General features: G+C 36.4%; 1 protein-coding gene across 4 annotated transcripts; it reads left to right on the plus strand.

The window, feature by feature from the left end:
* Positions 1-938: 938 nt before the first annotated feature.
* Positions 939-91,163, plus strand: LOC102696872 (cytoplasmic protein NCK2). 4 transcript variants are annotated; one of them, XM_015364021.2, is made up of 5 exons: positions 939-1,113; positions 67,162-67,403; positions 84,868-85,589; positions 87,167-87,217; positions 89,830-91,163. In XM_015364021.2, exons 2-5 carry the CDS (start codon positions 67,178-67,180, stop codon positions 90,022-90,024), a joined length of 1,194 nt encoding a protein of 397 aa, XP_015219507.1. In that variant the 5' UTR covers positions 939-1,113; positions 67,162-67,177; the 3' UTR covers positions 90,025-91,163. The 4 variants fall into 4 exon arrangements, with proteins under 4 accessions (XP_015219507.1, XP_006639219.1, XP_015219508.1 ...); XM_015364022.2 differs by lacking the exon at positions 939-1,113 and adding an exon at positions 32,179-32,274; XM_015364023.2 differs by lacking the exon at positions 939-1,113 and adding an exon at positions 66,285-66,380.
* Positions 91,164-144,179: the final 53,016 nt, after the last annotated feature.

The following is a 144,179-nucleotide window of genomic DNA, read 5'->3' on the forward strand; positions in this document are numbered from 1 at the left end:
CAACACAAAGTTACAAATACGGAGCAGATTCATCCCAAAAGAAAGTCAAAAGCAAGAAAGGAAAGCTGTAGTCTGTGCAGAAAGCACTTTATACAATGATTAAAAGAGAACAGGATCTAGAAAAGAGGTATTTTATTCTATTATATAATTTTCAAATAGATAATTTAAAAATATTATATATGCAAATTCTGCTTAAAATATACATAATTTAATATAATTGCAATATAGTATTATTTAATATACATTTTTGCATACTTCCAGGGGTCTAGTAGGAAATTACTTTATATTAGCATGTATGCGCCTCACTGCTTCTGCCCCCCATACCCTTTAAAAATAGAGGCAATCAAGTTAATAATCAGGAAATGTCTTGTTCCTGTAAGGAAACGGGGAACAACTATAGCCATTTGATCTATGCATAAGAGGTATCCGAGGTTTTATTTCCGCTTGACAATTTTCATCACTGTATTTCAAACATTTCAAAACACTTTCTCTTGAAAAAATACATAACGTATGGTAAATACCGTGAGTGACGGTATTTGAATGCGCAATATTTGCTGTATCATTATTTTCAATGTTTCGTCTTAAAAGCCTTAAAAGAGCATTTCAGTTTCAGCATAAAGCCAGCTAGTTTACTCAACGAATTGTATGTCTCAGTTGGTGTCCTCTTTTTAGTTTTTCATTTAATTAATATGATCGTTCCTGCCGTGTGCCCATCTATTCTTAAGAAGTGCTAGCTAAGCTGACACTAAAGTCTGCGTACTCGTCCGGACATATAATGTAGTTAACACAGCAATTGGCAGCAGCGAGCACTGGCGATGTAAGAGAGACAGCCCGTCTCTGTCCAGAGCGGCTTCCCAGCGCAGTTGCTTCGGTGCTCCAGCTTTCTCAGTCCTATGGCAGGGCTGACGTCATTGAGCAAGACAGTGGGCTGAGCTAAAGGTAGGGGGAGAGAGAGAGAACGAGAGTGGAGTTGCAGGGCCTGTAAAGAAAGGACCTGGAATAAAACTGGATTTTTCTTCCCCTCTGTCAAGTATTTTATATAAACGTTCTGAACTGCACAGGGGTTATTTGCATACCTGCCTCCCCGCCCGATCCGACCGGAGCTACACCAAGGTAAGAGGGAAAGAAAATTAAGGAACTGAGTATAAAGTTGGTGTGGCAGCTTCTGGAGGTGGTGGTGGGGGGGTACTGTAATTGGCGTTGGTGTGTTTTCGGTTCATTCACAAATCGTCCTGAGCAGATGGATATCAAGCCGTGTTTTAATAAAAGCAAATACATTCCCTGGGCAAAGGGGTCTGGAAGACCTCTGAAGTAAAATTCCCATCATTAGGTGCTTGTGCTTTTAGATGGTTTTAGTGTTGAGCTCCGCGTTAAGCTCAGTGGCTTTGTTATTTGTGGCTGAGACTCTACAGCAGTACAATAGACGGGATTCAATAGGATGGTGATGATGGCGTTTCGGAGCCGCTTGTAAAGATTCCGCCTTCGAGGGGCTCTTGCCTGCCAGCGTTCTCTCTGTGGAAAAACGCACGAATAATTCATGGCAGATAGCTGCCGGTTTGACGATAAGGGGGCTGTAACTTTAAACGTGTTATTGCGTCTTGTAGTGGTTTAGATATCTTGCATGTGTCCATTGTCTTCACGGTATCGCTTCAGTGTGCATTGACGTTGCTGTTTGCTGTATAGTCTTCCAACTTCCACAGGAAAAATAGAAACGACATTAAGTTCTTTGTCCCATAATAAGCATCATGCCCAAATCGCAATTTTTTATCGATATCATTTTTTTGCTCAGTGACTGCTGACAGCCACAACAACCACACGTTATCCACAGTAATGGTAATGGGGTGTGCATAGTCATTAATGTAGAATCGAAAACGGTTAATAGTGATGAATTTATTGTCAAAGCATAGCTCTGCCAGAAATGTTTAATAAACATATTGGTATGGGTACATTTTGGAAGAGAAAAAAACTTTAGTGTCTTTTTTGTTATTGATATCAGCCCTATCCTTGCTGAATTAGATAAATATTAAAACACACCCTGATTTAAGTACAGGTATGACACTCTATTCCATATTTATAATACTAACAACACTCTTATATAGCCTAAAGTATTGTATGTCACACCAATATCTATATGAGCTACTAATTTTAATCTTGTGAAGATTTTATTGCTGTTTTAGTTTAAATTGATATGGTATTCTGTCAGAGAAAGGCTGAATAATAATGGCTTTTTCTTTTTTGAGCATTAAAATTAAAATTGTAGGCTCTTTTCAAAAACTGAGTTGCTATGTCTAATTCTCATCTTCAGTTTTACATGTAGATGGAAAATTGCTCTTTAGGTTCTTTAAGGTAACAGCCCCATAGAAATGAAGTCACCTTGTATTCTCTGCTTATAACATTACTTGGATGAGTCTTCATAGGCACATACTGTAGAATGAAACTTGATAAACCACTATAGGTAAAAATAGTAGGGCTTTCTTTTCAACATTCAAATAAGTCATTTGGGAAAATATGAAATGCTGACATTGATGTATTAATAGTGTCAGAAATGAAAGCACTCGCTTATCTCTTTTAGTTTTGTAATAATAGATACCAGACTTTCTGAACTAATTTGTTTTTGTATTCTTTAGCCTGTTCAGGCACATCTTGATTAATTGGTATCACCTACAAACTTTTCTTTGCCCATTTCAACATTTGTTTTGCCTCGTTAGACATTTGCAGACATGCAGGGAAACTATTACAATTCTGTTATACTCTCTTCCGTGATGATCGCTTTCTATCAACAAAAAAATTCAATGACAAAAACAGCTATGCTAGTAAAGCCAAACTTAAGTGTGATATCAGACACAAGGGCCAAGTAAGTGGAACAGGTAAGATCTCTCAAGATGTGCTAGCTATAGCATGAAGAAGTCATAAGGTACATTTCATGTTGTCATGTCTCGTTTTTCATTCATAAAGCTGTCATACATGGTGATGGTAGGCAATTCTTTAAGTGTAACAATAAATGGGCTTACAGAATGCACACAGGATAGCAACACCTCTGTGATTCCTTATACGTATTGACATAGTCAAGTGCCATTGTCAGTGCTTGGGCTTGGAATTGTAGGCACATGGACAATGGGTACAATAGTCTTGACAGTTTTTCTTTCTGCTGTAGATGAAGGTCTTTGTTTTTCCCCCCCCTATCTTCCTTGTGAATAGGCAGCCTTTCCTCATAATTATTCCCTCAGTTGTTTTCTGTCCTGAAGAGTAGTGGATTCTTTCGACTCAAGACTTTGGCCTTCAGTATATTTACAGCAAACAGGTTAGGAAGAGTAGTGTTTGACCCCTTCTTAGGAGTGATCCACACAGCTTTACATTCTTGTATGTTTTGGTTGTGGCTAACATTTGAATGGCCTTTCAATGTTGCTTTGTTACCAGTGCATAATTGGACACTGCTGTCTTTTGATGCCTTTTCCCTTCAGAGCATGCCACGTCTTGTGCATCCCACTCCACCCTGTGTAATTTATAAAGGTCTGTTTTTTAATTCATTTACTTTATTTTTGAAAATAAATAAAACAATAGCTTTGGACAAACATCTCTTAAACTGTAAGCCATGGTGATTTCATACTGCAGTGATCAGCTTTATTTGATTTTTTTATGACTGGAAATAGCCACAGAGTGCTGTTAAAGTACTTGAGTCTGGTTCTTGTACAGTGTAGAGGGCTATGCAATGAACTAGTGTTTTCAGAGTTTAGCAGTATGCTTGTGCTTTAACCAGTCGATGACTGTAAACATTCCTAATATCTTTGCTGTGCACCCTGTATTCCACTTGGGAATGAATGTATAAATCTTTAGTTGCAAACTGGCAGAATTATTAGTTATGTATTCTGTGTTTCAGAGATTTCTAGACTCCACATTCCTTGAGCAACTTATGTTCTGAATGTGATAACTTAAGTGTATCTGCCACCTTAACCTTCCCTTTTAGATGCAAAAGAATTGAACAGCGACTTCAAGAATCTTATCTTTAAGCAAAGATAATGAGGAGATGACAGTTCTTTTCAGTATGAATCTGAATATACTTGTCAAAGTCTGTTATTTGTGAGTTTCTGTTATGGAATGAGTTTCAGCTCTTTCATACATTTTCAAATTTATCCTACCTGCAGTAAGTGCAAGAAGTGTCTAACAGGAATGATCTGAATATTCTGCTCTTTTTGCCCTATGCATAAGATTCATTAAATCACAACAGCTGTAAAAAAAAGAGGGTAAATAAAGTATTAAAAAGGTAACAAAATAAATATTTACCTCTAAAAAGTGCATGTTGCCTATTTGATGTGACCTCATGCTTAAAAATACAATGGAATGCAATTTGTGATTCAGGTTTATTTGTGCTGTAGAAAGTTAGCATTTAACTTTGATATAACATCTCAGAGAGTTCTTACCTTGTCTTTACAAAAGAATCATAGATCATTTTGTTGTGTTTTGTTTTGTTTTTCAGCAGTTAATTGGTTACTGCTGTATAGTATATTCATTATTTCAGAGTTTCTCTTAAGGGATTATGAAATGTTTTATTTTGTTCATAAACAAAATTAATACATTGTCAGTGTCTTTACTTTTTATGAAAAAAACTTAGGTTTGTAACTTTTTTGGAATGAAGTAACCGAAGGCTGTCAAGCATTCTCTGGACTTTTGCTTTTGCTGTATGTGCTTTTTCATTTGCTGAACCAATTGAGCCATGTTTGGGAATGGGGATTACAGTGCCAAGCAATGCTTTTTTTGGTAAAATGTCCTGTCAGGAAAAATGAAAATGTATCACGCTGTGATTGCTTTATTTCTCAGGAATAATGGGCGAGCTAGCAATACAGCAATGAGACCTAGCGTATTGACCATAAACTGATATTGTACTCTACAGCTGGCATCGTATAGTGTCAGTAGGCTTACAGACCTCAGGACTTTTGCCTCTACTTGGGGAATTCAAAGCATTGTCAGCCAAATCAAATCATCTCATAGGTATGAGAATAAGAGATTACACAGGGCATCAAGAAGTGTTTCAGTCCATAAAAGTCACAGTTGTACTACATGCTTAATACACCCCAGCCCAGTTTTTATTTTATTTCATCTGTTGTGCTTCTATGGGTATCTGGTTCTCTTTTTTTTTTTCCTGATGTACAGTGTTGCTAGAGATGAGCATCAACCTGATACATTTAAAATGAGCTTCAATATCCCTGAAGCTTTGAGTTGCTAACTGTCAGAATGTATCTTTTTTTTGTGTGCTTTTGGGCCTTTTTTTAAAAAAAAAACGACTCACGTTTAACTGTTGATTCCAAACTCTGTACACTCCTAAAAATTCAAATTCAAAAGAATGTCGCTATATTTGAATACAAGCACTGTATCTCATGATGAGGAACTTGTAGATCTATATATACAGTGTAGATTTTTTTACACTGTGCTGTTAGGGTGACATCACTCTCCCTGGAATAGTGTTGAAAATTTCACTTGTGCAGTCTTTATTTTGCAGACAAGGGGCTTCATTCTATTAAGTGGGAAGTAGATTTCTCTGCATTCTTTTGTTCATTGTTATTGGAGTCGCTGTGTAGCGTCTAGAAATACGGATGATGAGGTGTACCTTATGTGGATCTACAGCTAGATTTTATCTAGCATGACAGCCCTTTCTGTCTTCCTTTGACAACCTCCTTCATCCCTTTAGGACTGCACCTCGTTCCTCCTTCCTTTTCTCTTTCATTTTGTTGTTCTGTATAGAATTGTGTTGGGTTTGTGATTTGCTTTAATAACAATTGTGTTTGGGAAAATGACAGAAATAAACGATAGATTTCTTAAACATTTCAGTTAAGTTTTCTTTCTGCGTGTGCCTTTCATTAAGTGCGTAACAGATTGCTGGATGTTTTAGCGAATGACTGAATTACCTTTTTAGTTAGTTTTTTCTGTAATGGGTGACCCTGCTGAAATGGATTTCTTTAATTGCAGCTACGCACTACAGTAAATAATGTGTAAATTTGCTTTGATTGTCGCAATACCAAGCAATTATAATGTGTCAAAACATTCAGGACCACGAACAGATCTTTCTGCCCCTAAAAGCTTCTTGACGGAAAACAACTGTAGTAAAGTTTGCGTTAGCTGCTGATTTGTCTACAGGTGGTGAAATGGATGCTTTTATTGTTAAAATTATTTTTCTGCATCAACTTTGTAATTCATTGGTCGGTGCTGCTCAGCAATAATTAAAGTGACATGGACCCAGGTGACTGATAAGGACTAGAAGTCTGTGTGAAAAAGAATTTAAAACTATGCACATAAGGGTTTTGCTTTCTGTTCTGGATCAAACATAAGCAAATTACTTTTTTACTACATTGTAGTGAACACTATTATTCTAGATCCTTTATGCTTTAGTGTCATTGGTCTAAAAAGAACTAGGATCGCAGTTACACCCTAGTGCCTTGGACAGGAATTTTATTTCTGATCAGTTTTTGATTATTCTTGTGACTCTGTGGAATCTGGCCTATCTCGTTTTTGCACTCGGTGTACAGGAAATTGTTATTGTTCTATGAGCTGCCTGCATCAAACCAAATATGATGGTATGTTTCCAAATAGTAAACAGCAAAGTGTGATTGTTACAGAATTAAAGGGTGATGGTTGTAAGAAAACCAAATGCACACTTAATGATGTTCCCAGGGCTGCAGTATTTTACCTCCATTATATTTTTAGTATTCTTTTCCTTTAATAAATTCGTTTGATTAATTATATCTACTGTACTTCTTCCTTACTGCTTAACTAACTCATTAACTGTAATTTTTCTATCCCACTTTCTTTAGTGCTTTTTTATTCTCAAATTCAAGATGGGATTTGGATGTATTACTCTAAGTGGTATCCAGATTATATTACTTTGTCAGATTTCTAGGAGAATGTGTTCCATCTTTTTTTCTTTGCATACTTAATATGTTGTGTTTTTGATGAGTATCTCACATGTTGTATTTTTATACTTAGAAACTGTGTGACTTAAATTAAAATTCTGCTAAACTATAAAGCATTCTTTATTATAGTGTGGCAATTTCTCTTTAAATCATTAAAATATAAATGTGGTTAGCGGAAATAAATGAGCCTCATTTTAGGTAATTTAAGGATTATCACCATTTCTCATCTGTTAATGACTCTCTATGATTTCTGTTGTTGATGTTTCTTTTCCTTTAAGTAATGCAATGATAATGGAAATTATGGAAACCTATAGCGTGAACTTCCTGTTAATGAACAATGTAATTAGGATTTTTTTTATTGCAAATCAGCAGGTCAAGCCCTTCAACAGTGGTACTGCTATAAAAAACTGCATTATAAATCAAACCCTTCCCTCTACCAAACCAATTTTTAGTTTTAAAAATGTAGGAGTCCTTCTAGTTTACATTTTATATCCACGTACTTCATTTTTTTTTTGGGGGGGGGAACCAAGTCAAACATAAGTTTGGGAAAGCTTCTAGCTTTGTATACTATTAATATATCATGAAAAATGCTTTTTATTCACGTGGTGTAGCGTGCAACAGAATGTAGATGCTTGAAATTCTTAATAAAGAAGAATGGCTGTAGATGGTTATAATCTTGTTTTTGTGTTAATGCATGATATAAAATATATACAAACTTCAGTAAAATCACTCTCTGTTTTCATTTCTGATTATAATGTAGTTATGAATTAAAACCAAAACCAAATGCTGGAACATCTCAAAGTAAGGAAGATTCAGCCATTATATCCACTGGATATAATGGTTTGAACTTTAAAAGACTTAGAAATATTGAACTGAACTGCTCTTAAATTATAATACAGTGCTGTCTTTAGGCAGCATGGCATAGTAATGGCTGCATGCTTTTTCAATCAGTTATAATAATGTAGTAGTAGTCATTAGCTTTATTTTATTTCTAACAGTAGATGCATATCTAAAAACCAAAATGGTCTTGGTAAAGATCGAGTTGTGGTTCTATGAAAGACAAATTCTTGGTATGTTTTTTAAATAGGATTCATTGTTTTAGGTTTTCTGGAAAGGCTCAAGTTGGTAGGAGTATTACCACTGTATACAGTATGTGTTGTGAATATCCTTTTATTAGGCTGCTTGCCAGTATGGCAGTGTCTCCAACTCACTGTTACGAATGTCTGTAGGTATTTTGTGCCATCTTGCTGCTACTGTACTGCTCATTTTGCAGACCTAAATAGACTTGTAGACTTTGTAGATGTTCACTTCTGGGCATTTCATCTGTAGAGAACAAAACTTAATCATAAATACAGAGGTTTGTATTTTAGATAGGGAGCAGCTGCTGTGCGATGTTTTCACCATTTAAACACAAGGTTGAGTGCTTGTAAGTAACTGCCTCAAATGTTTATATAGAGTTTAATGAGAACTAAGAAATAAACAGTAGCTCAGGGTTCCAATAAAACTGACAGTGGGAGGTGTGTGTAGGGAAATTGTTTGCTCTGGGCAAGGCTGTGCACACATCACAGTAGTGTACACTCTAACTCCGTAACGGAGACATTTTAGTTATAGTAGCTGAAGATTATGAAGTCAAATCTTGATTCTAGGTAAATTGTTTTCTTTTAAACCAAGGGCGCCTAACCTTTCAAGTTAAAGTTTTTGCATATCTGAGCCACACAGACATAAAAGCAGCCTTACGTGGCCTGAAGAGAGTGAACATTTTTATGTGCGGTTTTAAAGCAGGATACATTTTTATCATCCCTGAATTTTCTGTTCCATTCAGATTTTTTATGTACATAACATAACAGTTCAAAAAGTGTTAAACATTTAATAAAAGTCATTTAACTGTGTTTTTATTTTACACTTCTCAAGTAAGGGAGATGTCTGAGCTTGTTTCTCTGCAAGCAGTCTGTTGAATTGAGTTTCATTACCAAGAAAGTTTGTCATAGATGTACAGATGTCCTGCTGAAAACTATGCATGTTTGCCCAATATATTTTTGCAGGTTTTGGAGGTCTTCATTTGGCAACAGGGAGTTAAACCCATCTAATTTTTCTCATGAAAGGTGTTTTTTAGTTGTGAATTCTTCTGCATTTCCATCTGAGAAGAGCTACATTATGTATGTTGGCAAAGAAGAGGGTTTTAAACAGAAGGAAAAGCCTTTTTTACCTTGCAACTTCTAACTGAAGCTGTTCAAGTGGCTTGTTAACTGTTTGAGAATTGCAAGATCTCACAACAATGCCTGATCTGACGGTACAGGGACATTTTAATTCTGTTTTTATCTCACAGAGGCGAAAAAACATTTGATCATATTTGGCTTTCTGTGTTAAAGCACATTTCTCATGTTCTGAATCAATTTTCTTCATAAAGGTTTAAAATGTTTGTGATTAGCCCATGTTCTCCTAATACATTTACTCATTTACATGTGTGACTTTCATGGCATTTTCCAAATGTAGAGCTTGGCGGCACAGTGCACACTAGTGGATAATGTTATCCAACTTCATTGGCCTTTCAGCATTGCATGAACCAGCTTTAGGCAACCAACCGATCAGCAGAGTCTTGTTCCCACCCATATTGACATCTGTCATCACTGCAGAAAGATGATTCCAAGACAAACCAAGATTTCTGATGGTCTCCCAGAGTCTCTGAAACAATTCTTCATGTTTTCCTTCCATAAAGCATTTGTAGCTCTATACCCAATGATTTTAGTTCCTCTCTTATCAAGATCACAAAAACAGCTGCGTACTGTCAATTTAAGTCTTCATCCAAAGCTCCAAATTTTGAAGAATGGATACTTTCATGTGCTGCTGTAATTTGAAATTACTGTAGATATCTTCAGTTTTCTGTGCAGTCTTTTGTTGAGACAAGTTTACTAACTCTGTTGTTTTCAGTACACATTTCAGTCATCACATGCAGACACTTTTTGAGAACATGCTATCACAAAAACACTATGTGAGGAGCAGTGTACTGCACATACTGTAGTACTTTACTGTATATGCGTTTTCTTCCCACCTTCTTTTTAGCATCTACTCTGAACCTCCAACCTCTTTTTTTTCCCAAACACACAGTGAATACCATGGCAGAAGAGATCAAATGTTATCCTGTTTTTTTGTGTTGTGGTATCAGTGACTATCCCCTTTTTTAGTTCCATTTGCTGCTTTTACTGTGCTTAATTCCAGCTCCCACGCAATCCTGTATTGGATAAAGTGGTCAGAAAATGGATGGATGGATTGTTTCCATAAGCTTACATCATGTAATGGAATAGATCTGTTCTTTACTGTGAATACATTTTGTTGTATTGAGTTTCTACAAAGGAAGCGTAACAAAACATTTGGAATTTTGTTGTCTTTTTGCCATTTTTCAGACATTTTGGCTTCACTGTAATTTTTGTGTTTGATGAACAGACCTAAAAAGCTGTGATATAGTGCTAATAAGAAATATTTCAGATGCATTTAATTTATTTTACCTAGGCCTCGGCAAACAAGAATGCATGAAGTACCAAATGAAACTGAGTATTGCAGTTTGGAGATCAAGCTTAATTGCCATAGCCTGTCAAACCACTCAGAATATAAATGTGAAAAGAAAAACAGATGGAAGATTTTCAGTTTATGTCTTTTTCCAGGTACTGTGCAATATGCCAAGGTGAAATAAATGTTACAATATGACTTTTAAATCATCTTCCATTTGAAACAGTACTACGTTATGTACCACATATGGATTTTAACTGATCAAAGCTCTGAATCTTTGAGGGGGGGGAAAAAGGATTATTTGATATGGTGTGAATAGAAACTTGTTGAATTTGCTGTTGTGTAGATGCGTGCTGCTTCTTAATGAGCAATTGTTTTTTCTTAGATACTCTATGGGATCTGTTTGGCGTTTTCATCTTTGTTCCTATGTGTGTGGGCTACGAACATACTGACAGTAAACTCATTAGTGTTATAGTCTTTTACCTGCCACCTTCCCCCTCTCAGTCTATGCCAGTGGTCAGGCTGTTGTGAGCCATCCTGGTGCAATAGCAGCTGCGGGATTCTAAACCAGTGAAATCAATGGCTCGGCTGAGTTTCTGTGGTGAAATGCCTGGGGATCCTGGTGTGGATGCATGAAACAATATATGTTTCCATGCATCATGATGAAGCAAAGACTGTACAGCTTTAGATGCCTGAGTCAATTTTACAGATTGATAAAGCAATTATTTTTTTTCCTTTTTGCACTGTTAAGTTTTTACTGAACCAGTAAGCTTGTACTATCTGCTTTATCATGTTTTGTACTCGTTCTAATTTGCTTCGAGAGGAGGACTTGATCTCATGACCTGACTAGTAATTGAAGAGAAAATAGTGCCTGGGTTGAATCTCCAGCACATAAGGGAGTTGTACTGTATGAACATGATATTCTCTTTAACAGCCTAAGCTGTCATCTGTGGAATCCTAATTTGTTAACATTTGAATTTTCAACATGTTTTCTACAACTGAGAATCCAGCGTATGTTGTTTGTTGATTAATTGTAGTAATTTATGGAAGAATGACTACATAGCATAAATGAACAGAACTTTATGTAGCTGTCATCACTTTAAGATGAATAACCAAAGCTCATTATTAAATACAATGGTCTTTCTATTTCACATCATTTAATCTAAACAGGCCATCTTTGGCACTGAGCACGCTTATTTTTTATCTCCCCCTGTGATGGAACTGCCACTGCCTCTTACACTGTCAAGTGTTTTCTGATTCATTGGAAAATAGTTTCTTCCCTGTCTTCTCTGGTTATTAAGTTAAACCTTCTCTGTGTTGTTTACAGTAGGCTTAATTTCATTTTCAACCTATTTTTATACGATCTCTTCCATTTTAAAATTGGCAAAAGTTAGCATTTTGTTTTTCTTTCACAGTGAAGAGAACGGAAGTATGCTACAACTTAGAAGACTGCACTGTGGACATTTTTGCTTTCCCTGGCTCTGTTGTGCTTCTACATCTATAAATACAGAGCGATTACAAATTCCCTCACATGGAAATTTGTTAAACCTATTTCCCTTTATTATCTCTTTATTCCAAAAATATACGAGTGTTGTCAATTTTTATCAATTTCTTTTATAAACAGTTCCTGATAATCTTGCTGAAAACATTTCCAGAAATATGAACTTCTGGTAGTGTTAAAAATTGTCAGTCTACAATGTATATAACCTGATGTATCTATTTAACCATTATGAGAGACCCACTTTTTCTTGGTAAGAGTTGTGACAACTTGGGGCCTGTCTTGGAATGCTAGAGCTTGAGATTTGACTACAGCCTGGAAGAGAGAGAGAACACACACATGAACAGTTTCTAAATCAATAACCTTACTAGCATGATTTTTGCAAAGTGCGTGGAAGTGCGAGCAACGTGGTTAAAAACCTGTGCAGACACTGGATAACATGGATACAGTCTGCATTGAAGAATCCCCAGTCTGGACCTGAGGATTCTTGTAGTTACAGCTTTGGAACTCACTGTGATTCCTTAGCATACATGAGTATAATATAAATCTTTATCTTCCTGAAGTCACAATTAATTTACTGTAAGATGGAAAGGTTGTTTGGTGAAGAAGACAAGACTTTGACTTCTGTTACAGCTTCGATCTATGCAATATGAATATTGCTATAAAAGCAGTTTATTTTCTTAAAGCTCTAGTTCATGTTTGACTAAAACTAAAAGTAGATGTAGGACTTCGTAATGTTTAAATGGACGTATTCTTACAGGAAAAGAAAGACAGTGTGAGCTAGAAATTATTTTAATTTCTAATTTCTACACTGATAACACATTATAGTATTTTAAAAATGTTTTAAAATTACAGTTAAAAAAATAAGGAGACAAAATTTTTAAACTTACCAGGCTGCCCTCTGTAAAATATATTTCCTGTTAGGTAAGGTAATTGTGTACCTTAAATTCAGAAAATATTTATTGCTCGGAGAAGACCTTATGTTTATATATGTCCAGAAGTCACATTTATCAGTTGCACTGTACCATTCTGTCCTGTATAGCTCCTTATAAGATCAATTTTAAAATTTTCCATAACACCCTGTGGTAACAAGCACATAGATTGTATCTGTACAAATGTACAAGCTTCAGTACTCTCTGATTCCACTTCTTTCCTTGCACTCTGTTGGGTTACACATAAAGGGACTATTATCGAAGCATCATGATTGCCCATAGAAATGTGAATCTACAATTTATATTGCATGCATTTCCTCACTGTATTTGGTTTAATAAGGGTCTGTGATATTGTTTTAAATGGCAAATGATCTATTGTTACTGACACTGAACTATTGTAATAGATGCAGTTGCAGTGCAGCTAATTTGCTTTTCACAAATTAAAGCAAAATTAAATTAACTGTAGTATGTTTTAAATATTGTTTTGGTTCCGAAGGTAATTCCAGGTAAATATTTCCTGTTGTCTAGATTATAGTGAGTCAGTGTGTGTAGTAAAGGTTGTCTTTACTTACATCTTTACCACTGGAAATAAGGCAGAAACCAGTGTAGTTTCTATGATCTGTTGATAATATGAATCTCTAAATAAAACAAACACAAAATAAAACATGACAGAAGGCCACTGAAATATAAATCAACTGGAATTTTTATGTAGTTCCTCAAGGAGTATAGGAGAAGCTAAAATCTTTAACTTTGGTTCCTGAGTTTAACAGAAATATGGCTCATTTCCTGTTACAGAGACCTGTAGTATCAAAAAGCAAGGTATATAATAAGAATTTTTTTTAACCTGTTTCTTCGGGTCAGTAGATGCTTCAATAAATTGAGATGATTACCTAAACTTCCAGAAGTAAAAAGCCTAAACGCAGAGAGAGAGTGTACTCAGAGGAACAGAATAGCTTTGCCTCCCTTTATATCAGATGAATTAAAGGGATGTTGATTGTATGCATTATGTAAAAAAAATATTTGCCATAACATCCAAGCCTGACTGAGGTGAAGAGTACCAATGTTCCCTATTTCTAATGAATGTGGCATTTATCTATGAGATGTTACTAATGTGCACTGCAGCTTCAGGGCCTGCAAGCTGCCAGCTAACTCACATCATTGCTCACCAAGTGTAAAAGTAATTATCTGACTGCTGTAATTAGCTGAACTCTTTTTTTCCTCTCGGTCATCTTGACAAAGTCTTCTCAAGCTACAGCCCAGAGCTTGGGCTCTTGGTGAAATAATGCATCCAGCATAAAACTGTCGAGAGGTGCCAGTTGATTTTCTTATGGGGTTTGAAATGTTTGGCGGCAAATTAAGAAAACTTTCTGAAAACGGGCCACACTAGGATGAGTGGCTTCATGTTCTTAGGTTGGAGAAGATAATGCAGTGTCTTTATATTCTACCAGTCCCTGTACATTGCATTAAGAGAAAAAAAAGTGTTCCATTAATGTTGCAATCAGATGTTACAATCTGGATGGGTCGTGAATGATTATATATGAAGTGGACCACTTTGGTGACCACTTTGTGTCTACTTTGTTTTACTTAACTTATTGAGGACTTTTCTTGGAAGGGTTAAGGTAATATTTTAGCAGCTTTATGTCACTTAACAAACCCTAAGTAGGGCCCGGAGTGTAGATTCTCCTGATTTTGTTGTATTTTTCCAATGATAGCCACCATTTATGATTTTATGTATAAAGTGTCATGTCCAGACTCTGAACCTGCCATGCTTGTGCCCAAAATAATGTTGAAAGCCCTGTTTTAAATTGGGAATAAGACATTTTTATTTGTATTTTCTTTGTATTCCTTTCCCTTCTGTTGCTTTACAGAAACTGTGTGTCTGAGGGAACTTGTGAGTTTAATCTTATGAATTGTATCTAAAGTCTGATTTAATTAAGATTAACCCTCTCTGGTACTGCAGTGTTGTCCCACTGAGGTTTTCTAATTTGATGTTGTGTCTTATTATTTTATTATGTCCAATGTATATTAACACTTTGAAATTGGATATAGGAATATTTCCCCAGAATGTTTTTTTAACAAATGAAAAATGAATGTGATACAACATATAACTGCAGGTAAAACTGAACTTTGGTTTCCACTGGAAAAGAGCAAGCTGTTGAGTGGAACTTCTGAACAAGAATTGCATTGAATGTTCGTGCAATAAGCAATACGGTGCTCTGATGTTAAGGAAATGTGGTTTAATTTCCAAATTATGGGAAGAAATTACAAATGTTAATCTTTATTTTTAATTCAATAAAATCTTGAATGTGTTGTTTAATGGGTAAAAATAAGATTTCATTAAAAAGTAGGATTCACAACTCTGAGGATGACTATATTCAAAGCTTTTATCCAACACCTTATAAGTAAAAGGTACCAATACTACAGTAATTATCACTAATATAACTATTTTGTAAACAGTGCAGAAGTGTCTGATTTAGTGACTTGGATTAACAATTGTAACAGTAACAGTCTAGTTTCTTCAAATCTGTGAAAAAGCCGTCAGGGGAAGAACTTGTTTCAAAACTTTTTATATGTGAAAATCATCAAACTAGTCATACCCTTGGGTTAAGGTGAAATAAAGTTGTTTAACAAATTGTTTTTCTTTAACATTATAAACAAGCCAGCTATATGAAATGTTCTTCACTTACTTGACTAATGGCAGCCAGAGGGATTGCCCACACAGGTAATCTTATCTACTTTTTTTTTCGCCTCCAAAAGATAGCTCAGCAGTATTTTCAATTTTATGGAAACAGTCACTGAAGGTCTGCAGGTCCCTTTCTTCCCTGGTCTAAATCAATATTAGAATGTTCCCATCTTTTATAGTGTCGTCCAGATTGGGTCGTGTGATAGTCATGAGTTGAGATGACCACTCAATGAAGGATTCCTGGGATTTGAATTGCTCCCTGGATGGGCCATGTTTTCTCTAAATTGTATAAACTGGAGCATTTATGACAGTATTTAGTGTCCTTTCTCTGCTCCTCCTGTTGCCTTCCTATAGTTGCCAAAGACGGCTATTGCAATACTTATTGACATGTTATTGCTTTTTCAGCGAGTTGATAACCTGGTTTGGCAAGAGAGAATGTCTCTTAGTTTACCATTGGTGTACTGTTTTGGTCTTTGATAGACCAAACTAATACATTCTGGCAGATTTAACACCACTATGAAATTCTGGTCAGATGTAGAACATAGACATTGAAATCCAAGACAATACTTGAGTAATGTTAAGGGACTTAATCTTCTTTGAATCCTAACCGATTATTACTTTTTAACAGATTTTATGAAACATGAAACCACTAAAAATCAAATGTATTCATTTAATTGCTTAATTACTTGAGTGCAATACAGTACAAAAAAAATTCAAACGTAGGGTTACAACATTTTTGAAGGGCCAAAATTAAGATTAATTAAATCCGAAATATTCAATTTCCATTGTGTGATGAGGACCCAGATAAACATGATGCAGGCTTTTTTCTTATTGCCTAAGTATTGTATATCTGTCCAAGTATGTAAGAATAGTTGTCTGTTGCTTGGGTCTGCAGTCTTTGCTCAGTGTGTGTGTGACAAATTGCTTTGGATCTCAGTTGTGACTTTGTTCCTATACATTAGTTGTGGTTGTAATGTCACGTTGCATTTAGCATACTGATCTACTGTGTAATGAAACTTCAGGGGGACTAACTTACAGTGTATAATTTATTGTCTGCTATGAGGGTTCCTGCATGTTCTTAAAAAATGAAAACGTAATACTTTCTAGACTCTAACTTGTGGGAGAATCCAGAAATGTACAAGCAGTTTTGAAGGCCCGTATGTCAGGTCCTACTTATTTGTGTTAATGTTGTTACGGAACAAGTCAAAGTCAACCAAATCACAGCACAAGCCAAATAACACTTCATCAACTATTTAAACACACACACAGCACAAACTGGAATGCTACTGGACCCTAAAAAGACACTATACACTGGCCAAATATCTGTCCAGGGTCAGACACAGCAAGGAGAAACAGAACCAGACGAATTACAGATTTGGTGACCACAACCTGGCCATTAAAAACTGCTATGCAGGGAGACCTGGCTACCCAGAGAGGACAGGCTGTGCTCAAACTGCCAGCAGAGAGAAGCACAAACACAAATTTACTTTATGCTGCATTGCAAAGAAACTCCAGGGTTAGACAAACATTCTTCCTTAAAATAACAAATCTCATCCCAGAATTCCCACATCTACCAGCTTCCATTTGTACTGGGGGAGGGGTAAGATCTGGCAATAACCTGGCAGCCAAAATATAAAGTATGATCTCCTGTCACAGAACTTTGGAACAGAAAGTGACCCTCTCAAATAAGTTTTTTTGTGAATGTTTTTGCTACTTGTTACTGCTTTAGCAACACTGTAAGTCATGGCAATAAAACTCTTTGAATTTGAACTTCTGTTAAACTAAAGGGAAGCTACAATATGAACAAGTTTGGTGTTCATTGACCAAATAGTTCATGAGCATGTTTCACCAGTCAGGTGATGACCTGTGGATATGTACAATATTGCTGTGTAGCAGATGAAACCTGCTAAGTTTCAGGTAAATTCATGCAGTGTTTCACGTGACAGGGATTTGAGTTTTGTGAACAAAATGGCAGTAATGTAGCTACTGTGAAGGAACCCCGTTATACCATATTTTAACTGTATGATGAGTAAAATGATGCTTCTCAAGTTTGGAGTTAATTAGCAAAACTGTACTTGAACGTTTTTTCCCATAAGACTGCATTTCACCAAGTAGTTTATGATTTGTATGGTATAAAGCAGTTTTGGTTCTTTTGGTGTTACAATTCCCAAGACAGAGGCAGTTTGATTAGTGAGAAGAATATAGAGGTCAGGTGACCATTGTGATTCATGATAGTTACTAAGCTTGGATTGGGTTGTCTTAGCCTGCTGGAGTTAGTGTTATAAGATAAGATCAGTTTATTAGTCATATACAACTTCTTGCATTTAGGAATTTGTCTTTTTGCATACCCCACCTTGCTCTCTATGAGACACAGACACACAGACGGGGAGAGAGAAGCTTGGGGTCAGAGCACAGGGTCAGCCATTTATACGGCGCCCCTGAATCAGCTGGGGTTAAGGGCCTTGCTCAGGAGTAGGATTCCTCTGCCGGCTGCGGGATTTGGTATGTAGTCATCCTATTGGTACTAGACAGGTACGGTATATTTAGAGCTAAATGACACGGTAGTTTTTGAGTAAGAGCAACTTGTGCGATGTGCTGTTTTTTAATCCACAAATTGACAACTTTTCAAATGAAAACTTCAGAAATTTTCGATGGATAATGAAATTTGATTAGGTTCAATTGATATTGTTGAAAGTTTTTTTTTAAATACGTGGATCATGTTTACATATGAAATGACTCAAGGTCCCAATATTTCTCACAACTTCAATGAGTTTTCTGTGATAAGACTGCTAAAGCCTTTTTTGGTCAAGTTGGTTTCTGTTGATTCTTGAACTCCTTCAGTAGTTTTTCCTTTCCAGAACATTTCATGGTCTTGACTTTTGCAGTGACCAATCTCTCTGCAGTGGTTCTGATTGACATTTTTTGCTCTTCACAATCCCTTACTTTTTCCATCATAAACAACTCTCTATTGTTCATCTTGAGTTATGCCTTCTAACTCTCAACGAAGACCCAAAAAAATGCTCTAAAGGCAGGAACCAAGACAATACAGTATGTTTACATGTTTTCACTGTTAATGCATTGTGGAACACCCAAACAATTAGAAAGAGCTGCCAGCCGTTTGTCCTAATACTAGTACTCACCTAAAATGGGGGGTTTGAATACATCAATATTGTTCTGTCATGGATAAACATGTATGCAAAATGTTACCCCAGACACAAAAAACACTGAAATTCTGTACTTTTTCCTTTATTAATCTTTTAATTTGACAAAAATGACAAATTTCCCTTCACTGTTCCAATACTAATGCCTTTCAGTGTGGTCTACTTGTAGAATAAGGCAACACATCAGGTTGCATTCACTCCATCTGCTTGTATTTTCAGAACTCTGCTCTGTGGAAGAAGTGATATCATTTGCATTTTGTCTAATAAAAGGACACCATTTTGTTTGCCAGAGAGTCAGTTTTCTGGATTTAATGACTGGGGTTTGGAAAGCTCAGAACTGCCATTAAAAGCTTTGCTGCAATGCATGAGTATGGATAGATACTGTGGACTGTGCAGTGATGGCTAAATGTCTTGTTTTGTATTCTTAAACGATTACTGCAGCACTGTGTTCCTAAGTGACAGTGTCATTTTGCATCCTCTGGGAATTTGCAGTTTTATTGGATTTCTCTAATATGTGTTTGTCTTTATAAAACTAAAACTGTGTTCGAGTTTTTCTATTTATTCCCTTGTGTTTTACTGTGTAAAAATTAGATTGAAAATACTAAGCCATTCACATACTATTGAATCTCAGTTTTGTTTTGTGGGCAGTTTTTTTGAAGATGTCATAGGGCTGAATTCAAAGGCTTTAATTAAGATAGCTTAATCACTTAACATTTTAAAATGTTGTAAAGTATGTAGTAAATTTTACATCTTCAATCTGTGAAATGGTATACAGCAGTTCTAGCACTGACTGATGTACTGGGAGTTTTAACTGTAGTTGTGTTAACACACTGTGCCAATGTTCTTATTACTTTTCAAAAATCAGTTTACTGTATTAATGAATTTTATGGAGTTCCACATAAAACAGAAGGATTTAATTGTTGTGCAGGTATTGTTTTGTCAATATGCTCTCATCTTCTATTGTAAGGTTCAGAACAGGAATCCTAACCGAATTTTTAATCATTTGTGTTTCTTACTGTATCATTGTTTTATGAGATTCTGTGTTTTTTTGTCAACAGAATTTATCTACGGTCAAAACCTTGTGAAAATACTTGATCTTTTTGTTTTGAAGTGTACGGGCCAGGCACTATGGTGATGTTTTTTTGGACGATAAGAAACACTAAGACCTCAAAGTGTAGAAAAGAACTGTTCAGTAGAGCTGCATTTGCTGGAGCTTTCCCAAACATGCAGAGGACTTTTAGGTCAAAGAATTATTTGTTTGGTTTCGGAATTAGATTCTGGATAATCGTTGTCTCGCCGTCTCCATTGTTTGCTGCTCTGTTTCAGAAAAGAAATCCTTCTGCATCCCTTCTCACAAATGTCACTTACCACAATGCATTTATTAACATCTTGCGTTACTGCAGTATTTTTCACACCAGCTGTCACATCACACGCTGCTTGCTGTGTTATTAAATATCAATCTCTGTTAAGTCAACCGTTATTTTAATTTTCACCTACTGTAGAGCTGGATCCATGTGCCCATACCAGTCTCCTACAAATTATTTTAAATTAAATCAAGTATGTTGTATAAAAGAGTTTCATATTTTTTAGCTGACGTGGTATTGTCATTTTGTATTGAAACATCTAGATGCATTTTTCCTTCTATTTTGTGTTTAATTCAAGACTAGAGTGGCTGCTTTTCCAAAACATGATCTTAAAAATGTTTTAAACTGTATCAAAGAGCTGATTTGTGCTGTATCTGAGGCTGGAAGCTGTGGTGTACAAACAGAGCTAAATAATTGACTCCCATTTCCTGCTTAATTTTCAACAGCCTGTTTCACAAGAATACTGTACATATGTATGAACTTAGTATGTTTTCAGGATGCTTGATAAACATGAAAATAGATTAAATATGTTGAGCCATACAATATGGAGAGGGTTTTATTTGTATGTACCCTTCTGAGGATCAAACAGAAGAGAAAAAATGTTTATCAGGCAGTATATGCTAAGAAACTGGGTTATTAGTGATTTATAGAATTTTAATGGCAAGCTTAGAAGATGCTGTCTCTGAAATTGCAAGAGATCTAAAACTTCCATTCTCTACAGTGTGAGCCCTCGCATCGGTTTTAAAAGGTTTTTAATGTATATAAAAAAAGATAAGTAACATCACTTTGAGCCACTGTCACACAACCTTGACAGGATTATCCACATTTCTACTCTAGGTTTATAAAATAGACTGCATTTTGAGGGCATACATCAAAAATGCACTGAAACAGCTGAACAATGTGACTAAAGATGGGTGTTAGGGCAGTGTGGGTTTATGCTCTTTTTGCAGAGTATTAAAGTGGTGCTTGCCTCACCCACTGATTTGGCTGTCAGCCTAATAAAAGCTTGTCCTTCTCGGAAAACTTTCCTTTACATACGATGAAGCAGTGTGTGTAAAGAGTGATTTATGGAGTTTCCAGTAGTTAATTGGTGTGCCTATTGTGCTAAAATGGAATATTTTCAGCTTTTGCTTACCTTGCCATAAACACATGGGAATAATCAATAAGGGACCGGGCATGAACAAGTTATTACATCCAACACGTTAAATATTTAATATTTGTGCTTATTTTAAATGTGTTAATCTAATCAATTGTCAGGAACTGACTCACATACAGGTAGTGGACAAAACAATGGAAATGCCAAGTATTTTTGGAAGCAAGGGCATTCAGACAAGTGAGGCTCATGCATTAATTTAGAAAATTACATCTCGCATTCTTAGGGTCATGTATAAAAATGCTGGGCAGGCCTTGTTTCCTATAATTATTAAGAGGAGACCTCGGTGACTTTGTAAGTGGGGTGTTTGTTGGGGCATGTTTGGTAGGAGCTTTAGTGATGAAGATATGTTGATGTATCACCAATGGTTTCTAAGGTGATGCCAGAGAAGCAGCAAAGGGGTAACAGTGGGTGGAAGAGCAAACTCCAGAGGCAAAACAAGCAAGCAATAGCAGATTAACGGACTGCAATTTTCAGTTTGGGGCGCATGCCGTCCGTTTGATCAAAAGCGATCTGCTGAGGGCTCTACAGTGCAGGATAACACTCGTGTTGCAGTGCAACAACTGCTCATCACACCAGGCAGTGCGTGACTGTGAGTCCAGTGGTACAAAAAGCACAGGCCGTGGACTACTGAGCAGCGGAGGAATATTATACGGTAGAATAAATCATTATTATATTCCCTGAAAGCAAATGAGTGCATGTGGGGTGTCAACCAAAAGAACAGTGAAGCAGTTCTGTAATGTAGTAGTGTGGATTTTCTGGTACACTTTGGGTGCACCTATTCTGTTTACATACAAGGTCAATGCTGATCACTATTTAGAGCACGTGTGGTTATCCAGTGGTTTGACAAGCATGACACTGATGTTGAATATGTCATGGCTTGCTCACTTATAATTTCTATATTAAATCAAGCATTTATGGGATAAGTTGATTGACTTTCTTGTGGAAAAATAGTGCCACATCCCACCTGAAAAATTCCAGATGCCAGTATAATTAAGTGTTCTGATCAAGTCAGAAAGAAAAAGTTAATACATAACCTGAAATAGGAAGTTACACCCTGAAGCAATCAATCCAGTGCGAATGCACCAAAGTATGATTCTAAAATAAATGAATGTGCATCCATGTACATCTAATAAGATCATTAAAAATGGTGAACCTTTGCTTTTTTAATGCCGTGAGATTTCAGGAAGTAAGGAAATGCTGTTGATGCATGTACTGTATTAAAGGGAAAATTTAGAACTATATTAAAGTACATAAGGAAATTGTTCGTGCTCTGATAGTTGCATGAATTTAGTAATTCTAGCAGCTACTGTATCTGTCATTCTGAAATTGCACTGCACATTTCTGTCTGTTATAAGGAGGGACAATAATATTCTATTCTACACTTTAAGATATACTTAGTTTTAAATCCAAAGAATTTGGGAATTATGTCAGAGAAGTCCCAGATGAAGAACAGGCTTTCTAAATGTACTTTTAATAATAAATAAAGGTAAGGTTGCTACAAATTCTGTATTCTGAGCATTTTATTTATCCAAATAAGAATATACTTAGGTTTCTGAGTGTGAATGACATTGGAAACAATTAATCTGCGTTACTGAACAATATCTGTTGGGGAAAAAAGCAAACAAAAAAAAAAGAATCGTGCGTCAGTGAAGTAACAAGGTGACAGCCAAAGTACAGAGGACTTGTTCTTTCTCAGAGTAGCATGTCTTTGTTTACCATTTCTCTATGAACATGTTCAGTGACAACATACGCATAGCAATCCAAATACCCATTGCCTTAGAAGCATGTTGCTCTTCTATTTTTACTTCATAGCAGGGGGAAATGTAGCGTTAGGCTTGCTGGCACAATTGTAACTTTCCTCATCAATGCTTATGAGTACACATCTGTCTCTGTCAGGAGAGTACTTTGAAGATTAGGCAAGCTTCTAGAAGTTGAAAAATTTTATTTATATGCTTTTAGAATATATTCTTGCTCATAATTAGTTAATATTTTTCTGTCTTGTTCAGTGTAAGATAATACAATTTTCTATTTCAAGGCACTTTGAAGTTATCTGTTCTGGACAAAACTGTAAAATGAATTCCCTCTCAAGTAGATACAATAATAATATCGGTTCTTTTAATGCAGTATAGAAATCAACAGGAATTATAGATACTGTATGCAAGTTATAAACCACAATTGACACTGTAGTTCCAGTTAAAGACCTTGAATCACTCCAGGTGTGATTCATATTCCTGAAGCTGCCTGCAGTGGTTTATACTGCTTATTGCTGCCTGTCACTTCAGCAAATGAAAATAACCTCTTTTTATATTAAAAATGAAAAAAAGTAGCTTCTGTTATACTGTATATCCTGACTATTGTGTTATCCACATTAGTCTAGGCTCTTTATCATTTACTTAGGTTAAACTGCATATATATAAATGACCCATTTGGTTGGAGTAGAAGTCAATGATATGGAGGGTTTGGAAGGAAGAGTGGGGGTGGGGGATTTTATATTGAGTTTTTGAGCAGTGGGAGGGGTTGGGGGGAGGCGGATACTTTTCAAACAGTTCCAACTTGTGTAAAGGCATTGACATCATATTTTTAACATGCAGTACAGGTAGGATTACAAACATTCCTAACACCTCTTCTGACACTGTCGCCTACCGTCAATTAATGCAAGGCTGAAATGGATTTATATATAGTAAACACTGGTAGTTGCCTGTTTTTACAAGATATTTCATGCTGTTTTTAGCAGCCTTCAGCAACTCCTGAGTTTGTTGTACTGAGTGGTGTATTCCTTGCAGGATAAATTAACATTTGTGGAAAGTTGCATTTTTCTTTTGATCAAATCAACATAGCATCTGTTCCTTACATTTGACAACATCTTGACATTTTCATTAATGCACATATCCTCTTCAGAAATGCATTGGATATTGGCACACTGACAATACATGTCCATAATCCTGGCCTGGACCATGTTTTCAGGTTATTTTTTCAGAATTTCTGAAATAGACATCTGTCTTCTTGACACTTTACTGGTATCCCAGCTTGTGCAGAAAATCTGGAGCAGCTGATCAATATCAATTTAAGTTTGAGTACAGTTTAATTTCCTCTAGATCTGAGGAAGAGGCAAATGAGTTTCAGTTCCATCGTTACATTTTCAGCATAGAAGTGAAATCATTTGTCACGTCAGTTGTATAGAACTCAGTAGGATCTAGTTATAATTTCACTATTTGCTCTGGCCATAGCTTTTATAGCAATCTAGTCTAAAACCCAAAAGGCAGTTAATTACTACATTATTCTTGTTCATCACAAAATTGGAAAAAAAAATAATTTTACATTTATCCTAATCAGCTGATGTGATACTGTAATCAAATGGGTTAAGACACTCTAAGTGAATTGAAGTAAGTGATGGCTGTTTTTTCAGAGCCAATTTATGTGGGTTTCAAAGATAGCCATCTAGTGCTGACATGACATAAAATCTCTCTCTCTCTCCATTCAATGTCAACAAAATCAAATAAATTACAGAGTGCTTCTTATAGACTAGCTGACACAGAAACGTGACTATAAAAAATTTCAGCAGAATAAATTCACTGTCAACTGTAAGCTGATCACATGCATTTTCGCATGTGCTGTGAAAGAAATGTAACCGGCAGCTTGCTATTAGATGGTGTTTTTTATTAGGTCATAACTGATAAACTGAATGGTGACTTCCATAGTTCGCATATTCATTATCTGTATAGCATACACTATGCATAAGCAATCCATAATAGCACAATGAATGCTGTTGGCAGTCTCATCAAAATTCTCATTAAATATCTATACGTTTACCTTGAATTTTATTAGACACTGTATTATGTTGGGCACATGGGCAACATCTTTCCATTGTCCTTATTTTAAATCTTGTAAAATATCTCCCATAGGCTTTAGAGCCAAAGCATCCATTACTAAAAGCTCAGCTTTAGATCTTTCATGGCTTTGTTTACATGACTTCATTTTCCGTGGGAGCAAGAAGACCATACGTGATGAACTTGGTGCCACAATCCGTTCTGTTCTAACTTGTACAAGGTTTTAACTGTGGGATACACAGTTCCAGTCTCACGGGTTGCAGTTTTGTAACTTTTATATTGTATGTAATACAGAATTTGAGGAGGACAGATGTGGTGACATTTTAGCAACTTTACCTCCATCCCTTCACTGCACTTGTGTTTTGCCCTGAAATTCAAATATTGTAAGCCAATTATGCCTTGCTTTGAATTCCTATTGCTTTGTCCCAGCAGAAGACGATTCTGCTGCCTTCTTCTGTTGTTCGGACAAAGGGAGCACTTTACCCTGAATCACGAGGAACCTCCGAGGCATGCTTTGTTCAGTCTGGCTGTTGGTCCAACGTGTAATTTTTCCATTGCACCTCCTGTCTGCGCTAAATGATGCAGCTTCACTCCACCAACACATATTTCTGTAACTTCCTTTATCTTGTCCTTTTGCAAAACCACTACTGTGAAAGCTGCCAAAACAGTTCATGTATGTCTTCTGATTGCTTATCTTTTTCTGTATTGCTTCTAGTTTTGTGCCTGGCATAATACTTTCCATGCTTTCTTGGGATTACTAGTATCTGAAGCACATACAACACGCTTAGGTGATAAAATAATGAGGATGATCACAGTTAAAAATCACAAAATGAGTAGAATGTTCCAGAGCAAATCTTGTATTTGAAGAACCATGCAAACCCACTGAGGAAGTGTGTTGTGGGAGGCTGTGATGTCACCCTGTGTTGGCGTCTTCCATTCAAGAACATACAAGGAGAGAAGGCATAGGGTTAAGTGGGATGCACCTTGTTTGTGGTAAAAATCTTTTTTAACTGCTTTTCTGTACAGCAGTCTTTCAATGACAGCTACATTATGTTTTATTTGGTTGTTTTTGGTCCCTTTTCTCTTTTATTTAATTGTTCTCCGCCTTGTTTTTGTGTTCTCATAGCAGTTACTGTTGCACTTACTCTACTTCTTTTACGCTCTATAATACAGTATCTTCTCTGATGCAGTTCAGAGGGAGAACAAGGGCAACTCAACAGTTTAATGGACTCGTAGCCCTGGGATTAAAGCCGGGTCCCATAAATCAACACATTAGTTTGTTCAGTCAAAAAGGATTTTCTACAACCATGCGATTCTAATGCATCTTAAAGGAACAGTTTACTTCATCTGTTTTTTTTATTTATAAAATTATTTTCTCTTACCTATATAAAATCCTGTGGTGAGTCTTATCTGACATGTCCTATATTAATGCTTTTTTTTATGTAAGTGTAGTAGTATATAAGAAGATAGGAATGTGGCATTTCTCGTCAGCATCAACAACCCCAAAAGCTGCTAGTTTACAGAGGAGTGTAGATTGTCACTCCTGTAAAAATCTTCAATGGTTTCTAAAGTCTTTCCCTCTGAGTAATGACAATTTAGTCAAGGTATTTAAGTAATAAAAAAGTAGGACATTCACCCTTGATCAAAGAAAGTCATTATGAAGTCATGAACTGAGGTAGGATTGACCTTGTCACACAGAAAAAAAACAGCAATAAAGGATTTGCAAATTAAGCAGTTTAATTTTGGAACAACAGAAGAGAAAACATGGTCATGCAGGATTCTGAGTCCAGAACAGTATAGAGCTGAATAGATTGACATGGTTTACTGATGTAGACAGGAGACAAGCTGTTCAAGCCTTTAAAGGTGAGCAGCAGGATTTTGAATTTTCTGCTCAGGGAATTCAGAGGGAATTGCTGAGGGAAACTAAAGTTTTAAGTAAAGATATGGTCATGTATTTTAGTTTTAGTTAAGACCTGAGCAGGTGAATTCTCCATGTTTGTTATAGGTAAGGGTTTATAATCTCTGTAGCCTGCATTAGGACATCTAGCACCTGATTACTTTTATTTCTTCACAGAAATGGAATAAAGGTTAATAAAGAAATGCATGCTAACAGGATTAACAAGCTACTTTTGCAAATGAAGTGGAACACAATTACTGCACGCTACAGACTCACAAGGCAATAAAAGAAATTTCTGTCATACAGATTGATTACAGTTTCCTAAGAAGCAGTTGTTTCAACATTGTGTATTAAATATAACACTCCAGGAGATTTGATTGTTATATATGGAGTGCAATTATATGGAGTTAATGACTTCCTTTTTTCAAAACATGATTGTATTTTGGTACTACACTTGAATTGGATACATTGTGGAATTATGTTTTCAAATGTTGAGAACGAGAAAGGTGCCGGAGTCATTGGGAAAGACACCATGCAGCAGTCTGTAAAAAGTGAAAAATGTACCACAAGTCTTTAAATATGATAGTATCATTGCTTTCTGTCTATATAATGGCATCTCACCTCAACAAGCATTATGTTATATTCAGTATCAAAACATAGTAATGGTTTAGATGCATTAATCTGTTGTTTTTTTTACTTTATGATGGTTTTCCTGCCATATTTTAGTAGAAGAGAATGGCACTTATATCCTTTAATGGACACCTGCTATGTCATTGCAGGCTAGGAATTTAAACCACTGCTGAGGGGCTGTGCTGGTAGTCTAAAAGGCTCTCCTTGTGTGCAATATGTCAAACACAGTTAATGTAAAGGCTCTTTCATCTGGCTGACATTGCTCCTAGTTTCCCTTCCTCCCCCTTATTGCCTGCCTCTCTTGCAGCCTAGATTCACATGGCACTGTTTTTTCAGTCAGATGCTGCATATTGTAGTTGGGGTTTTTTTTCTTCAAAAACTTTGGCATTTTAGTCAGGTTATAATTCCCTTTGCATAGTTATCTAAATACGCAGGTTTTACATCCTTTTTGCATATTTATCTGAAACATTATTAGTAACCTGAAAATGATCTTTCGGAGGTTATGTGATAGATTTTTATGAATATGTGAAGCATTTATAGTTTCAAAATGTCACCTAGCTTTGCTGTAATTGTGGTTAATATTGTAGTTCACCACTGTGCATGTATTTTGTGTCCTGGCAACATGACTACTCAAAGCAATAATCATATTAGGTGACACATTATTTTCATTTACTTCCTTTTTTATTCCCATTGCTGCCTGAAATATCCTGCAGTAGTGACATTTGAGTAATGTTACTCATGTTGTCGTGACGGCACTTGTAGCCTGAAGGTGAACTTGCTTTCTTCTGCTAGTTTAGACCTCACTGCACACCAGTCAGCCTCCACTAAACATGCAGTGTAGTGCTGACATCTTTTCTCTGGGGATTCATCACCTTGTAACAGAATGTTACATCAAAAAATGTCAAGTTACACTTGGGTAATAAAATGAAGATATTTTGAACTGCAAATGTGCCTGTCTGTTCACAGGAACGTGATATGAATATTTTAATTAGACAGCCACAGGTGGAATGACAACAACTTGAACTCCCCTAGTTCCTTTGGTCTCTAAATATTCAAAGGGTTGACCGTTATTGCTTCTATACATGCTTACCGTGTAGACCTAAAATAATACCAATACCTTCTTAGTGAAGAGAGCTATATAATCTTTCCAGTTCTGTTGTAGAACAATTCGGAACTGTAATACTTGTGGATATCATCATTTTGAAGGGTTGTTGATGTTTTGAACTGCAACAGTTTGTTATATAAGAAGATGTATAGAATATTTCCATGTGTCCTTAAATGATAAGAACATCAAAGCTCTCTTCTGTGTTAAATTTTTGCTTTTACACACTATGGCATGGGACTGGTGCTGTGTAGTTTAATTTTAGAGGTGGCACAAAAATGGAATATTGAAATTAGAGACAGGAAAGTATGTACAGTAAGTACCTGTTAAAACAATTGTTCATGAATTCCCATCAGATTTCTCAATTTTGGTGATCAAATGTAGTTAACCACACAAATTTGCTGAATTCCAAAGTATTTTATAAAGGAAGTTTTGTACAGAATATTGTCTATCAGCATCTAAAGGTAATACATCACATCAAGCATATATGCAATAGTATTAAGGGTTAAGTGCCCTGTGCCAAAAACTGTTATTACATGCTCAATTGGAATTTCTGTATAGTACAATATGAAACATCTATTGTCCAGGATTGTTTATGTATTGGCAGGCTTGCCATAAGAGTATAATTACCAGCAGTAAAAAATGGGGAATGAATAAGACAAAAAATGAACAGAACTAGAAGATACTTCTAAACATATTAAATTGCAATGTATCCAGTAAAGCTGCTAACATTGTACCTTCCAGAATATTCAGACTTGCTTTAGGCTAGTATAGCTGTGGTGTTTGCACAAAACTAAATAAACTTAAAGGCAGTAGCAAACATTTTATTTCAGCATCTCCTAACTAAAGAAAGTAGATATATTTAAGAACATTTCTTTGTTGAGGAAACAAACTGTATGATGACAAAAGAAACATATCAAACAGTGTGCATAGAACAAACAGTAATAACAGTAACTAACTACTGTACATGTTTATATTGAAGGAAAACTGCTTCTTTTAAAGGCACAGCAAAAACAGACCTCTTAGAAAAATGAACTAGTTATAGGTGGTCAACACTTGGGAACCTGCAGACTAAAGAATCTGGAATTAATCGAAGATCTTGGACTCTTACTTACTATGACTATGACCCGTTTCTTGCAGTTTCAGCAGTGACAAACAGCAGGTTTGCCTGTGTTTGGAGTTGGACTGAAAAATTACGAAGAATGAATGATGTATGACTTCTGGCACGTGTACTGTATGTCCTACTTATCATTATGCACATCTCTGTATTGTTTGTCCTTGTGTAACAATAGTTTTCACATTTTGAATAACATGTGGAGAAGTAGTATTTTACTGTACATCTTTTAGGTATTAACTTTCCTGGGATCACCATATGGTATGCTAATGTTGTTCCAAAATGATCATTTTGAGTTCTTGCCCTTAATGTATACATTTCTGGCTCACAATGCTAGAAACCCCTTTTAATTACCAGAATTGTTGACAGCATAGCTAGAAGCAAAATTTGATCACGGGAAGAAAGCACTTGGTGAGTGCTACAAAGACAGTGTTACAAAAACTGTCATGACACTGGACAGTGTATCAGCACATTTGTGAACATCAAAGGGAATAATTCATTGACTCCAGAAGTGCTGGAATATTGAGTACATTTTATTGCAATTGCCTCAGTATTCAACCCTATTTTGTCTTTTTTTCAGTAGCAAAGGCTGTGTAAATTGTTCATTTTTATTACTGTTATAAGCTCATTCTTGATGCATAAAGCTATGAGAATGTTTTAGTTAACTTTATCTGGGGCTTTTGGGTCTTGAGTTGTGTTACAGTAGTCTAACAGATCTCTGAAGTTAATACAGTTTCACAGATTGCATAAGTGATATTTAAAAAAACATTTACACAAATTGCCTTGCATACCCAAAATAGATTTCCATGGCATTCATGTTACTGGGTTTTCAACTTTGGAAAAGAAAATAACAATTGCTACTCAAAAAGAAAATGACAAGCCAAATGTATATAATCATGTACAGTAGTTTAGTCAGGAAATAAAGTATTATGAATTGAAATTGTTTGTTACCTATGTTAACACATTGTGCATTACGAGTTATCTCATCCTATTGTTTAAATCTAAATAATATTGCAACAACAAATGCAATTTGCTTGACTGTTAATCATATATAACTTTGTTGGGACAGTGCTTGAGGAGGGAACTCAAAATTTATAATAGATATTAAATTGTTGAGATTCAGAAAATCACTGTGGAGTCCTCAAATGAGCCTGTGATTCTTAGGCATTTTTGTAATTGTTTAGGTATTATTTTATTGTTATTATTACTGTAAAAAGTTCAGCATAACGTCTGCATGAAACCCAGACAGTTAATGTACTGTGCTTCTGGTGATGCGATGAAATATCCTGGCAGCTAAGAGAAAAAAAAATGAGTTTTTGATTCTCAAGACCTGGACAAATTAAACCTAAACAAATTTTGGCTTAATCCATGTGTGGCTGCAGCTGAAATCTGCCTGAGTAAGCCATCTGAAAAATCAATCAGTTATATTTAAGTTCTTGTTGGTTGGAAGATTGTTATTGTCCATGTTTAAAAATATCCTGTATCCACTGAAATAAAGACATTTCCTAGAAATGCGATACGTTTTGAAAGTGAATCTCTGCAGTGCAGATTTAACTACACAGGGTACTGTGAGGTCAGAGGTTTAGAACTTGTTATAAACCTGCCTGTTCATTGCTTCCTGGGGCAAAGAGTAACCTTCAGCTGCCAGTGTCCAGTCACAGTGTATGTCTGCACTTATCATGCAGGCATTCGTGATTAAGTGTGACTACTTAGTCTCGGAGTGTGAGCAGTCAAGGTTTCCTAGTCATCTTTGCTCAACAACTCAGACTCTATGTTTCATCTTATACACTTCTGTCAGATCCAGTTAAGAGACGACTGGGTGGAACTGGGTGAATACAATGAATGATACCTGCTTATACTGCTGTTCTCAAATAAAATAAAAGTCAGTGAAGCATATCCTTAATTTCCATGGCATTTATACATATATTTTTTTAAGGACTTCATACTTTTAAAACTTCTTCAGTGGAACAAGGTTTCAAATAGTTGTGTTGGCCTTTTTCACTAACCATCTTTAAATTCAGACTTGACTTGGAGGAACAAAAATGAGAGCTTTGGAACGAGATTTTCTGGAGCAGTTAGATCAAAGTAAATGTTTAAAAGGAAAGGTTAAAGTGTGGGGAAAAGAAAGGAAGTGCAGATGCATTCTCGCAAAACAATATAATCTGAAGCAAGGTGAGGTGTTTTTATATCCTAGGCACACATGGCCACACCTGGAACTAGCTGACTCATCCTTACTGATTACGTAACTAATGATGATGGCGGCAGAACGAATTCCAAAGTTTAGAGAAACATTTTTTTATGCTAGTTGAGAAAAAAAAAATGCTTCCATTATTATTGGACGTGAAGCGTGACGGTGACCGAAAACAAGGTCGATGCAATCAAGGAGTCCATCAACGTGGAAAATCTTAAACTGGCCAAGTCAATCTCCACATTTAAATTGAGTATGAATTTTGTATGCACAAGAAAAAAGGTCTGAATACTCCAAGAACTGGAAAGAAGTCAAGGTGGGTTCAACAAAGAATCTCTGATGATTACAGAAAAGGTTTAGGGAGTTCAGTTTCTGCATACATATAGTCACTAGAAATCACAGGGCTAAACATATTATTCATATCAAATGTTTATATAGTTGTACTAAAAAAAACAACTAAATGTTTATCGGTTTTCTGGAGCATGTGAAGGGATGAAGGGAAGACTGTTGTTTAGTGGTGAGTGCAGAAAAGTGTGTAAAATGCATGAATTACGAGCACATGGACGCATTTGCACTGCACAGCTGTAAGATTTTAAATGATTATTAATTGACTGCTACTATGATGCTTATAGATTTTTTTATTTGGTTTTTATTTATTGAATCTTATGATTTATCATTTTGTTGCATTAAATTGTTTTCCAAACAATAGCTACTTCACTCTAGAATTTTATTGATTTGATTTCAATTTCATACAGCTCTTATAATATATATATATATTAGCATGATAACGCGTTTACCAAAAATAATGTAGGTTAAGGAGAAAGCAAGAGAGCAGTATCCTGTGCAAGGGACCCCTGTTCATCCCTGGATACGCACTGCATAGATTGTTGACAAAATGTCTGTTGCTTGCTACACATGAGTATGTCAGAGTGAGAAGCAATTCATCATAGATTAAGAAATAGTATATATTTTTTAAGCACACACAACTAAGAATTAGCAAATTTTACACTGAGCAATTCTAGAACTCCATGTGATCCCATGATTACAAATATTGTACAGTTTGCATGACTATAAAGCCAATCTAACTTTGCTGTCAAAATACTTTAGGAGGGTACTATAGATCATGACAGATCTACCATACTGCACTATTTATAAAACTGTATTCCCAAGCAATTTTCTGTTTGTGTCAGATGAATATCCATACCTGGTTCCAGTAATTTTGGGACTCCTAGAATGTCTGCTGAATTTTCTCAGTGTAGTGAAAGTAATAAAGCATGTGAGCATGTGGGACTGCAAATGCTTAATGGTGAATTACTGTTCAACCCAACCTGATAAGATAAAACTGCAAAGAATTAATTTGTAACAAAACATTCTTCTATTCCAGATGGAATATATTACGTTTTTGCAGTTGCATAGTCAACATACTAAAATCTGCTTAAGTTAGCTCAGTCGAATGAAAAACTATAGTTAAAGTGTATTTGTATTCGTGCTAAAAATACTAAGTGAAGAACTTCAAGCTCAAAGTTAGAGCAATTGGTCGAAATGGGGTGTTAACTTGGCAGAATTCAGGCTTAATTCAGCATTGCATGAGGTGTACTTTGTAACAGCAATTAAGTGTGAAGAGTAAGGGCTATACTTTTAACAGAGTAATTGCAATATCTCCCTTGGGGCTCAACTGCAGTATTGGCTTGCTTTGATTTATAGTCTGTGCTCTTAAGAGAAGGGCTGGGGAGGTCATACTTGACACCTGAGCTGCACAGACTGCGCGGGTCGGGTGAACAGTTATTATTGACAGCAGGCCATGTGCTAATTCCTCCTCTGAGGAAGGGCAATTCTCAGGGGGCAGCATTGAAAAGGTTGCACACATCAAAACGCTGTTGGCTTCTAAGAGTTGTCTTTTTGACAGGCTTGCTGTAGCGTATGATGCAAGGGGTAGGATCTTTTGGATTTGGGAAGTTTAAGCTAAATCTGATACAGGGACAAAGACAATGACGACCCTATCTTATATTTTCGTATAGATTTTTGTAAAGCACATTATGATTAAACTGATTGTATCCCATTTTCCATTAATAAATTTTGAGCTTGTACATGCTGAAATTCACAAAGCTTGGGTTGTTCTACTCTTTGTTTTTAGGGCTGACCAGGATTGAATGATTTGTTGGTATACAGTATTTATTTGGATGCAGTAAAGTCATCATTGGAGATTTACAGTAACAAAAAGGCCGGTGCGTTACCTATTCCAAAAGGTAAAAAATAATGAAGTGAAATGTTATGATGACAGTCCCATGAACAGGAAGATAAAAGACACACTGCAAAGCAGCTAAACAGGTTTGATTATTTTCAGTTACAGAATGAGCTATTAAGTGAAGAATGCTAAGGTCAACTAGAAACTTTTTGTTACAAAAGGCTTATTATGTAGGGTGAAATATTCAAATTTAATGGCGCTGAAGCATTTATGGTAGTCAGTTGCGGTAAGTTTTTCTGCGATTATTCCATGCATTAAATAAAAGTTATTAGAGTTCACTGGCAAAAAAATCTTATCTTTACACTTTATCAGTTATACTTCCATAGTTAAGTCCAGTAGATCATTAACGAATACCTGAAAGCTGTGTATGATTGTGTTGACTGTACAATGTATATTTTACATATTTGAATTGAGTATGGATTTTTTTATGACCTAGTTGGTGAAACATATTCAAGTATTAAACCACTAGACAAAATTAGAGAGCTGGCCAGGCAGGTTTTCTCAAGCTTCTGTTGTGTCTGTGAATTATTTTAGTGTTGTAATTTGCAATTCTTTTAAAATGCAAATGTATCTTTCTTTTTTCCCCCCATTACATGTTTGTTCAGTTTGTTCAGTTAAAGGCCTCGCTTTGCATAAGCTGAAATACAGACGTATTTCTTTATTTCATCAAAACTAGATTACTGTAATGTTTTCCTTGCTTGAGCATCTACTAAGATACTGACTGTGCTTCAGTTTGTCCAGAACTTTGCATAGAACTCCTTTGCTCTGGATGATACACTAGTTTATTTGAATTTACATGTGAACTTTAATACTCTCCTACTCACCTATGGTACTGAATGATCTAGCTTCAGGCCTTACTTTACTGAAGATCAGACTTTTCGAAGTTTTTTATAGGTTTGTGTTTCTCTTGTTTTTACTGTTGTTGATGCTGCCTGTTTTACTAACGTGTTAGCTAAAACGAGACCCGCTTCTTGTGTCTTAGGCTATACCAATTCCACTTCTCAGACCTTGGTTCTCTGCTTTGTGCATTTGTTACTAAAATCATCAGTTAGTCCCTGGAACATGGTTTCATTCTTGCAGGCTTAGATTTTGCTTCTGTTGGCCTTAAATTAAAGCTTAGCCGGGATCTTCAAGTACTTTTCTAGCAGATTCTGAAGGGAGCATTGGCTATGTAGTTACAATCTCATTTTGCTTCTAAAAAGCTCTTTGAACCTTTAAAATTGGGGGTTTTATACAAATTTTATACAGATAAAATTCTGGGTAACTTAATATTTTTTTACATCTGGAATTAATTACAAGTTTTGATGCTCTTAAACATTACTTTCTTCTGGATTCAATGTAAAATTATGTAGAGGTAATGGCTTCATTCATTGATTTGGCTTCTATTCTAGACGAGACTTTTTAAAGGAAGTAACCTGTTGTTTGGTGCATGTTTTGGAGGAATGAGCCAAACCCAGTATACTGCATTTCTCAGAAACTCTAGTGATGACTTCATTGATTGATTAGCTTAAGGGGAAAGCTCAAATAGTTGTGTAAAAGAGGAATGGAAAGAAGATGGGTTTTGTCTTGTCTTGGATTGGTAGAATCCTGAGAAAATGACCTGAGGTTCTGAGACTAGACCCATTTTTATTTGGTTTCAAAAGGATTCAGTTGGCAAAGTGATTTGGGATTTTTCCTTTTTGGAAATAAATTTAGGCCATTGTGTCATGGATTAAATTGGCAGTCTGATAAAGAGATGGTCACCCTTTTGGTGGCCATATTGGCCTTAATATAAGTTATCTTTTGTCCTCTGTTTTTTCACTCCTCGCTTGCTTTGAGCTTTTATGTGGGTTGACACTCTCTGATAAGTAATCCCTATGCCAGCAGTACCAACAAGACTAGTCATCTGGAGTGTTGTTAACCCCAGACCCTGCCTGTCTAAAAGTTCTAAATATATTGACTCCCCCTGAGATCTCGCATAAGGTGCTAAACAAGCTCAGTATGTCCAGACATGTATTCTAATTAAAAGTATTCAGCATCAGCACAGAACCCCCATCCTTGATTCTCTGTGACATTTGAAGTGGACTTTTAAGGTTCTCCTACTCCTTTATATGGTACTGAGAGTTCACGAGTCACTTTGTGAGTGCTGACATTTTAAAATGTTGCTTAAAGGTCTATCTATTCATTAAAGATGTTAATGTGTAGTAAGACCAAAAGTAAAACTAGTTCAGTTTGTGCCTTTTGTTTCCAATTCTTTTTTTTACTTGTTTGCTCTATTGTACCAATTTTGACTATTTTGAGAAGTGTTTATGCAGTTATTACTGATAATGTTGGCAGTTAGATTAAGTATTTTTATAGTATAGATTTGATGTTGTATGGGTGCATGCATAATGTTTTGGTTAAATCCTGTTAGAAGTGCTGCAGCTGGACTGGACTTAAATTGCCCATGAGCTATGTGGGCAAATTATTAAATATTAGACAAAATCATTAAGGGGATCTGTATCACAAAGACCATCAAAGATGCAGTGTATTATTTGACTCTTTCTCCCAAAGGAAGTTATGAATCATGATAAAGCACAGTATTTAATGGTATTCAATTTTATTGAGCTCATGAAACTTTGTGTTGTCAAGAAATTTTGTGAAGAATCTAAAACGTGGTGCACAATGTTAACTCATGTTCAATATTTACACTTAAAGAGGAAGTGCAGTCCCAGTTTCTCAGACTGGACATTAAATCTTGGTAACAAAATTAATTAGTTGAGTGCATTGCAAAATTTTCCAAAATCTGAACTTTGCGAAAATACTGCATAGTCACCATCTTGTTACAACCCCCTGGTCTGACCATGGGCAACAGCAAGAGTTTGTGCAAATCGCGCCACAATCTGACCCTTCCTGCTCACTTGTCATTGTGATGACTAATGTGATACAATGTGCGAGTGAACAAGTACAGGTTGTGCAGCAGTCATTTCACCGCATAAATGTTCCAAAGTGATCAGCATGCAGAGTTATTAACAAGTAAGTTGTATTTGTCGGCAAAACCATCTCAAAGTAAATGGCAATGTTTCTATTGGATTAAAAGAGATGTATTCACAAGCATATAAAAATAGTGTTGCAGTTCCCTTTTAAGATAAGGAGGGCTAGTTAGTTGCATGATTTGATTGGCATGTTGGAGTTGTCAAAAGCATTCAAACAGCATCTTCTCTGAAAAAATAAATAAATAGACTTTTAACAGGTTCCAATGTCAAGATTTTTCCACAGGATAATAACATTTGTGGTGTGCTTAAAATATTTTGTTGCAAGGTACATCTTTACTAGAATAATGTAGGCTCGTGGATGATCACAGAACAGTTCACAACTGAATAAAGCTGATTGGTTGCTTGATTTAGTATCCATAAATCTTTGACCTGCTATTCTGGGCAAATTTAGATGAACTCACTAATGAGTACAGATAGGCTTATATTTACTGTTGGATGCCTTATTTTCTGGTAGAAAGTGACATCTGACCTTTCCTAAAGGTCACAGGATTTTGCATTAGTCTTTACAGAGTGTAGATAGGATCATGATTACCGTATAACATGTAGGAAATCATATATACTAAATATATGATTTGTGACCTTTGTTTTCTCTTAAAGGTCAAATGCAAAATAGAAAATACAAAATGTTGGCTTACCTTTTGGAATACTGTATGATTCTTTTATTTTCTGAAAGTGTGTTCTTGGAATGTCCCTTATCGTTTGCTTTCTATACAATATGGGTAACATACACAATATATTTAACACCCTTATGAACCTTTCCTGTGTTATTTATGCAAGAAAATGCATATTATGGTTGTTTTATGAATTTTCATCTGGTACACTGATCCGAAGTGCCACCTGGTGTATAAGTTCTGTCGTGCTATTTATATTGTAACATTCATGAGGTTTTTAGATCATCCTGTAATACAACCCTACTGTATAATATTATTTGCGTTAATAAGCTGGTCCTTCCCTGGAAATTAGGGCAGACTGTATTGCGCAAGCACAAAGTAGAATTTAACCAGGACACAAATCGAGAGCAGTTAACACCCCTTCTCTTACAAACAGTGGGATCTTTAACAATTAAGTAGTCAGGACCTTGGTGTAACATCTCATTGGAATGTTAGCACTGCTTACAGCACTATGCTCCTGTCACCATGCTGGGTCATTGGTTTGAAAGTTGTTTCAGAGGGGAGAGGGCAATAGATAGGTACATTTACACCACTTACAGCAGCTTGGGTTTCACAGAGGTCTCCCATCTTCATACTGACCAGGTTTTTTTATCTGACCAGACAGCAAGCTGCTGTCGATGTTTGTCATATGTGTAGTCACTGATTATTCAGGTATTGCTTCATCTACGTCAGGTATATGTATTTGTTTCACCGGACATCTTGGAACATTCTTATCATATTTAGCAGGTAAAGTGGTTTGTTAATTTTCCACAAGGGATTCTTGAATATTCCTTTTATACTTTTATCTGTTGTTGAAATTACCATAGGATTTCTGCTACACTTAATGCCATTAATAATGGTTACTACAAGAGCAATGTATGAATACCACAGCATAAGGGCAGATTTCTGCTTCTTTGCATGTACATTAATTGTAAATTGTAAATGATTTTTGAAAATGCATTCTTTTTATACTGTACAACCATGAAGAGGCACTTAAACTGTAACAGCTAAAAACATTTAAAGCTACACTCAGAAATATTTATATATTATTATATTTTTTTTGAAGTGTGTTATGGAATTGGTTCAAATTTGGGAAGGTACTACTTCAAATGTCTAATACTTTAAAAAATATATATATGACAGCCCTTGATAACAATGTATAAGCTTTACAGCATGCTTAAAATAAGATTCAGAACGATATAATCAATGAGGGTAATTTACCACATCTAGCCATTAAAATTAAAGGAATCTTTAAACCAAAGTAACCAAAATTATTTTTATTATTATTTATTATTTTACTGCTTCATACTGGTAAAAAGAACGTCACCTGGTGTGTTTATAAATGGTATTTGCATGTAATCCCCATGCATTTTAGAGACCAGCAATTTTTGCAGATTTGGTGTTTTAATGTACGTTTTTTAGTATATCAGTAATACTCACTAACAAGATACATGCATATAATCACATTTATTTTTGGATGCTGTAAAGTTTGTATGATCTTGGACCAAAAATAACTGCTATTTATCGAGTGCCATGAAATAATTGCAAGGATGTGAGTAACTCGATTAGTAATCACGGCTGAAATGTACATCTCAAATACATTGGAAAAGATGGAATAAATAAAAAGGCATGACGCACACCAAAGGATTTATTAATTCAAGCTGCTTCTTCCGGGGAAATGCATTTTCTTTCATCCATCCAATTTCTGTTTTGAAGTCACACACATTAGAAATGGCAGAGTGGGGCACTACAATGTTGCTACTGTCTCTCCCCTGTTGAGGAAGGTCAAATCAGTTAGGAAACTACTCCCTGAAATATAAGGCTGTATTGTTCAGAGTTAATGCAATACTGTAAGAATAAACAGCTAATTTAAAGAAAAAATTGCCTTTCCTATTTATTGTGACAGGTGGTTAGTGGCTACTGTAGTAATTTGTTGGTTGTGTAATTGAAGTCAGGAGTCGGCTAAAGAGCCTAGAGGACAAGAAATGGCCTTATCTAGTTCCAACTGGCTAAGCAGAAGTCAAATACATTTGTGCTCTGGAGACTGACCTTCCTTACTGAAGGGACACACTGATATAGCTTGATTAGTGTTGAAGGGGCCAGAAAACTTTGGACACCTGATATTTCTGTATTTATTTACTAAACAGGAGCTCTTTGCCATTAGAGATTAGAGAACATTATTAGACTTCGAAGCATCAAACTTCGTAGCATCATGTAACCTGTCCTCCTGATCAAAAACCTTTTGGTCAGTGAACTCCAAACCTTACAGGTATAAAAGTCTAGTACCAGCATGATGAATAGATTTTTTATAAAAAGAGGCCCTGCATAAGGCTGCCTGATTATATTTTTCCATTAGCAATATTTTAACACTAACACCTGGCTTAAAAAAATGATACTTATCCCACCCTCAACTGGACATCAGATGCAGTCAACTGCTCAAAACATGCTCTTGTACAAGTACTATCTGCCCAATTAACCCCAAACTCAGCAGGTAACATTCTCGTATCAATATAGTTAACATACAGTGAAATATGACTCTTAAACTGCAATGGCTGCCTATCTACCATCTTTTTTCTTATAAATTATAAAAATTATAAATTATTAGCAAAGCCCACTTAGTGTAATGCTCACTATTCTTTTTCAAAAGGCATTTGGCTAGGTCATTCCATACATGTTAGATACCATTCTGGTGACAGTACGATTAACTTGCTAAAACGAGTTATAAAGTTCTTCCACGATTCCGACTTCAATCTACCCCAGTCTACAGTTGTGATAGAATTGAAACTTTGCAGGTTTCATCATCATAAAAACTGCTCAGACATTTACTGTACCTTGTATGTTGCAGCCACAGATTTTAAATCCACAGGAGGTCATCATCTGTTTGGTGAAATGATTAACCAAGTCAATAACTGACCTTTTCCTATTTTTTTGCCAAAGAAATTGTATTTTTGTACTAACAAAGTAATTACAGAATGACAGAAGTACCCTGACAACATCAGGATGGCTGGTTTTACATCTTATGGATGTGCATCATGTACCAATAACTGTTATGCCTGTCAGCCCCAGACATGCAAAGCATGATTTTGTGGTGATTTAAATATTGGAGTTTGCCAAAAAAAATTCTGAAATTTCCAATTGTACCTCTTGAATAGTGTGTATAAAAATGCAAGTAGAAGAATGAAAACAGAAATGAGTATAGAAATGTGAAGATAAAATGTTACGACCCCAAGTATCTAGGGGTAAAGGGGTGTAACATTTATGATAATTCTTTTGGAACCAGGTGGGTTTTGGTGAGGGACTAGGAAGCGTGATAAGGGTAAGGAACTAGAGTGGTGGCAAAGGAAAGAAAATAAACAAAATGGAGCTGGCTAGGACAGTGAGGGAAAGCTAATCTGACTACAAAAGAAAACCCGAAACACACGGTCTTCAGCGTCTTCAACACCCTAGCTAACCTGCACTGACTACCCAAAACCATACAAGACAAATGGCACTCACTCGTACTAAACTAGTGTACTAATACAAAATCAACTAAGTGTGTAAAGTGTACCCAACAACCTAAACTAACCTTATATACAAAAGTTCACACAAAAACACAAGTGAACCAAGAATACAAATCAGGGAAAACAAGAGTAATCAACAGGAGCAGGGTACAAAAGAACCCAAAAGTTGAACATGTAACACTGGGGCAAGGTAATGGCAAAACAAGGATGAACACACAAACGAACGAAAGTACAAAGAAACTAACAAAAAACCAACAAAACAACAAAGCCGCAGCTATACGAAAATACACACACACAAAGCAAAACAAACCAACAAAAGAAGCCGAAGCAATAACCAGAAGCGAAGCGATAACCAAAATGGGACCGAAGTCAAACGAAAGGCCTCTCCTCGCTAAAAACCTCCATGTTACATAGTGAATAAAATGTGTTCTGATTGGCTGAGAGCTAATTTATGGTGATGTCATTCTGAAAGTGTGGTGTAATGGTGGGCCAATGGGGAAGGGAGAACAATCAAGGGTCAGCAGTGTGGACATAAAAAACACAGACACTGGGACGTAACATAAAACGACAAATGAGTATATTCTAAATCTTTAATTTAAGAAAAAACACTAAGAAATGACAATAAAATTAGTGAGTTTGAAGTTGAGGATTTTACAGTGCTTAAAGAGGAGATCCAATCAAAAAAAAAAACATACATAAATTATGCCAAACTTCATTTAAGCACAAGGTTCCCAACAAGAGGATGTGGATAAGCTAGCTCTTATGGTTTTTAGTACCTAAATAATATAAGGATATCATTTGGCCAGTTTTTGAAAGAAGCCTGGGTATCGCTTCAACACCATAGGTGGGCAGCTTGTCCCATATTCCCACAAGCCTTTAAAGTTAAGATTCAAACTTTGTATAGCAGGCTTTCCACTGTCTTTTTTTTCCTCCTTTTTTTTTGTTTAGTTTACTAGAAAATCATCAAAGGAAACTAAACTTGATTTAAAATCACCTATGAGAAGAAGGGTGTTCCTATGGTTACATTAATAAGTATTGTCATTTATTGTATCCAAACAGCTACAAAGTTTTCATGGGGTCATCCTGGAAGGCTTTTATAACTCTGCAAGTTGTATGCAGTTTTGGCAAGACTTGGAGGCTTAATTAGTGGAAATGTGGTATTTGTTTTATTTTTATTTCAATTATGTTTTCAAAATCATAATTACCCTCATGGTATTTGGCAGACACCAAAGGTTTAGATTTATTTCCCCCTGAAGACTGATTTTGTTTTATATATGATTTTTTTTAAAGACTCTTTAAAAAAATCCAGAATTCCAACAGTTCTACCTTTTTAAAGAAGAAGCTATTTCAAAAGTGTTTTTTCCTTTGTATTTCAGCAAGGTTAATAAACCATATGAACAAAGCTGTCCTTTTAGCCTGAGTCTGCATCCTTTTAATTATAATTGTAGCATGGGAAAGTGTTAATTTATGTACTGCATAGTACCATAGAACAAACCTAAAGGGAATCAGTGGTAGATGAAATGATAAAAAGAAACCAAGCATCATTAGTGTGGTGTACACAGGTTTCTGCGGACTGAGTTTCAATGTTTGATGTCCAGTCTGCTGTTTATATAGACTATATTGTGAAACAAGTGAGTGTTTTGTACACTCTGTGTGGGCTTAAGAGCACTTCCACAGACATTTCCTTTGCAAGTGTATGTAATAATTTTCATCAGCGCTTCAAAACCCCAAATTATCAAAGAAAGCTGAATACTAGAGTAATATTTGATATTTTTTTCCCCTTATACTAGCACTGCTTATTTATGGTATTTGTATGCAGCAGAAAAATGCAGTTTACAGAAAAATAATTTATATTGCATATTTTGTCGTGTTGCTCTGTGGACCAAATGTTAAACATGTTAGAGCCCATTTATTTCTATTCAGTTATTTTATTGTTAAATAGTTTCAACTTGCACTTTCTTACTTGTGAGGACAGTTGTGTCATGTCTAGTGTCTTGTCCACTTGCCAATGATATGGGAGCAGATGTTTCTTTTCCATCAATATGCTTTGCTATCACTGTGCCTAATGGCAGAATGTGTTATCCTGCCTCACCTTTGTGCACCATGTGAAAATGGTTCACAGTGTGATCCTGCAGATGTCTGTCAATTTTCTCTCCAAAAAATGTTTTCTCTGAGTAGTTATATTTTTTTTTCTTCCTTACACTTTGAAACAGAAATTCTATGCCTTTTCTGTTGTGGAAACAATCTGTTCACAACAGACACTTAGGGGAAAAACATAAAAGTCACACTTATTGAATTGATTCTCATTTCCCAGAGGCATCTATGAAGTGAGTACATTGTGAAACCAAGTAGAAAGAGCTCAGTTTAGCTAGGATCTAGTTAAATGTTGTAGGAGTTATCTCACTCCAGGAGTTATGGCTTTAACCTGATTTGCATTTTTGTGGCATATAGCAACTCTTAGGGGAAATGTGAATTAGAGATAAATTAGGATTACAGATCAGTTTTAGAATTTTATTTCTGTTTGACTAGTGCATTTGCTTTTGTGAGGTAACTGCAGTGAAGAAATGTGCTTTGAGGAGGTTTGCACAACTGAAGTGAGACTTTAATTGCTGCCAGGTGGCACTGTAAGAAAAAAGTAATGATTTCTGATCCCAATAGCCATCTGCAGTTGCTTTGGTTCCACCAATAGTTCTATCAGTCACGTTCTGAGCTTTTAGTAGGAACACAACAAATGTGGAAATGACTCAGAAAAGTGTAAAGAAGACATTCTGGAAATGGAAAGAGCTGAAACCCTAGGTTTGCAGATCTGAATCATTGAAGCAGATCTGCCTGTAGCTGATTTAGTGCTTACTTACTGCTTAATACCTATTTTATTTATAACATCTGTGATTAATGAGATTGATTGGATGTTTCATAGAAAATGTAACTAAAGCTTTGAGATTATTGAGTTTTACATTAGGATTTATAAACATGACAGCACAACTCAGCACTCTGAATTGCGCATCCAAGTATAAATCATTCAATCAAAAAGCTCCTTGTTAAATTGAGCAATTAAAAAATTGAAAACATTTCATTATTTAGTATTGAATCCTGCCAGTGTAGTTTCAGGTCTTTATCAGGAGCACCAACAATGTTTTTTGTTTTGGTAAATTTAGAATTAAAAGCTATCCAGATCAGGGCTAATGTTATCATTGAATGTTCTATAACCAGATCTGAAGTGGATATCTTAAAACAAGCAGGTAAATCATTCTTTTCATGTACACTGACACTGCTGCTGAATGGTGTTCGTTCTGTATCTGAATCGGCACTTTACATTTTTAAAATTGCCAAAATGTAGAAAATACTTATCAGTTAGCATACACAGAATGCATGTAGTGAAGGGTATTAACTTAGTTTCCTCCAGGCTTTCTTAACTTTACTGATCGTAGAATGCATGGAAGAAAAATTACTATGCCAGTGTAGGCTGACATAAGTAAAAATGTAAAATAATGACTGAGACCAATAATTATTACCTGGTCAAGAGGCTTACACCATTATTGCACAGAAAACAATGCAATAAAAGAAAAAAAGAGCAGTGGGTGAAATGTAGTTACTTTGAATCCAATCCCTCAACCAGGCCTGTACTTTTTGTCTTTTCCAAGATGATGCAAGATGTTTCAGGACACAGGGCCTCTGGAGAGCTGGAAGGTTTAAGTAGCGGAAGAGGTTAACAGAACAGGACACAACTGTGCAAAAATGTGCAAGTATCAAGCAGAAAAGACTTAAACATGCAACTGAAAGTGCCCTCAGATAATAGTTTCATCTTACTCTGCAAAGTGTTCAATCATGGATATAATTTAGGTCGAAATGTGCTTCTTGTGAGGTTCAGTTTGATAAAAGTACTACAGTACATTGTCAATCTAATGTTATAGAATGTTTGGAAATTACCTGAGGACCCCTAGAACTGCAAATTTGGGTTTCTTCGCAACTAGGATGAGTTGATAAACAAGAAAACCAGCATTTAATGTTGAGCTATGCAAACGTTTCTGCCTTGTAGGCAACCCCAGAAAAACTGAGACTGTAAAATAGTCAGTAGTGGAAAGGAATTGAGGAAAATTGGCAGTTCACACAGATGAGCCTGGACATTTCCATAAGAGGGTCCTCTTGCATCAGTACAGAAAAGTAGCATTTCAAGCTTACCATTTCATTACACAGGAGCAAAAACAAGCCAGGATGAAGTGACTGTGCTTTCACAAAGGTGACATGTTTGACTACCTGAACTAATAGAACATTACATTTTGTTGACTGTGAGAACCTTGCTGTGCATACAGCTATGCATGAATGTGAGCGACTTGTTTTACTTCTGCCAAACCACCTCCAGATTAACCCATCATGTCCTGAGCCCCATCTTCTGCTGTAGTTGCAGGTTGACTAAGCTTCACAAAACACTAAATCTTCCTTTGTGTATAATGTATCTATTAATTCTAATTGCAATTTATTAGTGAAGAAAAACAGTGACTTATGAGTATGTAACCAAGTTTAGACCTGACTTCAACTTGGATTTGTTAGTGTTTTTTGAAGTTAAAAGCACTAGCCAACCAGATGCTAGATATGCATAAACCTTTAACTTGCTCCGGCCTCATCTTAAAAAAAAAAATATATATATATCATTAATAAAGACAGCAGTCATATTACCCTGCAACTCACAACTGGCAGCCCACTGAAGCTAAACGGGTATGAGCCTGGTCAGACCTCCTGGGAAAGCTAAGGTCCTGACTCTCTGTGGTTATTAAAAATCCCAGGGCGTTTCTTGAAAATAGTTGGGGTGTTACCCTGGTGTCCTGGCCAAATTTCCCCAATAGCCCTTACCAATCATGGCCTCCAAATAATCCCCATCTATGAACTGGCTTCATCACAGACTGGTGCACTATGGCTGCTGTCGCATCATCCAGGTGGGGCTTCACAGTGGTGGAGGGGAGTCCCCATTACTGTAAAGCGCTTTGAGTGCTATATATGTGTAAGGGCTTTTTAATATTATTATTATTATTTATTATTATTAAAAGAAACAGTTTGCATTTAAGTGTAATGTCCAGGCATATATATTAAGCACTTGTCAATAAATTTGATTTTACTTTAAAAAATGAAGGAAAAAAAAACATAAATGCCTTCCTAACTTGAGGCCTGGTAATGCTTTTTCTTTTTCAAATACAAAACCTCATTTTCACTTAAATTTCATTTCAGCAGCTTAATAGTAGTGAGTAGGACAGCATATCACAGCGTTGGCAGAATTGTATGTTGTTGCTTCCTGCATTTGAATAAAATTTATGTACTTTGTAGCAGGGCTTTGACATTTCTGAGTAACTTTAGATCAAAGACTGCAACTTTTGGGTTTCAGGATAGGAGAGAACATCCTGTGAAAGAAAGTTTCAGGCATAACTAACAATACTAATTGATCTTGATCTCTTTGCCTTTATAGGTATGTTGGGGCTTTCATCTTTCTTTTCTCTTTCTTTGCCTCTGGCACTTAATCTTCAAAGGTTTTGGTGCAGATTTTGTCAAGAACTGTTGGGGTTTGAACACACAGGGTTTCTGGCCTTTGTATTTTTAATCCAAGATATTTAACCCATCTGCAGTCAACAAATTATGAACCGTCTCATGGAGTGTGTAGTTCTGGCCATCAGTTTAACTCGAAGAATTTCTATGCAGTCAGATCTAGGTTAGTGGGTCATAGAGAATCAAATAATCTCTGAGCAAAACTATCTAGTTCAATAGTAGATGCTGATATTCCCTCAGGTCTATCCCTGACACCTAGCAATTAATAGCAAGTAGTAATTAAAAGCTGCTCTTAGCTTTCTTTTTGGCTTGATTTTAGTTATTCCCCTTAAAAGTAGATGATTGATATATCCAGAATTGCTTCTTTGCCACTTTTTTTTCCCAAAGAGAGAGAGAGTACCCTGGGATTTGTTTTAATAGTCCTTTTGTGGGTGGTTAGAGCTTTTAGTCTGAAAATAGAACAGTTTCGTGCAGAGGCTCTGAGGAAGAAGGAAGGTCTGTGGTGATTCTGAACATTACATGCACACCTACAGGGGGTATGACTCAACCTGTAAGAAGTGAATTCTGCTTCACTTCATTCGGTTGTACCAAGTTAACTTCTACTTCACGTTTCTCTGCTGTTCTCCGTTAGTGGGGGTTTGACTCAATCTCATGTTGGAGCAAAAGTGAATTTGCTTTTGTTTCATGTTGACATGCATTTCTTGAATTTCTGTAGCTTTACTGGAGTCAACAAAAGTTGAGCAACAAAACAAAGCTCGAGTCAAAACTCGGGTGTTATGAAGCACGGATGAGTAATACAGAAACACAAGAGGGAGGCTGCTTGCCCATCCTGCTTGTTTGGTGGCTAGTGGCTCATCTAATTTATCAGAGGATCGCCTCCAGCCATTTCTTGGCTGGGTAACTTTTTCCAGACCCCCACATCCCTGTGGTCCTTCCAAAATGTTTCTACAGCGGAAAGTTCAGAATCCAACTTGATTGTGGGAGGAAAGGACTGAAGAGAGAGGAAAAAATATCAGCAAAGATCATTCGGAAAACTCTACAGGCAGTTTATTAGTTAAGAGCCTTTTTTTTGTAAGACAAGTAGAATTTCAAACAAAACAATTATACTTTATTTCTTTAACAGTGATATGCAAATGGATAGCTAAGTTTTCAAAGAACTTCTGTCCCTGTATAATTTGGCATCACATAATACCAGCAAAATATGCTGAGAGGCATGAAAATACAACAAACGAGAATGTGTAGTGGAAGCAACAGCAAAAAGTATTTGTTGTGGGAAATGTTAGATTTACTCACATGCTTTGGGGAAAAAAACATGGGGGATGTCAGCACTTGAAACTAAAATGCTAGACATTATTTTTTTCCCTTATATAAATGATCTAAAATCCTGGCTTGGTAAGTTAGGCTTCTAAGCAAAACAGAAGGATAAAAAAACTGTGAAGGTACAGTGCTTATCAAAAGTATTCATCCCCATTGGACTTTTTCATATTTTGTTGTGGTACAATATGGAATCATAATATCAATACTTATGCAATCAGTTAACTTCTATTATTAATTTAAGAGGGTCTGTAGAAGTTTGTTTTTACTTTGACATTATAGAGTGTTTTGTGTCAATCAGTGGCCAAAAATCCTAATTAAAATATGATTCCACATTTTAACACAACACAGTGTGACAGAGTCCAAGGGGGGCGAATACTTTTGACAGCCTCTGTAATTCAAAATGTTTTAGATACAGTTTAACCTAAGTGAACATCTTGCAGAGTGACAATGTGGGTAGCATAAAAAAAAATAAACCTCACCTCTAAAATGAGAAAACACGTATGAAAAAGAAAGGTGCTTGTTGATGACATATTCATCTTCTATCAGCCTGATAGAAATGAACCCTTTTAGGTTTGAACAGCAAAGAAACCTCAGAGGGACCTCAGAAGAACACCAGTGAAAACTACATGGAAGTGCATTCCCAACCAACTGCAGGAGGCCCTTAGGATCTATAGAGCAAGTTACCCATCCATGTTGTTGAAGTTGTTATCCTTATTTCATTACTGCATATTTGGATATAATCTAGAGATTAATGAACTACTAACTACTAAATGGGCTAGATGTGTAGAACGACCTATTCTTGTTTGAACAGTTCTTATGTTCAATGGAATTTTAAACTGTTTAGTCTAAAAACTACTATGAAGGAATTTGATTCATGTGTACCATTCAAAACCCTCAAGTGCATTGACGAAGTCAACAGAGCGGGCATCTTCAGGAATAGCAATGAAACTTGAATCCGAGGACACAATCCGAGTGCATTTAAAACTGAGAATAGGAGGGCGTTTTTACATCGAGTGCTGTTGAGGTCTAGAATAAGCTGCTTATCCATGTTGGCAAAAGCAAAACCATCGCCTCTTTGAAAGAACATCTGCACAAGACCCCTGTATGAATTAGCTACCAAAAGCCAGAGACTAGATGGGTCAAAAGGCCACCTCTCTCTAGTTTAATGTCAAATTCAATCTAAAAGTACCTTGGTAGCTAGAACCCAATAAGAAGTAGACTGTGACTAGCTTTTATTCCACGCATGAGAGAAAGTAATAGAGTGAGTCTGTTTCAGATAGACAAGGGTAAGATTCCTGCTGGTTCCTGAATATGTTTACTAACTTATGAGACCAGTGATATAGTTTGTGATTGGTTTGATATTTGAAGGATTTTCTCTTTCAGTGAAGATCAGCCTCTAACACATCAAAGGGAAAAATAAAACCCTCGTTCTGTTTCCGCAAGCCCCAGACCTATGAGAGTACGTTTCCCCGCCACACCCCTAGGGAAATGACTTAAACCTTATTGGTAACTCTTTACATACCATAATTCTGCTATAGTATTTGTGGCTTAGACACCACAATAACCACATTTTGAGTAAAGCCAACTGTATTCAATAGTTTTTGTTCATCCCACTTTTGTACTTATTAAACATGAGACATTTTTATTAACGTTCTTTGTTGTTACTCCTATCCTTTCCTATCCTTGTCAAAGGTAATGACAAAAGTAGCACCCTGTATAAAATTCCTCCTCTCTGAAGTAGTATAAAAGTGATAAATGTGTTCTTTACATGAGTGCCTCAGTAGCACAATGAAAGATGCAAGCTCCCCCCAGGAAAACTACAGATATTGAAATTGCTTTCTTCTAATATTGTATATCTAAATCTGACCATAGGGGTGGACTGGAACAACAAAATGCCTTTGATCTATAAAGTGTCTTGCATGGATCATTTCTTTTCCAAGGCACTGCTTATGAGTAATATATGTTGGAGAATTTGTCTGATTCTGAGTTAGTCCAGTTATTCTCTTTTCTGTTTCTTTTTTAATTTTGTGATTTTTTTTTTTGTGGTAACCTGCTTTTATTATTATTCATATTCTAGTGAAAATTTAGTTCAGATAAATCCTACACAGTTCCTGGAGGATGTAATATTTTTTTTTGTTATAAACTAGAATATGTGATTAAACAACCTAAATATGTTGTTAATTAGACATATAGAGGTATAAAGGACTTTTTCTGTATGATTTTGTATCGATTATGTAAGCCCCCCCACTTCATTAACGAGTTTACCTATGAAACACCTTTAAGTTTTTTCCAAGTGTTACAAATCGGCAGATAAAGCAATTACTTATGCGACTCAGAGCTTGAGAACTGAGAAACTGGATCCTGGAACGGAGATCTCTGGTTTATTATTTAGATTTCTTATTATACTTCAAACAACATTTATTTTATAAAGGTTTTGATTAGTTCCAGTATAAGCCCTGAACCAGGCCTCTACTGTCTATACTTACAAAGGTATTACAAAATATTTAAGGGGACATGATTCCAGGTTAAAATTGCCCCTAGAGGTCTGTGACACCTGGAAGTACTAAAAGGTTAAACAAAGAATTGATTATTTCTTGCTGCTATGTTTAATTCATCAATGTTTAACAATACGCAAGCAATAAAAGGCAGCAGTTTGACAGGGGAAATGGGTTTTCATGTCTTGGTCTTCAGTCTGATGCCAAACACAAAAGCTCTTTGAATCTGTTTTTACAGCAATAGTGAGAATGCCTGCTTATAGGTTTTTTTCAAAACCAAATCTAAGGGTTGCAAGTCTGAAATGCTTACATTGCTAAACTGGCAGTTACAATTATTTCCAGTTTTAGCTCTCTCTGGGATGTTAGACTTTCAAGCAGATATGATGTAAAGTTGGAACACGGCCTAGTTTCTGTGTTTAACTAGTATTAAGGATGTTGTTAGGAATCTGACAGCTACCATAATAATACCTCTGGTTTCTATAGTCATTTTCAACAGCCCTCCTGCTTTGAAGCCTTAAGTCTTCAGCTCTTTGTTCTTCCCTTGGGATCAGTCTAATTTTGTGAGTATTTAAATGGGATTAAGTTAGTCTGATGTATTAAATAGGGGGTGTCCAGCCTTTTGGTGTATAGTTTTAAGCATTTAATTGCTGATGAGTTTTACAGTAGATCTGTTAGGTTTTTTTTACTTATCCATTCAAGTGTATTGCATTGTATGATTTTGATGTCATTCATAGCACATGTATGCTCCCATAAGTCATGGTTCATTGCTTTAGTATGACTGTTTCCTGGTAATTCATATTTCCCTTATAGATCGGTCTGCCTTGGGCCTGTATATTTTATAAGTATAGGAGTACACTGAAGTTTTGTGCTTCTGGGTTTACACTTTAGTGAACCACTGCAGTGTTTTATTAAACATAATTTGTGTTGGGTTTTAGTTTACTGTGATCTTTAATTAAATGTGTCCATTCTTATCAATATACTAGTCATATTTTCCAAGACTCTTCAGCTTATAAGTCAACTTGACTTTCATTGTTTAACTTTGTTGGCCAGAGTCTCTGTGGGTATGTGTGCTATTTTACAATCAACTAAATTGATTCATACTGGTTGGTTTTCATACTGGTTCCATAGGATTAAAAATAAATCACAAATGCACAGCTCTTGTCAAAGACGTTTGCTATTCATGGATGCACATTGAGGAACAACCTCAAACAAAATGTATTTGATGCTTATAGAAAATAAATATGAATGGAAAAGTTCACACAAGCTGCTTTGGGTATTTAATATAATATTTGTGAGCAGGTGTTGTTTTATGAGGTTTGGTGGAGGATGGCCTGTATTTTAAAACTTTAAGTAAAAAATCTTTAAAATGCCCATGGTAGTATATAAACAGTGCAAAATGTACTTTTCTTGTTTTCCACACTTTTATCAGCGCTAATATTTATGTAAGTGTTGTGAGAAGCTCAAATACAGTAAATATGATCTGAATTGTTGACCCAATATTGGTTTTCAAGGAAATGTAGGAAGATGTGTGCTCCTTTGGCATGCACATATTCAACAAGCACATGAGCAAAGCAATATTAAGGTCTGTGAAAAATATTTTTTCATCTTATTCTCTGTGCCAGAACTTGAGATGTTAAATTTAAGAGACCAGGTGATGCTCCAAGGTTGTGTTGGCTTTTCAGTGCTGCTGGCTAATACTAACATTTTCAAGGTTTCTCCATAAACTCTACCAAACGTTATCATTTCTTCACTTTTTTCTGAAAAAAAAATATTGATTTTTAAAGCAATCCAAAAATGTCTAGTTTATTACATTTTTGGAGTAGTGCAGTTTCAGAATTGACATATATTAGAGGTTTTCTTGGGGTGTAAGGGAGTTTTAAACCTTTAGTATTTTGGGGGCACAGTAGCTAAGGGGAGGAGAAATTTAAACCTCAACAGAACTCAGCAGAAAATATGCCTGTGAGTATGAGTGTGATGACAACTTATAGTTTCCTTAAAATTATATTTTGACAAATATACTATAACTATTGCAACAAGACTTTCAAATGCATCTCGTAATTCTTGAGATGAATAATGAATAGCTTTGTTTGTTTGGAGTAGTTTAACAGCACATTATCTGGGATGAAAATCTTAATTAATAGACCAGAATACTGTGCCATTCATTTCTCAGTTTTTGAGAATAATAGTCTGACTACTTCTTTTGAAAGAACTAAGCAGTATTAATGCTCTTTGCATGATGATAAACCTCTCTGCTCCTATACTTGCAAGGGGATATGATTGTGTTGTTACTGGTTTGTCCAAAGCTGAAAGCTTACTCATTAAACAACTTGATACATGACAGCTGTGGTGAGGGTGAAACCAAGCATGGCACTGGGAAATAGAAAAAAATGTTCTTGTAAAGATATTCAGTACTCCTTTCTGAGTGACCTTGTTTTAGGTAGAATGATGAGAGGTGTTTGCTATGTTTTGTACCAAAAAAAAATAAGTTGATTGATGAAGATAATACTTGGTTGTTACTTCTGAAAACTAAACCAAAACCATCTTACAATGAAAATAGATGTAGATAGTTTTTTTTTATTGGAGTGCAGTGCATGTACTGCAGGTAACTTGTTTGTGAATTTATCAAGTTAAAGCTTGAATTCAAACAGCATAACTAAGGCTGTGTCCCAATACCTACACTTGCGAAGTTGGGCCCTTCTTATGCTCATTCTCGCTCAAATCTGCAAGGGTTCAGGGTGTCCCATTTCTAAATTTGTGTTTCACAAGGGTGCTCATGAGCACCCCCATGCGCCCTTCTCTGAAGTCCGCATCGGAACGGAACTCACCCAGAATTCCTTGCAGAATGGGGACATTTCATCTTCTAGCCTATCAAAGTGGAGAGAAGTTGCCAAGGAGAAAAAATTATTCAAGCATTAGTAAAATCTAACATGATGTAGTTTTAAAACTGGTCAGATTTTATGTAAAAAAAATCATTAGGCTACTTTAGAGTGATACTGCATGTATTCTAGGTACAAAGTTTTGACATAAAGCTTTTATTTCGCCACCCCACTTCGACTCATGAATACCTGCAATGTATTCTCTACACGGATAATAGTACACATATTTAATAGTTACATTTACTTATAGTAGTTAATTAAGAGTACATGTATTTAATATTACAAAGCTTTGAGCTTTTGCCAAGTTCACCTTATTTAGTTTACTTTGAACATGAGTGAATAAACAGCGATATTGCCAAGTTTGCTCAACTTGAATGAACACGATGTGTCGATTCCCCCGTTTATAATCCTCGCGCACTTGGAGGTCTACAGTTGAGCTACATCACAGAAGTGCAGGCTTGGAAGAAGGGTTTAGGGCGCAGTGTGAGAATTGGTACATGGCATAAGACACAAATGGATGGTTTTCAGTGTCACTCTGATGGGTTTTAACAGAGAAGGCTTGGCAGCAAGTTTTTGCATGCTTTTATAATTCTGTTCATAAATACTGTACATGTTTTCTTCCTAAGGAGAGCTTCACTGATGCCTTGTTTTGTAAACATTATGTGTTTTATACCATAGGCAAAAAGCTGTATACATAAAATCTGTATTTATACAAATGTATACAGTTGTATACAAATTACACTCTGGTTTTCCTAAAGTTCCAAGTGTAGTGGAGTTAATGGTACATAATGACAGTCACTTGTTTAGGTGACTTGTATATTAATATTGGAAGAAACAAGCACTCTCCAATATATAATGTGCTGTGAGAGTCTTTAGGATTAAAATCCCTATATAAATGGAAGGATTTTACTGTTAATCGTTTTTCCATTCTGTCATAGTGAGTACATTGCTGAAATGTAAACTTTTTGGACTGTACTTGTACAATTAGGTAATGTAATCATAATACGGTATGTTGTAAATCACATTTCCTTTGTGCAAGTGTTATTTTCTAATTCTATTCTGACAAACTACAGATTGTTACCATGTCTGTTGTCATCGAAGTTAGCAAGTGGAATGGAAACAATACTTTCCAGTCCATGTGAAGGAAATTAAAATCTCCCAAGATTTAACACGTACAGTCCCGCTGTCATTATATAAATCTGCAATATAATTTCTTAATTTGGTGGCCATGTTTCTTCAAATTACATTGGACTGCAGTCAGCTGCCAATACAGTACCATTGGTTTCTTACATTTTGTTTGTAATAAAGACTTTAAATCTAAGGATTTAATTTCTTGCTCCCATTCATTTGTTTTCTAGATTTCTGCATGCTTGCCTTTGCATTGTACAGGTAGCATTCCTCAGGAAACTATTGATGTAGTCGATGTAGTTTGTTTGACTGTCTTTGAATGTCTTACTTATGGTTTTATGACCAATGTCATTTTTTCCAGCATGAACAACAGCAATGGGTTTGCACCTGTGCTATCTATCATGTTGTATAGGCCTTGGAGTATGTTAGCCTGTGCTACTTGGAAAGACCTAATTTTTTTTTTACTTGGGTTCCTTTGAATTGCAGTTTTACTGAGATAATAGAATCTCTGACAGCCGTCATTTTGCTTTTGGCTTTTTTGGTGTCTTGTTTTTGAGATTGGTGTCTGAGCTACAGGATGTTACGTGTTGTGGGCTGCTGCCTTGATCTTCTAAGTCTAGGTGGTGCTGGAGTGGGGCAAATTTGTTTGGTAATGTCTTTTATGTGGAATTGTTGCAATTTAATTTCCTTTGATCACTGGCTCCTCTCTGTCAGTTTCTCTTTGTTGTTTGCTCTCAGAAACATAAGGTAGCACATTAACAAAGCGTTTTTATTTCTTATCAGGAGTCTTGTTGTAGACAATGAAATGAAAAGATTTTGGAGTGCTCCTGAATAACTCAACTGGTTGTAATGTTCCCTTTGCAGGGCAATTCTAGGAACTCACTTTGATCTCCTCAGTCTTTGAGGACTTTCCCTCCTATTTTGTTTTCACAAGTTTTCAGCAAACTACATATAGTATTGATTTAGAGGTAAATCTGTGATTATTTTTGTTTCTTTCCCAACATTTGTTTTAACAGCCAGCAGCTATGCAATTCACATTACAGGTTTATGATGTATTCTGTACATACACATTAATTAAAAGTTTCTTTGCTTTTTTACTGTGATGTTTGCAACCTTTTAGATCTTATGTAAGTAATTTAAAGGGGGTATAGGCCATGCATCCTTATGATTTTGATTGTTTTCTATTCTTGATTTTACTTTGAGTTCAATACTTTTATATTTGTTGTTATACAATTTTTTCTTTCCATTTTCGTGGAAAAGGTGTGTTCTCCAAACATTAAAATACTTAGGTTTTTTGTGTGAAAACAAGCCAATAGTCTTGGAAGCTAAATATGTTATTATTAGTCTTCTGTTTTACAAGTTGTGCTGGGGGGAAGAACCCGAAGCATTGCATACAATTCTACTGTATTTTTAATTCAGAAGATGTTTTTGCCTAAATGCTGGCTAATTTTGCTTTCTTTTAAAATAAACTGGCATGTAAAGGACATTTTAAACATTTCCACTCTTTTGTGGTTTGTCTGTTTTTAGGAAACACATTTGAATGCCGGGTCCTTTTTTTTAAACTCAGAACCTTTTAAAATTGTTGTGGGTGCATAAAACATCTCAGACAGTTTTTTTAAACTTGATGTTAACACTTAAAAACCTTTTAGAAATAATTGATGATCCAAAATCTTTTACCTTATTGTTTTTTAATCCATGCTGTGAACATGCAATGACTGACTATGACACTGGAGGCCACACCAGGAGCTGGAGAGCCAATATCTCTTTATTTTATATTTCATTTTGTATTAACTCTTGAACTTCTAAACATCTGGGACAAATTCATGACCACTTAAGCAGGTAATGTGTTCATTTGTATGATTTATAAATCATTTGGAAGTAAAATCCTAAAACCCTGTAGCTTCAAAGGAACATGGGTCAAACCTGACATAAACCAATCAAAGGATCAAAACACGTTTTCAATTTATTATTAAGGGGTGACCCGTAAAAGACGATGAATGAAGGATCTTCAGGACCATGGCTTGCATTTTAAAAACAATATCCTTTAAAAAAGTCTGATGTAATTTGAGTGGAAGGGCAGCATTCTGCTCCCTTACTGCTCTTGGATCCTGATTTCAGTTCCAAAATGGGGCACATTGTGTGTGGGGCGTCTGTTCTCTCCGATTGGTCAAGAGGAAGTTGACAGGACTGTGGAAGAAAAATAGAACCTGAGCAGTAAATGTAAATAGCACTTGGAGAACAGATGCCAAGAGGTGGTTTAGCCCAGTAGGGATTACACTAATTCTGAGACTAACTTATCCCAGGCTTTTAAAATATTAATTTAGCCATGTACTGTAGATTGATTAAATTCAAACATGTTACTTGTTGTTTAAAAATGTTTTTTGCTTCGCAATTTTTTTTGTTAAATATTTTTTCATGCGATTTTATGGTGAAATACAGTAGTTTAGAATTTCAAACTTTTCTTGCTCTTTTTATGTTGTCAATTTAAATCCATAAATGTGATTGTCTTAAATATTGCAGACATTTTGTTGAATAAAACAATTAAGTGTAAATCATTTGAAACGTATAGAGTGGATTCTCATATAGTAACAGTAATAGTGCTGACTGTTTTCTGGGCTCCTTCCCTCTTGGCAAACTGTCATGAAAAAAAATCCTCATTTATTTTCTTTTGGATCTATTGAATACAATCCCAGCAGTAGGATTCTGCACATATGCTAATCCAAATGAAAATCCACTAACAGTAGTATCAGAATTCTATAACTGGCATTAAGGTTGTGTTTCCAAAACTAGAAATGGGAGGAATATATGCACAAACTCATTTAGGTTTCAAGTGTATGCTCTACACCCATAATTTTGAAAATATCAGAGACTGAGACCTTTCAACTTGAAGCATTAAAATACATGCACAAATATTCTTTCCTAAGGCAACACTGTTTAATCAGAATTGGTCAGTATTCTCAATATTCTCAAGTTAAATCGAGTTGCTCTGTTTTGGCATCTTTCCTGTTGTCCACTGTCCTTAACACTATCTCTGAAAATAACCTAAAAGGATAAGAGTTCCCTATATCGGTTTGCTAGAGTAACACTAATAGATTAAAAACTCTTTGGGTCATCAAAGTTAATTGTTGCAGTGTTACAAATATACAAAATTTAGAGAGTTTCAAGAGTTCTATAACCAGGATGCCATCATGCAATTGGGTGTACAGTGTCTTTGAGTGTTGTTTACAATAGTGCTGATTAAAGCAGGTTCAATATGTTTGCTTACATGTTATACATGGGTGCATGCTGTGGAAGGGGTGTGCATTGTAAGAATATTAATTTGCTCAGTCAGGTGTGGAGTGCATTGAAAACACATGGTGCATGCTAAAACCTTGAAAATTATAGCATACTGCCCAAAATGCTTGATGTTTTGTGAAGCTACAGGATACTAAGCGTTTTGTCAGTGCAGAAATGTGGGATGAGTAATTTACAAATTTTCATTTGTTCCTGCTTTATCCCACAAACATCTGGCATGTTTTAAAGAATTAGAGTAATTTCTACGGAGAGCAGTAGGAGTGGAATTATCAGTTTTTGTTGCTGTTGTTTTTTTAGTAGTTTTTATCTTTGTAGTGCTGGCTTTCAAAACTAAATGCAATTCATATTCCAAGAAATCCTCTTGCAAAGATTACACAGTGTGTTCAGTTTATGATAAATTATGTATTGACTTTTGTGTTTCCAGGAAAGTCTGGTTACTTATTGAATAAATTCTAAATCTTTTGCGATTTTGTAAGCCTCTTTCTATTCCACATATATTATTATATGGGCAAATAGTAGTCGGAGACAAAAGTCCTGGAACAGTGGAGCATATTAAAACATGTCTTCTCTAAATTCTAGATAGTATTGTTTTCTAAATGTAATGGGCCCGTCCCTTAAATAGTGATGTTCTCGTTTCACACATTTTAGTATATTTTTAAGGATATACTAAGATGAATGACTTATATAGTTTGTCCTATTATGATTAGCTTTCTCTACCCCAAGCATGTGTACTCTTTGGTGTTGAATGTTTAATGGTGCCAGGCCTTTTTACACTGAGAGAAAAAGGATAGCATTAGATAAATATAATTGTACATACAAGTTTGCATAGAATATGTCATGTGTAGTATTTTTGTGCAGAATGTTTCTGCACAGTTGTTACATTCATATTATCCTGTAAATGGAAATGATTCATATCTAAGTAATAAGTTAATACTGGATCGATACTATTACCAGTACTGGATAGACAAGGATAGTGCAAGGATAGCGAAGTTACTGCTTTCAGTTCTCCGTAATGTCACTGTTTCTGTAAATTTGATTTATCTAGACACGTTAGAGACATGTGCTTTCTAAGGTGGATGATTGCAAGCAGCTAAGCTATTCTAAGAAATTAGTTAAAAAATAAAGATTAAAAATAGTTAAAAGGAAAGTTAATGTTCTTTCAAAGTTTTCAGTCATATTTAACAGCTTCCTTTAAGGTATGTGAACATTTTCTTTGAATTGTTTGGTTTTCTGTTTTTCACCCAGTAAATCTGGGTCGGTCACGAATAAAATAATCATTTTTGGTTTGGCACAAAGGTTTTATGTTCGTTGACACATAATGACTTAAGACATAAATGCCAGTGACTTCAGAAGTGTTAAGTTTTTTACAAGAAATGTAGCCGCGTCCCAGGTTTCACTGCAGTTACATTGTACTGATATAGTTTTGCATCATCCAGTTTGTTTCAGATGCAGAAATGTTTTTGTCTTTTCAAAATGTATACACAAATACAACTGTTCAACCCATTCATGCCACTAATGAGTTGTGAGATGCTTGAATAAGAAGCTAAAATTAGTAGTTTGCCATGGCTGTCAAGATACATTTTAAAATCTTTTATAGTTTTGTAAATTCACCAGATGACAACAAAATATAGACTTGTTTTTTTTTCCCTATTTGTTATTTTATAGTTCTCAATTTGAGCCCTTTTTTGCACAAACCCCAAATTAAAAGGTGACATTTCTGTAATTGCCAAATGTTTTATTTTTTTGTGAGTGGCCAGCGTCTAAGAGTAAACTTTACGGTCTAAGAGTAAATTACACCTTTATATCAAATGTCAGATAAGGACTTGAGCAAATGGTGGCAACATCCTTAAAGCAATAGGGTGATGGAATCATTGAATTTGCTTTGCATAGCAAATTAACCCCTTTGAAATGCACTTAATGTAATAATCATAAGAAATCCTACTGATATACACTTCAGAGATTGCAGACATTTGCTGTTGCTCATTTAAAAAAGGACAGATTCCACAGAGACTTTTTCTAAGAACATTTATGTAAAATTCACATGGACATACATCCATGTGTGCACACACTTGTCTTTTAACATGCAAATAGGACACAGCATGAGCTTTCAGCACACTTTGGAAAGTTAAGAGGGGTAGTGAGTTAAGGTTGTGCAGTCTGCTTCGAAGCTTGGTAGTCACAGCAAAGAGACAATGGTGTTTAACAGGTGACATGCTGACCTTGTACAGTGTACTGCATTATAATAAATATGCATGAATTCATATATGCTGTGCACTGATTGGGCATATGTAAGTTTGCTTAATTCTATGCATAGTTGCAAGTCTTGTACTTGTTCAATTCCAGTGACCTTTTGACTCGTATTTCCTAGGTATTAAATCTGTAGAAGGTCACACGCTAAATGTCTTCCCCAGGTTATGTCTCTCTGCATTTATGGCATTGACTTTTTGTGAACGTATTATTATGAATACGCCCCTGCGCATAACGGGGATCTCCATCCTAAATGAAATCCAGAGCGCACAAAATGGAAAATTTCTAGTAAACCTATAGCAAAACAGCTTTGCATTATATCAATTATTTTTAGATATGTAGTACTGTATTATTTTTAAGCTGTTGACATGCTAATGTAATTTTACGTCTTTTCTAACTTTATGTAGTTATACTCTTTATAAGTTGATTTTAAAATAAGTATTTTAAAATACTGTTTGTACGTGATACAGTATGCATTATCATTTTTCCAACTATAAAATTTTAGCTTGTCTAAATGAGCGCGATGTTTAAAGGTCTTTTACTCTGAATTCATACATACAAGCTTGCTCTATCGCAAACACACTCACACAAACATGCTCTCTCCCATTCGTTGTTAATTGGAAGTGTTTCTGCAACGCTTCAGACAAGGTTAAGTTATATTTAACTGCTCAACTCATTGGGTCATTAGAGTAATCATTCTGTTTACAGACGCAAAATTGACTTCTGTTTTCACACAGAAAACGTGAATTTACACAAGTGGACTTCAGTACGTCATTATGCCCTGCTATTGAAGCATTGATTCTTGCGGAGAAATATGTTGCTCTTGATGTCCTCCGGGGAATATTTACCTCTTCTCAGTCCGCATTAACCCCCATTTACATTATTTGTTATGAGGGAATAAGTCTGTGCAACAGATAAAATATAAAGATGTTTTTCCTAACAATATGGTGTTAAAAAAACGTTGTGTCCACAATTTATACCATGTACTTGCCATGGATATTTATATGTAGAGTGTCCACGAGGTAGGTAAAACCAATACTGGTTGTCAGCCAAAAAGGAAAATGAGACTGATATGAACTGAATACATTTTTTATTTTGTGATTAGATAGTTATTTAACTTGAAACGTTACCTGCTTCTGTTTGATATTTTAAGGTGTTTTTTATATGAATTAACTGTCACAAAATGAGACAATACTGTCTTCATGCCTCATATTCTTTCTTAGAATCCTCATACGATATGTTTTATGGAAGAGGTTTCCCTTTGAAAGTCTGTTTTTAGCACATAGTTGAAAATATGACCTTTCAAGGTTTATTTTCTTCTAACACTAAAGATTCTTACACTGCAGTATTCAGTTTAATTGTCTGTGACATTTATAAAGGTGTCAGGTATAAAGCCCTTTAAACTGTCATTAGACCATGAATAAGATTGAGATTTCATCTACAGAAGTCAATTAAGTTGGCTGAAATTAAAAGCAAAACATTGCTTTGCACATTTTTTATGATAGCAGTTTAACATATTAAGTAAGTGCTATGATGTGGTGAGGTTTTTAGAGTGCTGTTAGGAAGGTGGTAAACTTAGGCTAAGCAACTGTAGAAAGAAGGAAATAGTAGGTATTTATTATATTATATATATAACATTATATTTGTATATAAATTGAATAATTCCATCGTGCCTTAATCTCTGGTTTCTGATGTGTGCGAGTACTGAGGATGCATACATTATTATGAGGAAAGACTGGCTGATGCAGGTCCTCTATTAAAATGTTATTTACAGTATGCGGACAGGGGTGCAGACAACAAAAATAAATTCCACAAAATATAGTTTTGAGGTGTTGACATCTTAGAAATCCTTGGACTAACATTTACATGAATATTGCACTGCAAAAAACAATATTGAGACATAGAATGTTACTTGTGGAATATTAAAGGACTGGGAAAAATACCATTTTAATTCTATTTTTAAAATATTTGTATTTAATGTTTTTGATTCGTTGGTCCCAACTGTTTACATTAGGCACAGCATAAGTTAATTTATACATATAGATGAAGAGTGACTGTTACATATGCATTTTTTCCCTGTTATAGCTATACAGTATGTCCTTAGTACTTATAGCTATAACTAGTCTATGTACTTCACTATGAAGTATGAAGTAAATTTCACTACTACTAGATAAGACTAGTTAAGACTTCATTGTGTTGAAGCTTTACTGGTGTGTATTTTAGGATTTAGAATATTTTCAAGTTTTTATTGTTTATTTGAATCAAAAACAGAAGGTGGTCAACTTGTCTGTAATCTTACAGTACATTGCATGACGCATAAGATGGGTAATTGTGACTCACTAACACATATACCAATGTCTTGGTTTTTTATCTCTTTATCTAACATGCAGTATTTTATGCAAGGTGAGTCACACTGTTTTAAGAGACAGATCCTGAATGTGTAATCTGAGTACATTCCCTGCCGATTTTATTGTGCTCTTTATTGTATGGTCCAAAAGGCTACGTTTCCAGGTATAATTGCACATTGCATCAAATTGTTTATTCCACCAGATGAATATTTTTTAAAGAGAGGAATATTAGATTTTAGAGCATTATTTTAAAAAAGGTGTTTTTCCATTCTTCCCATATACCCAGAGACATAAGCAGTATATTAAGTGTAATTTCTGTGCTGCTTCGTCTTCAACAAATTCCAGCTCACAGAAACCTTTGGATCTCTGTCCCTCTACAACACCAGGGATTTGAATTCGATTTGCAATCCAATTGGTTCTGGGTTTGGGAGTGGAAGAACTAGTGTCTTCAAATGGTAGGACTACATTTTACTTTTTTTTTCAAATAGCTGAGCTTCTCCCGAGATAGGATTACAATACTCAGTAAGATTTGTGGCTGGGTATGTTTTGTCTGATTAAGCTTTATCAGCAGCTATAAACTGAACTCAGACACATTTATGCAATTACATTAATCAGGGAAACAGTATGTAGTTTGGCTTCCTAGAGGGTGGTCTTAAATCCTAGAGAAGTGTTAACTATAGCTTCTGCAGCATTCTGTCCTTGAAGTCGGAGTTGGGGTCAATTTTGCTAATTCAGTTCCTTCTCCACATGAATTGTAGTTGCATATTAAGTTGTGACTCAAATTCTTTAAGCTTAAAATAATCAATTGTAATACCATCCCATGTACTGTATCTATTCATTAGTCCATGAATAAAGTATCGAAAGATGCACACCATATAGTTTTTATTTCATTTGTTTTCCCGCTGAACATAGCATAAATAATGATTTATATTACAGGCTGTGTACAGTACAGTATGTACAAATTGAAGACACAATAAAACATGTTGTATTTGTTTACGTTTGTAGGCTAGCTGGGTTGAACTTCGGAGGGGAGTTTTAGAGTATAGGTAGTATTGTAGATTTTGTATACAACCTGGACCTCAACCTGGTAAGAGTGTCATGCTAAACTAATCCATAATCAATTGCTATCACTTGAAGTAAACCTCGGGTATGTAATAATACAGCTGGCAGTCTTATCTGCACTAATTGAACCTTCTTGGTGATCTCTTCAAAGGGATTCAGTATTTCACTATTTCCATTGATTTCCAATTTGGATACTGTGAGCTTCAGCAGAGCATAGTCACAGTTTCCATGTTTGATGAATATTTGTTCCTGTTGTTTTTTTTTCGTGAATATCAAAACTGACATTGAAGAAGAATTTACCGTACTTCACTCAGACTTTTCCAGTGAAAAATCCAGATACTGCTCTTGACAGTTTTGCCATCATCAGTTTGTTTCAGGGCATTGTAAATGATATTGCTATTTAGTGTGACCAAAATCAGCGCTATGCTCAGGTGAAAAGTCCAATTTCTCCCTCACAATCATTACTTCAGTATCAACAGTCTTATCTTGGTCTTCACCTCCATCTTAGGGATCTGTGGCCTTCAGACTAGCAACCCAAGGGTGTCAAAGGGCTTTCTTTAAAAAGGAGATTGTGTGAATGTACTGAACAACAAATTTAGCAAAATGACCACCATTACCAATTAATATCACCTTGCGATCATCAGCCCTAGACTGAAGATGAAACATATTCATGATATGTAATCTTGTATGGCAGGATTGGTTAGGATACAAGTGGAAAATGCTGAAATATTCAGCAGGGCCTCCATTGAGGGCTTTAAAATAGCATTCCCTTGTAGAGTGAATATACTATACTACTTAAAGAGAAAGAGTAGCTTAATTAGACCATTGTTAGTTAAATCACAGTGTGTATAATCAAAAAGCTTTTAGAGTTGAAATTTTTTGTTATCCTGTTTCTCTTTCCGAAAATCTGTATGCATCGAATAACCCTGAAGCTGTGATGAAAGTCACTTCCCAACATTGCACAGCATCCAAAAAAACCATCGCTGTGTTTTTGCATCTGAGCAAGAGAAGTACAATCACTAATCAAAAACTGTGAGTTGGAGTTCTGGTGGAGGAGAAGCGTTTGAAGAAACACACCTTCTTCTCTCCCTGGTTTTGGTTTTGTCAAAAAATGAAAAATGTAGGACCACGAGACATTAATGAAAGAATATTTTCACCTCCTCAAGGTTCAGTTAAAGGATCTGTATAACTTAATACGAAAACATATATTTGTTTCATGGTCATTTTGATGGTATTCTGAAATGTTCATCAGGATGTGATGTATTCGGCCCACAGGTCTGATTAGCTAAACCCATACATGAGTGGTGAGAATGTTTGATTGACTGGGGATATTATAATATTCTTTATTATGAATTAAACTTACATATGGGTCTTAAATACAGTGGCTTATCTCAGGATATTGTGCTGCTCAGGTTTGCCCTAGTTCTTTAAATAAGGTTGTATGGCAATTTCCCCCTTTGTTTATTTATCTTTTGAGAACGCATGTTAATATTTGCATCACCTTTGTCATACTAATACTCACTTGCAATGATGACAGGCAATGTCTCAAGAGTCCTGTTGGTACCTGTTGTTGGGATGATTTTCCATGATTTACATACAGGCGTTGTATTTTACAACAAAGCCTGGGCTACTGTGAGAATGCTATTCTTCAGATTTATTAAAGCAGTTTGATGTAATATGTTTGTTCACACATGGAGTTAAGTGGAATTGTGGGATTAAGATGGATTTGATTGATTCCATTTGCTAAATTCCAAAGCTTTGAGATTTTTGGCAGTTCCAGTTCCAGATAAAGACATTTTTTCTTTATTATATGTGTTTTTCTATAAAACAGCATACATTTCAACATGTAATATTGAAATACTAGGAAATCAAGATATGCAATTCTACAGTACATTTATTGTGGAAGAATCTTATTCAGTATAATTCAAAAGCATGATTAACTTCTTGATGGTCAGGAAAAATAAATGTCAGAAAAATTACTTACAAAATAGATATCTATTTATTTCAGATAGATGTTTAGGATACATTTTTCTCCAGCCTTGAAGACACAATAGACATTAGGCACTAGTTTATCCCTGAATGATTGAACAAACTCCCATCAGATTTGACAAATGTCACAGGAAACAAAATCATTGCTTTCACTTGTCTGCTGTACAATCAATGTTTAAGACGTAAGTGTGAAGCTGGCTGTACCAGGTGTAAGCATTGGTATGCGTGCATCGTGTAAATACCCATGCAAAATATACTGCCATAAGGCTCGCTTCGCAACATATCAAAGTTTATTGCATTTGCATGTTTTTTTTAAATAGGTACAATATAGATTGGTATTCATAGTCTTCTTTCAAGCTACCAAAATGTTCATTTTGCAAGAGGTATGAAGAACTTGTGCTTTATTTAAGGTTCATGAAAATCTGCACAAATGTCAGTGGCCAGTAGGGAGGAAAAATGTCATTTTCTATTTCATACGTTCTGCTATCCAAACAGATGGCCAGCTCATTTCAGCTGGTACCTACACCTTGGTGGTAACATGATTAAGGCATTCCTTCCTAATTTCATATGGTACCTTGTATCCTTTGGCATATTATTTTGCACTCTGTTTCCAGTGGTGTCAGAACGATTGGGAAGCAGTGGGCTGACTAGCCCTGGAACCAAGAATGTCCTGTCACAGCAGTATTTGTGGGTGACGCAGGTTCTTGCAGCAGATGCAGACTACAGTAAGCACTTTTGAAGGGCATTGTCTTTCTTTCTCCCTGTTTGCCAAGCTCTGGAATATATTTCTTAACATACATGTTGAAGAGCAGCTGAACATAATTTGCTAGACGTATTATTAGGACTATAAGATTTCTCTTTGCCAGTTTAATTTTCCTGTCAACGCTCTTTGCCGGAGATGGAATTTGAAGACAATGGAGAGATTGGTTGTGTAAAAATTCTCATATATTAAGCAAACATGCAGAGCTGTTTCAAAACCCAAGAAATGTCATACAGCTTAAATGCTAGTGTTTGAGTTAGCCTTGGATTTGTTCAGATCATTTTTAAATTACAAACTCGAACAATTTGGATGTGAACTTAACATTTTAATAGTACTTGTATCTTTTAGCTCTAATATTTTGAATTCTACACTTTAGAAAATGGTTGTAATGAAATTCTGGGTGTGACTAAGAACCATGTACAAACACTGTAACAGCACCATGAATACAGTTTCTTGTAAAACCACTTCTATAATAAGCTTAGCAGGAATTATGTGAATTAATACGAATTAAGGATTAGTTGATGCTATTGAGCCTGTTTGAATTGTAGCTCAGAGGAGATGCAGTATACTTGAGAATAATCTACTGTACATTGTATTTACCATTGTGCCATTTGTGACTGAAGCATGATGGCCAAAGTTTGTTTCATAACCCCATATCCTGCAGTTAATCTCATGGGTCAGTAAATAGTTTCCTTTTTGAGTATGTGAGCCATACTGATCTTTTTGGTGTGTTCTTGTCTTTGCAGAAGGACTCCATGAAAGATGACAGAAGAGGTAATTGTTATAGCCAAGTGGGACTACACAGCGCAACAGGACCAAGAACTTGACATCAAGAAGAATGAGCGTCTCTGGCTCCTTGATGACTCCAAAACATGGTGGAGGGTAAGAAACGCTTCCAATAAGATGGGCTACGTCCCGTCCAACTACGTGGAACGCAAGAACAGCCTGAAGAAAGGATCACTTGTAAAAAACCTTAAGGACACATTAGGTAAGCCTTTCAATGACCATAATATTATTTCTGTTGTTACTTTATATACAGCACATAGTTATATTTAGAACCTGCATATGTTCAGAGTATATAGAAGTCATTTATGAAGCAAACTACTTCAAGCCAAGAGCTCTGTGGCTCAAAAGCATTGTATTAGTTACTATGGTTAATAAGTAGGCATATCAAATCAAATGTGTAAATAGAACTTTTTGTTTACGGTACTTTGGCCTTTATCATGCACTAAAAAATACTTAAATTATAAAACTCATCATGCATTCTGAAGTGAATAACTGTACCCTATCTGGAGGTTGCCTGTTGCCAAATAAGGGGCCAGTGTTGAAGTCTTGATAAGTGCATGCTGCTCTCAACTGCAAAAATAGCCTAGTCTTTTGATATTTGTCTTTGCTTGTGACTTTTTTCTCATGCCCCCAAGATCATTCTGTTTCCGCTACGCCTGCCAAGCAGCGTGCAGGAGAGAGACTGACCTGGGGGCTAGTCTGACGAGGATATCACACTGATAGCAGTGCGTTAAAATTAGTCATTCGAGTGAAAAAGGAGTGTCTGAAAGATGGCTCATATGACAAATGCCTCAATGACAGCAATGCACTTTTTTGAGTCACACATCATTACACTGTCGAGGTTGAAACAGTTGCTTCCAAAAGTTTGTGCTAAACCACAGCTGCAGGCTCCCAGTTTTTTCCGTTTTAGTAAACAGATTGTCACCAGCTACTACTACTACAGCTAATACTCAGTAGCACAACTCAGTTTCTGCTGCACAAAAAAAGCCCAAAAAAGGTAGTTTGAAGATACAAGCTATTTGAACCAAGGTAATCAATTAAAATATGCATTATATATGTAAGTTGAGGCTGAAAATTCAGATCTTATCCTCTTAAAAACTGAACCAGCCCAGATAAAAATTCAAGTGAACCTAGCTAAAATTTGGTCAGGTCAAAGTAAAATACAAATAATATTGGTGGGAAAATAGCTCCTTCAAAGAAAAGTGGTTAACAGATTTCTAGCCTGTGTCTTGTGATTGTTATGTTAGAACTTAAAGTTAGTAAAATTACATCAAAGATTAAATTCTGAAAATGTGTTCTTTCTCAGAAAATACAGAAATGCTTCATTTTTCACTACACAGGAGACAAAGTCACAGGAGACAATCAGTTGAACTAAGAGGGAGGCACTGTGAAAAAGTAACTGCAAAAGAAATACTTCTTGTTGTTTTATATTATGGCACCAAATTGGTGTTTCAGTTTTTCCATGAATTGTTTTGGATATGTGCTGGTCCAAATCGTTGTCATAACAATCCCTGGCATTCCTGACCCATCTCAAAATTCTATGAGGGTATGGGTTTGATCGGCGTTAAGTAGAGTTTGTGTGTAGGCCTATCTTCATACGTTTATGAAATATCTGAGTTATTTTTGTTAGGGATACTGATTTAGGCTACATTAAAATTCAAATTAGGATCTTGGACATATTGTCTACATGTATATATGAAAATAGAAAGAATGATGGGGAAAATTATTAAAAATGTTTTCAAAGTCTGCATGGTTTGCATTGAGATCTGCTATCTGAATTAATATGCTTTTAATACGTATAGGTTTTTGATGTTGGTACTTGGAAATGTACACCTCTGAAGTATTGTGCAGATCGGGACGCTGTTGATTCTGGGCCGTAGTTACATAACTGTATGATTGTTTTTGTAAGAATAACATGGTTCAAAAAACCATGTTATAATATTTAAAAGCAGTAAACCAAATGAATGTGAAGAATGAAAGAAATGAAATGAATGAAAGAATGAAACATTTTTTTCTGTAGTTTTGTAGTAAGAGTTTCAGCTCAAGAGGATTTCAGAGGAAATCATTGGTAACATTACAGAAATTGCAAAGCAGTGTTGATCAGTAGATTTCCTGGATTTGTGTTCTAGATCTTCCAACTATTGCGTTTTGATGTAAGGTTACATCCTACGTCACTTGTTTCTCCTCCTGTGTTGGCACAATGCACATGTAGCCTTACATTTTTTCATAAAGGACACTATAGTGAAAAGTCGTAGATTCAGCATTTTAAGGATTCTTTTATAGCTGTCCTCCAACATATTGAAGGTCGATGACTGCTTGCCTGCAATCTTCAGAGTGATTTTGTACCATAACCATGATGGTGCATGGTTATTAAACATAATAGTGTTGAATGTCTCCCATGTGTTACCTGTTTTGTACTTCAGGGAGACGGGAAACCTTTGCATATTTTGGGAGGCTCCTATTACACTTAAAATTGAAAATGTTATTATTGATTTGATTTTGAGGATTTTTATTTAAAGGAAATTGAATAAATAGAAACCTTGTTTTTTCTGGAATTCATTTATGCCAAAAATCACTTTGTCATGTCCACTATTGTTATGATTACAGTGTATGATTATTAGAACTGTTTAAGAAAGGCACAATATCCAGTATGCAAAGAATTATTTTGCATGATGTTTGTTGTTCCTTTTTCTTCAGAGGTATGAATTATTTGGAGGGCATTGTATATTCCTCCAGTGGAAGATGGGTTGTTCTGCAGAATCGAGTCATTCTATAAGTCACCAGCATTGGTATCTATGACAAGTAGCTCTTAGCATTTACATTGAACTACTATGTAAATGTTTCCTTTTTTTGTAGGGGGTGTATCCTATCGTGTTTAATTGATATTAAGTGCATTTTGTCAGAGTCCTGACTTCAATTAATGTGAAATCCTTAAGCCTCTGCAAAGTTATTGAAAAGCAGTTTTGCTTGAGCTTAATGTGTAATTATCTTCTTGGACCATTTATCATATCAACTGTATGCTCCAGCCTTCCTATCGATCGGAAACAATTGCACTGTGAGATAAAGAATTTCCATTTCTTGGATCAGAATAATGAGATGCAGTCTTGAGTTTTCACCAAAGGAAAGGGCATGAGAATTAATTAGTGTTGCTGCAAGACAGTTTGACCTTGTAATGAAATCTCAGTGTTGACCTCAAGAGAACAATTATGGTCGCTGCAATAAAAATATTTTTGGATAACTTCACCAGAACACAGCTCCATAAGAGGAACAATTACTGCTAGGAAACATTAAAGAACAAGAATACAGTCTGCAGTAGGAAATCTAATGGATTAGATACTATTCAAGATTTTTGGACAATATTTTTTTTAATGTATATTTCAATAGAACAATCAGCGTACTTGGTAGCACTCAAAGATAAATCTGTTTTGATTTGCGCCTTGTGACCTTAAGAGTGTGCAACTTGCTCTAGGTTACGATGTGAAATTGTAAAAGCATTCCCTTTAAAATTACTTCTCAGTTGATTGTTTTGATGTTATGTGATACTGATATTGATAGTGTAATTCTGTTACTTTGAATAGTAAAATATGGCAGTAGCTTACCCAACAGAAATTTAAATATATCAAGTGTTCTATTTTTAGACATACATAGTCCTAAAAGAGTCAATACATTTAACATGAAATGGTAAGCTGTATAGTATGTCATTTTGGGATTCAAAATTTATAAAAAACTGATATGCTTTCTTTCATTACCTCACCAAGAAGTAGAATTGCTAGGCTCTTGTGTGCATTTAAATCAGATATGGGAATCTTCAGACCGTTCTGTAATAAGTTGACATATCACACTTTTAAGAACACTGTAAGGTCCTGGGGATTCAAATTTAGAATGCACTGTAGTGTAATATATTTAGAAAATCATTCACCAAGAAAGATTCTTTGGAAGGACTCCACAGAAAGCTGAATTATTCAGTGTCTTAGGCATAATACACACCTACCGTGAGTGTAAGGTTGTCATAACATTGAGGAAAAATTAAGTGTCATACAAGTGCACCACAGTGAAGGCAAAGCGTCTTTTCCATTCCATTTCCAGTGTTTATTAATGCTTCACCTAGAATGGATATTTCTATAAACATACTTTCTCATTAAACAAAGAGTTCTACCACTCTGACAAAAAGTTATTTATTTCATTTGTATGTTCACAACCCCAGAAAAAGTTATGCTCATCAAAACTAAATTAACAAGGCTGTAAATATTAGAGAAACTCAAAATATACAGAAAGACGGTAGATAAACCCCAGACACAATCCATTTAGCCCAGACTTACTATTTTTGGATGGTAAAGTGTAATGCACTTAATTGGGTTAAACTGAGTATGCAAGTATGCTAATTGTTTAGTTTTTCCTTAATGACAGCAAGAGAGTTATAATGATTGCATTCAGATGAAGATTAGTCAAGGCTTGATCCCATCTGCACAAGCACTTTTTGCTCAACTTTGCTCAAGTAGTTTTTAAATGGCTCAGATCATCTGGTCTTTCGATGTATAAAATTAAAATGTGTGATGCTGTACAACAGGTCTATTTATATGACATCCATACAAATAGGATGCTGGATATCAATGTAGCAGCTGTTCTTGCATGATGAAGTCCTGGTAAATCCTGAAAGAGTTTAAGAATTTAATGCTGTGATTTCAGCATAACATGTTGACCTCATATCTAGAAAGCAGGCAATTAGTTTCTGAAGAATGTTATTATTATAGTAATTTACCTGTCATTTTTATATTTGACAGCCTTCACTCGTTCCACTTCTTTCAGAGATTAGAGTAAATCCAGAGATATTGATTTACTAGATTTTCAGTTTATATCTAGAGAAGCATAATAAATGAGTTTGACTTTTATGCTGTGCAAGCCATCCCATTGTTAAGATGAGATTGTATGAAATGCTCTTTTACGGTACGCATTTTTTTTACTGACATGCAAACAGTAAGGTTAAAAAAAGCTAGAAAGGGCTAGAGCTGTGTTTTTTATTCTGTCCAAAATGTCACTGGTCCAATATAGCTCTTACTTATTCTTATTTTAGGTTTAGGTATTGTTTTCTGACATTGTAATGGACACCTTCATCACTGTTTTTCTTTTGTTATATCATTCACATTTTCGGATATTCAACCTTTACCTTATCCACAGTGTCCAAAAGGTGTTGAAACACTCACCATAGTGGAACAAAAAGCCCTGTATTCCATGTATTCATTCAGGGAATTTCAGTCTGAAAGAAATTAAATAAAATTAAATTCAGTCTTTGATGTCTTTAAGCAGTCTTGCTTCCTTCTTCTCACATCTGGTCAGTGGTAGACAAATAATTTCTTCCCTGGTTTACCTGCCACAATTAGTAAGTCATGCTTGTTTTTTTCTTTCTTTTGTTTTGCTTTACTGCTATGTTTTAACTATATGGACTGCTATTTAAAGAATCTAGGTAGACTGAATGGTCTACCTGAGTTTGTAACCTCATATTCTTGTGTTGTCATTGTAGGCACTTATTATCTAGCATTAATTAAACTTTAAATGAGCTTAAGTGGCTGCTATATGGTTTTCTTTTTGGTCTACAGGCAGCTGGTTTTATGAAGAATACATTGTCATGGATTATACATATTATCATGAGCGACATGCAGTGTGTTTTGGAAAAACAGAGAGTGTTAGTTCAAAAGTTAATGGTCAATTTGATTTTCCAGTTGATTTTTCCTACTTTTTCATGTTTAGTAAAATGGTCTCAGTCTGTTACAATCTTCTCATGTTTGCTGAATTACATCTATGTCGCATTGAGCAAAAACTGGAAGTCATTGGGAAAAAATATGATCTCATAAGAAAGGAACTCTGTAGAACTATCACAGGGAAGTGTGTCCTGCTGATTGTTTTGGTGATGCTAAATCTTAAAAAAAACACCTAAAGTCTATGAGGTGTTTTATTTCGTAAAATATTTATTTGCATGTAGACGACACGTAGACCTAGTGTTAGTGTTGCTTTCTAAGAGTTTTTTCCTTCTCCTCGTGTTTATGTGGGTTTCCCTCATGTGCTCCAGTTTCCTCCCACGGTCCAGAGACAAACTAGTCGGTTAAATGACTTCTGGGAAAAATTCCCCTGTGTAAGAGTGTCCATTTTCCTGTGTGAGATACACGTCTGTGTGCCCTGCGATGGACTGGCATCCTGTCCAGGGTAAATCCTGCCTTCTGCCCATTGTTCTCCAGGATAGGCTCTGGATCCCTGACTCTGAATTGGATGAAATGGTTACACAGTGGATGGAAGGGTGGGAGGCTGCATGGATGGGTCCTACAGTTGTGCCCTCAAGGTTGGCTCTTCATTTTTCTTGTTCCGAAGTATATTTCACTAAGGAAATTAGATACTCCACTTCAGATTTTCTTTTATTAGTTGTTTTGTTTTCTCTTTACACGTCAAGTTGATGTGGCAGCAGGGAGGTCATGATCACTGGCAGTGACGCCTGCTCTGTAGCCTTTGATTTGATCCAGTTTCGGTGTTGAAATGTTGTCAGATGATACCTGGACTCGGCCATTTTTAAAAATGCACTTTGTTCTTTTCAAAAGGAGTTTTCAGATTCTATATGAGTTGACTGATAGATGTAATACATTACCTCTGCTGAAAAGACTTCTGAAACACTTTAAAGAACATGTGTAACCTTCAAGACAGTCGATTTCTCTTGTTATCACTAAAGACACTCTCAGGAGTGGAATGCTATGAATTCTTGTTGATTTTTTTTAACATGATGAAAGTTTCTTTCTTGGCAAGATTTGTTTTGCTGGGATCTTTGGACACTATGTACATTTCTTTGGGTCATTGCTGTTACACTCTGTTGCACTCCTGTCTTTGCAGTGACTGTTACTGTAAGGAATGGTCTACCTATTCCATCCAGAATTTGTTACCCTTGGGACGAGTCTTTATCAAGGCCTAACATTGCTCATTTTCGTTGTATGGAAATTTTGTAAGTGATATGAAATAGCTGTTGTGCAGGACCCTTAATCTTAATTGGCTTTGAGAACATTGTACAGGAGCTTTACATTGATTCCCATTAAAATAAGAATTGATTTCAACCAGGCATTGCAGCCAAATAGTCACGTGGAGATAAATTGATAGCTTGGCTCTGCATTAGCAGAACTAAACAGTAGTATTGTACTGTAATAATCAGTTATTTTTTGCCTAGATTAAAAAAAAAATCCAAAAAGAGTGGTAGTTAAGGCAGAATGGTAAGTAGATGATCTGTTGTTCAAACAGTTATGCTTTGTTGAGATATATGGCACATGTGTATTTTGGAAATTAATAAACACCCATCACTATTCCTTCATATTTCATTGGTTCAGATCCACTGTTAGTATTTTCTGGAGCCCATTTGTTTTCCAGTTGACTTAAAAAACTGCCTTTGTGTCAACTGTAACAGTGAGCTCTACCTCTCAAATACTGCCTTCACGTTGCATATTCATTTATATCCTTACCCCAGCTACTGAAATTGTATGCTCTATTAAAGAGTTTCTCTAATAGGCATCAAAACAAGATCATCCCATGAACAATTCATAGACCCGGTTCTGGATGTTTCGAAACTTTCTTATTATGTCTGCATTAACCTGGATTTGTGATGTTTTAAGGCCAGTGAAGCATGTTTGATGTAAATAGGAGTGGGTTACTTGAGCAATGCTGAAATGACAGCTACCATGGTAAAAATATGTACCCATTGAAATAAGCAGTTGTTACAACATTGGTTGATTTGTATTCTTTTCTTGCATGTTGTATTATTTGTTCTGGAGTATACTCCTGATTGTTTAGTTCATACTGTAAGTGAAACGACTACACCAAAATCAATGGAAAAAAGACATGATTCAAAGAAAGTGTTTCTGCCTCACATATTCAAAGTCAGTCCTGAACATTTAAAAAAAAAGATTTTTAAATATTAAAAGACTGAAGACATATAATAGAACCACAGTCAATAAAAAAGTGATGTAATTATTATAGGGGAATAAAAGTTGTTATATAATCTGCAACTGCCTAATGAGAACCATTGATTATAGCTAATTAATGACTAGTTAATGTATAATAATAGTTCATGTATAATAACTTATAATTGTTATCCAAAATCTCAACAAAACATGAATAAGGAATGGTACATTTTTGCCTTATCCATATTGAATAATAGAATTCCCTAGGAATTATTCTAGATGCATCTGTATAATTTTGGCACTGATTTTTGTCCTTGAGGTCAGAAAGCTGAGGTTGAAGAGCACAGCATAGGGAGAACATATCATGATTCATTATTATTTGAATTTATAAAGCGTTTTTCATTGCAACGTATCATAAAGCCCCATAGCTACATAACACACGTATAGAGAAGTGAGATATCTCTTCACCAGTTTATTTAAGGGGGAAGCTCAGGTAGAACCGATGGTTAAGTGAAACATATTTTGTGGGATCTCTAATGACAAAGTTAGTTGTGTTCCTCCTGTGAATGTTGTATTTAGCTTTGAACCTGTACTGTATGTACTGACTAAAGCTCCATAACTAGGTGGGTGTTTGGATTGTTAATCTCTTAACGATAAATGAAACTGGACTACAGATTTCATTATTTATGGAAATTAAAGACATAAAGCCTAACACTAAAACATTCAGCCTTTATAACTGCATAAAAAGAATATTTAAGGGAATTTGGCAGCATTATTTATTGTACAACCCTAAATATAAAATGGCTTTCTGGGAAGTTTCACATTCTTTTCTTATCTGTCATCCTATAAATATAAATGATTTATATAGAGGGGTTTTCTTGCAGAGTACATCTTCACTGCTTGATTGCATTCATATCCTTTTAAGATCTGTTAATTTAGGATGTTCCATTTTATCCCCCAGTTCTAAACATTTTAAAGTTTCTCTGGCCTACTAATAGATATTTAGATTTTGATGCACAGTATATACACATTGATTTCTTTCTTTAAAATCTATTTTCAAAAGGTTTAATGTTTTAATTTGTAAGGTTTATAATAGCTTTTTTAAATTATTTTAATAATCAAATTTTGCAGCTTTTAGGAAGTTTATATCATGGTAGATTTCTCATTTCCTTTTGTGTTTCTTGCTCTGTAGGTTCAGTCTTTTGTTGTCAAGGGAACAGTTACTGGGGCATTCAGGTTAATGTAATACAATTTTTAAGCCTCAGTAACTCTAATGCACCTTTTTACTATTTTATATATAAAGTAAGTATATAAGGTCTGTCTTTTTTGTCTAACATATTATCTGTAATTACGGAAGATAAAAATTGCAAAATGTATGCAGGCATGTCTATATCTTAATATGATAAAACATAAATCAAAAAGGTGAACAAAATAAAAAAAATGTATATATATCAATATATATCTTTCACACTCCAAAAATAAGTAAACCTATGGGTCATAATTGTAAAGGGTTATTTTGCACCTTCATAATTGTTACCAAATTATAGTTAACAGGTGAATTATGCTTTTGCAACTAAACATATATTCTTGTCTTTGTTTCTTACAATACACTATGTTTCACTTTGCTCTTTTCCTCTACACTTTGGAATAAGAGCCCTTGGACTGTTGTCTACTTTACGAACTATTTCTAAGTGGTTTAGTTAGTTTGCCACAATATTTCAAAAGAGCTGTGTCAGCATACTGACTGCAATGGAATAAGTCACGATTAATACAGAATTGTTTTTTTCTGCTTTTCAGCATGTTTCTAATGTATAAATCACCGAATTGTAGAGATTGTCCTCATAAAACAGTATTAAGTTATAGGTGTTATTTTGTGTTGTCTGTCCCATCAGTCAGCATTGTGTTAATTGTTTCAAGTGATAAAAAACAGAAACATTCTAATAAATTAAATCCAGCTACGACTGAAGTCAGATTTGTCCAGTTTATCTCATGTTTAAAGAGTGTAACATTGTTCCAAATTTCATTTCCTGAAAAGAAAACTGGATACAATTCACTGAATCAAAGAAGGAGGTTTCGATTTTAAAGCTATGTCTGTTACAGCACAACCATAAGCACTATAGAGGCAACAAGCACAGATCCTGACGATGCACTTTAAAATCAACAAATCATTGTTAAAATGTCTATTCAGTGTTTCCCAATCTTTTGTTTGATACTAACTCTAATGTTTTCATTTATTGGTCTTTATTTTCAAATAGCCACTCTCTTCCTTGTTACCATGTCCTTTGATAAAAATAAGTTGCCTTCTTCATGCATGAATTGGCTGACTGTTAAAGACCACAGGTGGTATCTTACTTGGCAGAGAGTCATGCTGAATAACTTCCCTGTGTGAGGCCAGCAGTCACTGAGTAGTTGACTGTACGTTTGCCAACTTAGTTATTTCAAATGACAGTTCTTGAATTGTAAATCAAGAAAAACAAAAAAATGGGTTATGCTGTTACCCTTTTAGATACTGATTTCTGAAGAGTTTTCAAAAACAGCAAGTGACATGTTTAATTTGGCTTAGGAACACTTCTAGTACTTAAAAGTCCTTCTGTGTTAGTACCCAGAGCTCCTTTCAGACCTTGAAGCTTGAGATGTGGCAGACTTCTGCTAGTGGGAATGTCTCTGTCAAAGCAGATGCTGCCCTCAGCTGACTGCATGGCAAACATACTGTATTCTTTATCTGAACACAGTTTTGTAATACAGTATTGGCAGGATCTCCAAGTTAAATTTGCAGCCTGGAGAATACATGTAATTTCTTACGGCGACACAATTGTTATGAACATTTGTAGGTCCTGTATGTAGTCATTTTCATTTGTGTTATCTTGAGTGAAAAGAAGCATTTTCTGTCAAACACGTTATAATGGTAACCTAATATGAAAGGATTGCCGGGATTATGTTTTATAATGGATGTTGTTCAATTATTTATACTGATAATTTAATGATGATCACTTCTGAATAGTATTGTCTATGTAACTGTAAAGGTAATTCTGTTCTCATATGGTCTTCATTCAGCTTTCTCTGTTTTTGTGACTACCTCTTGAGTAGTCTTGAATTAATCACTGCTCTAAGAAGGCAAAGTATAGGTCTTGTATAAAATGATTACATATGCATATAAACATATTATTGTTTTTGTTTCAGCACCTTTTTTAAACGAGATAATTAATTGCAATTGTTAATATTGTTTGGAAATCAAAACAATACATAATAACTAAGCTAATAAAGTAATATTTTCCCTTACAAACATATTTTTACAGTTATTTGGTTGAAGAAAAGCAACTAAATCTCTGTGGGAAAAAAGTATTAATGTCTGCTTCAAATGCACCCTTAATAAAATTTGAGAATACTGTTTAAAAAAGGCAACCACACAAATTGCGCACGTTGATTTACATCATGTTCTGTTAATGAAAAAATCAATTTATTACTGAAGTCCTTTCTGAATTATTTAGCTCATGTTACAAGGCTTTAAGGAGCCAACAGACTGTATGAATAAAGATTTTGATAAATCAATATAGGTATTTCGATTTTTTCAAAATGTGGTTCAATTTATTCATAAGAAATAAAGGATCAATGAACTTTAGGTAAAAATGGCATTCTAAAGGTTATGGAAAGCACTTAATTATTCTGCTTTTCATTGGCAATTTTTCATTCTGCTTTCTTTCTTTTCCAACGAAATGCTGCAAATATGGCAAGATTTTCCAATATCTAGTTTTCAAAGATTTTTGCCTAAATTAATATCCAGTTTGGATTCAGTTTCATGTTACTGAGTAAAACAGACACAAATAAGTATGAGATTTTGTAGCAAGGTTTGCAGTTCCTTGCCCTGCATATTGTGCAACAGTGTTGGATACTGGATCATGTAGATTAAACTGTTAGGCTGTTTTATAGAGAAATAAAAGACCTCTTTTGTTGTGTAGTCCATAACAGGATATTAAATGTTCATTCAGACAGCAGTGGTATGTAGCTATTAAAATATAGTTGTAGCCTAAACTATTTCATGTGTCTAAATTAGATCCTATGTACAAAAGCACCAGTGCATTCATTTTTACTGAAATAAGACAAATTCGAGACAATCTTGTATGATAGGGAACAGCTAAAGGATTATTCCATACTGAAAGGAAAAGAAAAGACATGCGTTTTGGCTGAGGAGCCTTCTTCAGCTGTCTGACACAACTATGCACTTGAATATTGTGATTACTGTCCTGGAAAGTCTCAGTACTATGGAGAATTACTTTTTAAAATATTTTTTGTCAATTACAAAATTACAGGGCCATGAGCAACTGTAAAACATATTTTAGTTAAGGTCTTATTTTTTAAACACTTCCTAATATTTCCTTGCAGTATTTAAAGCTTTTTGCAAACTGTATTTTTATGCAAGACTGTCTGAGTTAGGCAAGGTCAAAGGATAATTGCCTCTTTTGCTGAATTATGTGAGGAAGTGCTGCTAAGGTTCATTAAGCTCACATCCCTTGTTATCCTGGATAACAGCTTATTAAACAAATGCTAGTATGCACTATGATTAACTGGGATACTCGAGGCCTTGCAAAAGTATTCAGACCCTTTATAAGTGGTTGAATTTTGTGAAATTACAAAATGCTGCGTACACATTTTTTTAAATTGGTATTTTATTTGAAACCTGAATGCTCAAAATGAAGACTAGTAAGGGTCAGACAAGTCACGGCTCAATTTTGCCAGTTGTTTCTTGTATCACTTACATGCTTTGTTGCAGATTTCATGCAGGATTTAAGAAGTTTTTTTTTCAGTAATGTCTTCCTTTTTCCCACAGTTCATAAGCTAGAATTGTCTCATGGATATCTCACTCATTGAGCACTAGTTTTTTCAGAGTCAGTGTTATGCTCACAGTGGCATCCTTAACCAGATCCCTTTATGCTTGTCAGCTTAGTTGGGAGGACCTTGGACTTCTTAATGATCGATTTGGGCTGTTTATTTTATTTACCCTTTTCTGGGTCTGTGCCTTTCTACAACTTTATTCCGGAGTTGTTTTGAAAGCTCTTCAGTCTTAATTATTTGCTTGACATTCACCACCGGACTGAGGAACCTTACAGAGTTAAGAATATGCTTCTGAAAGCATGTGAACCATTTTATTGCGCGGAGATTATAACATATATAACATATATAACTTATAACACCAGCAGCCATATCGCCCTGCCACTCACAACTGGCAACCCACTGAAGCTAAGCAGGTGTGAGCCTGATCAGCACCTGGATGGGAGGTGTTAGTGGGGCCAGCAGGGGGCGCTCACCCTGGGGTCCATGTGGGTCCTAATGCCCCAGTATAGTGACAGGGACACTGTACTGTAAACAGGCGCCGTCCTTCGGATGATACGTAAAACCAAGGTCCTGACTCTCTGTGGTCATTAAAAATCTCATGGTGTTTCTCGAAAGAGTAGGGGTGTAACCCCAGCGTCTTGGCCAAATTTCCCATTGGCCCTTACCATGGCCTCCTAATAACCCCCCTCTATGAATTGGCTTCATTCTCTTCCCCGCTGATAGCTGATGTATGGTGACTGTTCTGGCACACTATGGCTGCCGTCGCATCATCCAGGTGGATGCTGCACATTGGTGGTGGTATAGGGGAGTCCCCATTACCTGTAAAGCTCTTTGAGTGGAGTGTCCAGAAAAGCACTATATAAGTGTAAGCAATTATTATTATATACTAGTTAATATTTCAAAGTGCCAAGGCAGAAAATATTAGAGTAACAAAATATCAAGACTTTGCCAGGGTCTGAGTGAAGTCCCTTCAATACTTTTATGTTAACTTGTCTTAACACTCTGGAGAGCAAATTCTCATCACTCTTTAGGAAAGGCCATTGTATTAGAATTACTGCAATTTTGTATGAAAATGGCCTTTGACACAAGAATTGCAATTTCACTTTCACTCAGCATTATTATTTTTAACTCAAAACAGTAAATTAACCATGAATGGTTTAAAATTTGCATTATAATGAGACATATATAAATGTTTTAATGCAGATTGAACTTCTTGATGAGATTCTAAGCACAATGATGATAAATTGTTTATATACCGTACTTGGGGTACTTAATTCTTTTCTTGTTTGAGAACCACTGTGCAAATGTTAAATGCTTAAAAGGATGTTGGTTAAACATAGCAGCTTCTAATGTATTAAGTTGTACTTGGCAAGTTACTTTCTAATACTTTCAAAAATCCTTCATAATGCAAAACAAATGGGAAAAACGTAACATTGTTTTTTGATATGATGTGCACAAAAATAAAGCAACACAAACAGCAAACCTAAAGCAAACCTAAAACATGATAATGCTTTAGTCTGTGTGTAATGCTTTGTGTAATTATCTTGTGACCTGTATACTGACAGTGTTGAATGACCTTAGCATGAAAATTGCATGTTTCTTAACATGACAGTTTAATGGTAGTCATACTATGTTTTGGTATGTTGCCTTCCTTTTTTCAAACATTTTTTTAAGAAAGACAAAATATTTCCTTAGAGAGTATTGACACATTTGTTCTGTGGATGGATTAATTTAAGTGTATAGGTGATGCCTTGTCAAGATAGACTATAACACCCAGCAGATTTAGAAGACTATTAAAAGGTATTCCCTGTAATCAATCCACATTTTTCTTGCTAATCAAATGCTAATGCTTATCAAAAAGATCAATAAAGAACTATTGGTTTTTGACGGTCACTTTCTTGTAATATAAGACTCAGATGATTACATTTTTTTCATTGGGGCTTTTACCGTGCAAGCTTCTTCAGTGGGAGGTCATTCTTTTACTGTTGTGACCGAGTGGTTATTGTGAAGAGCTTTAGTTATCCATAGTTTTGTATAAACAATAGAATATTAATATGAAGATATTAAATACTGTATATGAATGATGTCCTAACTACTTTGAAATTCACAATGCTTAAAAAATGTCCACTCCTCAGATTCTTGCCTTGGCTTTATTAATAATAATAATAATAAACTTTATTTTATATAGCGCCTTTAAAGGTGGCTTCTCAAAGCGCTTTACAGGATGACAATAACAATAAATAAGAAGACTACAACAATAAATAAGAAAATTTCACAAGACAGGACACAATTATAATTACAACAATACAACAATAACAATAGAGGAGACCGTGGAAGATGGTATTAAGAAGAGCAGAGGGGTGAAGAATGGAAGCAGTTAAGTAAAGGCTTTTCTGAAAAGGAGGGTTTTGAGTCTGGATTTGAAGGAGTTTAGAGAAGGTGACTCTCTAATATCCTTGGGCAAGGAGTTCCAGAGCTTGGGGGCATAGCAGGAGAAGGCCCTGTCGCCCATACAATGTAGACGGGCTTGGGGGACAGTAAGGAGGGCAGAATTTGAAGAGCGGAGGTTGCGAGGTGGGGAGTAGGGCGATAAAAGTTCAGACAGGTATTGAGGTGCCAAGCCATGTAAAGCCTTGTAGGTGAGCATGAGGATTTTAAAGTCTACGCGGAATTTGACCGGAAGCCAGTGCAAGGACTCCAGGATAGGAGTAATGTGAACACTTGCACTAGATCTGGTCAGGATTCTGGCTGCTGAATTTTGGACATACTGCAGCTTGTTCAGAGTAGATTTAGATACCCCAGGGAGCAGAGCATTGCAGTAGTCAATTCGAGAGAATACAAATATGTTGATCAGCTTTTCAGCCACAGTTAATGATAGCATAGGGCGTAGTCTTGCGATATTTCTAAGGTGAAAAAAAGATGTTTTGACAGTATGCTGTACATGTGGGTCGAATGTTAAGCCAGAATCGAATATAACCCCAAGGTTTTTCAATTTTGATTGGAGCTCAAGTACAGAGCCATCTACAGACAGGGTTACAGGACTGGCTTTACGAAGTTGATGGGGGGTACCAATAAGCATGACTTCAGTCTTGTCACAGTTAAGATGAAGGAAGTTTTGAGTCATCCAAATTTTTATGTCAGAGATGCAATTAGATAGAATAGAGACAGCCACATTAGTGTCGGGTTTGGTATGGATGTATATTTGAGTATCGTCAGCGTAAAAATGAAAGCTGAGGCCATGTGATCTTAAAAGCTGACCAAGTGGGAACATGTAAATGCTGAAGAGCAAGGGGCCCAGTATTAGCCTTTTGTGGTACTGCCATTTTTTACTTATTATTTGCTCCAAAAAAGGCTGCAGGTTACTGCCTCTGAACTATGCTGGAAATGCACAGCTCCAGAGATGTCAAGGCTGTGAAGTTTCTTGTCACCAGTCTGAGCTTCCTACCTCATTGTTACTGATAAGTGCCAAGGATGTGCATGAGCTGTCATTTGTGAAGACTGTTCAAGGTGTTGTCTTCCAGATTGTTTTTTGGGTACCCAGGGAATGCACCGATATAATTATGTTGAAGGTCTTGCAAGACTATGCCTTGTAGCTTATGAATAAATATGAAAGACATTTATCTTCATTATGTCTGGAACATATAAATGCTCTGTCAAAGAGTCCTCAATAGAAAGTATGCACTTCTACAGCCTGGCAGTGAATTGTCTTTCCTGTAAACATCTTTACTTTGGACTTGTGTGGGTGTGTGGGGTAAACCTTAATTAAATCGCCTTAAACGGTCAAACTACTTCCTACAAAACATACGTCTTTTAAACTACAGGAAACTATATAAGAAGAACTTTGTAGTTTACTTTTGTCTTACTATGTAACATTGTACTACAAAATCTTGACCAAGACTAGGTTCTCATGTTTCAAATCTTCAGGCATTATTTTACTTCCCTAATTCTTCTGATCACTAAATTCAAACCTGACCTATGTATTTCCCCTAATATTTTAGAGATAAGCAGTGCAGTGACATGTTTTAGACTACCTCTTCAGAAAACACTGAATCTGTGTTGCTAGACCACTTAGTTCTTGACAGATTTGGTGATTTTAATGTTTCACACCATGAGGAGGTTCTGTTGCAGTTTCCTATTAGATTCAACAGGATTTAGTAAGAATGTAGCATTTTTGGAAGACTTGTCTGTGGGTTGTAAATACAACTCTAAACATTTATCTTTTTTTGGATATAGCCTTCAGTCATTCTTAAACTGGGCAATAATTTGAGTAGGAATCAATATCAATTTATGAGACATTTTTAATGCTGATACAGTGGTTTTGTCCTAATCCTGTTTATTATATTCTTGCAATTACTACAAACAAATCATTTGTGATCTGTAATTGTTGCATGTTTTTTTTTCCACTCTTGCACAAGTTATTTTTTTTATAATGACTGCTATAAAAGTTATGAAATCAAAAAAACTTTTAAACCAGTAGCTTTAAAACTAAAAATTAGACTAAAATGTATTTTGTTTAAATGATTATCGATGTAGAACTCTCTGAATCTACATGCTTTTGTTCATAAACATGCTGCATTATCTGATTTCATTATTTAATAATAAGTCATATGTTTTTCTTTTGTTATTTTGAGTCATCGGTTCCCGAAGAAGTCGATTATATTTCCTTAGCCAGGACTGCAACACAGGCCCCCCTTGCTCTGCAGTCATTTTATCTTCTGTACTCATTAAATTGTTTTTTACCAATTCATTTCTATATAGTCATTATACTTGATTGCAAACAGAAAATTGCAATAATTGGAGACTGCTATGTAAAGGCATTTTTTTAGATGTTACATTATACACAGTGCAACAAAGTGGTAATATAATATAACCTGACGGAGCCTAGTGTTTTTCCTTTTTGTCTTTGGACAGGCCTGGGCAAGACCAAGAGGAAGACAAGTGCTCGAGATGCCTCACCCACTCCCAGCACAGATGCTGAGTACCCTTCTAACGGCAGCAGTGCTGACCGCATTTATGACCTCAACATCCCTGCCTACGTCAAGTTTGCCTATGTCGCCGAACGCGAGGATGAGCTGACGCTGGTGAAGGGCACCCGGGTGACGGTGATGGAGAAATGTAGCGATGGTTGGTGGAGGGGCAGCTATGGGACCCAGGTGGGCTGGTTCCCCTCTAACTACGTGGTGGAGGAAGGGGATGAGGCCTCAGCTGACTCCCCCAGCTTCCTTTCCTCGAGACAGGGCGCCACAGTCAGCAACGGCCAGAACACCAAAGTCCTCCACCTTGTCCAGACTCTGTATCCCTTCAGCTCCGTCACTGAAGAGGAGCTGAACTTTGAAAAGGGAGAGACCATGGAGGTGGTGGAGAAACCCGAGAATGATCCCGAGTGGTGGAAATGTAAAAACTCCCGGGGACAAGTGGGCCTGGTGCCCAAAAACTATGTGGTCATCTTGAGCGATGGCTCTGCCTCCAGCAGCTCCCACTCTCCTCAGATAAGCTACACCGGGCCCTCCCCTACAGGCAAGTTCGCTGGCAAGGATTGGTACTATGGAAACATCACCCGGCATCAGGCGGAGTGTGCCCTCAATGAACGAGGGGTGGAAGGGGATTTTCTTGTCAGGGATAGCGAATCTTCGGTAAGTAGTGTGCTGGGTAAAATAAGGAGTTGATGCAAATCAGGGACATACCACAGCTACATTAGTGAGGTCAATCTGTTTACATACAGCAGTAATTAGATGAAAAGAATGAATAGTAATTAGTAAATAGAATAACATGTTTTTGCTCTCCTGACATATACACCAAATATCAACAATGGCATATAGACTATGCTATATAATTACTTTTTAATGCATTCAGTTAATAAAAGTAATATTTTCTTTGTAGAACGTACACTGATATTTTATTGTACAGACATGCCTATCGATACATTCATTATGTTGATTAACAATAGTTAATCTTTTTGAAGGATTATAGGCAAATACTGTGTGTGGCCATTGCTGAAGGCAATGAAACTGTCCATCTGTGATACATGCTTTGTACCAAAGATTTCTGTCCAATTCTTCTCATAAAGCCTGTACATGTATGTGCCAGTTCCCTGGTTTCTAAGTCCTAGACACTACACTTCATTCCAGCTCCACTCATAAATCTTACAAATCTTCAGTAGGGCTCAAGTCAGACAAGCGGGTTATCCACAACATAAAGGTCACATTCCCATCTCTGAAGAAACCCATTGTTACATGAGCACCATGAGTATTAATGTTGGTGTTTGGAATGTGTCACATTAGGATGATCATATTGGAAGGGCAACAAGTGAGACTAGGGCTTTTTTCAATGTAGGTCCATGTAGTCTGGTTGCCATTAATCAGTGCAAATGGAGTTCTGTAGTGCTTAGACTTCCCTGACCAGACCATCACTTTTAAAACCTTGCCATTAATTGGTCTGTTATACACACCAATGTGCTCATCATTCTGCACATTTATGTCATAGTCACTGACACATAACCTTGATTTATCACAAAGAAGACCGTGGCTCCACTGCTGATGAATTCATTTGAGGTGTTGAACATACAAATGGCATAAAGTCTTATTTTCAAAAGTGGGGTATATGGTCCTCTCTAAGTTTTTCATTTCTTCATTTTCACCATGGTCTCAGTCATAGGTCAGTCACCTGTGCAGTCAGGATTTAGTGCTTATATAGCAGTAAAGCCTCTTGAGTGCATCACAGTCAGTTGTGAATGATCAATAATCAGTTATACCAAAATTGTTTAATATCCAAAATCTATATACACTGTATCATATTTTTTCTCAAACCATAGTCATGTTTTTCATAAATTTCAAATAGGCTCAGCCTGGATATGACCAATTCAGACAACTGCTCTTCAGCCAGCATAGCAGTGTTTTTAGCAAATAATGTAAAAAAATGTCATATTTCCTCAAGGAGAATGGATTGTAATTTTGACAAGGCCTTCAGTATGCTGGAGAGTAAAACTGTGCTGTAAACAATTTCCAGAACATGACATTAAGAAATGGGATGTGTAGAATCTCAATTTCTATACACCTTTCTTCCAAAACAACTAAAAACAAGAATGCTGAAAATACATTAGAGTTAAATTTTAACGGAGAAGACGGTTGTGGTTTAAGATATGAAAATTCATAACTGGTCTCTAAGCAGGATTATGCTGTACATCCATTCCTTTTCTAACCACTTCATCCAGTACAGGGTCACAGGAGAGCCGGAGCCTTTCTCAACAAGCCACAGGTGCAAGGTGGGTATACACCCTCGGCAGGACGCCAGTCCATCACAGAGCATGCGCACTCATGCACATCTAGGGCCAGTCTTCTCAGAACCTACCAGTATGTGTTTGGACTATGAGCGGGAACTGCAGTACCACGAGGAAACCCATGCAAACACAGGGACAATATAAAAACAACAGAGAACGCACCTCAGGTCCAGAATTGAATCCATTGTCCCAACACTATGAGGCAGCAATACTAAGCACTGTGCCAATGATTTGCTCCTGCATGGCATTTGTGGCTTCTACTTTTTATTAACTTTTTAAATTTTCTACTCTAGAAGATAAAAGATCTATTAATGGAAAATCATGAACTCTTTAGTGGCTCACCCAGTAAAAACACTGCAGTCATAGCAGCATATAAAACCTACCTGGAGACTGTTAAACAACTTGGGTTATTCCATGTGCCAGGTGTGGGTGGGGACTCAGAATGGCTGTGTGTGATTGGTGGAATGCTATTAGTGACAGATGCAGAGCAGGATGTTTTGGTTACAGTCCAACAGCACATCTCTGTGACTTGTTGCCAGCAGGACAGATCATGATCAGCAATAAATATGTATCACATTGTTAGCACTAGAGGTCTGTCTTTACATTTCGGTTTCACAAGGTGAAAAGCTGTTTTTGTGTTTTACATTGCCTGAAAGTTGTACTTCTTTCTCAGGTATTGCATCAGAATGACAATTTGATAGCAGCCTGTTCTTCCCAACAGGGAGGCTGGGGCTTGAGTACTATAAATGGTGAAAAAAGATTGCCAGTGGAGAAATAGAAAACATTTATTCTTTGCATTGCTGGAGCACCCAGCTGTCTGCTTTGGAAATACTTTACCACAGAGAAAATATATGACAGCAATTAGGACACTTTACAATTTATCTGCTGCTTTTGAATTTTTTTGTATCAGTGAAAAACTAAATGTCATCTTCATCTTCATTTCTCCCTGATTTATTTTTCAATAATTTGTGTAGAAAATGTTGTCTTCAAATTGCCCAAGACAATACGTTCAAGTGTAATTTCTGCTTCCTCTGCTCTTTGATAACAAAAATAATTGTATAACTTTTTTTTCTTGCCACAGGACAAATCCCTGTGACTTCGGTTTACATGTTTCATGTTCCATGTTCTGTTATGAACATTAATACCTATTACATTGTCTCAAAGCTTTAGGGCTTATAGGTTGTGTACTCTCTCTAGATGCCACTAGATGGCATAGATGCATTTTACATTAAGCTCCAAAATCATTATTTTCATTTGACAAAAACCATCAAAATTAATAAATGTGACTGCAGTTGTGAAAGAAGTCACATTCTTTAACTGGGCAGTGATATTAATCTTTCTTAAATAGAAATGAAAGTTTAGAATGTTCCTCAATGACTCTTTTCAAATGACAGTTCTTTTACTCTACTGGCATTTCTATGTGCATGCCACAAATTTCAGTGATATAACACTGACTTCACGTTATTCTTAAGGTGGTTGTTAGAATGTGTGACTTTTAAACTATGTATGTTCTCCCTGTGTTCACATGGGTTTTCGCCAGGTGCTTCAGTTTCTTCTCACAGTCCAAAGACTGTAGGTTAAGACTGGTAGGTTAACTGGCTTCTGGGAAAATTGGCACTGGTGTGAGTTTTTGTCTGCATTTGCCCTGAGATGGACTGGCATTTGTCCAGGGTGTATTCTGCCTTTTGTCCATTGCTTGTCAGTGTAAGCTCAGGCTCCTCCTCAACCCTGAATTGGAAGAAGCCATTAGGAAATAGATGAATGAATTGAATTCTAAACTAAGAATGCTTTGTTGCTCGCTGCTGTGATACTGGAAAGTACAACTTGACTGGTTCATAACTGACCTTATGGATTGATTTAAAGTATTTTTAAAGGCTCAGAATTAAACATGCAAATCATTTTGAAGTAAACTAATTTTTAAAACAATCTTAAAATAAGTGCTGTAACATTACTGCTCTTAATTTGACACTGCTGTTGGGTTTTTTTTTGTGAGATTTGGAATAAATGTAGCTATGACTTACGTTCATTTTGATTGTTTAACATTCAATAATTAAATATGTATAAGGAAACAATGACAAATAATTTTGAATTAGGGGTTTAGTAGGTTAACGTCATGGTAATGTGTCAGTTAGTCCTGCTGTCATTAAGGTTTTGGGCTTGGTCCTGATCCAAGGTGCCTTCTTTGTGAAATTTGTATCTCATCACTTTGACCATGTGGACTTTCTCCCGGTGCACCTTTTCCCTCCCTTTAATCCAAAAAATGCAGCGTAGGTTCTCTGGTATCTCTGAATATCACCACTTTTAGTACCTGTGCCTTGTGTGAGACTGGCATTCTGTCCAGGTTGTCGCCTGTCTTGTATCTATGGTCTGATGGGCTTTTGCTCACCACAGCCATTTATTGGACCTATTAGTGATTAAAAATGGATGAATGAATGTAATAAGTGAGAAGTATAAATGGTTTGCTATTTAACAAATTAATGTATAATCTTTAAAGGCCAAGACTGTGTGTACATCATATACTTTAACTAATTGATCTGTAATTGGAAAAGTACAGTAAATGTTTAATGTCTTTGTATCTGTTTTTTCTCTCTCCACAGCCAAGTGATTTCTCTGTATCACTCAAAGCATCAGGAAAGAATAAGCATTTCAAAGTGCAGCTTGTAGATGGCGTGTACTGCATTGGCCAGCGGCGCTTTAGCACCATGGATGAGCTGGTGGAACACTACAAAAAAGCTCCTATCTTCACCAGTGAACACGGAGAGAAGTTATACCTTATCAAACCTCTGCAGTGACCCAGGCTCTGGAATGGGCCTACATCAGGCCTGTCACAGCTAGAAGCCTTAGTTCTGGACTTTCACTTTTACAGAGCAGAGCCATTTCTATACACTTTAATTCTGTTTTTTATTGCTATTATTTAAACAAATAAGCAGACAGGAAAATAAACTGGGGCTCGTAATGAATGATTTAGCTCTGTTAGTGGCTGTTTGTCCTTTTTTATTGTTTCTATGCCCAATTGTCCTTCAGTTCTTTTGAACTTAACCTTTCCCAAGGTTGAAAAAAATGTCTTCACTAAGTGACCATTTTAAGCACTCGCTTTATGCCTTGGCTGAGAGCTCCTTCTGTAGATGTTGTGCTTAGGATGTATTGAAAAACTGGGGAGGAGAATTTCACAATCACAAGACAGTGTTAATCCGTTTCAAATTGCTCTCACGCAAGCAGGTTTCCTTTAGAGACTGTCAAATGGCACTGAATGCACTGAAGCTAAAGAAAAGGAAAGCCTATAGGTAAATCAGTTGTTGCTGTGAATTCTGCAGTTTTTGCTTCACAGGTAGGCAGTCACAAGAACCTCTAAGCTCTCTAATACCAGTGAGCAATAAATGCATATGAACAGTCCAAAGTTATGATACAACTGATTTTACATAGATTAAAGATTGTAGAATGAATCTGCCTAAATCTTAGAGGGGGAAATGATTTTTGCCAGAGAGAGGTCTCAAAGTTGCTTAGAAAAAAAAACTCAAAAGTGAGTTGAGAGTTGAATGTTTGTTGTACAACCAAATGTGCCACCCACATAACGTGTGTCCCTTTTGCCCTACTGCTTGTTTCAATTAAATAATTACGTATTTAATTCTGAGAGTAATAAGTACCTGTAGCTGTGGACACTAATAAGAATCATTAAAAAACATTTTTATTATTTACATTGGAAAATGTTTACCAACAAAACGTCGTTGATATTAAGAATTCTCAGCTGTTTTAAAAAAAGTATATGTCTGAATGTTCTCGAGCATAATTATTTAATTCTTATTTCCACTGTATGTATATTTAAAAATAAGGTGCATATATAAATTGTTTAGATCCAGCAACAATGTACTGTACTTAAGACAGTGTGTTGACAACTGAAATACATTGGTTCAATTAAAATTTTGCAAAATAACTTGTTATATTTTATCACTATTCTTAGCCACCCATTGAAAAGTAACGTGCACGGTGTTTATTCTCTTGGGTATTAAACATACTTCAGTGGTATGTGTGTTTGTTACCCTAAACCCCCCAGATGGGTGAATAACAGGTGTTTACACGCATGCATGTGTTTATTTGTTGGGAAACGCTGGGTAGCGTAAGAAACATAGTTTGCATAGTAACATCAGGTGCTATTATCCTTGAAAAAGAGTGTTGAATTATACAGTGATAGAAGACTGGCCCCGATCAAGTGTGATTTGAGCAGGAAGAATGCAAAGTTACTTGTTATATATATACCCGTTGACAAAATATTTTATTTTGAGGATAAAATTATCTTTATTTCCATAAAAGCATTTTAACCACCTTTTGTTTTAAAAAAACTATGTGCAGGTGTGTAAGGAGATCGGGGCTCTTTTTTGGCCTAATTTAGGACTGTCTTTTCAAACCATTTTCTCCTCATTTCTAAGAAAATGTGTTGTTGACTGTTTGAACACACAACACTGGAATGTAGAATAAATCCTTGTGATCTGTCACATTATAAGTTACAGAATTGACATCACCCCCTCCTGAAATCTAGAGAGTGTAAATGTCTGACACGGCAGAGGACCTGTCTGGTGTGGTGGAGTCATACTCTTGGAAATGGAGTTATGTGTGGTTGGAGGGGCAAAGGAGAGCCTCACTTGTTATACATGGTAAAATCTTCATGTGATGGTGAGGTGCTGGAGCAGTGCTTAGAGATCCCACTTAGCAGAAAGTCACAAATTGAGATGAGAGCTCTGGAATATATTAAGCAAACATTTTGTCACTATTTGACTGAAGGAGAAACACAGTGTTGTATTCAAGGTTACCACATTCTGCAGATTGATATGCACATGGTAAAACAGCTAAACTAAACGATGCATGGTGAAATGTGAAGATACAAGTTCTAGATATATGAAAATATATTAAAAATAATTGATCAAGCTTCACAGTAAATTAAATGAGTAAGTCTTGTTCAAAATTGGCTCATAACACTGTATGCCCTAGCATTAATAGACCAACTAATCTCTAATTTCTCCATTCATTTCCAAATTGATGTCAGACTTTCCCTGGAATTCACCACCCTAATATTTAACTCTTCTGCCCCCTATTCACCTCAAAACTATTTCTAACATTTTTGTTCCCTACAAGACACCTCCTATTGTAAAGGAACAAATAATAGGTTTAATCCATGCTGAAAAGAGAAGAAAGAAAACACCACGTTTCAGCTGTGGAGCCTTCTTAGGGTGTGAGAAAGACAGGGAAGACAGCAAAGATTAAATAGCATAGTCTTCTATGCTATTTATTGTTGCTGTTTGAAGCATATCAGTTTTTAATCAGTAGGTGGCAGACTTTCTGTAGAAAATGGAAAGATTATGACAAATGTTGAAACCTTTGTTAAACTTTAGTCTGGTGTATTTAACTTATGCAGCTGGTAATACATCTTTATAATGCTCACGATCTCATTTTGTTAGAGGAGGAGTAATACTAGGAGAAATACTTTGTCTTGTGTATGAGCTTAGTTGTTCAGTAAAAACCCTTTTTTGTGAAAATAAAAATAATTAAAAAGTATATAATTTTATCCTCCCTCCAGAAAATTTCCAACTAAAGTTGGTAAAATTAGACAACTATGATAGAAACGTCCTGATTAAACATTTTCACCATTTTAGTAATGTTACTTCCTAATGTCTCATCCCCCAACACCATGGATCCCAGCAGCAAAGAGCTCCATAAGAATGTTTATACAGGACAGGATCCAATGAGACCAGGGAATGTCAAGGCTCTCAATGCAGGGCTTTTAGCTGCGGTGAGATCAGACTACGAGATCTGTTTTCTGCTGCTGTGAGGCCAAGATTGGAGTTTCTTACAAAATGGTATGTGAGACCACGAAATATCCTTGTTTAGAATTGTAGACAAGCAGAATGCAGATTCTGAAACTAAAACACATCTGAACATCTTAAACACCCAAGAAATATGTGAAAAGGTGACCAAAGGGTCTCATTTAGAATGGACACAAGGGACTAGAATGATGGCATTTATTGCAGCTCAAATACAGTGTGTGAAAGGAGCTCCTCAGTGACTCAAGGGCCCTTGGTCATTGAGCTCTATAATCCGGGCATTATGGATTCCAGCCGGTGTCATGTCAGAATAGCTGACTATGACTTGAATACCTCAGAAAGTGCCACCTCATTAGCTGAGTGCCATCAAGTGTAGGACAGGATTAGTTAGCCCAGGCTCTCTCAGCTCTCAGGCAGCAAGTGAGTGATGCACATCTGTAGCAATTGGTGCTGAATCTCCAGTACAGGGCTGCATAGGTAGTGACTTGATTCTCTCCCGTGTACAGCTGCAGGGTTCAATGGTGTGAGTAGATACATTGTACATATACTGTATAAAAGATACCAAATCAGGGGGGTGAATAATAAAAGTCAATTTGAAATGTTTTAAATATATACACTGGGAAGAAAATGTTGTAGATCATTCCATGGTGACCCAACAGAAGAGTGCAATTCATCTGGACCAGCAAGTTCCTTTTCTAGGTAATGATAGATGCTAAAGGTTTGTATTAAGCCTCTAACAGAAAACAGGAATAACAGAGGACAATCCCTTGTTTTACATCAGCAATTCCAAACTTCATGTACTGGATATGTCACCAGTGCGTTTTCAACGTTTATTCTGGGGAACAGCTGTGCCCTCCACTTTTCCTCCAACTAATTACTTCATTTCAGTTTTCCCTTTTTTGCCATACTAATTTGCTCTAATCACTTAATATTGTTCTAAAACAATTGTAAATATTATCAGTGCCAGGTGCATGAAGTTTTCAGATTTTTGGAACTCCAATTCTCTCCAAAACGTCACCCAATTGACTCCCAACTAGTCAGAATCTTTTAAAATATCATTCCTTGTTTTATTCAGTATATCTGCACTAAATCTGTTTTAAATATCCAGTGTTTTGCTTTATCTCACCTGCTCCTGAATTGGCGTATAAAATGAACATGTCATGTGCTGTTTGCAGGACAGCCTTACAATTACCACTACACTGTGGTTAAAAGTATCATTGCATTTGGCATTAAATGCAAGAAACAAGAGATTTTCACATGCAGAATGAGTTTTCCAAACTTTTCATTTTTTGACCATTTTTGAGCGACAGCCGCGCGGCTTAACAAAAACTCCAAAATCTGGCCACATTTTTTTCTCACGGAAACAGCAAAACAACAGTTTTCCTGCATTTCAAAAGCATCCTAAAGCACAGCAAATGCATCAGAAAATGTCTAGTACTTTCTGAAACCCTAACCCTAACCCTAACTTGGGCTCTTCTGGAACACACATACAGCACTGTACTGTATCAACAAACATGCCTAGCAATAATGTATTCAAAACGTCACCCAATTGACTCCCAACTAGTCAGAATCTTTTAAAATATCATTCCTTGTTTTATTCAGTATATCTGCACTAAATCTGTTTTAAATATCCAGTGATTTGCTTTATCTCACCTGCTCCTGAATTGGCGTATAAAATGAACATGTCATGTGCCGTTTGCAGGACAGCCTTACAATTACCACTACACTGTGGTTAAAAGTATCATTGCATTTGGCATTAAATGCAAGAAACAAGAGATTTTCACATGCAGAATGAGTTTTCCAAACTTTTCATTTTTTGACCATTTTTGAGCGACAGCCGCGCGGCTTAACAAAAACTCCAAAATCTGGCCAAATTTTTTTCTCGAGGAAACAGCAAAACAACAGTTTTCCTGCATTTCAAAAGCATCCTACAGCACAGCAAATGCATCAGAAAATGTCAAGTTCTTTCTGAAACCCTAACCCTAACCCTACCTCGGGCACTTCTGGAACACACAAACTATTTGATTGTATCAACAAACATGCCTAGCAATTATGTCTTCAAAACGTCACCCAGGTGACTCCCAACTAGTCAGAAACATTTAAAATAACGTTTTTCAGTATATTGAAAAAATCTGCTCTGAATCTGTTGTAAATTTCCAGTGTTTTGCTTTTTCTCACCTGCTTCTGAATTGGCGTGTAAAATGAACATGTCATGTGCCGTTTGCAGGACAGCCTTACAATTACCACTACACTGTGGTTAAAAGTATCATTGCATTTGGCATTAAATGCAAGAAACAAGAGATTTTCACATGCAGAATGAGTTTTCCAAACTTTTCATTTTTTGACCATTTTTGAGCGACAGCCGCGCGGCTTAACAAAAACTCCAAAATCTGGCCAAATTTTTTTCTCGAGGAAACAGCAAAACAACAGTTTTCCTGCATTTCAAAAGCATCCTACAGCACAGCAAATGCATCAGAAAATGTCTAGTTCTTTCTGAAACCCTAACACTAACCCTACCTCGGGCACTTCTGGAACACACAAACTATTTGATTGTATCAACAAACATGCCTAGCAATTATGTCTTCAAAACGTCACCCAGGTGACTCCCAACTAGTCAGAAACATTTAAAATAACGTTTTTCAGTATATTCAATAAATCTGCTCTGAATCTGTTGTAAATTTCCAGTGTTTTGCTTGTTCTCACCTGCTCCTGAATTGGCGTATAAAATGAACATGTCATGTGCCGTTTGCAGGACAGCCTTACAATTACCACTACACTGTGGTTTAAAGTATCATTGCATTTGACATTAAATGCAAGAAACAAGAGATTTTCACATGCAGAATGAGTTTTCCAAACTTTTCATTTTTTGACCATTTTTGAGCGACAGCCGCGCAGCTTAAGAAAAACTCCAAAATCTGGCCAAATTTTTTTCTCGAGGAAACAGCAAAACAACAGTTTTCCTGCATTTCAAAAGCATCCTAAAGCACAGCAAATGCATCAGAAAATGTCTAGTTCTTTCTGAAACCCTAACCCTAACCCTACCTCGGGCACTTCTGGAACACACATACAGCACTGTACTGTATCAACAAACATGCCTAGCAATAATGTATTCAAAATGTCACCCAATTGACTCCCAACTAGTCAGAATCTTTTAAAATATCATTCCTTGTTTTATTCAGTATATCTGCACTAAATCTGTTTTAAATATCCAGTGTTTTGCTTTATCTCACCTGCTCCTGAATTGGCGTATAAAATGAACATGTCATGTGCCGTTTGCAGGACAGCCTTACAATTACCACTACACTGTGGTTAAAAGTATCATTGCATTTGGCATTAAATGCAAGAAACAAGAGATTTTCACATGCAGAATGAGTTTTCCAAACTTTTCATTTTTTGACCATTTTTGAGCGACAGCCGCGCGGCTTAACAAAAACTCCAAAATCTGGCCAAATTTTTTTCTCGAGGAAACAGCAAAACAACAGTTTTCCTGCATTTCAAAAGCATCCTACAGCACAGCAAATGCATCAGAAAATGTCTAGTTCTTTCTGAAACCCTAACCCTAACCCTACCTCGGGCACTTCTGGAACACACATACAGCACTGTACTGTATCAACAAACATGCCTAGCAATAATGTATTCAAAACGTCACCCAATTGACTCCCAACAAGTCAGAATCTTTTAAAATATCATTCCTTGTTTTATTCAATATATCTGCACTAAATCTGTTTTAAATTTCCAGTGTTTTGCTTTTTCTCACCTGCTCCTGAATTGGCGTATAAAATGAGCATGTCATGTGCCGTTTGCAGGACAGCCTTACAATTACCACTACACTGTGGTTAAAAGTATCATTGCATTTGGCATTAAATGCAAAAAACAAGAGATTTTCACATTCAGAATGAGTTTTCCAAACTTTTCATTTTTTGACCATTTTTGAGCGACAGCCGTGCGGCTTAACAAAAACTCCAAAATCTGGCCAAATTTTTTTCTCGAGGAAACAGCAAAACAACAGTTTTCCTGCATTTCAAAAGCATCCTACAGCACAGCAAATGCATCAGAAAATGTCTAGTTCTTTCTGAAACCCTAACCCTAACCCTACCTCGGGCACTTCTGGAACACACATACAGCACTGTACTGTATCAACAAACATGCCTAGCAATAATGTATTCAAAACGTCACCCAATTGACTCCCAACAAGTCAGAATCTTTTAAAATATCATTCCTTGTTTTATTCAATATATATGATCTGAATCTGTTGTAAATTTCCAGTGTTTTGTTTTTTCTCACCTGCTCCTGAATTGGCGTATAAAATGAGCATGTCATGTGCCGTTTGCAGGACAGCCTTACAATTACCAATACACTGTGGTTAAAAGTATCATTGCATTTGGCATTAAATGCAAAAAACAAGAGATTTTCACATGCAGAATGAGTTTTCCAAACTTTTCATTTTTTGACCATTTTTGAGCGACAGCCGCGCGGCTTAACAAAAACTCCAAAATCTGGCCAAATTTTTTTCTCGAGGAAACAGCAAAACAACAGTTTTCCTGCATTTCAAAAGCATCCTACAGCACAGCAAATGCATCAGAAAATGTCTAGTTCTTTCTGAAACCCTAACCCTAACCCTAACTTGGGCTCTTCTGGAACACACATACAGTACTGTACTGTATCAACAAACATGCCTAGCAATAATGTATTCAAAACGTCACCCAATTGACTCCCAACTAGTCAGAATCTTTTAAAATATCATTCCTTGTTTTATTCAATATATCTGCACTAAATCTGTTTTAAATATCCAGTGATTTGCTTTATCTCACCTGCTCCTAAATTGGCATATAAAATGAACATTTCATGTGCCGTTTGCAGGACAGCCTTACAATTACCACTACACTGTGGTTAAAAGTATCATTGCATTTGGCATTAAATGCAAGAAACAAGAGATTTTCACATGCAGAATGAGTTTTCCAAACTTTTCATTTTTTGACCATTTTTGAGCGACAGCCGCGCGGCTTAACAAAAACTCCAAAATCTGGCCAAATTTCTTTCTCGAGGAAACAGCAAAACAACAGTTTTCCTGCATTTCAAAAGCATCCTACAGCACAGCAAATGCATCAGAAAATGTCTAGTTCTTTCTGAAACCCTAACCCTAACCCTAACTTGGGCTCTTCTGGAACACACATACAGTACTGTACTGTATCAACAAACATGCCTAGCAATAATGTATTCAAAACGTCACCCAATTGACTCCCAACTAGTCAGAATCTTTTAAAATATCATTCCTTGTTTTATTCAATATATCTGCACTAAATCTGTTTTAAATATCCAGTGATTTGCTTTATCTCACCTGCTCCTGAATTGGCGTATAAAATGAACATTTCATGTGCTGTTTGCAGGACAGCCTTACAATTACCACTACACTGTGGTTAAAAGTATCATTGCATTTGGCATTAAATGCAAAAAACAAGAGATTTTCACATGCAGAATGAGTTTTCCAAACTTTTCATTTTTTGACCATTTTTGAGCGGCAGCCGCGCGGCTTAACAAAAACTCCAAAATCTGGCCAAATTTTTTTCTCGAGGAAACAGCAAAACAACAGTTTTCCTGCATTTCAAAAGCATCCTACAGCACACCAAATGCATCAGAAAATGTCTAGTTCTTTCTGAAACCCTAACCCTAACCCTACCTCGGGCACTTCTGGAACACATATACAGCACTGCACTGTATCAACAAACATGCCTAGCAATAATGTATTCAAAACGTCACCCAATGGACTCCCAACAAGTCAGAATCTTTTAAAATATCATTCCTTGTTTTATTCAATATATCTGCTCTGAATCTGTTGTAAATTTCCAGTGTTTTGCTTTTTCTCACCTGCTCCTGAATTGGCGTATAAAATGAGCATGTCATGTGCCGTTTGCAGGACAGCCTTACAATTACCACTACACTGTGGTTAAAAGTATCATTGCATTTGGCATTAAATGCAAAAAACAAGAGATTTTCACATTCAGAATGAGTTTTCCAAACTTTTCATTTTTTGACCATTTTTGAGTGACAGCCGCGCGGCTTAACAAAAACTCCAAAATCTGGCCAATTTTTTTTCTCGAGGAAACAGCAAAACAACAGTATTCCTGCATTTCAAAAGCATCCTACAGCACAGCAAATGCATCAGAAAATGTCTAGTACTTTCTGAAACCCTAACCCTAACCCTACCTCGGGCACTTCTGGAACACACATAAACTATTTGATTGTATCAACAAACATGCCTAGCAATTATGTCTTCAAAACGTCACCCAGGTGACTCCCAACTAGTCAGAAACATTTAAAATAACGTTTTTCAGTATATTCAATAAATCTGCTCTGAATCTGTTGTAAATTTCCAGTGTTTTGCTTGTTCTCACGTGCTCCTGATTTGGCGTATAAAATGAACATGCCATGTGCCGTTTGCAGGACAGTCTTACAATTACCACTACACTGTGGTTAAAAGTATCATTGCATTTGGCATTAAATGCAAGAAGCAAGAGATTTTCACATTCAGAATGAGTTTTCCAAACTTTTCATTTTTTGACCATTTTTGAGCGACAGCCGCGCGGCTTAATAAAAACTCTAAAATCTGGCCAAATTTTTTTCTCGAGGAAACAGCAAAACAACAGTTTTCCTGCATTTCAAAAGCATCCTACAGCACAGCAAATGCATCAGAAAATGTCTAGTACTTTCTGAAACCCTAACCCTAACCCTACCTCGGGCACTTCTGGAACACACATAAACTATTTGATTGTATCAACAAATATGCCTAGCAATTATGTCTTCAAAACGTCACCCAGGTGACTCCCAACTAGTCAGAAACATTTAAAATAACGTTTTTCAGTATATTCAATAAATCTGCTCTGAATCTGTTGTAAATTTCCAGTGTTTTGCTTGTTCTCACCTGCTCCTGAATTGGGGTATAAAATAAACATGTCATGTGCCGTTTGCAGGACAGCCTTACAATTACCACTACACTGTGGTTTAAAGTATCATTGCATTTGGCATTAAATGCAAGAAACAAGAGATTTTCACATTCAGAATGAGTTTTCCAAACTTTTCATTTTTTGACCATTTTTGAGCGACAGCCGCGCGGCTTAACAAAAACTCCAAAATCTGGCCAAATTTTTTTCTCGAGGAAACAGCAAAACAACAGTTTTCCTGCATTTCAAAAGCATCCTACAGCACAGCAAATGCATCAGAAAATGTCTAGTTCTTTCTGAAACCCTAACCCTAACCCTAACTTGGGCTCTTCTGGAACACACATACAGTACTGTACTGTATCAACAAACATGCCTAGCAATAATGTATTCAAAACGTCACCCAATTGACTCCCAACTAGTCAGAATCTTTTAAAATATCATTCCTTGTTTTATTCAGTATATCTGCACTAAATCTGTTTTAAATATCCAGTGATTTGCTTTATCTCACCTGCTCCTGAATTGGCGTATAAAATGAACATTTCATGTGCCGTTTGCAGGACAGCCTTACAATTACCACTACACTGTGGTTAAAAGTATCATTGCATTTGGCATTAAATGCAAAAAACAAGAGATTTTCACATGCAGAATGAGTTTTCCAAACTTTTCATTTTTTGACCATTTTTGAGCGACAGCCGCGCGGCTTAACAAAAACTCCAAAATCTGGCCACATTTTTTTCTCACGGAAACAGCAAAACAACAGTTTTCCTGCATTTCAAAAGCATCCTACAGCACAGCAAATGCATCAGAAAATGTCAAGTTCTTTCTGAAACCCTAACCCTAACCCTACCTCGGGCACTTCTGGAACACACATACAGCACTGTACTGTATCAACAAACATGCCTAGCAATAATGTATTCAAAACGTCACCCAATTGACTCCCAACAAGTCAGAATCTTTTAAAATATCATTCCTTGTTTTATTCAATATATATGATCTGAACCTGTTGTAAATTTCCAGTGTTTTGTTTTTTCTCACCTGCTCCTGAATTGGCGTATAAAATGAGCATGTCATGTGCCGTTTGCAGGACAGCCTTACAATTACCAATACACTGTGGTTAAAAGTATCATTGCATTTGGCATTAAATGCAAAAAACAAGAGATTTTCACATGCAGAATGAGTTTTCCAAACTTTTCATTTTTTGACCATTTTTGAGCGACAGCCGCGCGGCTTAACAAAAACTCCAAAATCTGGCCAAATTTTTTTCTCACGGAAACAGCAAAACAACAGTTTTCCTGCATTTCAAAAGCATCCTACAGCACAGCAAATGCATCAGAAAATGTCTAGTTCTTTCTGAAACCCTAACCCTAACCCTACCTCGGGCACTTCTGGAACACACATACAGCACTGTACTGTATCAACAAACATGCCTAGCAATAATGTATTCAAAACGTCACCCAATTGACTCCCAACAAGTCAGAATCTTTTAAAATATCATTCCTTGTTTTATTCAATATATCTGCACTAAATCTGTTTTAAATTTCCAGTGTTTTGCTTTTTCTCACCTGCTCCTGAATTGGCGTATAAAATGAGCATGTCATGTGCCGTTTGCAGGACAGCCTTACAATTACCACTACACTGTGGTTAAAAGTATCATTGCATTTGGCATTAAATGCAAGAAACAAGAGATTTTCACATTCAGAATGAGTTTTCCAAACTTTTCATTTTTTGACCATTTTTGAGCGACAGCCACGCGGCTTAACAAAAACTCCAAAATCTGGCCAAATTCTTTTCTCGAGGAAACAGCAAAACAACAGTTTTCCTGCATTTCAAAAGCATCCTACAGCACAGCAAATGCATCAGAAAATGTCTAGTTCTTTCTGAAACCCTAACCCTAACCCTACCTCGGGCACTTCTGGAACACACATACAGCACTGTACTGTATCAACAAACATGCCTAGCAATAATGTATTCAAAACGTCACCCAATTGACTCCCAACAAGTCAGAATCTTTTAAAATATCATTCCTTGTTTTATTCAATATATCTGCACTAAATCTGTTTTAAATTTCCAGTGTTTTGCTTTTTCTCACCTGCTCCTGAATTGGCGTATAAAATGAGCATGTCATGTGCCGTTTGCAGGACAGCCTTACAATTACCACTACACTGTGGTTAAAAGTATCATTGCATTTGGCATTAAATGCAAGAAACAAGAGATTTTCACATTCAGAATGAGTTTTCCAAACTTTTCATTTCTTGACCATTTTTGAGCGACAGCCGCGCGGCTTAACAAAAACTCCAAAATCTGGCCAAATTTTTTTCTCGAGGAAACAGCAAAACAACAGTTTTCCTGCATTTCAAAAGCATCCTACAGCACAGCAAATGCATCAGAAAATGTCAAGTTCTTTCTGAAACCCTAACCCTAACCCTACCTCGGGCACTTCTGGAACACACATACAGCACTGTACTGTATCAACAAACATGCCTAGCAATAATGTATTCAAAACGTCACCCAATTGACTCCCAACAAGTCAGAATCTTTTAAAATATCATTCCTTGTTTTATTCAATATATATGATCTGAATCTGTTGTAAATTTCCAGTGTTTTGTTTTTTCTCACCTGCTCCTGAATTGGCGTATAAAATGAGCATGTCATGTGCCGTTTGCAGGACAGCCTTACAATTACCAATACACTGTGGTTAAAAGTATCATTGCATTTGGCATTAAATGCAAAAAACAAGAGATTTTCACATGCAGAATGAGTTTTCCAAACTTTTCATTTTTTGACCATTTTTGAGCGACAGCCGCGCGGCTTAACAAAAACTCCAAAATCTGGCCAAATTTTTTTCTCGAGGAAACAGCAAAACAACAGTTTTCCTGCATTTCAAAAGCATCCTACAGCACAGCAAATGCATCAGAAAATGTCTAGTTCTTTCTGAAACCCTAACCCTAACCCTACCTCGGGCACTTCTGGAACACACATACAGCACTGTACTGTATCAACAAACATGCCTAGCAATAATGTATTCAAAACGTCACCCAATTGACTCCCAACAAGTCAGAATCTTTTAAAATATCATTCCTTGTTTTATTCAATATATCTGCACTAAATCTGTTTTAAATTTCCAGTGTTTTGCTTTTTCTCACCTGCTCCTGAATTGGCGTATAAAATGAGCATGTCATGTGCCGTTTGCAGGACAGCCTTACAATTACCACTACACTGTGGTTAAAAGTATCATTGCATTTGGCATTAAATGCAAAAAACAAGAGATTTTCACATGCAGAATGAGTTTTCCAAACTTTTCATTTTTTGACCATTTTTGAGCGACAGCCGCGCGGCTTAACAAAAACTCCAAAATCTGGCCAAATTTTTTTCTCGAGGAAACAGCAAAACAACAGTTTTCCTGCATTTCAAAAGCATCCTACAGCACAGCAAATGCATCAGAAAATGTCTAGTTCTTTCTGAAACCCTAACCCTAACCCTAACTTGGGCTCTTCTGGAACACACATACAGTACTGTACTGTATCAACAAACATGCCTAGCAATAATGTATTCAAAACGTCACCCAATTGACTCCCAACTAGTCAGAATCTTTTAAAATATCATTCCTTGTTTTATTCAGTATATCTGCACTAAATCTGTTTTAAATATCCAGTGATTTGCTTTATCTCACCTGCTCCTGAATTGGCGTATAAAATGAACATTTCATGTGCCGTTTGCAGGACAGCCTTACAATTACCACTACACTGTGGTTTAAAGTATCATTGCATTTGGCATTAAATGCAAGAAACAAGAGATTTTCACATGCAGAATGAGTTTTCCAAACTTTTCATTTTTTGACCATTTTTGAGCGACAGCCGCGCAGCTTAAGGAAAACTCCAAAATCTGGCCAAATTTTTTTCTCAAGGAAACAGCAAAACAACAGTTTTCCTGCATTTCAAAAGCATCCTACAGCACAGCAAATGCATCAGAAAATGTCTAGTTCTTTCTGAAACCCTAACCCTAACCCTACCTCGGGCACTTCTGGAACACACATACAGCACTGTACTGTATCAACAAACATGCCTAGCAATAATGTATTCAAAACGTCACCCAATTGACTCCCAACAAGTCAGAATCTTTTAAAATATCATTCCTTGTTTTATTCAATATATCTGCACTAAATCTGTTTTAAATTTCCAGTGTTTTGCTTTTTCTCACCTGCTCCTGAATTGGCGTATAAAATGAGCATGTCATGTGCCGTTTGCAGGACAGCCTTACAATTACCAATACACTGTGGTTAAAAGTATCATTGCATTTGGCATTAAATGCAAAAAACAAGAGATTTTCACATGCAGAATGAGTTTTCCAAACTTTTCATTTTTTGACCATTTTTGAGCGACAGCCGCGCGGCTTAACAAAAACTCCAAAATCTGGCCAAATTTTTTTCTCGAGGAAACAGCAAAACAACAGTTTTCCTGCATTTCAAAAGCATCCTACAGCACAGCAAATGCATCAGAAAATGTCTAGTTCTTTCTGAAACCCTAACCCTAACCCTAACTTGGGCTCTTCTGGAACACACATACAGTACTGTACTGTATCAACAAACATGCCTAGCAATAATGTATTCAAAACGTCACCCAATTGACTCCCAACTAGTCAGAATCTTTTAAAATATCATTCCTTGTTTTATTCAGTATATCTGCACTAAATCTGTTTTAAATATCCAGTGATTTGCTTTATCTCACCTGCTCCTGAATTGGCGTATAAAATGAACATTTCATGTGCCGTTTGCAGGACAGCCTTACAATTACCACTACACTGTGGTTAAAAGTATCATTGCATTTGGCATTAAATGCAAAAAACAAGAGATTTTCACATGCAGAATGAGTTTTCCAAACTTTTCATTTTTTGACCATTTTTGAGCGACAGCCGCGCGGCTTAACAAAAACTCCAAAATCTGGCCAAATTTTTTTCTCGAGGAAACAGCAAAACAACAGTTTTCCTGCATTTCAAAAGCATCCTACAGCACAGCAAATGCATCAGAAAATGTCTAGTTCTTTCTGAAACCCTAACCCTAACCCTACCTCGGGCACTTCTGGAACACACATACAGCACTGTACTGTATCAACAAACATGCCTAGCAATAATGTATTCAAAACGTCACCCAATTGACTCCCAACAAGTCAGAATCTTTTAAAATATCATTCCTTGTTTTATTCAATATATCTGCACTAAATCTGTTTTAAATTTCCAGTGTTTTGCTTTTTCTCACCTGCTCCTGAATTGGCGTATAAAATGAGCATGTCATGTGCCGTTTGCAGGACAGCCTTACAATTACCAATACACTGTGGTTAAAAGTATCATTGCATTTGGCATTAAATGCAAAAAACAAGAGATTTTCACATGCAGAATGAGTTTTCCAAACTTTTCATTTTTTGACCATTTTTGAGCGACAGCCGCGCGGCTTAACAAAAACTCCAAAATCTGGCCAAATTTTTTTCTCGAGGAAACAGCAAAACAACAGTTTTCCTGCATTTCAAAAGCATCCTACAGCACAGCAAATGCATCAGAAAATGTCTAGTTCTTTCTGAAACCCTAACCCTAACCCTAACTTGGGCTCTTCTGGAACACACATATAGTACTGTACTGTATCAACAAACATGCCTAGCAATAATGTATTCAAAACGTCACCCAATTGACTCCCAACTAGTCAGAATCTTTTAAAATATCATTCCTTGTTTTATTCAGTATATCTGCACTAAATCTGTTTTAAATATCCAGTGATTTGCTTTATCTCACCTGCTCCTGAATTGGCGTATAAAATGAACATTTCATGTGCCGTTTGCAGGACAGCCTTACAATTACCACTACACTGTGGTTTAAAGTATCATTGCATTTGGCATTAAATGCAAGAAACAAGAGATTTTCACATGCAGAATGAGTTTTCCAAACTTTTCATTTTTTGACCATTTTTGAGCGACAGCCGCGCAGCTTAAGGAAAACTCCAAAATCTGGCCAAATTTTTTTCTCAAGGAAACAGCAAAACAACAGTTTTCCTGCATTTCAAAAGCATCCTACAGCACAGCAAATGCATCAGAAAATGTCTAGTTCTTTCTGAAACCCTAACCCTAACCCTACCTCGGGCACTTCTGGAACACACATACAGCACTGTACTGTATCAACAAACATGCCTAGCAATAATGTATTCAAAACGTCACCCAATTGACTCCCAACAAGTCAGAATCTTTTAAAATATCATTCCTTGTTTTATTCAATATATCTGCACTAAATCTGTTTTAAATATCCAGTGATTTGCTTTATCTCACCTGCTCCTAAATTGGCGTATAAAATGAACATTTCATGTGCCGTTTGCAGGACAGCCTTACAATTACCACTACACTGTGGTTAAAAGTATCATTGCATTTGGCATTAAATGCAAAAAACAAGAGATTTTCACATGCAGAATGAGTTTTCCAAACTTTTCATTTTTTGACCATTTTTGAGCGACAGCCGCGCGGCTTAACAAAAACTCCAAAATCTGGCCAAATTTCTTTCTCGAGGAAACAGCAAAACAACAGTTTTCCTGCATTTCAAAAGCATCCTACAGCACAGCAAATGCATCAGAAAATGTCTAGTTCTTTCTGAAACCCTAACCCTAACCCTAACTTGGGCTCTTCTGGAACACACATACAGTACTGTACTGTATCAACAAACATGCCTAGCAATAATGTATTCAAAACGTCACCCAATTGACTCCCAACTAGTCAGAATCTTTTAAAATATCATTCCTTGTTTTATTCAGTATATCTGCACTAAATCTGTTTTAAATATCCAGTGATTTGCTTTTTCTCACCTGCTCCTGAATTGGCGTATAAAATGAGCATGTAATGTGCCGTTTGCAGGACAGCCTTACAATTACCACTACACTGTGGTTAAAAGTATCATTGCATTTGGCATTAAATGCAAAAAACAAGAGATTTTCACATGCAGAATGAGTTTTCCAAACTTTTCATTTTTTGACCATTTTTGAGCAACAGCCGCGCGGCTTAACAAAAACTCCAAAATCTGGCCACATTTTTTTCTCACGGAAACAGCAAAACAACAGTTTTCCTGCATTTCAAAAGCATCCTACAGCACAGCAAATGCATCAGAAAATGTCAAGTTCTTTCTGAAACCCTAACCCTAACCCTACCTCGGGCACTTCTGGAACACACATACAGCACTGTACTGTATCAACAAACATGCCTAGCAATAATGTATTCAAAACGTCACCCAATTGACTCCCAACAAGTCAGAATCTTTTAAAATATCATTCCTTGTTTTATTCAATATATATGATCTGAATCTGTTGTAAATTTCCAGTGTTTTGTTTTTTCTCACCTGCTCCTGAATTGGCGTATAAAATGAGCATGTCATGTGCCGTTTGCAGGACAGCCTTACAATTACCAATACACTGTGGTTAAAAGTATCATTGCATTTGGCATTAAATGCAAAAAACAAGAGATTTTCACATGCAGAATGAGTTTTCCAAACTTTTCATTTTTTGACCATTTTTGAGCGACAGCCGCGCGGCTTAACAAAAACTCCAAAATCTGGCCAAATTTTTTTCTCGAGGAAACAGCAAAACAACAGTTTTCCTGCATTTCAAAAGCATCCTACAGCACAGCAAATGCATCAGAAAATGTCTAGTTCTTTCTGAAACCCTAACCCTAACCCTACCTCGGGCACTTCTGGAACACACATACAGCACTGTACTGTATCAACAAACATGCCTAGCAATAATGTATTCAAAACGTCACCCAATTGACTCCCAACAAGTCAGAATCTTTTAAAATATCATTCCTTGTTTTATTCAATATATCTGCACTAAATCTGTTTTAAATTTCCAGTGTTTTGCTTTTTCTCACCTGCTCCTGAATTGGCGTATAAAATGAGCATGTCATGTGCCGTTTGCAGGACAGCCTTACAATTACCACTACACTGTGGTTAAAAGTATCATTGCATTTGGCATTAAATGCAAAAAACAAGAGATTTTCACATGCAGAATGAGTTTTCCAAACTTTTCATTTTTTGACCATTTTTGAGCGACAGCCGCGCGGCTTAACAAAAACTCCAAAATCTGGCCAAATTTTTTTCTCGAGGAAACAGCAAAACAACAGTTTTCCTGCATTTCAAAAGCATCCTACAGCACAGCAAATGCATCAGAAAATGTCTAGTTCTTTCTGAAACCCTAACCCTAACCCTAACTTGGGCTCTTCTGGAACACACATACAGTACTGTACTGTATCAACAAACATGCCTAGCAATAATGTATTCAAAACGTCACCCAATTGACTCCCAACTAGTCAGAATCTTTTAAAATATCATTCCTTGTTTTATTCAGTATATCTGCACTAAATCTGTTTTAAATATCCAGTGATTTGCTTTATCTCACCTGCTCCTGAATTGGCGTATAAAATGAACATTTCATGTGCCGTTTGCAGGACAGCCTTACAATTACCACTACACTGTGGTTAAAAGTATCATTGCATTTGGCATTAAATGCAAAAAACAAGAGATTTTCACATGCAGAATGAGTTTTCCAAACTTTTCATTTTTTGACCATTTTTGAGCGACAGCCGCGCGGCTTAACAAAAACTCCAAAATCTGGCCAAATTTCTTTCTCGAGGAAACAGCAAAACAACAGTTTTCCTGCATTTCAAAAGCATCCTACAGCACAGCAAATGCATCAGAAAATGTCTAGTTCTTTCTGAAACCCTAACCCTAACCCTAACTTGGGCTCTTCTGGAACACACATACAGTACTGTACTGTATCAACAAACATGCCTAGCAATAATGTATTCAAAACGTCACCCAATTGACTCCCAACTAGTCAGAATCTTTTAAAATATCATTCCTTGTTTTATTCAGTATATCTGCACTAAATCTGTTTTAAATATCCAGTGATTTGCTTTTTCTCACCTGCTCCTGAATTGGCGTATAAAATGAGCATGTAATGTGCCGTTTGCAGGACAGCCTTACAATTACCACTACACTGTGGTTAAAAGTATCATTGCATTTGGCATTAAATGCAAAAAACAAGAGATTTTCACATGCAGAATGAGTTTTCCAAACTTTTCATTTTTTGACCATTTTTGAGCAACAGCCGCGCGGCTTAACAAAAACTCCAAAATCTGGCCACATTTTTTTCTCACGGAAACAGCAAAACAACAGTTTTCCTGCATTTCAAAAGCATCCTACAGCACAGCAAATGCATCAGAAAATGTCAAGTTCTTTCTGAAACCCTAACCCTAACCCTACCTCGGGCACTTCTGGAACACACATACAGCACTGTACTGTATCAACAAACATGCCTAGCAATAATGTATTCAAAACGTCACCCAATTGACTCCCAACAAGTCAGAATCTTTTAAAATATCATTCCTTGTTTTATTCAATATATATGATCTGAATCTGTTGTAAATTTCCAGTGTTTTGTTTTTTCTCACCTGCTCCTGAATTGGCGTATAAAATGAGCATGTCATGTGCCGTTTGCAGGACAGCCTTACAATTACCAATACACTGTGGTTAAAAGTATCATTGCATTTGGCATTAAATGCAAAAAACAAGAGATTTTCACATGCAGAATGAGTTTTCCAAACTTTTCATTTTTTGACCATTTTTGAGCAACAGCCGCGCGGCTTAACAAAAACTCCAAAATCTGGCCACATTTTTTTCTCGAGGAAACAGCAAAACAACAGTTTTCCTGCATTTCAAAAGCATCCTACAGCACAGCAAATGCATCAGAAAATGTCTAGTTCTTTCTGAAACCCTAACCCTAACCCTACCTCGGGCTCTTCTGGAACACACATACAGTACTGTACTGTATCAACAAACATGCCTAGCAATAATGTATTCAAAACGTCACCCAATTGACTCCCAACTAGTCAGAATCTTTTAAAATATCATTCCTTGTTTTATTCAGTATATCTGCACTAAATCTGTTTTAAATATCCAGTGATTTGCTTTTTCTCACCTGCTCCTGAATTGGCGTATAAAATGAGCATGTAATGTGCCGTTTGCAGGACAGCCTTACAATTACCACTACACTGTGGTTAAAAGTATCATTGCATTTGGCATTAAATGCAAAAAACAAGAGATTTTCACATGCAGAATGAGTTTTCCAAACTTTTCATTTTTTGACCATTTTTGAGCGACAGCCGCGCGGCTTAACAAAAACTCCAAAATCTGGCCAAATTTCTTTCTCGAGGAAACAGCAAAACAACAGTTTTCCTGCATTTCAAAAGCATCCTACAGCACAGCAAATGCATCAGAAAATGTCTAGTTCTTTCTGAAACCCTAACCCTAACCCTAACTTGGGCTCTTCTGGAACACACATACAGTACTGTACTGTATCAACAAACATGCCTAGCAATAATGTATTCAAAACGTCACCCAATTGACTCCCAACTAGTCAGAATCTTTTAAAATATCATTCCTTGTTTTATTCAGTATATCTGCACTAAATCTGTTTTAAATATCCAGTGATTTGCTTTTTCTCACCTGCTCCTGAATTGGCGTATAAAATGAGCATGTAATGTGCCGTTTGCAGGACAGCCTTACAATTACCACTACACTGTGGTTAAAAGTATCATTGCATTTGGCATTAAATGCAAAAAACAAGAGATTTTCACATGCAGAATGAGTTTTCCAAACTTTTCATTTTTTGACCATTTTTGAGCAACAGCCGCGCGGCTTAACAAAAACTCCAAAATCTGGCCACATTTTTTTCTCACGGAAACAGCAAAACAACAGTTTTCCTGCATTTCAAAAGCATCCTACAGCACAGCAAATGCATCAGAAAATGTCAAGTTCTTTCTGAAACCCTAACCCTAACCCTACCTCGGGCACTTCTGGAACACACATACAGCACTGTACTGTATCAACAAACATGCCTAGCAATAATGTATTCAAAACGTCACCCAATTGACTCCCAACAAGTCAGAATCTTTTAAAATATCATTCCTTGTTTTATTCAATATATATGATCTGAATCTGTTGTAAATTTCCAGTGTTTTGTTTTTTCTCACCTGCTCCTGAATTGGCGTATAAAATGAGCATGTCATGTGCCGTTTGCAGGACAGCCTTACAATTACCAATACACTGTGGTTAAAAGTATCATTGCATTTGGCATTAAATGCAAAAAACAAGAGATTTTCACATGCAGAATGAGTTTTCCAAACTTTTCATTTTTTGACCATTTTTGAGCGACAGCCGCGCGGCTTAACAAAAACTCCAAAATCTGGCCAAATTTTTTTCTCGAGGAAACAGCAAAACAACAGTTTTCCTGCATTTCAAAAGCATCCTACAGCACAGCAAATGCATCAGAAAATGTCTAGTTCTTTCTGAAACCCTAACCCTAACCCTACCTCGGGCACTTCTGGAACACACATACAGCACTGTACTGTATCAACAAACATGCCTAGCAATAATGTATTCAAAACGTCACCCAATTGACTCCCAACAAGTCAGAATCTTTTAAAATATCATTCCTTGTTTTATTCAATATATCTGCACTAAATCTGTTTTAAATTTCCAGTGTTTTGCTTTTTCTCACCTGCTCCTGAATTGGCGTATAAAATGAGCATGTCATGTGCCGTTTGCAGGACAGCCTTACAATTACCACTACACTGTGGTTAAAAGTATCATTGCATTTGGCATTAAATGCAAAAAACAAGAGATTTTCACATGCAGAATGAGTTTTCCAAACTTTTCATTTTTTGACCATTTTTGAGCGACAGCCGCGCGGCTTAACAAAAACTCCAAAATCTGGCCAAATTTTTTTCTCGAGGAAACAGCAAAACAACAGTTTTCCTGCATTTCAAAAGCATCCTACAGCACAGCAAATGCATCAGAAAATGTCTAGTTCTTTCTGAAACCCTAACCCTAACCCTAACTTGGGCTCTTCTGGAACACACATACAGTACTGTACTGTATCAACAAACATGCCTAGCAATAATGTATTCAAAACGTCACCCAATTGACTCCCAACTAGTCAGAATCTTTTAAAATATCATTCCTTGTTTTATTCAGTATATCTGCACTAAATCTGTTTTAAATATCCAGTGATTTGCTTTATCTCACCTGCTCCTGAATTGGCGTATAAAATGAACATTTCATGTGCCGTTTGCAGGACAGCCTTACAATTACCACTACACTGTGGTTAAAAGTATCATTGCATTTGGCATTAAATGCAAAAAACAAGAGATTTTCACATGCAGAATGAGTTTTCCAAACTTTTCATTTTTTGACCATTTTTGAGCGACAGCCGCGCGGCTTAACAAAAACTCCAAAATCTGGCCAAATTTCTTTCTCGAGGAAACAGCAAAACAACAGTTTTCCTGCATTTCAAAAGCATCCTACAGCACAGCAAATGCATCAGAAAATGTCTAGTTCTTTCTGAAACCCTAACCCTAACCCTAACTTGGGCTCTTCTGGAACACACATACAGTACTGTACTGTATCAACAAACATGCCTAGCAATAATGTATTCAAAACGTCACCCAATTGACTCCCAACTAGTCAGAATCTTTTAAAATATCATTCCTTGTTTTATTCAGTATATCTGCACTAAATCTGTTTTAAATATCCAGTGATTTGCTTTTTCTCACCTGCTCCTGAATTGGCGTATAAAATGAGCATGTAATGTGCCGTTTGCAGGACAGCCTTACAATTACCACTACACTGTGGTTAAAAGTATCATTGCATTTGGCATTAAATGCAAAAAACAAGAGATTTTCACATGCAGAATGAGTTTTCCAAACTTTTCATTTTTTGACCATTTTTGAGCAACAGCCGCGCGGCTTAACAAAAACTCCAAAATCTGGCCACATTTTTTTCTCACGGAAACAGCAAAACAACAGTTTTCCTGCATTTCAAAAGCATCCTACAGCACAGCAAATGCATCAGAAAATGTCAAGTTCTTTCTGAAACCCTAACCCTAACCCTACCTCGGGCACTTCTGGAACACACATACAGCACTGTACTGTATCAACAAACATGCCTAGCAATAATGTATTCAAAACGTCACCCAATTGACTCCCAACAAGTCAGAATCTTTTAAAATATCATTCCTTGTTTTATTCAATATATATGATCTGAATCTGTTGTAAATTTCCAGTGTTTTGTTTTTTCTCACCTGCTCCTGAATTGGCGTATAAAATGAGCATGTCATGTGCCGTTTGCAGGACAGCCTTACAATTACCAATACACTGTGGTTAAAAGTATCATTGCATTTGGCATTAAATGCAAAAAACAAGAGATTTTCACATGCAGAATGAGTTTTCCAAACTTTTCATTTTTTGACCATTTTTGAGCGACAGCCGCGCGGCTTAACAAAAACTCCAAAATCTGGCCAAATTTTTTTCTCGAGGAAACAGCAAAACAACAGTTTTCCTGCATTTCAAAAGCATCCTACAGCACAGCAAATGCATCAGAAAATGTCTAGTTCTTTCTGAAACCCTAACCCTAACCCTACCTCGGGCACTTCTGGAACACACATACAGCACTGTACTGTATCAACAAACATGCCTAGCAATAATGTATTCAAAACGTCACCCAATTGACTCCCAACAAGTCAGAATCTTTTAAAATATCATTCCTTGTTTTATTCAATATATCTGCACTAAATCTGTTTTAAATTTCCAGTGTTTTGCTTTTTCTCACCTGCTCCTGAATTGGCGTATAAAATGAGCATGTCATGTGCCGTTTGCAGGACAGCCTTACAATTACCACTACACTGTGGTTAAAAGTATCATTGCATTTGGCATTAAATGCAAAAAACAAGAGATTTTCACATTCAGAATGAGTTTTCCAAACTTTTCATTTTTTGACCATTTTTGAGCGACAGCCGCGCGGCTTAACAAAAACTCCAAAATCTGGCCAAATTTTTTTCTCGAGGAAACAGCAAAACAACAGTTTTCCTGCATTTCAAAAGCATCCTACAGCACAGCAAATGCATCAGAAAATGTCTAGTTCTTTCTGAAACCCTAACCCTAACCCTAACTTGGGCTCTTCTGGAACACACATACAGTACTGTACTGTATCAACAAACATGCCTAGCAATAATGTATTCAAAACGTCACCCAATTGACTCCCAACTAGTCAGAATCTTTTAAAATATCATTCCTTGTTTTATTCAGTATATCTGCACTAAATCTGTTTTAAATATCCAGTGATTTGCTTTATCTCACCTGCTCCTGAATTGGCGTATAAAATGAACATTTCATGTGCCGTTTGCAGGACAGCCTTACAATTACCACTACACTGTGGTTAAAAGTATCATTGCATTTGGCATTAAATGCAAAAAACAAGAGATTTTCACATGCAGAATGAGTTTTCCAAACTTTTCATTTTTTGACCATTTTTGAGCGGCAGCCGCGCGGCTTAACAAAAACTCCAAAATCTGGCCAAATTTTTTTCTCGAGGAAACAGCAAAACAACAGTTTTCCTGCATTTCAAAAGCATCCTACAGCACAGCAAATGCATCAGAAAATGTCTAGTTCTTTCTGAAACCCTAACCCTAACCCTACCTCGGGCACTTCTGGAACACACATACAGCACTGTACTGTATCAACAAACATGCCTAGCAATAATGTATTCAAAACGTCACCCAATTGACTCCCAACAAGTCAGAATCTTTTAAAATATCATTCCTTGTTTTATTCAATATATATGATCTGAATCTGTTTTAAATATCCAGTGATTTGCTTTTTCTCACCTGCTCCTGAATTGGCGTATAAAATGAGCATGTCATGTGCCGTTTGCAGGACAGCCTTACAATTACCACTACACTGTGGTTAAAAGTATCATTGCATTTGGCATTAAATGCAAAAAACAAGAGATTTTCACATTCAGAATGAGTTTTCCAAACTTTTCATTTTTTGACCATTTTTGAGCGACAGCCGCGCGGCTTAACAAAAACTCCAAAATCTGGCCAAATTTTTTTCTCGAGGAAACAGCAAAACAACAGTTTTCCTGCATTTCAAAAGCATCCTACAGCACAGCAAATGCATCAGAAAATGTCTAGTTCTTTCTGAAACCCTAACCCTAACCCTAACTTGGGCTCTTCTGGAACACACATACAGTACTGTACTGCATCAACAAACATGCCTAGCAATAATGTATTCAAAACGTCACCCAATTGACTCCCAACTAGTCAGAATCTTTTAAAATATCATTCCTTGTTTTATTCAGTATATCTGCACTAAATCTGTTTTAAATATCCAGTGATTTGCTTTATCTCACCTGCTCCTGAATTGGCGTATAAAATGAACATTTCATGTGCCGTTTGCAGGACAGCCTTACAATTACCACTACACTGTGGTTAAAAGTATCATTGCATTTGGCATTAAATGCAAGAAACAAGAGATTTTCACATGCAGAATGAGTTTTCCAAACTTTTCATTTTTTGACCATTTTTGAGCGACAGCCGCGCAGCTTAAGGAAAACTCCAAAATCTGGCCAAATTTTTTTCTCAAGGAAACAGCAAAACAACAGTTTTCCTGCATTTCAAAAGCATCCTACAGCACAGCAAATGCATCAGAAAATGTCTAGTTCTTTCTGAAACCCTAACCCTAACCCTACCTCGGGCACTTCTGGAACACACATACAGCACTGTACTGTATCAACAAACATGCCTAGCAATAATGTATTCAAAACGTCACCCAATTGACTCCCAACAAGTCAGAATCTTTTAAAATATCATTCCTTGTTTTATTCAATATATCTGCACTAAATCTGTTTTAAATATCCAGTGATTTGCTTTATCTCACCTGCTCCTAAATTGGCGTATAAAATGAACATTTCATGTGCCGTTTGCAGGACAGCCTTACAATTACCACTACACTGTGGTTAAAAGTATCATTGCATTTGGCATTAAATGCAAGAAACAAGAGATTTTCACATGCAGAATGAGTTTTCCAAACTTTTCATTTTTTGACCATTTTTGAGCGAAAGCCGCGCGGCTTAACAAAAACTCCAAAATCTGGCCAAATTTCTTTCTCGAGGAAACAGCAAAACAACAGTTTTCCTGCATTTCAAAAGCATCCTACAGCACAGCAAATGCATCAGAAAATGTCTAGTTCTTTCTGAAACCCTAACCCTAACCCTAACTTGGGCTCTTCTGGAACACACATACAGTACTGTACTGTATCAACAAACATGCCTAGCAATAATGTATTCAAAACGTCACCCAATTGACTCCCAACTAGTCAGAATCTTTTAAAATATCATTCCTTGTTTTATTCAGTATATCTGCACTAAATCTGTTTTAAATATCCAGTGATTTGCTTTATCTCACCTGCTCCTGAATTGGCGTATAAAATGAACATTACATGTGCCGTTTGCAGGACAGCCTTACAATTACCACTACACTGTGGTTAAAAGTATCATTGCATTTGGCATTAAATGCAAAAAACAAGAGATTTTCACATGCAGAATGAGTTTTCCAAACTTTTCATTTTTTGACCATTTTTGAGCGGCAGCCGCGCGGCTTAACAAAAACTCCAAAATCTGGCCAAATTTTTTTCTCGAGGAAACAGCAAAACAACAGTTTTCCTGCATTTCAAAAGCATCCTACAGCACAGCAAATGCATCAGAAAATGTCTAGTTCTTTCTGAAACCCTAACCCTAACCCTACCTCGGGCACTTCTGGAACACATATACAGCACTGCACTGTATCAACAAACATGCCTAGCAATAATGTATTCAAAACGTCACCCAATGGACTCCCAACAAGTCAGAATCTTTTAAAATATCATTCCTTGTTTTATTCAATATATCTGCTCTGAATCTGTTGTAAATTTCCAGTGTTTTGCTTTTTCTCACCTGCTCCTGAATTGGCGTATAAAATGAGCATGTCATGTGCCGTTTGCAGGACAGCCTTACAATTACCACTACACTGTGGTTAAAAGTATCATTGCATTTGGCATTAAATGCAAAAAACAAGAGATTTTCACATTCAGAATGAGTTTTCCAAACTTTTCATTTTTTGACCATTTTTGAGTGACAGCCGCGCGCGCGGCTTAACAAAAACTCCAAAATCTGGCCAATTTTTTTTCTCGAGGAAACAGCAAAACAACAGTATTCCTGCATTTCAAAAGCATCCTACAGCACAGCAAATGCATCAGAAAATGTCTAGTACTTTCTGAAACCCTAACCCTAACCCTACCTCGGGCACTTCTGGAACACACATAAACTATTTGATTGTATCAACAAACATGCCTAGCAATTATGTCTTCAAAACGTCACCCAGGTGACTCCCAACTAGTCAGAAACATTTAAAATAACGTTTTTCAGTATATTCAATAAATCTGCTCTGAATCTGTTGTAAATTTCCAGTGTTTTGCTTGTTCTCACGTGCTCCTGATTTGGCGTATAAAATGAACATGCCATGTGCCGTTTGCAGGACAGTCTTACAATTACCACTACACTGTGGTTAAAAGTATCATTGCATTTGGCATTAAATGCAAGAAGCAAGAGATTTTCACATTCAGAATGAGTTTTCCAAACTTTTCATTTTTTGACCATTTTTGATTGACAGCCGCGCGGCTTAACAAAAACTCTAAAATCTGGCCAAATTTTTTTCTCGAGGAAACAGCAAAACAACAGTTTTCCTGCATTTCAAAAGCATCCTACAGCACAGCAAATGCATCAGAAAATGTCTAGTACTTTCTGAAACCCTAACCCTAACCCTAACTTGGGCTCTTCTGGAACACACATACAGTACTGTACTGTATCAACAAACATGCCTAGCAATAATGTATTCAAAACGTCACCCAATTGACTCCCAACTAGTCAGAATCTTTTAAAATATCATTCCTTGTTTTATTCAGTATATCTGCACTAAATCTGTTTTAAATATCCAGTGATTTGCTTTATCTCACCTGCTCCTGAATTGGCGTATAAAATGAACATTTCATGTGCCGTTTGCAGGACAGCCTTACAATTACCACTACACTGTGGTTAAAAGTATCATTGCATTTGGCATTAAATGCAAAAAACAAGAGATTTTCACATGCAGAATGAGTTTTCCAAACTTTTCATTTTTTGACCATTTTTGAGCGACAGCCGCGCGGCTTAACAAAAACTCCAAAATCTGGGCACATTTTTTTCTCACGGAAACAGCAAAACAACAGTTTTCCTGCATTTCAAAAGCATCCTACAGCACAGCAAATGCATCAGAAAATGTCAAGTTCTTTCTGAAACCCTAACCCTAACCCTACCTCGGGCACTTCTGGAACACACATACAGCACTGTACTGTATCAACAAACATGCCTAGCAATAATGTATTCAAAACGTCACCCAATTGACTCCCAACAAGTCAGAATCTTTTAAAATATCATTCCTTGTTTTATTCAATATATATGATCTGAATCTGTTGTAAATTTCCAGTGTTTTGTTTTTTCTCACCTGCTCCTGAATTGGCGTATAAAATGAGCATGTCATGTGCCGTTTGCAGGACAGCCTTACAATTACCAATACACTGTGGTTAAAAGTATCATTGCATTTGGCATTAAATGCAAAAAACAAGAGATTTTCACATGCAGAATGAGTTTTCCAAACTTTTCATTTTTGACCATTTTTGAGCGACAGCCGCGCGGCTTAACAAAAACTCCAAAATCTGGCCAAATTTTTTTCTCGAGGAAACAGCAAAACAACAGTTTTCCTGCATTTCAAAAGCATCCTACAGCACAGCAAATGCATCAGAAAATGTCTAGTTCTTTCTGAAACCCTAACCCTAACCCTAACTTGGGCTCTTCTGGAACACACATACAGTACTGTACTGTATCAACAAACATGCCTAGCAATAATGTATTCAAAACGTCACCCAATTGACTCCCAACAAGTCAGAATCTTTTAAAATATCATTCCTTGTTTTATTCAATATATCTGCACTAAATCTGTTTTAAATATCCAGTGATTTGCTTTATCTCACCTGCTCCTAAATTGGCGTATAAAATGAACATTTCATGTGCCGTTTGCAGGACAGCCTTACAATTACCACTACACTGTGGTTAAAAGTATCATTGCATTTGGCATTAAATGCAAGAAACAAGAGATTTTCACATGCAGAATGAGTTTTCCAAACTTTTCATTTTTTGACCATTTTTGAGCGACAGCCGCGCGGCTTAACAAAAACTCCAAAATCTGGCCAAATTTCTTTCTCGAGGAAACAGCAAAACAACAGTTTTCCTGCATTTCAAAAGCATCCTACAGCACAGCAAATGCATCAGAAAATGTCTAGTTCTTTCTGAAACCCTAACCCTAACCCTAACTTGGGCTCTTCTGGAACACACATACAGTACTGTACTGTATCAACAAACATGCCTAGCAATAATGTATTCAAAACGTCACCCAATTGACTCCCAACTAGTCAGAATCTTTTAAAATATCATTCCTTGTTTTATTCAGTATATCTGCACTAAATCTGTTTTAAATATCCAGTGATTTGCTTTATCTCACCTGCTCCTGAATTGGCGTATAAAATGAACATTACATGTGCCGTTTGCAGGACAGCCTTACAATTACCACTACACTGTGGTTAAAAGTATCATTGCATTTGGCATTAAATGCAAAAAACAAGAGATTTTCACATGCAGAATGAGTTTTCCAAACTTTTCATTTTTTGACCATTTTTGAGCGGCAGCCGCGCGGCTTAACAAAAACTCCAAAATCTGGCCAAATTTTTTTCTCGAGGAAACAGCAAAACAACAGTTTTCCTGCATTTCAAAAGCATCCTACAGCACAGCAAATGCATCAGAAAATGTCTAGTTCTTTCTGAAACCCTAACCCTAACCCTACCTCGGGCACTTCTGGAACACATATACAGCACTGCACTGTATCAACAAACATGCCTAGCAATAATGTATTCAAAACGTCACCCAATGGACTCCCAACAAGTCAGAATCTTTTAAAATATCATTCCTTGTTTTATTCAATATATCTGCTCTGAATCTGTTGTAAATTTCCAGTGTTTTGCTTTTTCTCACCTGCTCCTGAATTGGCGTATAAAATGAGCATGTCATGTGCCGTTTGCAGGACAGCCTTACAATTACCACTACACTGTGGTTAAAAGTATCATTGCATTTGGCATTAAATGCAAAAAACAAGAGATTTTCACATTCAGAATGAGTTTTCCAAACTTTTCATTTTTTGACCATTTTTGAGTGACAGCCGCGCGGCTTAACAAAAACTCCAAAATCTGGCCAATTTTTTTTCTCGAGGAAACAGCAAAACAACAGTATTCCTGCATTTCAAAAGCATCCTACAGCACAGCAAATGCATCAGAAAATGTCTAGTACTTTCTGAAACCCTAACCCTAACCCTACCTCGGGCACTTCTGGAACACACATAAACTATTTGATTGTATCAACAAACATGCCTAGCAATTATGTCTTCAAAACGTCACCCAGGTGACTCCCAACTAGTCAGAAACATTTAAAATAACGTTTTTCAGTATATTCAATAAATCTGCTCTGAATCTGTTGTAAATTTCCAGTGTTTTGCTTGTTCTCACGTGCTCCTGATTTGGCGTATAAAATGAACATGCCATGTGCCGTTTGCAGGACAGTCTTACAATTACCACTACACTGTGGTTAAAAGTATCATTGCATTTGGCATTAAATGCAAGAAGCAAGAGATTTTCACATTCAGAATGAGTTTTCCAAACTTTTCATTTTTTGACCATTTTTGATTGACAGCCGCGCGGCTTAACAAAAACTCTAAAATCTGGCCAAATTTTTTTCTCGAGGAAACAGCAAAACAACAGTTTTCCTGCATTTCAAAAGCATCCTACAGCACAGCAAATGCATCAGAAAATGTCTAGTACTTTCTGAAACCCTAACCCTAACCCTAACTTGGGCTCTTCTGGAACACACATACAGTACTGTACTGTATCAACAAACATGCCTAGCAATAATGTATTCAAAACGTCACCCAATTGACTCCCAACTAGTCAGAATCTTTTAAAATATCATTCCTTGTTTTATTCAGTATATCTGCACTAAATCTGTTTTAAATATCCAGTGATTTGCTTTATCTCACCTGCTCCTGAATTGGCGTATAAAATGAACATTTCATGTGCCGTTTGCAGGACAGCCTTACAATTACCACTACACTGTGGTTAAAAGTATCATTGCATTTGGCATTAAATGCAAAAAACAAGAGATTTTCACATGCAGAATGAGTTTTCCAAACTTTTCATTTTTGACCATTTTTGAGCGACAGCCGCGCGGCTTAACAAAAACTCCAAAATCTGGCCAAATTTTTTTCTCGAGGAAACAGCAAAACAACAGTTTTCCTGCATTTCAAAAGCATCCTACAGCACAGCAAATGCATCAGAAAATGTCTAGTTCTTTCTGAAACCCTAACCCTAACCCTAACTTGGGCTCTTCTGGAACACACATACAGTACTGTACTGTATCAACAAACATGCCTAGCAATAATGTATTCAAAACGTCACCCAATTGACTCCCAACAAGTCAGAATCTTTTAAAATATCATTCCTTGTTTTATTCAATATATCTGCACTAAATCTGTTTTAAATATCCAGTGATTTGCTTTATCTCACCTGCTCCTAAATTGGCGTATAAAATGAACATTTCATGTGCCGTTTGCAGGACAGCCTTACAATTACCACTACACTGTGGTTAAAAGTATCATTGCATTTGGCATTAAATGCAAGAAACAAGAGATTTTCACATGCAGAATGAGTTTTCCAAACTTTTCATTTTTTGACCATTTTTGAGCGACAGCCGCGCGGCTTAACAAAAACTCCAAAATCTGGCCAAATTTCTTTCTCGAGGAAACAGCAAAACAACAGTTTTCCTGCATTTCAAAAGCATCCTACAGCACAGCAAATGCATCAGAAAATGTCTAGTTCTTTCTGAAACCCTAACCCTAACCCTAACTTGGGCTCTTCTGGAACACACATACAGTACTGTACTGTATCAACAAACATGCCTAGCAATAATGTATTCAAAACGTCACCCAATTGACTCCCAACAAGTCAGAATCTTTTAAAATATCATTCCTTGTTTTATTCAATATATCTGCACTAAATCTGTTTTAAATATCCAGTGATTTGCTTTATCTCACCTGCTCCTAAATTGGCGTATAAAATGAACATTTCATGTGCCGTTTGCAGGACAGCCTTACAATTACCACTACACTGTGGTTAAAAGTATCATTGCATTTGGCATTAAATGCAAGAAACAAGAGATTTTCACATGCAGAATGAGTTTTCCAAACTTTTCATTTTTTGACCATTTTTGAGCGACAGCCGCGCGGCTTAACAAAAACTCCAAAATCTGGCCAAATTTCTTTCTCGAGGAAACAGCAAAACAACAGTTTTCCTGCATTTCAAAAGCATCCTACAGCACAGCAAATGCATCAGAAAATGTCTAGTTCTTTCTGAAACCCTAACCCTAACCCTAACTTGGGCTCTTCTGGAACACACATACAGTACTGTACTGTATCAACAAACATGCCTAGCAATAATGTATTCAAAACGTCACCCAATTGACTCCCAACTAGTCAGAATCTTTTAAAATATCATTCCTTGTTTTATTCAGTATATCTGCACTAAATCTGTTTTAAATATCCAGTGATTTGCTTTATCTCACCTGCTCCTGAATTGGCGTATAAAATGAACATTACATGTGCCGTTTGCAGGACAGCCTTACAATTACCACTACACTGTGGTTAAAAGTATCATTGCATTTGGCATTAAATGCAAAAAACAAGAGATTTTCACATGCAGAATGAGTTTTCCAAACTTTTCATTTTTTGACCATTTTTGAGCGGCAGCCGCGCGGCTTAACAAAAACTCCAAAATCTGGCCAAATTTTTTTCTCGAGGAAACAGCAAAACAACAGTTTTCCTGCATTTCAAAAGCATCCTACAGCACAGCAAATGCATCAGAAAATGTCTAGTTCTTTCTGAAACCCTAACCCTAACCCTACCTCGGGCACTTCTGGAACACATATACAGCACTGCACTGTATCAACAAACATGCCTAGCAATAATGTATTCAAAACGTCACCCAATGGACTCCCAACAAGTCAGAATCTTTTAAAATATCATTCCTTGTTTTATTCAATATATCTGCTCTGAATCTGTTGTAAATTTCCAGTGTTTTGCTTTTTCTCACCTGCTCCTGAATTGGCGTATAAAATGAGCATGTCATGTGCCGTTTGCAGGACAGCCTTACAATTACCACTACACTGTGGTTAAAAGTATCATTGCATTTGGCATTAAATGCAAAAAACAAGAGATTTTCACATTCAGAATGAGTTTTCCAAACTTTTCATTTTTTGACCATTTTTGAGTGACAGCCGCGCGGCTTAACAAAAACTCCAAAATCTGGCCAATTTTTTTTCTCGAGGAAACAGCAAAACAACAGTATTCCTGCATTTCAAAAGCATCCTACAGCACAGCAAATGCATCAGAAAATGTCTAGTACTTTCTGAAACCCTAACCCTAACCCTACCTCGGGCACTTCTGGAACACACATAAACTATTTGATTGTATCAACAAACATGCCTAGCAATTATGTCTTCAAAACGTCACCCAGGTGACTCCCAACTAGTCAGAAACATTTAAAATAACGTTTTTCAGTATATTCAATAAATCTGCTCTGAATCTGTTGTAAATTTCCAGTGTTTTGCTTGTTCTCACGTGCTCCTGATTTGGCGTATAAAATGAACATGCCATGTGCCGTTTGCAGGACAGTCTTACAATTACCACTACACTGTGGTTAAAAGTATCATTGCATTTGGCATTAAATGCAAGAAGCAAGAGATTTTCACATTCAGAATGAGTTTTCCAAACTTTTCATTTTTTGACCATTTTTGATTGACAGCCGCGCGGCTTAACAAAAACTCTAAAATCTGGCCAAATTTTTTTCTCGAGGAAACAGCAAAACAACAGTTTTCCTGCATTTCAAAAGCATCCTACAGCACAGCAAATGCATCAGAAAATGTCTAGTACTTTCTGAAACCCTAACCCTAACCCTAACTTGGGCTCTTCTGGAACACACATACAGTACTGTACTGTATCAACAAACATGCCTAGCAATAATGTATTCAAAACGTCACCCAATTGACTCCCAACTAGTCAGAATCTTTTAAAATATCATTCCTTGTTTTATTCAGTATATCTGCACTAAATCTGTTTTAAATATCCAGTGATTTGCTTTATCTCACCTGCTCCTGAATTGGCGTATAAAATGAACATTTCATGTGCCGTTTGCAGGACAGCCTTACAATTACCACTACACTGTGGTTAAAAGTATCATTGCATTTGGCATTAAATGCAAAAAACAAGAGATTTTCACATGCAGAATGAGTTTTCCAAACTTTTCATTTTTTGACCATTTTTGAGCGACAGCCGCGCGGCTTAACAAAAACTCCAAAATCTGGCCAAATTTTTTTCTCGAGGAAACAGCAAAACAACAGTTTTCCTGCATTTCAAAAGCATCCTACAGCACAGCAAATGCATCAGAAAATGTCTAGTTCTTTCTGAAACCCTAACCCTAACCCTACCTCGGGCACTTCTGGAACACACATACAGCACTGTACTGTATCAACAAACATGCCTAGCAATAATGTATTCAAAACGTCACCCAATTGACTCCCAACAAGTCAGAATCTTTTAAAATATCATTCCTTGTTTTATTCAATATATCTGCACTAAATCTGTTTTAAATTTCCAGTGTTTTGCTTTTTCTCACCTGCTCCTGAATTGGCGTATAAAATGAGCATGTCATGTGCCGTTTGCAGGACAGCCTTACAATTACCACTACACTGTGGTTAAAAGTATCATTGCATTTGGCATTAAATGCAAAAAACAAGAGATTTTCACATGCAGAATGAGTTTTCCAAACTTTTCATTTTTTGACCATTTTTGAGCAACAGCCGCGCGGCTTAACAAAAACTCCAAAATCTGGCCACATTTTTTTCTCACGGAAACAGCAAAACAACAGTTTTCCTGCATTTCAAAAGCATCCTACAGCACAGCAAATGCATCAGAAAATGTCAAGTTCTTTCTGAAACCCTAACCCTAACCCTACCTCGGGCACTTCTGGAACACACATACAGCACTGTACTGTATCAACAAACATGCCTAGCAATAATGTATTCAAAACGTCACCCAATTGACTCCCAACAAGTCAGAATCTTTTAAAATATCATTCCTTGTTTTATTCAATATATATGATCTGAATCTGTTGTAAATTTCCAGTGTTTTGTTTTTTCTCACCTGCTCCTGAATTGGCGTATAAAATGAGCATGTCATGTGCCGTTTGCAGGACAGCCTTACAATTACCAATACACTGTGGTTAAAAGTATCATTGCATTTGGCATTAAATGCAAAAAACAAGAGATTTTCACATGCAGAATGAGTTTTCCAAACTTTTCATTTTTTGACCATTTTTGAGCGACGGCCGCGCGGCTTAACAAAAACTCCAAAATCTGGCCAAATTTTTTTCTCGAGGAAACAGCAAAACAACAGTTTTCCTGCATTTCAAAAGCATCCTACAGCACAGCAAATGCATCAGAAAATGTCAAGTTCTTTCTGAAACCCTAACCCTAACCCTACCTCGGGCACTTCTGGAACACACATACAGCACTGTACTGTATCAACAAACATGCCTAGCAATAATGTATTCAAAACGTCACCCAATTGACTCCCAACAAGTCAGAATCTTTTAAAATATCATTCCTTGTTTTATTCAATATATCTGCACTAAATCTGTTTAAATTTCCAGTGTTTTGCTTTTTCTCACCTGCTCCTGAATTGGCGTATAAAATGAGCATGTCATGTGCCGTTTGCAGGACAGCCTTACAATTACCACTACACTGTGGTTAAAAGTATCATTGCATTTGGCATTAAATGCAAGAAACAAGAGATTTTCACATTCAGAATGAGTTTTCCAAACTTTTCATTTTTTGACCATTTTTGAGCGACAGCCGCGCGGCTTAACAAAAACTCCAAAATCTGGCCAAATTTTTTTCTCGAGGAAACAGCAAAACAACAGTTTTCCTGCATTTCAAAAGCATCCTACAGCACAGCAAATGCATCAGAAAATGTCTAGTTCTTTATGAAACCCTAACCCTAACCCTAACTTGGGCTCTTCTGGAACACACATACAGTACTGTACTGTATCAACAAACATGCCTAGCAATAATGTATTCAAAACGTCACCCAATTGACTCCCAACTAGTCAGAATCTTTTAAAATATCATTCCTTGTTTTATTCAATATATCTGCACTAAATCTGTTTTAAATATCCAGTGATTTGCTTTATCTCACCTGCTCCTAAATTGGCGTATAAAATGAACATTTCATGTGCCGTTTGCAGGACAGCCTTACAATTACCACTACACTGTGGTTAAAAGTATCATTGCATTTGGCATTAAATGGAAGAAACAAGAGATTTTCACATTCAGAATTAGTTTTCCAAACTTTTCATTTTTTGACCATTTTTGAGCGGCAGCCGCGCGGCTTAACAAAAACTCCAAAATCTGGCCAAATTTTTTTCTTGAGGAAACAGCAAAACAACAGTTTTCCTGCATTTCAAAAGCATCCTACAGCACAGCAAATGCATCAGAAAATGTCTAGTTCTTTCTGAAACCCTAACCCTAACCCTACCTCGGGCACTTCTGGAACACACATACAGCACTGCACTGTATCAACAAACATGCCTAGCAATAATGTATTCAAAACGTCACCCAATGGACTCCCAACAAGTCAGAATCTTTTAAAATATCATTCCTTGTTTTATTCAATATATCTGCTCTGAATCTGTTGTAAATTTCCAGTGTTTTGCTTTTTCTCACCTGCTCCTGAATTGGCGTATAAAATGAGCATGTCATGTGCCGTTTGCAGGACAGCCTTACAATTACCACTACACTGTGGTTAAAAGTATCATTGCATTTGGCATTAAATGCAAAAAACAAGAGATTTTCACATTCAGAATGAGTTTTCCAAACTTTTCATTTTTTGACCATTTTTGAGTGACAGCCGCGCGGCTTAACAAAAACTCCAAAATCTGGCCAATTTTTTTTCTCGAGGAAACAGCAAAACAACAGTATTCCTGCATTTCAAAAGCATCCTACAGCACAGCAAATGCATCAGAAAATGTCTAGTTCTTTCTGAAACCCTAACCCTAACCCTACCTCGGGCACTTCTGGAACACACATACAGCACTGTACTGTATCAACAAACATGCCTAGCAATAATGTATTCAAAACGTCACCCAATTGACTCCCAACAAGTCAGAATCTTTTAAAATATCATTCCTTGTTTTATTCAATATATATGATCTGAATCTGTTGTAAATTTCCAGTGTTTTGTTTTTTCTCACCTGCTCCTGAATTGGCGTATAAAATGAGCATGTCATGTGCCGTTTGCAGGACAGCCTTACAATTACCAATACACTGTGGTTAAAAGTATCATTGCATTTGGCATTAAATGCAAAAAACAAGAGATTTTCACATGCAGAATGAGTTTTCCAAACTTTTCATTTTTTGACCATTTTTGAGCGACGGCCGCGCGGCTTAACAAAAACTCCAAAATCTGGCCAAATTATTTTCTCGAGGAAACAGCAAAACAACAGTTTTCCTGCATTTCAAAAGCATCCTACAGCACAGCAAATGCATCAGAAAATGTCTAGTTCTTTCTGAAACCCTAACCCTAACCCTACCTCGGGCACTTCTGGAACACACATACAGCACTGTACTGTATCAACAAACATGCCTAGCAATAATGTATTCAAAACGTCACCCAATTGACTCCCAACAAGTCAGAATCTTTTAAAATATCATTCCTTGTTTTATTCAATATATCTGCACTAAATCTGTTTAAATTTCCAGTGTTTTGCTTTTTCTCACCTGCTCCTGAATTGGCGTATAAAATGAGCATGTCATGTGCCGTTTGCAGGACAGCCTTACAATTACCACTACACTGTGGTTAAAAGTATCATTGCATTTGGCATTAAATGCAAGAAACAAGAGATTTTCACATTCAGAATGAGTTTTCCAAACTTTTCATTTTTTGACCATTTTTGAGCGACAGCCGCGCGGCTTAACAAAAACTCCAAAATCTGGCCAAATTTTTTTCTCGAGGAAACAGCAAAACAACAGTTTTCCTGCATTTCAAAAGCATCCTACAGCACAGCAAATGCATCATAAAATGTCTAGTTCTTTATGAAACCCTAACCCTAACCCTAACTTGGGCTCTTCTGGAACACACATACAGTACTGTACTGTATCAACAAACATGCCTAGCAATAATGTATTCAAAACGTCACCCAATTGACTCCCAACTAGTCAGAATCTTTTAAAATATCATTCCTTGTTTTATTCAATATATCTGCACTAAATCTGTTTTAAATATCCAGTGATTTGCTTTATCTCACCTGCTCCTAAATTGGCGTATAAAATGAACATTTCATGTGCCGTTTGCAGGACAGCCTTACAATTACCACTACACTGTGGTTAAAAGTATCATTGCATTTGGCATTAAATGCAAGAAACAAGAGATTTTCACATTCAGAATGAGTTTTCCAAACTTTTCATTTTTTGACCATTTTTGAGCGGCAGCCGCACGGCTTAACAAAAACTCCAAAATCTGGCCAAATTTTTTTCTCGAGGAAACAGCAAAACAACAGTTTTCCTGCATTTCAAAAGCATCCTACAGCACAGCAAATGCATCAGAAAATGTCTAGTTCTTTCTGAAACCCTAACCCTAACCCTACCTCGGGCACTTCTGGAACACACATACAGCACTGCACTGTATCAACAAACATGCCTAGCAATAATGTATTCAAAACGTCACCCAATGGACTCCCAACAAGTCAGAATCTTTTAAAATATCATTCCTTGTTTTATTCAATATATCTGCTCTGAATCTGTTGTAAATTTCCAGTGTTTTGCTTTTTCTCACCTGCTCCTGAATTGGCGTATAAAATGAGCATGTCATGTGCCGTTTGCAGGACAGCCTTACAATTACCACTACACTGTGGTTAAAAGTATCATTGCATTTGGCATTAAATGCAAAAAACAAGAGATTTTCACATTCAGAATGAGTTTTCCAAACTTTTCATTTTTTGACCATTTTTGAGTGACAGCCGCGCGGCTTAACAAAAACTCCAAAATCTGGCCAATTTTTTTTCTCGAGGAAACAGCAAAACAACAGTATTCCTGCATTTCAAAAGCATCCTACAGCACAGCAAATGCATCAGAAAATGTCTAGTACTTTCTGAAACCCTAACCCTAACCCTACCTCGGGCACTTCTGGAACACACATAAACTATTTGATTGTATCAACAAACATGCCTAGCAATTATGTCTTCAAAACGTCACCCAGGTGACTCCCAACTAGTCAGAAACATTTAAAATAACGTTTTTCAGTATATTCAATAAATCTGCTCTGAATCTGTTGTAAATTTCCAGTGTTTTGCTTGTTCTCACGTGCTCCTGATTTGGCGTATAAAATGAACATGCCATGTGCCGTTTGCAGGACAGTCTTACAATTACCACTACACTGTGGTTAAAAGTATCATTGCATTTGGCATTAAATGCAAGAAGCAAGAGATTTTCACATTCAGAATGAGTTTTCCAAACTTTTCATTTTTTGACCATTTTTGAGCGACAGCCGCGCGGCTTAACAAAAACTCTAAAATCTGGCCAAATTTTTTTCTCGAGGAAACAGCAAAACAACAGTTTTCCTGCATTTCAAAAGCATCCTACAGCACAGCAAATGCATCAGAAAATGTCTAGTTCTTTCTGAAACCCTAACCCTAACCCTAACTTGGGCTCTTCTGGAACACACATACAGTACTGTACTGTATCAACAAACATGCCTAGCAATAATGTATTCAAAACGTCACCCAATTGACTCCCAACTAGTCAGAATCTTTTAAAATATCATTCCTTGTTTTATTCAATATATCTGCACTAAATCTGTTTTAAATATCCAGTGATTTGCTTTATCTCACCTGCTCCTAAATTGGCGTATAAAATGAACATTTCATGTGCCGTTTGCAGGACAGCCTTACAATTACCACTACACTGTGGTTAAAAGTATCATTGCATTTGGCATTAAATGCAAGAAACAAGAGATTTTCACATGCAGAATGAGTTTTCCAAACTTTTCATTTTTTGACCATTTTTGAGCGACAGCCGCGCGGCTTAACAAAAACTCCAAAATCTGGCCAAATTTCTTTCTCGAGGAAACAGCAAAACAACAGTTTTCCTGCATTTCAAAAGCATCCTACAGCACAGCAAATGCATCAGAAAATGTCTAGTTCTTTCTGAAACCCTAACCCTAACCCTAACTTGGGCTCTTCTGGAACACACATACAGTACTGTACTGTATCAACAAACATGCCTAGCAATAATGTATTCAAAACGTCACCCAATTGACTCCCAACTAGTCAGAATCTTTTAAAATATCATTCCTTGTTTTATTCAGTATATCTGCACTAAATCTGTTTTAAATATCCAGTGATTTGCTTTATCTCACCTGCTCCTGAATTGGCGTATAAAATGAACATTTCATGTGCCGTTTGCAGGACAGCCTTACAATTACCACTACACTGTGGTTAAAAGTATCATTGCATTTGGCATTAAATGCAAAAAACAAGAGATTTTCACATGCAGAATGAGTTTTCCAAACTTTTCATTTTTTGACCATTTTTGAGCGGCAGCCGCGCGGCTTAACAAAAACTCCAAAATCTGGCCAAATTTTTTTCTCGAGGAAACAGCAAAACAACAGTTTGCCTGCATTTCAAAAGCATCCTACAGCACAGCAAATGCATCAGAAAATGTCTAGTTCTTTCTGAAACCCTAACCCTAACCCTACCTCGGGCACTTCTGGAACACATATACAGCACTGCACTGTATCAACAAACATGCCTAGCAATAATGTATTCAAAACGTCACCCAATGGACTCCCAACAAGTCAGAATCTTTTAAAATATCATTCCTTGTTTTATTCAATATATCTGCTCTGAATCTGTTGTAAATTTCCAGTGTTTTGCTTTTTCTCACCTGCTCCTGAATTGGCATATAAAATGAGCATGTCATGTGCCGTTTGCAGGACAGCCTTACAATTACCACTACACTGTGGTTAAAAGTATCATTGCATTTGGCATTAAATGCAAAAAACAAGAGATTTTCACATTCAGAATGAGTTTTCCAAACTTTTCATTTTTTGACCATTTTTGAGTGACAGCCGCGCGGCTTAACAAAAACTCCAAAATCTGGCCAATTTTTTTTCTCGAGGAAACAGCAAAACAACAGTATTCCTGCATTTCAAAAGCATCCTACAGCACAGCAAATGCATCAGAAAATGTCTAGTACTTTCTGAAACCCTAACCCTAACCCTACCTCGGGCACTTCTGGAACACACATAAACTATTTGATTGTATCAACAAACATGCCTAGCAATTATGTCTTCAAAACGTCACCCAGGTGACTCCCAACTAGTCAGAAACATTTAAAATAACGTTTTTCAGTATATTCAATAAATCTGCTCTGAATCTGTTGTAAATTTCCAGTGTTTTGCTTGTTCTCACGTGCTCCTGATTTGGCGTATAAAATGAACATGCCATGTGCCGTTTGCAGGACAGTCTTACAATTACCACTACACTGTGGTTAAAAGTATCATTGCATTTGGCATTAAATGCAAGAAGCAAGAGATTTTCACATTCAGAATGAGTTTTCCAAACTTTTCATTTTTTGACCATTTTTGAGCGACAGCCGCGCGGCTTAACAAAAACTCTAAAATCTGGCCAAATTTTTTTCTCGAGGAAACAGCAAAACAACAGTTTTCCTGCATTTCAAAAGCATCCTACAGCACAGCAAATGCATCAGAAAATGTCTAGTACTTTCTGAAACCCTAACCCTAACCCTAACTTGGGCTCTTCTGGAACACACATACAGTACTGTACTGTATCAACAAACATGCCTAGCAATAATGTATTCAAAACGTCACCCAATTGACTCCCAACTAGTCAGAATCTTTTAAAATATCATTCCTTGTTTTATTCAGTATATCTGCACTAAATCTGTTTTAAATATCCAGTGATTTGCTTTATCTCACCTGCTCCTGAATTGGCGTATAAAATGAACATTTCATGTGCCGTTTGCAGGACAGCCTTACAATTACCACTACACTGTGGTTAAAAGTATCATTGCATTTGGCATTAAATGCAAAAAACAAGAGATTTTCACATGCAGAATGAGTTTTCCAAACTTTTCATTTTTTGACCATTTTTGAGCGACAGCCGCGCGGCTTAACAAAAACTCCAAAATCTGGCCACATTTTTTTCTCACGGAAACAGCAAAACAACAGTTTTCCTGCATTTCAAAAGCATCCTACAGCACAGCAAATGCATCAGAAAATGTCAAGTTCTTTCTGAAACCCTAACCCTAACCCTACCTCGGGCACTTCTGGAACACACATACAGCACTGTACTGTATCAACAAACATGCCTAGCAATAATGTATTCAAAACGTCACCCAATTGACTCCCAACAAGTCAGAATCTTTTAAAATATCATTCCTTGTTTTATTCAATATATATGATCTGAATCTGTTGTAAATTTCCAGTGTTTTGTTTTTTCTCACCTGCTCCTGAATTGGCGTATAAAATGAGCATGTCATGTGCCGTTTGCAGGACAGCCTTACAATTACCAATACACTGTGGTTAAAAGTATCATTGCATTTGGCATTAAATGCAAGAAACAAGAGATTTTCACATGCAGAATGAGTTTTCCAAACTTTTCATTTTTTGACCATTTTTGAGCGACAGCCGCGCGGCTTAACAAAAACTCCAAAATCTGGCCAAATTTTTTTCTCGAGGAAACAGCAAAACAACAGTTTTCCTGCATTTCAAATGCATCCTACAGCACAGCAAATGCATCAGAAAATGTCTAGTTCTTTCTGAAACCCTAACCCTAACCCTACCTCGGGCACTTCTGGAACACACATACAGCACTGTACTGTATCAACAAACATGCCTAGCAATAATGTATTCAAAACGTCACCCAATTGACTCCCAACAAGTCAGAATCTTTTAAAATATCATTCCTTGTTTTATTCAATATATCTGCACTAAATCTGTTTTAAATTTCCAGTGTTTTGCTTTTTCTCACCTGCTCCTGAATTGGCGTATAAAATGAGCATGTCATGTGCCGTTTGCAGGACAGCCTTACAATTACCACTACACTGTGGTTAAAAGTATCATTGCATTTGGCATTAAATGCAAGAAACAAGAGATTTTCACATTCAGAATGAGTTTTCCAAACTTTTCATTTTTTGACCATTTTTGAGCGACAGCCGCACGGCTTAACAAAAACTCCAAAATCTGGCCAAATTTTTTTCTCGAGGAAACAGCAAAACAACAGTTTTCCTGCATTTCAAAAGCATCCTACAGCACAGCAAATGCATCAGAAAATGTCTAGTTCTTTCTGAAACCCTAACCCTAACCCTAACTTGGGCTCTTCTGGAACACACATACAGTACTGTACTGTATCAACAAACATGCCTAGCAATAATGTATTCAAAACGTCACCCAATTGACTCCCAACTAGTCAGAATCTTTTAAAATATCATTCCTTGTTTTATTCAGTATATCTGCACTAAATCTGTTTTAAATATCCAGTGATTTGCTTTATCTCACCTGCTCCTGAATTGGCGTATAAAATGAACATTTCATGTGCCGTTTGCAGGACAGCCTTACAATTACCACTACACTGTGGTTAAAAGTATCATTGCATTTGGCATTAAATGCAAGAAACAAGAGATTTTCACATGCAGAATGAGTTTTCCAAACTTTTCATTTTTTGACCATTTTTGAGCGACAGCCGCGCGGCTTAACAAAAACTCCAAAATCTGGCCAAATTTTTTTCTCGAGGAAACAGCAAAACAACAGTTTTCCTGCATTTCAAAAGCATCCTACAGCACAGCAAATGCATCAGATAATGTCTAGTTCTTTCTGAAACCCTAACCCTAACCCTACCTCGGGCACTTCTGGAACACACATACAGCACTGTACTGTATCAACAAACATGCCTAGCAATAATGTATTCAAAACGTCACCCAATTGACTCCCAACAAGTCAGAATCTTTTAAAATATCATTCCTTGTTTTATTCAATATATCTGCACTAAATCTGTTTTAAATTTCTAGTGTTTTGCTTTTTCTCACCTGCTCCTGAATTGGCGTATAAAATGAGCATGTCATGTGCCGTTTGCAGGACAGCCTTACAATTACCACTACACTGTGGTTAAAAGTATCATTGCATTTGGCATTAAATGCAAAAAACAAGAGATTTTCACATTCAGAATGAGTTTTCCAAACTTTTCATTTTTTGACCATTTTTGAGCGACAGCCGCGCGGCTTAACAAAAACTCCAAAATCTGGCCAAATTTTTTTCTCGAGGAAACAGCAAAACAACAGTTTTCCTGCATTTCAAAAGCATCCTACAGCACAGCAAATGCATCAGAAAATGTCAAGTTCTTTCTGAAACCCTAACCCTAACCCTACCTCGGGCACTTCTGGAACATACAAACTATTTGATTGTATCAACAAACATGCCTAGCAATTATGTCTTCAAAACGTCACCCAGGTGACTCCCAACTAGTCAGAAACATTTAAAATAACGTTTTTCAGTATATTGAAAAAATCTGCTCTGAATCTGTTGTAAATTTCCAGTGTTTTGCTTTTTCTCACGTGCTCCTGATTTGGCGTATAAAATGAACATGCCATGTGCCGTTTGCAGGACAGCCTTACAATTACCACTACACTGTGGTTAAAAGTATCATTGCATTTGGCATTAAATGCAAGAAGCAAGAGATTTTCACATTCAGGATGAGTTTTCCAAACTTTTCATTTTTTGACCATTTTTGAGCGACAGCCACGCGGCTTAACAAAAACTCCAAAATCTGGCCAAATTTTTTTCTCGAGGAAACAGCAAAACAACAGTTTTCCTGCATTTCAAAAGCATCCTACAGCACAGCAAATGCATCAGAAAATGTCTAGTTCTTTCTGAAACCCTAACCCTAACCCTACCTCGGGCACTTCTGGAACACACATACAGCACTGCACTGTATCAACAAACATGCCTAGCAATAATGTATTCAAAACGTCACCCAATTGACTCCCAACAAGTCAGAATCTTTTAAAATATCATTCCTTGTTTTATTCAATATATCTGCTCAGAATCTGTTGTAAATTTCCAGTGTTTTGCTTTTTCTCGTCTGCTCCTGAATTGACGTATAGAATGAGCATGTCATGTGCCGTTTGCAGGACAGCCTTACAATTACCACTACACTGTGGTTTAAAGTATCATTGCATTTGGCATTAAATGCAAGAAACAAGAGATTTTCACATTCAGAATGAGTTTTCCAAACTTTTCATTTTTTGACCATTTTTGAGCGACAGCCGCGCGGCTTAACAAAAACTCCAAAATCTGGCCAAATTTTTTTCTCGAGGAAACAGCAAAACAACAGTTTTCCTGCATTTCAAAAGCATCCTACAGCACAGCAAATGCATCAGAAAATGTCTAGTACTTTCTGAAACCCTAACCCTAACCCTACCTCGGGCACTTCTGGAACACACATAAACTATTTGATTGTATCAACAAATATGCCTAGCAATTATGTCTTCAAAACGTCACCCAGGTGACTCCCAACTAGTCAGAAACATTTAAAATAACGTTTTTCAGTATATTCAATAAATCTGCTCTGAATCTGTTGTAAATTTCCAGAGTTTTGCTTTTTCTCACCTGCTCCTGAATTAGCGTATAAAATGAACATGTCATGTGCCGTTTGCAGGACAGCCTTACTATTACCACTACACTGCGGTTAAAAGTATCATTGCATTTGGCATTAAATGCAAGAAACAAGAGATTTTCACATTCAGAATGAGTTTTCCAAACTTTTCATTTTTTGACCATTTTTGAGTGACAGCCGCGCGGCTTAACAAAAACTCCAAAATCTGGCCAATTTTTTTTCTCGAGGAAACAGCAAAACAACAGTATTCCTGCATTTCAAAAGCATCCTACAGCACAGCAAATGCATCAGAAAATGTCTAGTACTTTCTGAAACCCTAACCCTAACCCTACCTCGGGCACTTCTGGAACACACATAAACTATTTGATTGTATCAACAAACATGCCTAGCAATTATGTCTTCAAAACGTCACCCAGGTGACTCCCAACTAGTCAGAAACATTTAAAATAACGTTTTTCAGTATATTCAATAAATCTGCTCTGAATCTGTTGTAAATTTCCAGTGTTTTGCTTGTTCTCACGTGCTCCTGATTTGGCGTATAAAATGAACATGCCATGTGCCGTTTGCAGGACAGTCTTACAATTACCACTACACTGTGGTTAAAAGTATCATTGCATTTGGCATTAAATGCAAGAAGCAAGAGATTTTCACATTCAGAATGAGTTTTCCAAACTTTTCATTTTTTGACCATTTTTGATTGACAGCCGCGCGGCTTAACAAAAACTCTAAAATCTGGCCAAATTTTTTTCTCGAGGAAACAGCAAAACAACAGTTTTCCTGCATTTCAAAAGCATCCTACAGCACAGCAAATGCATCAGAAAATGTCTAGTTCTTTCTGAAACCCTAACCCTAACCCTAACTTGGGCTCTTCTGGAACACACATACAGTACTGTACTGTATCAACAAACATGCCTAGCAATAATGTATTCAAAACGTCACCCAATTGACTCCCAACTAGTCAGAATCTTTTAAAATATCATTCCTTGTTTTATTCAATATATCTGCACTAAATCTGTTTTAAATATCCAGTGATTTGCTTTATCTCACCTGCTCCTAAATTGGCGTATAAAATGAACATTTCATGTGCCGTTTGCAGGACAGCCTTACAATTACCACTACACTGTGGTTAAAAGTATCATTGCATTTGGCATTAAATGCAAGAAACAAGAGATTTTCACATGCAGAATGAGTTTTCCAAACTTTTCATTTTTTGACCATTTTTGAGCGACAGCCGCGCGGCTTAACAAAAACTCCAAAATCTGGCCAAATTTCTTTCTCGAGGAAACAGCAAAACAACAGTTTTCCTGCATTTCAAAAGCATCCTACAGCACAGCAAATGCATCAGAAAATGTCTAGTTCTTTCTGAAACCCTAACCCTAACCCTAACTTGGGCTCTTCTGGAACACACATACAGTACTGTACTGTATCAACAAACATGCCTAGCAATAATGTATTCAAAACGTCACCCAATTGACTCACAACTAGTCAGAATCTTTTAAAATATCATTCCTTGTTTTATTCAGTATATCTGCACTAAATCTGTTTTAAATATCCAGTGATTTGCTTTATCTCACCTGCTCCTGAATTGGCGTATAAAATGAACATTTCATGTGCCGTTTGCAGGACAGCCTTACAATTACCACTACACTGTGGTTAAAAGTATCATTGCATTTGGCATTAAATGCAAAAAACAAGAGATTTTCACATGCAGAATGAGTTTTCCAAACTTTTCATTTTTTGACCATTTTTGAGCGACAGCCGCGCGGCTTAACAAAAACTCCAAAATCTGGCCAAATTTTTTTCTCGAGGAAACAGCAAAACAACAGTTTTCCTGCATTTCAAAAGCATCCTACAGCACAGCAAATGCATCAGAAAATGTCTAGTTCTTTCTGAAACCCTAACCCTAACCCTAACTTGGGCTCTTCTGGAACACACATACAGTACTGTACTGTATCAACAAACATGCCTAGCAATAATGTATTCAAAACGTCACCCAATTGACTCCCAACTAGTCAGAATCTTTTAAAATATCATTCCTTGTTTTATTCAGTATATCTGCACTAAATCTGTTTTAAATATCCAGTGATTTGCTTTATCTCACCTGCTCCTGAATTGGCGTATAAAATGAACATTTCATGTGCCGTTTGCAGGACAGCCTTACAATTACCACTACACTGTGGTTAAAAGTATCATTGCATTTGGCATTAAATGCAAGAAACAAGAGATTTTCACATGCAGAATGAGTTTTCCAAACTTTTCATTTTTTGACCATTTTTGAGCGACAGCCGCGCGGCTTAACAAAAACTCCAAAATCTGGCCAAATTTTTTTCTCGAGGAAACAGCAAAACAACAGTTTTCCTGCATTTCAAAAGCATCCTACAGCACAGCAAATGCATCAGATAATGTCTAGTTCTTTCTGAAACCCTAACCCTAACCCTACCTCGGGCACTTCTGGAACATACAAACTATTTGATTGTATCAACAAACATGCCTAGCAATTATGTCTTCAAAACGTCACCCAGGTGACTCCCAACTAGTCAGAAACATTTAAAATAACGTTTTTCAGTATATTGAAAAAATCTGCTCTGAATCTGTTGTAAATTTCCAGTGTTTTGCTTTTTCTCACGTGCTCCTGATTTGGCGTATAAAATGAACATGCCATGTGCCGTTTGCAGGACAGCCTTACAATTACCACTACACTGTGGTTAAAAGTATCATTGCATTTGGCATTAAATGCAAGAAGCAAGAGATTTTCACATTCAGGATGAGTTTTCCAAACTTTTCATTTTTTGACCATTTTTGAGCGACAGCCACGCGGCTTAACAAAAACTCCAAAATCTGGCCAAATTTTTTTCTCGAGGAAACAGCAAAACAACAGTTTTCCTGCATTTCAAAAGCATCCTACAGCACAGCAAATGCATCAGAAAATGTCTAGTTCTTTCTGAAACCCTAACCCTAACCCTAACTTGGGCTCTTCTGGAACACACATACAGTACTGTACTGTATCAACAAACATGCCTAGCAATAATGTATTCAAAACGTCACCCAATTGACTCCCAACTAGTCAGAATCTTTTAAAATATCATTCCTTGTTTTATTCAATATATCTGCACTAAATCTGTTTTAAATATCCAGTGATTTGCTTTATCTCACCTGCTCCTAAATTGGCGTATAAAATGAACATTTCATGTGCCGTTTGCAGGACAGCCTTACAATTACCACTACACTGTGGTTAAAAGTATCATTGCATTTGGCATTAAATGCAAGAAACAAGAGATTTTCACATGCAGAATGAGTTTTCCAAACTTTTCATTTTTTGACCATTTTTGAGCGACAGCCGCGCGGCTTAACAAAAACTCCAAAATCTGGCCAAATTTCTTTCTCGAGGAAACAGCAAAACAACAGTTTTCCTGCATTTCAAAAGCATCCTACAGCACAGCAAATGCATCAGAAAATGTCTAGTTCTTTCTGAAACCCTAACCCTAACCCTAACTTGGGCTCTTCTGGAACACACATACAGTACTGTACTGTATCAACAAACATGCCTAGCAATAATGTATTCAAAACGTCACCCAATTGACTCACAACTAGTCAGAATCTTTTAAAATATCATTCCTTGTTTTATTCAGTATATCTGCACTAAATCTGTTTTAAATATCCAGTGATTTGCTTTATCTCACCTGCTCCTGAATTGGCGTATAAAATGAACATTTCATGTGCCGTTTGCAGGACAGCCTTACAATTACCACTACACTGTGGTTAAAAGTATCATTGCATTTGGCATTAAATGCAAAAAACAAGAGATTTTCACATGCAGAATGAGTTTTCCAAACTTTTCATTTTTTGACCATTTTTGAGCGACAGCCGCGCGGCTTAACAAAAACTCCAAAATCTGGCCAAATTTTTTTCTCGAGGAAACAGCAAAACAACAGTTTTCCTGCATTTCAAAAGCATCCTACAGCACAGCAAATGCATCAGAAAATGTCTAGTTCTTTCTGAAACCCTAACCCTAACCCTAACTTGGGCTCTTCTGGAACACACATACAGTACTGTACTGTATCAACAAACATGCCTAGCAATAATGTATTCAAAACGTCACCCAATTGACTCCCAACTAGTCAGAATCTTTTAAAATATCATTCCTTGTTTTATTCAGTATATCTGCACTAAATCTGTTTTAAATATCCAGTGATTTGCTTTATCTCACCTGCTCCTGAATTGGCGTATAAAATGAACATTTCATGTGCCGTTTGCAGGACAGCCTTACAATTACCACTACACTGTGGTTAAAAGTATCATTGCATTTGGCATTAAATGCAAGAAACAAGAGATTTTCACATGCAGAATGAGTTTTCCAAACTTTTCATTTTTTGACCATTTTTGAGCGACAGCCGCGCGGCTTAACAAAAACTCCAAAATCTGGCCAAATTTTTTTCTCGAGGAAACAGCAAAACAACAGTTTTCCTGCATTTCAAAAGCATCCTACAGCACAGCAAATGCATCAGATAATGTCTAGTTCTTTCTGAAACCCTAACCCTAACCCTACCTCGGGCACTTCTGGAACATACAAACTATTTGATTGTATCAACAAACATGCCTAGCAATTATGTCTTCAAAACGTCACCCAGGTGACTCCCAACTAGTCAGAAACATTTAAAATAACGTTTTTCAGTATATTGAAAAAATCTGCTCTGAATCTGTTGTAAATTTCCAGTGTTTTGCTTTTTCTCACGTGCTCCTGATTTGGCGTATAAAATGAACATGCCATGTGCCGTTTGCAGGACAGCCTTACAATTACCACTACACTGTGGTTAAAAGTATCATTGCATTTGGCATTAAATGCAAGAAGCAAGAGATTTTCACATTCAGGATGAGTTTTCCAAACTTTTCATTTTTTGACCATTTTTGAGCGACAGCCACGCGGCTTAACAAAAACTCCAAAATCTGGCCAAATTTTTTTCTCGAGGAAACAGCAAAACAACAGTTTTCCTGCATTTCAAAAGCATCCTACAGCACAGCAAATGCATCAGAAAATGTCTAGTTCTTTCTGAAACCCTAACCCTAACCCTACCTCGGGCACTTCTGGAACACACATACAGCACTGCACTGTATCAACAAACATGCCTAGCAATAATGTATTCAAAACGTCACCCAATTGACTCCCAACAAGTCAGAATCTTTTAAAATATCATTCCTTGTTTTATTCAGTATATCTGCACTAAATCTGTTTTAAATATCCAGTGATTTGCTTTATCTCACCTGCTCCTGAATTGGCGTATAAAATGAACATTTCATGTGCCGTTTGCAGGACAGCCTTACAATTACCACTACACTGTGGTTAAAAGTATCATTGCATTTGGCATTAAATGCAAGAAACAAGAGATTTTCACATGCAGAATGAGTTTTCCAAACTTTTCATTTTTTGACCATTTTTGAGCGACAGCCGCGCGGCTTAACAAAAACTCCAAAATCTGGCCAAATTTTTTTCTCGAGGAAACAGCAAAACAACAGTTTTCCTGCATTTCAAAAGCATCCTACAGCACAGCAAATGCATCAGATAATGTCTAGTTCTTTCTGAAACCCTAACCCTAACCCTACCTCGGGCACTTCTGGAACATACAAACTATTTGATTGTATCAACAAACATGCCTAGCAATTATGTCTTCAAAACGTCACCCAGGTGACTCCCAACTAGTCAGAAACATTTAAAATAACGTTTTTCAGTATATTGAAAAAATCTGCTCTGAATCTGTTGTAAATTTCCAGTGTTTTGCTTTTTCTCACGTGCTCCTGATTTGGCGTATAAAATGAACATGCCATGTGCCGTTTGCAGATCAGCCTTACAATTACCACTACACTGTGGTTAAAAGTATCATTGCATTTGGCATTAAATGCAAGAAGCAAGAGATTTTCACATTCAGGATGAGTTTTCCAAACTTTTCATTTTTTGACCATTTTTGAGCGACAGCCACGCGGCTTAACAAAAACTCCAAAATCTGGCCAAATTTTTTTCTCGAGGAAACAGCAAAACAACAGTTTTCCTGCATTTCAAAAGCATCCTACAGCACAGCAAATGCATCAGAAAATGTCTAGTACTTTCTGAAACCCTAACCCTAACCCTACCTCGGGCACTTCTGGAACACACATAAACTATTTGATTGTATCAACAAATATGCCTAGCAATTATGTCTTCAAAACGTCACCCAGGTGACTCCCAACTAGTCAGAAACATTTAAAATAACGTTTTTCAGTATATTCAATAAATCTGCTCTGAATCTGTTGTAAATTTCCAGAGTTTTGCTTTTTCTCACCTGCTCCTGAATTAGCGTATAAAATGAGCATGTCATGTGCCGTTTGCAGGACAGCCTTACTATTACCACTACACTGCGGTTAAAAGTATCATTGCATTTGGCATTAAATGCAAGAAACAAGAGATTTTCACATTCAGAATGAGTTTTCCAAACTTTTCATTTTTTGACCATTTTTGAGCGACAGCCGCGCGGCTTAAGAAAAACTCCAAAATCTGGCCAAATTTTTTTCTCGAGGAAACAGCAAAACAACAGTTTTCCTGCATTTCAAAAGCATCCTAAAGCACAGCAAATGCATCAGAAAATGTCTAGTTCTTTCTGAAACCCTAACCCTAACCCTACCTCGGGCACTTCTGGAACACACATACAGCACTGTACTGTATCAACAAACATGCCTAGCAATAATGTATTCAAAACGTCACCCAATTGACTCCCAACAAGTCAGAATCTTTTAAAATATCATTCCTTGTTTTATTCAATATATCTGCACTAAATCTGTTTTAAATTTCCAGTGTTTTGCTTTTTCTCACCTGCTCCTGAATTGGCGTATAAAATGAGCATGTCATGTGCCATTTGCAGGACAGCCTTACAATTACCACTACACTGTGGTTAAAAGTATCATTGCATTTGGCATTAAATGCAAAAAACAAGAGATTTTCACATTCAGAATGACTTTTCCAAACTTTTCATTTTTTGACCATTTTTGAGCGACAGCCGCGCGGCTTAACAAAAACTCCAAAATCTGGCCACATTTTTTTCTCGAGGAAACAGCAAAACAACAGTTTTCCTGCATTTCAAAAGCATCCTACAGCACAGCAAATGCATCAGAAAATGTCAAGTTCTTTCTGAAACCCTAACCCTAACCCTACCTCGGGCACTTCTGGAACACACAAACTATTTGATTGTATCAACAAACATGCCTAGCAATTATGTCTTCAAAACGTCACCCAGGTGACTCCCAACTAGTCAGAAACATTTAAAATAACGTTTTTCAGTATATTGAAAAAATCTGCTCTGAATCTGTTGTAAATTTCCAGTGTTTTGCTTTTTCTCACCTGCTTCTGAATTGGCGTATAAAATGAACATGTCATGTGCCGTTTGCAGGAAAGCCTTACAATTACCACTACACTGTGGTTAAAAGTATCATTGCATTTGGCATTAAATGCAAGAAACAAGAGATTTTCACATGCAGAATGAGTTTTCCAAACTTTTCATTTTTTGACCATTTTTGAGCGACAGCCGCGCGGCTTAACAAAAACTCCAAAATCTGGCCAAATTTTTTTCTCGAGGAAACAGCAAAACAACAGTTTTCCTGCATTTCAAAAGCATCCTACAGCACAGCAAATGCATCAGAAAATGTCTAGTTCTTTCTGAAACCCTAACCCTAACCCTACCTCGGGCACTTCTGGAACACACATACAGTACTGTACTGTATCAACAAACATGCCTAGCAATAATGTATTCAAAACGTCACCCAATTGACTCCCAACTAGTCAGAATCTTTTAAAATATCATTCCTTGTTTTATTCAGTATATCTGCACTAAATCTGTTTTAAATATCCAGTGTTTTGCTTTATCTCACCTGCTCCTGAATTGGCGTATAAAATGAGCATGTCATGTGCCGTTTGCAGGACAGCCTTACAATTACCACTACACTGTGGTTAAAAGTATCATTGCATTTGGCATTAAATGCAAGAAACAAGAGATTTTCACATGCAGAATGAGTTTTCCAAACTTTTCATTTTTTGACCATTTTTGAGCGACAGCCGCGCGGCTTAACAAAAACTCCAAAATCTGGCCAAATTTTTTTCTCGAGGAAACAGCAAAACAACAGTTTTCCTGCATTTCAAAAGCATCCTGCAGCACAGCAAATGCATCAGAAAATGTCAAGTTCTTTCTGAAACCCTAACCCTAACCCTACCTCGGGCACTTCTGGAACACACAAACTATTTGATTGTATCAACAAACATGCCTAGCAATTATGTCTTCAAAACGTCACCCAGGTGACTCCCAACTAGTCAGAAACATTTAAAATAACGTTTTTCAGTATATTCAATAAATCTGCT

The sequence above is a fragment of the Lepisosteus oculatus genome, chromosome 15, assembly GCF_040954835.1.
Source record: "Lepisosteus oculatus isolate fLepOcu1 chromosome 15, fLepOcu1.hap2, whole genome shotgun sequence".
NCBI classification, from domain to species: Eukaryota; Metazoa; Chordata; class Actinopteri; order Semionotiformes; family Lepisosteidae; genus Lepisosteus; species Lepisosteus oculatus.

Excerpts from the sequence above, each read along its gene's own strand:
- LOC102696872 (XM_015364021.2), top strand. The coding sequence starts at position 67,178 with ATGACAGAAGAGGTAATTGTTATAGCCAAGTGGGACTACACAGCGCAA. Across the intron at positions 67,404-84,867 it reads AAACCTTAAGGACACATTAG|GCCTGGGCAAGACCAAGAGG; the intron begins GTAAGCCTTTCA and ends GTCTTTGGACAG. Across the intron at positions 85,590-87,166 it reads TCAGGGATAGCGAATCTTCG|TACAGGGTCACAGGAGAGCC; the intron begins GTAAGTAGTGTG and ends CACTTCATCCAG.